The following is a 124,299-nucleotide window of genomic DNA, read 5'->3' as shown; positions in this document are numbered from 1 at the left end:
TTCAGAGGAAGCCTATAAAAAGGTAGCCAACGAAGGTAAAAGGGTTAGCATTTTTAAGATAAAAGAGAAAACCACAAAAAAGCCATAAGACCTGTGGCAAGCGTTCCCCGAACCTTCATATCTGACTTGAGCGTCGGAGGGTTTGCGCCGGGAGAACAACCGGCGTACTCTGACTTGTCTGTGTGTGCAGGGACATCCGGAGAAGAAGCATTACTAGGAGACCTCCTGGTCGTGGTAGAGTTGATCGAGCAGGGATCCTGGTCGTAGAACGAGGAGAACCGGAATCTCGCATCAACAAAAGCCATATGAATCATATTGTTGGACGAAATTGGTGGATTTTTCTTTACGAAGTAGGGTCAAATGTGGAACCGAAATTTTGTAATTCTTACAAATACATTATTACCTTAAATAGCATTATTTTTCATTTTATTATATTGAATATGGTTTTTCTCCAATCATTACAACGAACTATATATGAAAATCTGTATATGATCTTAATATTTTGATGCCCAAAAGGAAAAAAAATTCAAAAATAAAAAATTATATGCAAAGTAATCAATGAACCACAATCCCATATTGTTAAGGTGCGCAAATCAAAAGATGCTTTTGTCCATACATGGTCAACTCTGTAATAGTTTATAATTCATTCTCTTACATTTATTTATTTATATATAATCCCTTCTCCGTTTAATTTCTTCTCAACATAACCTTCCTAACATGGCCACTCGCATGGCACTGGACTCCCCAGCCAGCCCCCTAAACCCAAATCAAACTCACTGGGCCGCCCTTATCCGACCGCCGGGCAACCGGAGGCTCCTCCTAAGGCGGCGTAAACCACCCGTGATTCGGCTCGGGGGCAAAAAGCCGCGGCGGGGGATCTTCCTAGTGAGGATTCTAAGGAGAATTAGGCTAAGGTGCCTAAAGCTGCATTATGCATGCATGCTGAGGAAGCTTAAGAAATATTATACCCAGCTGGTGAAGGATATTAGGGATGCAAGTGCAACTTTAGAGAGCTTCCAACAAAGGCTCTTCATGGAAACAACTTTTGGTGTCCCCGTTGTAAGTGTTTCTTCTTTATCTAGCTTCCTTTCTGTGGATCGGCCTGCGCCTAGATCCTCTATGTTCATGTAAAAGCTTTTAATAATTAATTGTTTCTTTTTCTCTTATAATAATTAAATGTAACATTTTATGTTACATTTTATTTCTCAAGATTTATGTAAAAAAGTGAAACAAATTGTACAATGTAATTTCAGCTAGTGGTGTGAACCTTTTGTTTTGTTTTACATTTTTTTTTTTTTTTTTTGGTTTTGATTGTTAAATATTTGAAAATATAGATTCTTTACAAGGCTGTTCTAATATTTTATGCTCTTTTTTTTTTGTTTTTATAAGCATGGATAAATACAAAAGAATTAGGTGAAATGTGCAGTTGGGATGAGATTAATTGTTTTTGTGAAATAGAAGTTAGCAGGTCATATTCATGCATGATTCATATATTAAACTAGTTTTATTTAAAAATCAGTGAGTGCCAAACAAAATTAAAATATTTGTGAAATTCCAAAAGTGATTTTGTTTGGGTTCATCATGTGACACATAGTAAGTGTCTTAATGATAATGTTAACAAAGGTTGCCCATCATGTTATGATTTTGTTATCTAGGAATTGAAAATCGTGCTAATAACTCCAATTTTGGATGCCTGTGCCCTGTGGGTGTGGGCTTCACAGTCACATCAATGATGTAACTTGTAAGACACCAATAGCTGGCTGATATTAATATACGTACCCTATTAATAATTAGGATTAAATTAATTTTTTAAATGAATATAATTAAGTTTCAGTAAACAATTATGAATTACTCGGGCTAAGCATGGCTCTTACTTATCTATTAACGAAGATTGTAGAACATTAACGTATTATACACTTATATTGGGCCCAAAATAGGCTCGAAATTATATTTTGCTGTTAAAAAAAAGGAAAAAGATAACGTTACTAAAATCAAATTAGATTTGTTTAATAATATTTGGATAACTTCGAATTATATTTTTTTTAATTTATCTTTATTCAGAAGGGTATTATGTATATTCCACTCGACGAAAATAAGATACTAAAAAAGTTTATCAACATTTTAATGGATTTTTTTTTTCCCGGTTTGCTACCTATTAAAAAGATGATATTTTCCTCATCCCGTATTGGTACATTTTTCAAAATATTCGAAGACCCCTTGTCCTTCCGAATATTCTGTTAATTAGTCAAATTTTTGCATTATTTAACGGTTTTATGAATCATTTGTAGATATTCGGGCCGAATGACTCGGCCCAGTCCGAATCCTCATTGTTATGATGCCTTTCAAAAATAAAATAAAAATGGCGATGAAATCACAATCCAACCATTTCAAAAAATTAGTAAGTTATAAAACTATTTAAAGGGATGTCTTATAATTAATTTTTTAATTTTATTATAGATAGGGTCATTCTATGATGCATAATTAAAATCACGCCATTAATACCGTAATTAAACATTAATTATATAAATGTAACATAACACATGTAAATGTAACATAAAACTTGTAAATCAGCATTAAATATAAATTATGTACATGGAACATGAGAGTTGTAAGTAAAAGATAAAATAAGTAAATTAATATAGCAATGGAAATTTGGTATATTATTAAGCAAATAAAACAAGACTTACAAATGTAATATAAAACCTGAAAATCAAGTGCAAAATAAAATATAAATGATGTAAATGGAAGATAAAAACAAGTAAATTAACATATGAGTGTCGAATTGGTGTACCAGTGGTAAACAAAATAAAAACATACAAATATAACATAAAGTTGTTAATCAACAATTAAGTGTAAAATAAAATATAAATTATGAAAATAAAAAAATAAGACTTGTAAATGGAAGGTAAAACGAGTAGATTAATATAGGAGTGGTAAATTAGTGCATGTCATATAAAACTTATAAATCAACAATAAGTGCAAAATAAAATATAATACTTGTGAATAGAAGATAAAATAAATTAATTAATACAATAGTTATTGCAAAAACTAAAAATTTACAAATGTAAATTAAAAACTCATTATAACAATGATTACCTTATATATTTACTGATTTTATTTCTAAATTGAAAAATGATAGCTTTGGATTTATGTAATTCATGTGATGATTTATGTGAAATTTTGTTAAGGATAAAATTTATCTCAAAATTGAATTTTGAAAAACTATTTTTTTTTTTCATGTTTTTCAAAGTTGTATATAGATAAGGTGATTTTGTATCATTCTAAGACTTCTCGACAACAATACCAAATAATTTTTAAATACAAGTGAAAGGTAAAGTTCGAAATTACATGAAATATATATAAAATTGAAAGTTATTTTCAAATTTATAGATGTATCATATATGTCTAGTATTATAAGAATATCTTTTTATTTTGTTTTGACTTGATCCATATTAAGAAAAACAATTTTTCTTAATTAACATATGTAGTAAAAAAATACTATGATAGAAAAAAATTTATAATTTCCTAGGATGAATGTAGAATTTATGGTTATACCCATTCAATAAAACTTATTCTAATTGTTCTTGATACAATTTTTTTTTATTTTTAATTAATGAGTAGATTTTTTCTTTGCTTTGTTAAATTAAAATGAATAAACAATTTTTTAATTAAAATTTAATGTTGATTTACAAACTTTACGTTATTTTTATAAGTGTTTCTTTTGTTTGTATTTTTAAAACATCTATTTACCACTCATATATTAATTTACTTGTTTTACTTTCTATTTATTAGTCTTGTGTATAATTTACAAAATTTATAGTTATCATGGTATTGATACCATAATTTTAATCATGGTATTATAGAAATTTTCTCATAAATAAGTTATAAAGCTTGAGTGTGTTGGGGATTTGCCAAGAAAATTTTTATTCTCACCTCATATAGGAAGACTCAAACTCTCAATTTCAAATTATAAAATGAAAGGATGACAATTATTAGACAAAAGAAAGAGTTGAAAATATATAATCTCTTTTGGTTATAATGCTCTCATTAATAAGATTGGAGAACGAAGATTGCAAAATAGATAATAATTTTAATTGGACAAACAAAATAAATTTGTTTCTATGACATGTGAGAAGATTCGAATCATTAACTTCAACGAAAAGACAAGAAGATAACGACCACACTTTTTTTTTTTTAAAAAAAAAAATACATATATTACAAATACAATTTTACACGACTCTTTAATAATCTGAAATTTGTTGATATTTAAAAAAGAGTGATCATTCTTCACGAGATTGTTGAAAAACGATCTCTTAAATTCAATGGAAGAACTTGAAACACAACTTTTTGCTGCCAGTTGATGAGAACGTCAACTGATAAAGAAGTGTGAGCTGATAATTTGGAAATGTTTTCCCTCCGATTGATAGCTTCCATCCACAACATATTTAAATCTGGACGGTGGTTGTACGATTGGACTTTGGAAGATGATCATCAAAAATTTCAAAGTCAATCCCCAGTGGGTCCTTACAATCACTGTGGATACCTACCACTACCAGGCTACCACAGCCTCCGCCCTCCAGGCCCGTTGTTCGTCCTACAGCACATTGGTGGACCTGCCCACATAATGCATTAAAGATGTGTTTATAAATTATCACGTGATATTGCATTACAGTGTAGTGTATTATTTAATACAAAATGTATTTTATTAACACTTTATTATTATATATAAAATATTTTATATTATTATTCATATTAAAGTAATTTTTTTATAATTATTAATATATTAAAAGTTTTCATTTTTATTTTTCTTAAATTTATTAATTTAATTTTTTAAATAAAAGTATAATTACCTACCACGGCTGCACAAACCACCGACCATATTTTGACATCTATTGACATAATTTTTTGTACCATTAGGTGTGTTTGGTTGGAGGATTTTTTTTTAATAAATGCGGGTATTTTATTTCAGAAATCAACTTTAAGATAACATTCTAAAAAAATTGGGTAATCCTCCAACCATACTAAGGATTCATAACACTGAAGCGCATATTTCGCTAATACATCAACCACATGGTTACAAAATCTATGAATATGCCGGAGTTGGAAGTTTTCACGCTCTGAAATTAGCATCTGAATCTCTGAAATAATCCAAAATAACTATGTATGTGTATGGCATTTGCATGAAATAAATTGAATAACCCGCAATGAATCCGACTCCACCATCAATGGAGACAAACTAGTCTTACTAGCAAGTCGGATACCAAAGCCAAGAGCTTCAGCCTCGGCTATATCAACATCATCGGAGAAGACACCTTGATCAACCCCCACAACCATAACCTGACCATTGCTATTACGAATTACAGTACCATAACCCACCTTTCCATTTTCTTTATCTACCGCTGCATCCGCATTTTATTTATACCAACCTGTTGGAGGCACCTCCCACTTCTCAGTAGATAAAACATCATTAGACTGCTCAAACCTTCCACCAACAGATTGCACAGAATCAAAAGATTGGAATAGACCTTCAACTCGAGCAACTACATGTGATGACTTTATTAAAAGTGGGGATTGAACTCTTTTTTAAAAAATTTATCCCACTCTCGTGTTTGGAGCTTTCAAGAGTATTAAGATTTAGTTATCCTAATCTCAATTTTGTAAAGGAAATTATCCCAAGAGTGGCCATGGGATTAGTTAGTATTGAATTATATTGATAACTCAATTAAATATAATAATTTATAAATATTAAAATTATAGCAATATGTGATAAATGTAATAAAAATATTGATTTTAATAATGTAAATAATAAATTATATTAAAAATCATTATTAATTTCACATTAAATTAAAATTCTATTTTAATTTATTTAATTATTAAATATTTTTATAATTTCAAATTTACAATGTAAATTAATTATTAAATTAATATTCAAAAATATAATTTTTTATAAAATAATAGATTATTGAATAAAAATAATATAAATATCATAAATATATTTAAAAAAATAAAAGTTATTTAAATTATGATTTATATTTCATTAATATCATTAAGGTTGATTTGTATCATTAATAATACAAAATTTTAGTTTATAATAATAATAATAATAATAATTGTAATATTATAATATAAGACATGATTATTTATAGTTCAATCCAATATTGCACTAAATACAACATAATACTATATGTAATCCAATCCGATTCGATCCAATCTAATCCAATCTGACATACCAAACGAGCCCTTAAAATTATTATCGCCGAATATGTGCAACCATATATAATACCGGTAGAAACAGAATTTTCATCAATCGTAAACATACGATCAAAGTTTTGATATTCAAAATTTTTAACTGTGGATCAACAACGGATAAAAGCCTTATTTCCGTCAATTTATGCACTATTGTGTCGCTTCGGATTTGGATAGAACCAAATTGGGCATCAAGTACCAAAATTATGTCGCTGACAATGAGCTGTTGTGATCGACGGTGGTTATTAAGGTTGTCGTTCAACTCTACTACTTTATTAGCCAATTATAAATAAATTAAATAAGCTTAACTGATTAGATAAAATCTTGTATTTAAAAGTTAAAACCATTGCCAAGCCGTTGGGGTCATGAGTTTCGATAAATCGTCGTTAGTGGCACTGAGCCTTCAATTAATGATGTCTCGCGCGCTCCATTTTATTTTGTCAAACACGTTGCAATCAATACATGGCCCGCCAATTATCCAACACAACGCAGCGTGCCAAACGACGCTTAAATGTCTATTGGAATGGCCGGAGGATATTTTGTGAGCAACTTTATTAAATGTAGATGGTTTATTTTCTGATTATTATTTTACATTTTCCCAATTCTCTCTGGGGATTTTTGATGGTCGGTGTGCAATTTTATGTTCGATTTTCTGGTCAACAAATTAATTAATGTTGTCTTCTTTTTTCAAAATAGACCTAAAGGTTGTACAAATCAAGATTGTGAATCAATCGTGTGTTGTTGTTTTTCCTACTAACAGAAGAAATTTAAAATTTCTGAAATTATTATACGATGAAAAGTTACCCAAAACTATTTTTTTTTTTTTTGCTTATCTAATATATTTATTTATATCCTCATTTAGTTTGTACTTCAAAGATGTTGAAATGCTTTTGGCGGTGTGTGTATACGTATATATATTTGATTCATGTCATGTTTATCTTTTAGTTACGTAATAAGAATGCAATTAGTGGTGAAAAAACATTTGAGATGTACATAAGCTTCCTAAATAATAAATATGATCAGGATCGTGCATGTTATTAAGCATGGTGGGTCTTGTGTCGTATAACCATTGACTAGGATATTAAATGCTAGCCAATGATTAAGTGACATGTAGCTCGGTGCATAAAATAATATGTGCAATGATGCACACTTACTCAGAAGTCTCTTAAATGCAATTTTTTTTTATGGAAGGTCCATTATTGTGGAATCCAATATTCAACCTTTCAAATCTTATACTCACCACAATTTTAATACCACAACTGAAATAGTTTATATCCACTCCAAGAGATCTTGTGGATGTAACTAATTAGCTCTAGTAAAATTTATCTGTGTTTTAATGAAAATTAATTGGTTACTGATTATAGAGTCTAACCACATTTTTTATTTTATTTTTGGCCTGATAATTCGCACGTCCTCCTATCATTCTTGAAGTTGAGGGGTTAATTCTCCTCGTAAGATCATATGAGACTTGGCGGATTAGATGAGGGCAAGTCCCAACAGATTTTTTTGATGGAGCTTTACAATTCTCAACTAATGGATGCCACAAAGCATTTAACATTATTGACGACGGAATTACGAAATCGCCCTAGAAAATAGATATATGTGCTGCAGGACTTGACTGAGGACGGCTCGTTTTGCTTCTTCTGATCATTAATTTATCCACCTAACTAAATTAAAAAGATAAATTAAAATAAAAGAAAGTAACGATGCCGTTCTGATCCACGCAACGACCGTAGTATGCCTGATTAGACATGTAACTTGTAAGTTTGACAATTGACACCTACGATTAAGTGATGCCTGCATTTTAATTGGACCAAGAGGACGAAATTTTGTCAAATACTCAAATTATTTGAATATGATCGATCGATTCTTTACTCTTTTTTTTTTTTTTTCTTTGGTCAGAGTTCAATGGGACTAAAAGCTGCGGGTCAATTGCTAGCTATGACACTCAATGTGTTCTTATTGAGTTGTACATATAGTAAGAGTCATATATGTGCGTGTATATATTGAACATACGTGGTAAGAGTCATATTTAACATAAGGGAGATGTAAAGATTTGAATTGAACTAAAATATAGCTTCATTTAATTTAATATTCCACAAGAATTCTGTGGTCGCAGAAATCTGTTGGCAGTTTTGCAACTTGCTCCTAAAAATTTTGGTCCCCCGTTGAAGAGAAGCATTATCTTAATTCTACTTGAATTTTCTTCATATTGAGGTTAATTACATGATACATGCCCCAGAATATTTCCTTGATAGATTTATTAATTACTTTGTGTATGTCATACATTAATTTTCTTTTTTTTAATTAGTCAATACCTAGTTTGTTGGTTCCCTAATCTTGTGAAGACATGAACCAAAGAACAGCAGGATGAGAAAATACTTTATTTTTTGTTATTTAATTTATTTACTATTTTTATGATTATTAATTTTCAAGTTGGCTTTATTTAACGTAATATACAGACTAGGGGAGATTGGCAGTTTTCTTCTTATTGAAATCAAAATATACCACTTATGACTTACCCTCTTTATTGTTTTTATAGTAACCAATAACTTGTTTAATAGTATAATTTTACAATATTATGTTTATTTTAAAAAATAATTTTTTATATTTATTATAAATTAAATAAAAAAAGTATTAAAATAAGAAATATATGTATCGATGTGAATAAAAAATTAATAATAAGATTTTTTTTGTATTTTTTGTTATTTTTTAAATATTTTTTTATTTCCAAGACAAATTATCAATCAAATGACTCATTTACCCATCTTATTCTTTTAAATTTTTTTTATGCCAAAAGGAGTTTTGAATATTATGAAAATAATATGAAGTAAACAGTAAAAATTGATTTAAATAGGAAGAAATTAACAATCTTCTACAGATGAAAATACCACGTAACTCACATGATTATTTCCATTATTTTATATTATCTTTCTAACTTTTAAAGCCAACCTACTTTTATTCAATAAAAAGGTGTCGGACAATTCCATAATTTTGTGCAATTGAAGTTGTATTTGAGAAAATTTAATCCTCAATTCCATGCACCAACAATATCTTCAAAAGGCCTGCATTTCATTGATTAACCGATTCTCATTGCCAAACATTTATGTCTATTAACATCGTATAAATTTCATTGTCAAAACTTCACCATTGCCAAACTTGATGGATAAGTTTTCGGCAGTACGTACTCGGCTGCTAAATAGATTCTTAAAAAAAAAAAGAAAAGAAGCAAAATAACCCCATGATCAAATGATCCATTTCAAGGCTGATGATTACGTATGAGTCATCTTATAAGAAAATACCATGTTGAAACATCTATTTAATAATCCATTTCGCTGCCAAACTGGCGGCACTTTGGTGAGAGGCACGAAGGTCACTTGTAATTAATTGCCTTTCATTTATTTATATGTCTGCAGAAAGGAAAAGGAAAAGGAAATGAATCATTCCAGCACGCCACAGTTTTGCTATTGCTTTTTCGTATATTCCCAAATGCATCCATGCAAAGTGGATGAAGCTCTGGAAAAGAAGTTTGATTCTTTTGGGTAAAGGGTTCTTTATTATTAGATTTCTTGAAGTCGATCGATAAGGCAGATAAATATGTGATTATATATATGGATATTTGACATCAAAATGAACCCCGTTTTTACATTTATACACTTTTAAGTTTTGCTTTGCTAGTTTAGAGCAAGTATAATATTTGAGATCTACTCATATTTACAGCAGTAAATAAATCATTTTTTTAAAAAAAATTTCACACATGTAAGTAAATGTTCATTTTCACTCTCGAGTATTATGCATGTGATGGAAAATATTTTCTTACAAATATTTAGAAGCAGATGCAATTCATTAATTCTTAGCTTAGATAATTCAGATTATACTATAGATATGTAATTAATAGATGACTAATAGTGTATTTCCACATATATTTGTACATAAACAATTCGTACGGTATTGATATATAACAGGTAGATTATGCTACGTTTAGGACCAATATTCAAACTATAGTATAACAAATCTATCCAAGTAAGTCCATACAAATTTAGGCTTGTAATATATATATATTGTAGCAAAAGATTTTTTTTTTTAAATAAGAAAAATTTAGGATACTAGTTGTTTGGCAAAAAATCGTGGATGCTCTCAACAAATACTATCTTATCGGTTGCATTATTATTAACAAAAAAATAGAGGCACAGTAAAAAATCAATAGGTAAAAGAATATACTTGGCGAGTATATATTTATTTCTTTTTTTTAAAAAAAGATAAAAGAAGAAAAGACCCGAGACACATTAAGGGTTCAAGATAATGAAATTAAATAGCATCATCCTAAAAAAAGCAAAGTGATTCCGTATAAAGAAAAAGAAGAAAACAAACTGGTTAGTACGCTAACAAATATTTTTAAGGTGTTAGATAGGCTGACAAATGTTTAGGTGACTCATATTATCATATAACACATATGATGTCTTTTACATATTTCTTGCCAAAAGTTATTAGAAATGGTAACCACTTTTTCTCTATTTTCATATATTTTTCTAATAGAATAGGGTTATTGCATTCTAATATTTACTTTGAATACTCTGATTTTAATAAAATATTTTATTATAATATACCCATCATGCGAATTATTATTAAGGATAATTTATTATGAATAAATATTACATAATTGCTTTGAACACTCATACAATACACTCATTATTTAATGTATAATTCTCATTCATCAAATGCTAAAACTTTTATTTCTAATATCTTAATTAATATTTAGACATGTAATGCGGAAGTATTGATTTTAAAAAATTTTGACTGCAAAGTTTATGTCATAGTTTTTTTAAAAAAAATTGAAAGAAAACAAAAACATTTTAAACAGTCATTTTTTTGGGGTTGGTTTTCGACCCTTTTTATTCTTATTCTTCATGGTCTTCTTCTCTTCCTCCTTTTTTTGGATAATATTTATAGAATAATTGTTATTACGGTGCTCTTATTGCAAGTTATTTTGGGTGCAAAATATAAGATTGAACATTGTTTAAAACTTAACTTGATTATATTATTGTAAGTACGTGTTAAATCTCTTTCAATCGGCTGTGTGAAATAGCTTTATTAGTGTTTTAAGTAAATGAAGTTAATTAACTTAAATAATTTATGTAAGGTTTTTTTTTTTTAAATTTAAAAGAGTGTAAAAAAGTAACAAAGTATTTAAAATAATTAATAGATTGTAAATAACCCCATCCTTTTCAGTATGATGTTTTATTTGGTGGGTGGTTTGGTAATTGAGATGGTAAAATCAAATCTCCTGTGTTGAAAAAAAGGAACGCTGAGATTCAAACTTTACTTACATGATTCAGGAGGAAATGAGATTGTTGTTAGGCTAATGAATAAAACAATAAAATGCTTAATTATATATCCTTTACTTTTTCAAACTATGATTAAAAATTCCATTAGGATTGCATTCCAAAAAGTCCAATACTCATTTCTTGATTAATATTACAAGATTTTTTATGTTCGCCAAAATTCAAAAGCCTAAAATTTCAACCGACAACAAAAAGAAGCCATCAGGTATACATCTTGCAGAAGCAAAAAATCTAGCTAGTTCAAAGCTAGCATGTGGATTTCCGAAACAACAAAATATTATAACATCAACTTAAGTCAATATGGAAGTGATTAGTTCCTAAATGCCCATCTTTTTACTTGGTTTGATAGGGTCGATCAGGGGTGACCATGATGCCACCATGACTCGCTGCGTTTATGATGAAAGGGGACAAACCAAAAAATCTCTCTGAAAGTTGGTGATATTTATTTATTTATTATAGATTAGCAGAGGTCCACAAAGAAAGTTGAATAATTTTGCCTTAGGTTAAAAACAAATGGAGTGGCTTTTGTGGTCCAATTCCACTTTCGACTTTCAAGTTGCCACTTCTTGCTTGATCAATTGAATCCATTTTCATCTATAAGCATATTAATTTGCAAGATTATCAAAGTTCTCCCTTCAACTCAATTACTTTATTTTAGTTTAATTTTTTAAAAGAATAAAGAAATTGAAATATATTTGACTTCAACTAAATCAATCTGTAAAAATCTTAATTACTTAAAAGATTTTACTAAATTTTAGAAAATAAATTTAATGAATTATTTCAAACTTTTAACGCGACAGACTACAAATATATTTAAATTTTTTAAAAAAGGATCCAACTATGATGATTTAATTTAAAGAAAGAACGTATATGGTCATAGTGTTACGAAATTTTATTAAATAGGATTTGAATTCACATGGTGCAGCCGCAACATATGAGACTTTGTCTAAAAATATTCATGTTTTATTCATTTATTTCTTCTCTGTAGTGTAATCCACAATCATGCCATGCAACATGCTAAAGGAGAGAGGGGCATTATTGCCATTTCTGTACAAGACAAGGACATTTGATGTCCTTGCAGGGGAAAAAAAATAAAAATACACACTTGTAGATGATAGATCCCCCAATAAGGCCGAAGCCCCAACTTTCCCTTTGCCTTCCTATTATTTTTTGTTCTATTGCAACCGCGTGCTTTACTCGGAAACCAGGAAAACTCGTATTTGACTCAGAAAAGTAAATAAATCAAAATAATAATAAAAAATGTTTCATGAAAACATAGAAAGCAAATCAGAAAAGTAAAAAGGGAAGACAAATAAAAATTTGAAAAACGTGTGGACGGTGTGATGACCAATTTACTCAATTTTCCTTATAAATAGTTATAAACACATATGACATTACCACACACAACTTATTTTGCCAAAATCCAGCTTCGCTTAGCACATCTCTTGAAAGCTCCTGCAGCTTATTCAACTTCTGTTTTCAGAGGGATAATAAAAAAGAAAAAAGAAAATCGATGGCACTGACTAGAGAATTCATGGGTGCTTTTTCAATATTTGAGAGATCGTCATCATCATCATCATCAAAAGTGCTTTTAAACCAAAGTACTTTTTGGCAAAACAAGCTGCTGCAACAAAAGCAGTTTTTGGTACCCGTGCAACAGAGAAGAGTGCATTCGAGGAAAGCAGGAGCAGCAGGTGTGAGGAGGGGGATTAATAATCCTGTGGCTGCTCTAAGTGAAGATTTGGTAAAAGGAGCTGCTTCCTCTGCCGTGCCCGGGGCTGCTGAAAAGCCAGTGAAGTTTAAGGTGAGGGCTGTGCTGACGGTGAAGAAGAACATCAAAGAAGATTTCAAAGAGACCCTTGTTAATCAGTTTGATGCTTTAACTGAAAAGATTGGCAGAAATGTCGTTCTGGAACTTGTCGGCACTGAAGTTGATCCCAGTAAGTGCTTTTGCAGCTTATGCCCACAAATTAATTTTTGTTCTTTAGCCTTTAGCCAAAAGCAGCCATTTCCCTTTGGATCTTCGCTGCATATGATTCTCATGGGTTAATTTTTGTCAAATTTGTTATTTATAATTTCTTTTATTCTTATAAAAGGAACAAAGGGACCAAAGAAAAGCAGAGAAGCAGTTCTGAAGGATTGGTCAAAGAAATCAAATGTTAAGGCTGAACGGGTCCATTACACGGCTGAATTTTTAGTGGACTCAAATTTTGGGACGCCTGGTGCAATCACAGTTGCCAATAAGCACCAAAAGGAATTCTTTTTGGAAACTATTACCATTGAAGGTTTTGCTTGTGGCCCTGTTCATTTCCAATGCAATTCTTGGGTTCAATCCACAAAAGATCATTCTGGAAAAAGGATATTCTTCGCTAATCAGGTAATTTTTTATTTTATTTTTTAACTTTCGTATAGTTTTTTTTTTAAAATTTTTTTTTTGGCCTTTTGTCAACTGTTCTGAACAATGCTTGCCAGTTAGATTTTTTCAATTTGTTCATTCATGGCAAAATTGATGTAAAGTCAAAGCCATATAATTTAGTCTTTGAATTTTGTCAATGACCAAGAAGCTGAACAATTCAGAGTCAGGTTAAGGCAGCTGCACGTATGAAGCTTATGTTATTGAAATTCCTATCAAGTGGATCAAAAAATAAAAATTAACTTCATCATCTATATCTATAATTAATAAATATTCCAGACCCAATTAGAAAATAGAGAAAGAAAAAGAAAATAGCAATCATTATATATATTTAGAAATACTATTATTAATATTCTCGTATAATTAATTAGATGTAGCAACATATCTGCACGGGGGACCATACATTTAATCAATTTCTTATTCAATTATTCATTTCGTTTGTTTTGGAAGGTATGGTGACATGACACAACCACCATATAATAAATAAACTTGGGCGACCACTAACCAATAACCACATGCACATCCCACTCATGATTTGACATGCATGGTACTGCATTTGTATCAAGTTATTTTATATTTTTCAATTTAATTTTATATGATCTTTGAATTTGAGCAGCCATATTTACCGAGTGAGACGCCAGCTGGGCTTAGAGCACTAAGGGAGAAAGAGCTCAAAGACATTAGAGGCACAGGCAAAGGAGTTAGAAAATTATCGGACAGAATTTATGACTATGATGTGTACAATGATCTGGGAAACCCAGATAGAGGAAGTGAATTTGTTAGACCATCTCTTGGTGGTGAACAAAGACCATACCCCAGACGGTGTCGTACCGGTCGCCTTCCAACTGATACAGGTGAAACGAAATTAATAAAAAGAAAATCTTTCATACACAAAGATTTTGGTATATCTGACAAGCGTATGTATATTTTTGTATATCTTCTGACCCGCGTCCATTCGATGTATGTTCGGCAGATCTGCTTGCGGAGAGCCGTATAGAGAAGCCACTGCCAATTTACGTGCCAAGAGATGAACAGTTTGAGGAGTCCAAGCAAGACGCATTTTCAGCTGGAAGGCTTAAAGGCGCTCTTCACAACTTAATCCCTTTATTAAAGGCCAGCATTTCTGCTCGTAATCATGATTTTAGCGGCTTTTCGGATATTGACAGCCTCTACAGCGAAGGACTCCTCCTCAACTTAGGGTTAAAAGATGGGCTTCTGAAGAAGCTCCCATTGCCGAATGTTGTTAGCAAAATCCAAGAATCTAGCCAAGGTCTCCTCAAATATAACTCTCCCAAGATTCTTTCCAGTAAGTACTCAGTCTCCGCCTTTTTTTTTTCTTTTTCTATCAAATATTTCTTCATTAAAAATAAATTTTCGTTCATTCGTGTACTCTTAAGAACATACGTTAAGAAAGAAAGATTTTTAATTTTCAAAAATTTTATAGAAATTGAAGTTAATTACACACTAATTAAAAAAGCATAAAATCAATTTTTTTTTTTTATGCATCTTCTAAACTTAGAATAGGCATATGGAAAACCTTACAATATATATATAATTTTTTTTTTGGTGTTATATTTTAACAAATTTATGTGAAGGGCAATTTTCTTTGTCGTAACAAATATCATGCTTTTTAGTGGGATCTTGATGATGCTCCATATTACTAGTGGGGGACAAATGAGAATGTCAAATCTATGAATATATAAAATAAAATAAATAACTTCATGTGCTAGTAGTTGCTTTTGTAAAACAAAAGAAAATCATTAATAATTTCTTAATCCTATAATTTGCCTCAGAGAAATGAGCAAAATGACCCACCTTTAGATTGCAGTGTCACCTATCACTTTCCTTACATGTAAAGTGCTTTCTGAGCTTGCACATATTTAACATGTGGGCATAATTGCACGATGGTTTGAATTTGTTTACTTCCTTTCTTTTTCGTAATGGAATGAAAATTATTATTTTAATGAAAAGCCAAGATCACTTTCACAAAACCAACGCATGTGATCCACATTTGCAGGGGATAAATTTGCCTGGTTGCGAGATGACGAATTTGCCCGTCAAGCTTTAGCTGGAGTTAACCCGGTCGGCATTGAAAGGCTTCAGGCTTTCCCACCTGTAAGCAATCTTGATCCCAAGATCTACGGTCCACAAGAATCCGCATTGAAAGAAGAACACATCATAGGCCAACTCGATGGCATGTCCGTACAACAGGTAATTAATAAAAAAAATTCTATTTGAATTTTAATCCTCTCTTAATTTCATCTCCGATTGGCATGTCACATTAAATTCTGATAAGGGCCAATTTTATTATTTTCTTTTTCAGGCCTTGGACGAGAATAAATTGTACGTGTTGGATCACCATGACATTTACCTTCCATTTCTAGACAGAATAAATGCACTTGATGGTAGAAAAGCATATGCAACTCGTACAATATTTTTCTTGAATTCTCTTGGCACTCTTAAGCCCATTGCCATCGAGCTCAGCCTCCCACCGTCCGGACCGAGCTCCCGATCAAAGCGCGTGCTCACACCTGCTGCCGACGCCACTTCCAATTGGCTTTGGCAGATTGCCAAGGCCCATGTCTGCTCCAACGATGCCGGGGTGCACCAACTTGTTAACCATTGGTAAGCAAATTAAATCGGTTTGATTGCTCGCAGCTTTTATCAAAATTATGGCATTTTGTTTTCCATTTTTATGTTGGCTAAATTATGGAAATGATATGTTTGATTGTATAGGTTACGTACGCATGCATGCATCGAGCCTTTTATTCTAGCAGCACATAGACAATTGAGTGCAATGCACCCAATTTACAAGCTTTTGGATCCACATATGAGATACACATTGGAGATTAATGCTCTAGCTAGGCAAAATTTAATCAATGCCGATGGTGTGATTGAGTCTTGCTTCACTCCTGGCCGCTACTGCATGGAAATGAGCGCCGCCGCGTACAAAAATTGGCGGTTTGACAAGGAAGGCCTCCCCGCAGATCTCATCCGCAGGTAAACACTACTGAATAATTACCTAGTTTATCCTATGTGAGTCGGAACATATTTATATTGAGTTTGAAAAACTTTGTAGCGGCATGCATCTATACTACTTCATTGACATGTTCATATGTTTGCTCATATTTGTGTATTAAAATGTGATCAGTTAATCTGAAAGAAGTTTCTCTTTTCATTATGCAGAGGCATGGCAGTACCTGACCCAACACAGCCACATGGTTTGAAGTTGCTAATTGAGGACTACCCATACGCAGCAGACGGACTTCTAATTTGGTCAGCAATTGAGGATTGGGTGCGCACTTATGTGAGCCATTACTACCCAAATTCAAGCCAAATTTGTGACGACAAAGAGCTACAATCATGGTACGCTGAGTCCATCAACACAGGCCATGCCGATCTTCGCCACGAAAGCTGGTGGCCCACATTAATCAACGGTGATGATCTGGTGTCCATCCTAACTACGATCATCTGGCTCGCATCTGCACAGCACGCTGCACTCAATTTTGGACAGTACCCGTATGGTGGTTACGTGCCCAATCGCCCTCCCCTAATGAGAAGATTAGTACCCGACGAAAATGACCCCGAGTATACCAGTTTCTTAGCTGAACCACACAAGTATTTCCTGCTGGCATTGCCAAGCGTACTACAAGCGACCAAATACATGGCCGTGGTAGACACATTGTCTACACATTCGCCGGACGAGGAGTACCTCGGGGAACGACAACAGCCGTGGATTTGGTCCGGCGATGGTGAGATAACCGAGGCATTTTTTGAATTTTCTGCGGAGATAAGACGGATAGAAAAAGAAATCGAGAAAAGAAACAGTGATCCAAGCCGGAGGAACCGGTGCGGCGCCGGCGTTTTACCATATGAGCTACTGGTACCGAGTTCGGAACCTGGAGTAACATGCAAAGGTGTTCCAAATAGTGTATCAATATGAGCCCAAAGGGAGCTCACATGGTCATGTTTGACCAACTTTGGTATATAACTTAAATATTAGATATCTGTAGTCTGTAGAGATGCCGGCTATTAATGGTCATTATACCAATCAAATATTTTGTACCAAGCTAGATTCTAAGTAATTATGTGCCATTGAGAGCACATTAAACTTAGAATTGTATATGCAATTGAGTATACAAGAATAATGTTTGTAGTTACCGTATCATATAATTCGTGGTGTAATAAGTAGACTTTTTACTTCTTAATGGTCTTTGCTTTATATGACCAAATTATAACATTATTATACTTTCATCTTGATCACTAACTGTTAGATGATGTCACTTTGTACGTGCCAGTGAATCGGCTCATTATGTGTGATTCATGTGTTCGACAGAACTGTTCCTTTTTGGACCGAAATCGATTCTCTGTACTAAAATATTTAATAATTGTTAAGGAAGCTCATGTGAGCCAGATAGTCAGCAAAGCAGAGGATTGTAACAGCTGCAGCTCACGGTTACAAGTTGATGACTTGGCATGCCAGCTAGCACCTGGTGGTTACATCATTTCTTGTACACGTGAATATTAGTTTTTAGTTAGTTATAATAAGCTGTTAAGCATGATTAGCTGGTTGAATTAGTTTAGCTAATATCAGCTATGTAGATACGTTAGTATATAAAGAAACTTTGTACATTTACTCTGTATTCGATTAATTGGAATAAAAGCAATTTCTCAGAATCATTACATTTTCTTTCAATACTTTCTTAGTTACCAAACAAGCTGTTTTCTCACTATAATTGATCATGGAAAAGCTTGACATATTAGATGGCCCTTTATCTTGAAAGTATTATGACTAGAATGATTGTTTATTTCTTTTATAATATTGTGCTATAGATATATTTATAATAATAAACGCTTAAAATTTACTTATTATTTATTATCTAATAAATATCAATCACGTTACTTCAAAAAATTCAGTTAAACTCGTGTCAATATTAAAGTCTAAGTTCTCACCAGTTTCTATTTAAGCTTATTATTTAATAGTGAGCTAGTGCCGTCAACGGTGTTGAGGACACTAATGAGGGCACTAGCTTAATTTTTATAGATCCAAAATTTAATCTATAGTAATTTGATCCTTGCAAGCCACTAAATGCTGCTTTCTCATGTTATTAAGTGGGATAGAGCTTCTTAGGAGACTTATCACTTCTAATATTTTTCTTTTAATTTTAACAATATTTTTTTTGTCCTACTATTATTTGAGAAGTTAGACGTCCAAATAATTAAAATATATGATGATTTTCTTCCACCCCAACATGGAAATATTGTGGTTATGATATTTTTGTTAAGTTATGGTTAAATGAAGTATCTTTTTTTTTTAAATAAAAAGTTTCAAAAGCTCAAATTTGAAGGATTTGTGGCCATAGAAGGTTAATTTCAGCATATTCACCACTATGTCAACCAAAAGAGCCGACCGAGATTGCGGAGGATTATGCGAAGAGACTAAAAAGTTGCGAGTGCGGAACTCTTATGATTTATTGTGTTCATACTACCTACATATTTATCAATGAATCCTCAATTGAAATATTGTTATAAGTGCAGTTTTTTTTCCCCTCCTTTTAAAGTCATTAAAACCTTGACTATCAATTGGCGATGCATGCTTGATATTATATTGTTGTGTTAGTTAAGATGAAATTTATTATTAGTTTGTTGAGAAGGAAAATAAAAATAAAAGTAAAAAAAATCAATGTAAACACAATATTTCGCAACAAACACCGAGTAAAGGATGAAACACAAACCAGTAACCACTGACATATTGAGCCACCGGCTGCATTGACCCGGGTCAAATATTAAAAAATTCAATCATTCTTAAAGCTACGTTCCTCGCAAACTTGCTGAGAAAGCGAGAGGCAATAATAAATTTTCTTTAAAAAAGTTGAGTCAAAAGTCAAGTCATTCCCACTCGGACACGTCCTTTCCTGCATCGTGTAACGCATACTTTCCAAGACATTCATGATAAACAAAAAGAAACAAATCGTGTGAAACTTTCATGGTAGATATAGCAACTTCACGACATTGCTAACTTAATTTTCTTTCACTTTCTTAAATACCAGCAATTTAAAACAAGTTTGTTGGTTGTTGAATCTTTGAAAACAAATCGTGTGAAACTCTATGGGAAAATACAATATATCCATTTAAATAATTGCGCCAATGGACATAGATAGATACATGTATTTTTCACTTAATTTCTCGGTGATTTCTGAAGTCTCCTGGTCAAGAAGAAATCAGCAAATTGCAAAGCCAAATCAGCACTCTGTAATTATAAGACGGTTTCAAGGAAACTTTCGTAAAGTCCTTGGACCCGTCCCTCTTAGAAAAACGTTCATTTACATGTACTTCTTGGTATGTAAATTAAGCCACCAAAAATTTGGAAGGGTAGAAAAACAAACGTGTATCGCATCATCACCCACCAAACACAATACCAAGGCAGCATGAATAACGCCAATGAAAATAAGGCTGGTCAATAAAAATATCGAAATCTCAAAGACTTGTGTTGGTCACTCTCTTACTATAAATACCCACCAGCAGCACTTGTAACTACACACCATAATCAACTTGAAAGTAACACTCCAATACACTAAAGCTAGATTTACAACAATGGAGCTCATTCATCCCTCTTGGGTTTCCTACTTGACCGCTTGGCTAGCAACCCTTGCCCTCGTCCTCCTCTCCGTTCGTCTCAGGCGCCGGAAACTCAACTTGCCACCGGGTCCAAAACCCTGGCCGATCATTGGAAACCTCCACCTCATCGGCTCACTTCCCCATCGGTCCGTCCATGCGTTGTCAGAAAAATATGGGCCCATTATGCAGCTCAAATTCGGGTCATTCCCCGTTGTCGTGGGCTCTTCCGTTGAGATGGCTAAGGTTGTCCTCAAAACCCATGATGTACTGTTTGCTGGCCGCCCCAAAACAGCCGCAGGCAAGTACACGACCTTCAATTACTCAGATATTACATGGTCACCTTATGGACCATACTGGCGTCAGGCACGTAAAATGTGTTTAATGGAATTGTTTAGTGCCAAACGCCTCGAATCATTCGAGTACATAAGAGTACAAGAATTGAAATTACTTCTCAGTCGCTTGTATGAATTATCCGGCAAGCCAATTATGTTGAAAGATCACCTTTCTGATTTGAGTCTTGCTGTTATAAGCCGTATGGTTTTGGGGAAGAACTACACAGATAAGCAGCAAGAAAACGAGATCGTGACACCGCAGGAGTTCAAGGCCATGCTTGATGAATTGTTCCTGCTTAATGGGGTTTTAGATATCGGCGATTCGATTCCTTGGCTAGGGTTCTTGGATTTGCAAGGTAATATAAAGAGAATGAAGGCTTTGGCTAAGAAGTTTGACAAGTTTCTGGAGCATGTGCTGGATGAACATAACGCTAGAAGAAAAGGGGTCGAAAATTATGTGGCTAAAGATATGGTGGATGTGCTTTTGCAGCTTGCTGATGATCCTTCTCTTGAAGTCAAGATTGAAAGACATGGTGTCAAAGCTTTTACACAGGTATATATTTTCAACTCTGTATTTATTATTATTATTATTATTCATATTTCTGTTGCAAGAGATTTTGCCTATACGTGCACATAGCTAGCTAAAGTCAAATAAACTAATTTTTCTCTTTAATTATTATTATTCTTCAAAGGAATAATTATCAAAATAAAACATCTTTTGGGTGATGAAGTAAATTTGGGGTTCACATCAAATTCAACACTCTCCCTTATTTCTGGGCAACTTCTGATAAAATTCCAAACACTTACGACATGGATAATTTGTATGGATTGGGAGAAAAGAGTCACTGGCTTTTACAACTTTGGGTAGACATCGAAATCTCAATTTACTGGTAGCAAATTGTCATGTAGCAACGAATTGCTTGCTTTTTTTGTTCGTTGCCAAGTATCTTTCAATACTGTGGACCTGTCGAATTTATTGAAATTGCTTGCTTTTTTAGTACGTTGTTGGATCAAAATCTTCAAGGCATGTCTCAGTTGAAATATATATAGTTATAATATAAAGCTGAGAACATTATACATGTAAACATCAAGACTACAGTAGGGAGAAAAGCGATACAAGAAAGAAAATTTTGACTAAAAGATAAATTATTTGGTATAATTAATTTATCATGTATGTATCAGTATTCTATTGATTGTTCTCATTTTTGTACATCTATCATTTTTCTATGAAGGAACATTACAAAATTAATAATTGTGGACTCCATTAAATTCTCATGTATATAAACATCACGTGAATCGTTTAAAATTAAACCTGTCAGCCGACCAGTGTGCGCCGTGGGCTCATTTTTGCTTTTGCATGTAATTTTATTTTTCTTGAAGATTTTACCGGTTCATCAGTTCACCGGCCATCAAAGAAATTGATCGCTACTACATAGTTTCGAAGTTTCCACATAACTAAAATATAGTTCAATAACCAATTGATTTCAGAGTCATTTAGCTAGTGAGAGCCTAAAGTTTAGTCTGAAAATTCTTGAAAGTATATGTTCAGGCACACGATTTCTAATCTTTTATCTCTTGTATAATCCAGGACTTAATTGCTGGTGGGACTGAGAGCTCAGCAGTAACAGTGGAATGGGCCATCTCTGAACTAATAAAAAAACCCGAAATCTTTGAGAAAGCAACAGAGGAACTAGATAGAGTAATTGGAAAAGAAAGGTGGGTTGAAGAAAAAGACATCGTTAATCTCCCATTTATTGATGCCATAGTTAAAGAAACAATGCGTTTGCACCCTGTGGCTCCTTTCCTAGTGCCCCGAGCGGCTAGAGAAGATTGCAAGGTAGCCGGCTACGACATCCCAAAAGGCACTCGAGTCCTTGTTAGTGTATGGGCGATTGGGAGAGACCCAAGTTTGTGGGAAAAGCCAAATGAATTTTATCCTGAGAGATTTATTGGAAAATCAATTGATGTTAAAGGCCATGATTTTGAGCTGCTGCCATTTGGGGCTGGGAGAAGAATGTGTCCAGGGTACAGTCTCGGGCTTAAGGTGATTCAAGCAAGCTTAGCTAATCTTTTGCATGGATTTGCATGGAAATTGCCCGGAAATATGAGCAATGAGGAGCTGAATATGGAGGAAATTTTTGGGCTTTCTACCCCGAGAAAGTTTCCACTTGAGGTTCTGGCTCACCCAAGGCTTTCGCCCCATCTTTACAATCTGTGACTGTGGCTTCCAAAATAATTAATTATGGCGTAGCGTACGTTTGAGTAAGTGGTTTGTTAGTGCGAAAAGGCCATGGATTTGCAGATGTAATGAGATTTTAAACCCAAACTAACGTGCGCTGCTGTTTGGGCCCAAATAACGTCTCATCTTTTGATATTTAATCTTATTGTTAGGGTGTTGATGTATCAATAAAAAATCCTCGTACAACCGCACTTCGTTACAATACAAAATATTTGTAGTTTGTTAATTTTTTTTTTGTCGGTTTACTTTTCTCTTTTCAATCTGATGCGATTATTAGCTTAAATTAAGCATTAATTCCAATTGTTTCTGTGAGTGTGAGAGTTTTTTTCTTGTGGATGGAACCGTAGTACACCTTGTGAATTGATTAGTGTGATGCACATACACATCACAAATCATACAATTACTTCTATAATTAATAATGCTATACTTACTAAGTTTAAATATTTAGTCAGGATATTCAACTAATATGTCACGAATCATTTAATAACATGGATATGATATGAATTGATTTTATTATTAATTACTAACCTATTATTTTTACAACCCACTTAACAGATGCCACATAAGATGCCACGTCATTAAATATCACAACTGAGTATCCAAAGTGAGTAAGCATAACATTACTCTTTTAAAATTCAAGGCTTTTTTTTTGTGTGTAAAACACATGTCACTTTTATCAATAGGCAAGTAAACATATTATAAAAAAAATATTTTTAACTGAGTTTAAGAGTAACTAAAGCCAAATTTTGTAATAATAATAATAATAATAAGAAACTACGGTCAATTTACTTTGGATGCGCACAATTAAAAAGGAAAAAACGACCACGATCATTAGAACAATAATAAATTACATAACAAATTATTATTATTATTATTCTAACAACATTCATGCTCTTCACACAAAAAAAAAATGTCTAGATTTTCAAATATGAAATTTAATTGATAATTTCTTTGAATACATTAGATAGAAGTAATTCTCTTATGCAGATGTTTGGATTTCTTAAAATGCGGATTCAAGATTTTACAATGTTATAAACTAGTAGAATTCAAAATCCGCATTTGAAAAGAATAAGAGTGCCCATGTCTAACAATGATTAGAGTAGGTAGTGCAATATAAAAATACTAAAATATAAATTTCTTTATGCTTGTCACGACTGGAAGCCCCAAGCCAATAGTTTGCTGTATTAATTAGTTATATAAGTGTGAGAGCATTAGAGCAAATTCAAGATAATTTATTCTAACCTTGACAATCTGATAAAAGTCAATTTATAAAATGAACTTTAGTTCATATTTCAATTTCATGTTGGCATCAGATCACAGTTAGCTGTATAAAGTTTGAAAAATGTCACCAAAATACCTGGAAAATCTAGTTCATTTTATAAAAGGAGGCATGCTCGTTACCGCAATTATTGACTCCAATATGTTAGAATCATTTCATTCTATTACGTGTTTTACAGTTATATACCCTATAATAAAATAGTAAATAGAATTTAAGAACCGAGAGATAAATTGGTTATTTTTTTCTCTAATAAAATTTCCATTAATGCAGAAGAGAAGTTACAGGTGCTGATAAATTTGGTTTCCACGCTCATCCAAAAGCCAAAACATATCGTGTATTACCTCATAAGTAATAAATTTCCTTTGAAGTACCCCATTTGCATTGCAATAACTGAAATATATCAGTGAATCTCGGAAAGTTATCTCCTAATCGCCTGAGGAATATTGAAAGTGCACATAGATATCACGAGTCGTTGATGATATATTAGAACTATCTCAAGTTTTAACTTTATATTAACCCACCACTTTTTCATTAACTTTATGGTTAAAGAATCTAAGATAAAATATTATTATTAGACTTGCAATGTAATTAGAAATAAATAAATAAGTATTGTTGCAAAGGTGTTATTGTAATTTTTATTTAAATTTCAGTGTTAATTTAATAAGTTAACTTTTTTTTTCTATTTCATTAATGCCACCAAAAATATTGTTGCAAGAGTATTATCGTAAAAAACAAAAAAAAAAGATAAAAATATCACATATTTAATAATAGAAGTGTCTTGAAATATTTTTTTAAAATATAATAACTAAAAAAATACTTGACTTAAAATATAAAAAGTAAACAAACATTTACCTTTTTTGAGCATATAAATTTTCCGGCCAATGCCACGACATGGTTTAAAAATTGAGGTCAACCGGTCCATCTGCAATTATAGGAAAAAAAAATACTGAAAGAGAAATTTTGTTTAAAGTATAACAAATGAGGATGACTTTAGTTATTAAATAAAATAAAATCCTAAATTTGGCAACCTCCATCCGCTAGATTAATTATTTAAGCCCAGCGTGCTGTTACAGTATTTCTCACCAATTTGACTCAAAGAGAAAGCGGCTAGAGAGCATTTTCATGATCTTTTTGTTAACAAAAAAATTGAGTTATAAAATTTTGGTAAAAGGTTTTAAAAAAAAATATATCTTTTATTTTATTATAAATTATTTATTGTTACCCAGATGTTTTTGTATTTTCATACCCATTTTTTTTTTGTTCATAATTATGGTTTAATTTGTATTCTTAACGAAACTTATCATAGCTAGCTGCAAGTTATTTGTAGTGCATTATGTCAAGAAGAAACCAAGCAAGATCCCATTCTCTTTTTGGTAAAATTAACTATTTCCCACTCTTATTTTAAAAATTAACCAAACATCCCCTCACCTTAATAGTTGAGAAGTGGGTGGTTTTTATAATATTTTTTTTCTTTTATTGAGTGATTGAATAATAATATATTGATAGTTTGATGGTGATAAGCAACCTCACTTCTCACCTTTGTGAGGTACTAGGGGAAAGACATTTAGAAGAAGAGTTAGGCCTACTCAAAGACTTTATTATCTGAACTGCGTCATCGTAGATTTGATCACGTGTAATTAAAATTGAGGACAATTTTTTGATTTGATACAGTTTGAATTGTAAACATTAGTAAACTTACGATGCAATAAAAAATAAATAAGTAAAAATATTAAATAATAATACTCACACATATGATCAGCAGCCCCTAAAAAATACCCTTAATTTTACATTTATTGATATTCATTGGATTTAAATTAAATTAATAGAGAAAATTTATTGAATTAAATATTTAAATTTTTTAATATTTTCTCCCTTTATGTTGTCCCTACCCTAAATCTTTCTCCCTCTTATATTTTCTCTCCTCTTGCACGTGTTCTCTCTCTTCCCCTCTCTTCTTTTCTCTTGTTTTGTTTGCTTTTTTTCCCCCTCAACTTAAACGAAACATAAGATTTGTAAATAAATGGTAAAACATGTAAAATCAACATAATAGTGGTAAATTGTTGTATTTTTAGTAAAAAAAATAAAACCTTATAGATATAATATAAAACTTATTAATCAACAATAAGTATAAAACAAAACATAAATTAAATAAATGAAATATAAGACTTGTAAATGGAAGATAAGACAAGTAGATTAATATAAGAGTGGTAAATCGGTGCATTATTGGTGAACGACACAAAAATTTATAGGTATAATATAAAACTTGTAAATTAATATTAAGTGTAAAATAAAATATAAATTACATAAATGAAAACTAAGACTTGTAATAGAAGTAAATTAATATAATAGTTATTGAAAAAAATAAAACTTACAAATGTAAATTATAATTATAATTACCTTATATTTTTATTGATTTTATTTCTAAATTGAATAATGATAATTTTAGATTTATGTAATTCATGTGATGATTTATGTGAAATTTTGTTAAGGATAAAATTTTTCTCAAAATTAGATTTTAAAAACTATTCGTTTCATGTTTTTTGAAGTTGTAAAAATAATATAGCTACAAATTCTTGTTCAATTTTTTTTTTTGTATAAATTGATGTGGCATGATTTAATTAGTTGAATTAGATATCTCTTGGTCCACGTGATTTGTTTTTATTATTTTGTATTTTTATTCAACCAATGTGTTAATGCTAAATTAGTTTGTACAAAAGTTTGTGGCTGTATCATTACTCATTTTATTTTTGTTATTTAATTTATTTACTATGTTTATGACTATCACATAATAATTTTCAAGATGGCTTTATTTAATGTAATGCTAAAATCACAATATTTTTGTATAGATAAGGGAAGATTGTTGCTTTTTAGTTTCCTTCCTATTGAAATAAAAATATACTTCTTATATCTTTATTATTTTCATAATAACAAATAACCTTCTTAATAGCATAAGTTTACAACATTACATTTATTTTCAAATATATTTTATTCATATTTATTATAAATTAAATAAATCATATAAATAGAAATTAAAATAATAAATTTAAGTACTAAAAATAAGAAATATATGTATCTATGTGAATAAAAAAATTAATAATAAGATATTTTTCTTAATATATATTTATTTCCAAGACAAATTATCAAATAAATGACTCATTTACTCCTATTTTTTTAAAAAAATTTTTTGGTGTCAAAAAGGGTTTTAAATATTATAAAGATAATAAAGAATAAATGGTATATATTGATTTTAATGGGGAAGAAATTGACAATCTTCTATAATAATAGTATCATTTGGATGTAAATACCACATGACTCTGTGACTCACAATTGTTTGTTTAAGGGAAAAAAAGAATACAAGCATAATTCGCTAATTTTTCGAGGGTTTAGCACCTCCCATGACTCAATTAAGAGTGAATAAGCTTGTACGATACATTTTATTCATGCCAAATGTTGTTTATATACAAATGCATTACAACTGTCATGAGCACAACTAGGAACAAAAATTAGCAAAGCAGCTAACAGTGTGCCCACTTTACTAACCATCTTTGACTTGACTTATTCTAATTCAAATAAACTGATTTATTCTTGACTAAATCAAATAGGATTAAACTAGATTGTAATATCTACCACCCCCTTAAAGAATGTCCTTGTCCTCAAGGATGAAGTTTGGATAACGTTCTTGAATCAACTCGTGGATTTCCCATGTAGCCTCTGCTGGCGACAACCATTTCCAATGAACTAGAACTTCTTTTCTTCCCTTTCGAATTCGTTGGTCCAGTAACGCTTGTGGAGTTGGGACTAACTCTTCTTTTTGGTTCAACTCAGGAAGATCTTCAAGTGCCTCACACTCTTGACCAATCCTTGCTTTGAGCATAGAAACATGAAATACTGGATGTAACTTGGATGAAGGTGGAAGCTTAAGCCGACATGCTACCTTTCCAATCCTTTCCAAAATCTGATATGGGCCATAAAATCGAGCTGAAAGCTTGAGATTTTTCCTTCCAATAAGAGATATCTATCTGTAAGGCTGCAACTTTAAGTACACATAATCCCCCACATTAAATTCTTTGTCCCTGTGTTTAGAATTATAGACTTTTTTCATTCTATCCTGAGCACGTTGTATACATTCTTGTACTGTCTTAGGAACTCTCTCTCTCTCTCTATAACAGTTCTTTTTCCACCGCCTCCACCCGAGCTGTACCAGGAATGTAACTTAACAATCTAGGAGGGCTCCTGCCATAAACAACTTCAAAAGGAGTTCGTTTTATAGTTGAATGCCAACTTGTGTTGTAGCAATATTCAGCCCGCGGAAGCCAGCGCATCCAATCTTTTGGCTTTGAACTTTTGAAGCACCTTAAGTACATTTCTAGAGTTCTGTTCACAACTTCACTTTGCCCATCTGTCTGAGGATGATAGCTGGAACTAAAATTGAAAGAAGTCCCATTTAACCGAAATAACTCCCTCCAAAATGCACTGGTGAATATTGGATCCCTGTCACATACAATTGACTTTGGAAGACCATGAAGCTTAAAGAAAATTTTCAAAGAACAATTTGGCTACTCCCACAGCTGTATAAGGATGAGGTAGAGGAATAAAGTGAGCATATTTAGATAACATGTCAACAACTACAAAGATTGTTGTTTTATTGTTGGCCGGCAACCCTTCGACGAAGTCCATGGGTATGTCTTCCCAGACCTGTTGTGGAACTGGCAAGGGATATAACAACCCACCAGGAGCCAATTGCTCTATTTTGTGGGTTGGCAAATGTCGCAACTGCATATAAACGCCTTAATCTGCTTCCGCATGTTCTTCCAATAAAAATTTGCCTTGATGCTTTTTAAAGTCTTCACATAGCCTTCGTAAGTGCTTCTATGAAATTCTTTGATGACGGATGTCACAAATTTTGAATCCTCCAATAGATAAATACGATCTTTAAAGAATATAGTGCCATTATTCAGCTTCCACGGTCCCAATGCTTCCCCTTGCTGGATTTTTTTTTTCAAGTCCTGTAATGTTGGTTTAACAACAACCTCTTCTTTAATCACCTCAAGCCAGCGTGGTAGTAGCTGGGAAATAGCGAATACAGCACCTTGTGGTAGTATGTGACAGGGATCCAATATTCACCAGTGCATTTTGTATTCAATGATCTGGGAAACCCTGATAGAGGAAGTGAATTTGTTAGACCAACTCTTGGTGGTGAACAAAGACCATACCCAAGACGGTGTCGTACCGGTCGCCTTCCAACTGATACAGGTAAAAGGAAATTCATAGAAAGAAAATCTTTCTTAAACCGAAAGAATGTAAGATCAGAATCATGATGAGTGTGTGTGTATTTGTATATCTGACCCGCGTCCATTGGATGTATATTCGGCAGATATGCATGCAGAGAGCCGTATAGAGAAGCCACTGCCAATGTACGTGCCAAGAGATGAACAATTTGAGGAGTCCAAGCATGATGCATTTTCAGCTGGAAGGCTTAAAGCCGCGCTTCGCAACTTAATCCCTTTATTAAAAGCCAGCATTTCTGCTCATAATCGTGATTTTAGTGGCTTTTCGGATATTAGACAAGATGGGTTTCTGAAAAAGCACCCATTGCCGAATGTAGCAAAATTCAAGAATCTAGCCAAGGTCTCCTCAAATATAACACTCTCAACATTCTTTCCAGTAAGTACTCAGTCTCCCCCTTTTTTTTAATCAAATATTTATTCATTAAAAATAAAATTTCATTCATTCGTGTACGCTAAGAACATACGTTAAGAAAGAAAAATTTTTAAATTTCAATTTTTTTTTAGAAATTGAAGTTAATTACACTCTAATAAAATAACATAAAATCAATGGAGTTTTTTTTTTTTTATGCATCTTCTAAACTTTACCTTAGAATAGGCATATGGAAGACCTTACATTTTTTTTTTTTTGGTGTTATAATTTTACTAATCTATGCGAAGGCAATTTTCTTTGTCATAATAAATATCGTGATTTTTAGTGGGATCATGATGATGCTCCATATTACTAGTGGGGGACAAATGAGAATGTCAAATCTATGAATATATATAAAAAAAATAACTTCATGTGCTAGTAGTTGCTTTTGTAAAACAAGAGGAAATCATTATTAATTTCTTAAGCTTATAATTTGCCTAAGAGAAAGGAGCAAAATGACCCACCTCTAGATTCCAGTGTCACCTATCACTTTCCTTGCATGCAAAGTGCTTTCTGAGCTTGCACATATTTAACACGTGGGTATAATTGCACGATGGTTTTAATTTGTTTACTTCCTTTCTTTTCCAGTAATGGAATGAAAATTATTATTTAAATAAAGAGTCCGGCTATTTGAACTAACGGACGACAAAGGGACGATAGAAACGGCAGCGCCCACTGTCATTTCCGTGGGTCCCTTTGTCTGTTGCTTCATTATCCTTTATCAGTTTTTTTTTCTCATTTAAAAAATAAAATAATCAAAAGAAAATATTAAAATAATGAAAAGGAAACTAAAAGTAACGAAAATGAGAAGACAAAATAAGAAAGTTGACAAAAAGCTAAAATTGCCATTATCACTCAAACCCGACGAAGAAGCCAAACCAGACAAACTCAACTCGATCTGCATTTGTATTAACAGAAGAAAACTGAAGTAAAACCAGGGGCCACAATCAGTTTAAAAAATTAAATTAAACATGGTACGTGAGTGAATATAGCATTTAACAATAGCATCACTTTTTTACAATCAATTTTTCTTCTTGTCCTCTCTCTCTCCATCTCTCACCTCTCATTTAACGTGAGCCATCTACATTTAACAATGAAAAATCAGTTCCCTGTCCTCTCTATCTCTCTGCATCTCGCTTATCACACAGGCAATTTCTGCATTTCCAACTGCTCGATTTCAGCAACCAAAAAAAAAGAAAAAGTGGCCATAAAGAAGAAGTTAGATCTGGATCTGCAAACAGAGGCAACTTGATAAAATTGGTACTGATTAATTGGTAAGTTGGTGACTCTCATTACATTCAAATAAAGTTACAAATCAAAAGAAAAAAATAAGAAGGGGTTGGGTGAGAACAAGAAGCGGTCGTCGTCCGGTAACGAAGCAAATGGCTGCAAATGATGGGGATGAAGTTGTAAATCAAAAGAAAAAAAAAAAAGAAGCGGCTGGGCGATAACAAGAAGCGGGGATTAACGAAGTGCTACCGTTTCCAAACGAGGAAAATGAGTGGAGGGAGAGTAAACTAAGGAAAATGAGTGGCTGGTGAGGGAGGAGATAACGTATAAGGAAAAGATAAAAAACTGAAATTTGACCTGCTTTCTATTTCTAAATTCTTTATTTTATTATTTATTGTGGGCCCACGCAAAACTAAAAGAAGACTAAGGAAACACGTGAAACGGTAAACCCACGCTGCGTTTCTGTCGTCCTTTAGTCTTCTTTTAGTTTGTTTATCATTTTCCTTAAATAAAAAGCCAAGATCACTTTCACAAAACCAACGCATGTGATCCACATTTGCAGGGGATAAATTTGCTTGGTTGCAAGATGACGAATTTGCCTGTCAAGCTTTAGCTGGAGTTAACCCGGTCACGATTGACGGGCTTCAGGCTTTCCCACCTGTAAGCAATCTTGATCCTGCGATCTACGGTCCACAAGAATCCGCATTGAAAGAAGAACACATCATTGGCCAACTCGATGGCATGTCCGTGCAACAGGTAACTAATAAAAAGTCTTCTATTTGAATTTATATCCTCTCTTAATTTGATCTCCGATACTCGATTGGCATGTCACACTAAATTCTACTAAGGGCCAATTTTATTATTTTCTTTTTCAGGCCTTGAAGGAGAACAAATTGTACGTATTGGATTGCCATCACATTTACCTTCCATTTCTAGACAAAATAAATGCACTTGATGGTAGAAAAGCTTACGCAACTCGCACAATATTTTTCTTGAATTCTCTTGGCCCCTCTTAAGCCCATCGCCATTGAGCTCAGCCTCCCACCGTCTGGACCCGATCAAAGCGCGTGCTCAAGCCACCCGTCGACGCCACTTCCAATTGGCTTTGGCAGCTTGCCAGGGCCCATGTCTGCTCCAACGATCCCAGGGTGCACCGACTCGATAAACAGTGGTAAGCATATTAAATCAATTTGATTGCTCGCAGCTTTCATCAAAATTATGGCATTTTATTTTCCATTTTTATGCTGGCTAAATTATTGAAATGATGTGTTGATTGTATAGGTACGTACGCATGCATGCATGGAGCCATTTATTCTTACAGCACATAGACAATTGAGTGCAATGCACCCAATATACAAGCTTTTGGATCCGCATATGAGATACACGTTGGAGATTAATGCTCTAGCTAGGAAAAATTTAATCAATGCCGATGGTGTGATTGAGTCTTGCTTCACTCCTGGCCGCTAACTACGGCATGGAAATCAGCGCCTCCATGTTTAAAAGTTGGCGGTTTGACAAGGAAGGCCTCCCCGCTGATCTCATCCGCAGGTAAAAACTAGTAAAGATTACCTAGTTTATGCCATGCAAGTTGGAACATATTTATAATGAATTTGAAAAACTTTATAGGTAAAAGAAAATGGGCATGCGTCTATACTATTTCTCTGACATGTTCATTGCTTATATTGGTGTATTAATATGTCGATCAGTTCATCTGAACGAGGTTTCTCTTTTCATTTTGCAGAGGCATTGCAGTACCTGACCCAACACAGCCAGATGGTTTGAAGTTGCTGATTGAGGACTACCCATACGCAGCAGACGGGCTTCTAATTTGGTCAGCAATTGAGGATTGGGTGCGCACTTATGTGAACCATTACTACCCAAATTCAAGCCAAAATTTGTGACGACAAAGAGCTAAAATCATGGCACAATGAGTCCATCAACGTAGGCCATGCCGATCTTCGTCAAGAAAGCTGGTGGCCCACATTAACCAACGGTGATGATCTAGTCTTTATCCTAAATACAATCATCTGGCTCGCATCTGCACAGCACGCTGCACTCAATTTCGGACAGTGCCCATATGGTGGTTATGTGCCCAATCGCCCTCCCTTTGATGAGAAATGGGTCATGTTTGGGTCGACTTAAATTTGACACAACATGAAGCCGACACAACACGAAGCCAGCACAACACAAATACGATCCAATGACCCATTTTTTCAGCTCTAATAGATCATATTACATTTATATTTGAATTAAAAATTCATTTTTAAGAGAATTACTAAAACAGCCCTATTGTAAAGAAATTTTGCCCCTCAAATTGCGTCTCTAGTCTCTTCCTGCTCCTACATAAGCATCAACAACATACCTAGTTATGTGTCATGGGCTGCCTAAATTTGTCACAAACGAAGGTTAAATTCGCGCATGGGTTTGTTCAGTAAAAGTCCGCTCAATAGGAGGAGGCGCTCAATAGCAGGGTACGCTCAACAATGGGCCGCATCATACAACTAGCAAGCCGTGGTGCGCTTAGCCAGTGAACAACCCACATTTGCAAGCCAGACCTGATTTCTAGAAATCTCTACAACTCTCTACTACTTGTATTGTCTAGATATTTCCACACTTATATATACCTAGACCTCTCTAAAACTTAGGAGATATTTAGGCAACTTGCACCACTTATATAGATGGATCTAGACTTAGGCAAGCACCTCTATAAATAGGGGTGCCACTCTCTATTTTGCTCAACACCACACCACACACACACAACACATCACACTCCAAGCAACTCAAGCAATTTTGTAAAAAGCTCTCTTGTATTTTCTCCTTCGAGTAATAAAATACTCTTTGGCTATATTACTCGCTCTCTTCTCCTTAGTTTTCTCACAAAGTATTCTTACTTAATTAGCTTGAGAAGTTTAATAAGACTTACTTAACAACTTTTGTGCTAAAAATTGTTAAGTACAGCACGGATTGCTGTGCAATAAACTGATCCCATGATATATGTCTACTTAAATCAGATGAATATCCCCAAATTAAAGGAGAGATTAGTTCGTTGATCTTTTACAACAAAAGCAAGAGGTCAAGGATTTAATAAGTATAAGAAGATATGTTTAATTTGAGGTGTGGTCGAAGGAAGTGCAATGTAACTAAAGCTTTTAATATAACTAAAAATGAGATTGCGAATCTTCTTGGAAGTTCAACTTTAAGATTTGCTTTTAGTAAAGAAGACACTTAAAGGATCAAAACAACAGCTTCATTTTTAGAGGTAAGTTTTCTTAAAATGTGACCCAAAACAAGATACAGCTTTTTAAAATAATGTCACATGAAAAAGTATATTCATAATAAGGAGAATTTGAAATATTAGTCGATCGCACGAGATCTTATCGATTCTGATTCCACAAACAAACAACTTGCTCTTCAATAATGCTTCTGATTATTGTACCAAAAACGTTGAATCACTTTCCCATCTCATCAAGTGCTAGAAATAACTATTGAGTTTATAGCCCAAATTAAACGACTGATGCTAGTTGTGGCACTTTTTACTTCTTAATTGTGTTTGCTTTATTTGACCAAATTATCACCCTATTATACATTCATCGTAATCACTCAATGTTCGATGAAGGTGATGTCACTTTGTGTCTGGTAGTGAATCGCCATTTCATTTGTTGGCATCATAATGTGTGATTCATGTGCTCGAAAAAATTGTTCATTTTTGGACCGAAATTGATTCTCTTTACCAAAATATTTAATAATTGATCACGGAAAAGCTTCGCATATTAGATGGCCCTTTATCTTGAGAGTATTTATGACTAGTATGATCAATTCAAATTTATGATGCACCTATTCTTATCATTATTAACCCTCGACTTTCTAACAAGCTTTTATGAAATTCCAAGTGGACGAATGATAGATATGTATTTCTCATTTGAAATTAGGATCCATGCTGATCTGAATTGTATTTATTTCTTTTATAATATTATGCCACATATATATTTATAATAACATACGTTTACAATTTAGTTACATATTATTTTTTATTTAATAACTATCAATTACATTACTTCAAAAAGTTCAGCTAAGTTCGTATCAACACTAAAGTTTAAGTTCTCCCCAGTTCCAATCAAGTTTATTATTTAATAGTGAGCTAGTGCTGTCAATAGTGTTGAGGACACTAATGAGAGCACTAGCTTGATTTCTATAAACTCAATAATTAATCAATGATAATTTGATCCTTGTAACCCACTAAAAACTGTTTTCTCATGTTATTAAGATGGAATGGAGCTTCTTAGGAGTAATTTTTGTTCTTTTAATTTTAACAATTTTTTTTTTGTTCGACTATTATTTGGGAAGTTTGATGTCAACATAATTTAAATATATGGTGATTTTCTTCCACCCAAATAAAAATATTGTGGTTGTGATATTTTTGTTAAGTTTTGGTTAAAGGAAGTATCTTTTTCTTAAAAATAAGAAGTTTCAACAGCTCAAATTTGAACAGCATATTCATCACTAAATCAACCAAAAGAGCCAACCGAGATTGTGGAGGATTATGTAAAAAGACTAAAAAAGTTACGAGTGTTGAATCTAACGATTTATTGTGTGCATATAACCTAAATATTTATTAATTAATGTATCCTCAATTAAATTGTAATAATAAGTGCAGGTCCCCCCTCCCCCCCCCCCCCGGCCCCCAACAATAAAGTCATTAAAACCTGAATGATTTATACCATTGACTATCAATTAGTAATCCATGATATTATATTGCTGTGTTAGTTAAGGTGAAATATTTCGTAACTAACACCAAGTAAAGGATGAAACACAAACCAGTAACCACTGAATTATTGAGCCGCTAGCTTCATTAACCCAAGTCAAATATCAAAAAATTCATTCATTCTTAAAGCTACTCTCCTCGCACACGATGAATTATTGAGAAAGCGAGAGGCTCTAATTTTCTTTAGAAAAGTCGAGTCAACACTAATTTTCTTAAGAAAAGTCGAGTCAACACTAATTTTCTTTAGAAAAGTCGAGTCAACAGTCAAGTAATTCCCACTCTGACACTTCCTTCCCTCTATGGTATACTTTTCAAGGCCAGGATGCAATTTTTAGATATTTGGGCGAGATTTTTAAGTCCGGTACATGATCGGGTTTTAATTCGGTTGTCGGGATTTTATATTTTTATATATTTATATTTTTTAAATTTATATTTTTATAATTTTATAAATTTTAAATTTATTTTAATGAAATTTGACATGAAAATATAAATTTTAAGTGTTTAAAACTTTAAATATGTATAATAAATTTTAAGTGTTTAAAATTATATATGTTTTATAATTTTTTAAAAATAAAATTCAGGCTCCGGACCAAATCCCGAATTTATCAAGTAATGACTAAAACTAGTCTGATTTCATACCCAAGTCAGATAGTACCCAGCCCATATTGTCCGGTTGTGGTCCAGATCCGGACCAGGCAGATATTTTTAGCACCCCTGATTTCCAAACATTTCATGACAAACAAAAAGAAACAAAGTGGTCCATCTACACAAGCTTTCATGGTAAAGATAATAAATTCACGACTTTGCTAACTAATTTTCTTTCACTTTCTTAACTTCACTTCAAGACAAGTCTGTTGGTTCTTGAGTCTTTGAAACCAAATCGTGTGAAACTCTACGGGAAAATATAATGTATCCATTTAAATAATTACGTCAATGGACATGGATAGATACGTGTATTTTTCGTTTAATTTCTCGGTGATTTCTCAAGTCACCGATCAGCAGCACAGCATGAATAACGCCAATCAAAATAATGCTGGTCAACAAAAATATCGAAATCTCAAAGACTTGCGTTGGTCACTCTCTTACTATAAATGTCCCCACCAACAACACTTGTAAGTTGTAACTTCACCCATAATCAACTTGAAGGCAACACTCCGATACACTAAAGCTAGTTTTACAACTATGGAGCTCATTCATCCCTCTTGGGCTTCCTACTTGGTCGCTTGGCTAGCAACCCTTGCCCTAGTCCTCCTCTCCCTCCGTCTCAGGCGCCGGAAACTCAACTTGCCGCCAGGCCCGAAACCCTGGCCAATCATTGGAAACCTCCACCTCATCGGCTCACTTCCCCATCGCTCCCTCCATGCGTTGTCCGAAAAATATGGGCCCATTATGCAGCTTAAATTCGGGTCATTCCCCGTTGTCGTGGGCTCTTCCGCTGAGATGGCTAAGGTTATCCTCAAAACCCAAGATGCACTGTTTTCTGGCCGCCCCAAAACAGCAGCCGGCAAGTACACAACCTTCAATTACTCAGATATTACTTGGTCACCTTATGGACCATACTGGCGTCAGGCTCGTAAAATTTGTTCAATGGAATTGTTTAGTGTTAAACGCCTCGAATCATTTGAGTACATAAGAGTACAAGAATTGAACTTATTTCTCAATCGCTTGTATGAATCATTCGGCAAGCCAACTATATTGAAAGATCATCTTTCGGATTTGAGTCTTGCTATTATAAGCCGTATGGTTTTGGGGAAGAAATACACAGACAAGCAGCTCGAAAATGAGGTTGTGACACCGCAAGAGTTCACGGCAATGGTTGATGAATTGTTCATGCTTAATGGGGTTTTAGATGTCGGCGATTCGATTCCTTGGCTAGGGTTTTTGGATTTGCAAGGTAATATAAAGAAAATGAAGGCTTTGGCTAAGAGGTTTGACAAGTTTTTGGAGCATGTGCTGGATGAACATGACGCTAGAAGAAAAGGGGTCGAAAATTATGTGGCTAAAGATATGGTGGATGTGCTTTTGCAGCTTGCTGATGATCCCACTCTTGAAGTCAAGATTGAAAGACATGGCGTGAAAGGTTTTACACAGGTATATATTTTCAACTCTGTATTTTATTATTATTATTATTTAAGGTTGGCAAAATTCGGGTCCAGGTCCAGTTATCCCAATGCCCATACCCAGCTTGGATGCAAATTTTTGACACTCGAGCCTGGCACCGGATTAGGTTTTAATCCGGGCGCTTGGATTTTGTATTTTTAATATTATATATGTATACCTTTTTATTTATTTTTATAATTTTATAAGTTTTAAATTTATTTCGATGAAATTTGATATGAAAATATAAACTTTAAGTGTTTAAAATTTTAAATATGTGTAATAAATGAGTTAAATAAATTTAAATATTTAAATAATATATATTTTATAATATTTTTTTAATAAAATTCGAGTTCCGGATTAGGTCCTGGGTTTATCAAGTGATGCTCAGGACCAGCTTGACTTCATATTCGAGCCGGGTAATACCCGGTCCACATCGTCTGGGTGCAGTTTGGGTCTAGACCATGCGGATATTTTTACCACCCCTATTGTTGTCGTTGTTATGATTATTATTATTATTCATATTTCTGTTGCAAGTGATTTCGCCTATACGTGCACATAGCTAGCTAAAGTCAAGTGAACTCATTTTTCTCTTTAATTATTATTATTCTTCAAAGGAAGAGGTATCAAAATAAAATATGTTTTGGCTGATGAAGTAAATTTGTGGTTCACATCAAATTCAACACTTACCCCCAATTTCTCGGCAACTTCTATATAAATCCAAACACTTATGACATGGATAATTTGTATATATGGAGAGAAAAGAGTCACTGGCTTTCGTAATTTTGGGTAAACATCGACATCTCAATTTATTGGTAGCAAATTGTCGTGTAGCAACAAATTACTGGCTGCCAAAAAGAACTTAGGATTAATTTGGAATTGCGGTGGCTGATTAAATAAATTATTTTTACTGTGTGGAATAAATAAGTCGCTGATTAAAAAGTAACTTAAAGTGTTTGGTGAACTGTATTGTTACAGTTGTTATAAATTTGAAAAGTATAATACATGTATCTAGTAAATTTTATTACAAAAGTGTCGTTTTATTATATAATGATCAAAATATATATAAATTTAAATTGCCTTTTTATTTTTAGAGTATGTTTAATAAATTGTTTAGACATGCCTTTTTTTCTCAAAAAACTTAATTAGATTAAATCTAATGAGCTTCATAATCTATTTTATGAATATGATAAAAATTTATATTTATGCATAATTCAAATAAAATAAAAATAATATTTATTATATTCACATTAAATTAATAGTGGAGAGAACATACAATAGTTGTGGTGGTAATTTAATTGGATTACATGGCGAATCTTACTTTTTCTTTGCCTATTGGCCTTACTTTGTACCCTAGTTCTGTTATTGGGGCTAGTTCCCTTCTTCTGTGTGACACTTACGGGGTTGCTACCCCCCGGTGTTTTGTTTTCTAGCTCTTAATTGAGCCCCAGTTTATCAACAAAAAAATAGTGGAGAGAACTTACAATAATTGTGATGGTAATTTAATTGTGACGACAATATGATATCTAATGGTTATATATTAGTATTTATGGCAAAGTAAGATATAATTGATATCTAATGGTTATACACCTGTCAACAGACCAGTGTGCTCCGTCGGCTCATTTTGCTTTTGCATGTAATTTTATTTTTCTTGTCGGTTTTACCGGTTCATCAGTTCACCGGCCGTCAAAGAAATTTGATCGCTAATACATACGACTTTATTTTATAATGCATGCATAGTTTCGTAGTTTCCACATAAGTAAAATATAGTTCAATAATCGATTGATTTCAAAGTCATTTAGCAAGTGAGTGCCGAAAGTTTAGTGTGAAAATTCTTGAAAGTATATGTTCAAGCACACGATTTCTAATCTTTTATCTCTTGTGTAATCCAGGATTTAATAGCTGGTGGGACTGAGAGCTCAGCAGTAACGGTGGAATGGGCCATCTCTGAACTAATGAAAAAGCCTGAAATTTTTAACAAAGCAACAGAGGAACTAGACAGAGTAATTGGAAAAGAAAGGTGGGTTGAAGAGAAAGACATCGTTAATCTCCCATTTATTGATGCCGTAGTTAAAGAAACAATGCGTCTGCACCCAGTGGGTGCTTTCCTGGTGCCCCGAGCGGCTAGAAAAGATTCCAAAGTAGCCGGCTACGACATCCAAAAAGGCACTCGAGTCCTTGTTAGTGTATGGGCGATAGGGAGAGACCCAGGTTTGTGGGAAAACCCCAATGAATTTTATCCTGAGAGATTTATTGGAAAATCAATTGATGTGAAAGGCCATGATTTTGAGCTGCTGCCATTTGGGGCTGGAAGAAGAATGTGTCCGGGGTACAGTCTCGGGCTTAAGGTGATTCAAACAAGCTTAGCTAATCTTTTGCATGGATTTGCATGGAAATTGCCAGGAAATATGCGCAATGAGGAGCTGAATATGGAGGAAACTTTTGGGCTTTCTACTCCGAGAAAGATCCCACTTGAGGTTCTGGCTCACCCAAGGCTTTCACCCCATCTTTACAATCTGTGATTGCGGCTTCCAAAATAATTAATCATGGCGTAGCGTACTTTGAGTTGGTGGCTTGTGATGATCTTGCTCGAGTTTGTTAGTACGAAAAAGCTATGGATTTGCAGATGTAATGAGATATTAAACCCAAACTAATGTACGCAGCTGTTTGGGCCCAAATAACGTGCGTCTTTTGATATATAATCTTATTGTTAGGGTGTTGATGTATCGATAAAAAATCTTCGCACAATCGCACTTCGTTACAATATAAAATATTTATAGTTTGTTAGTTTTATTTGTTGGTTCTCTTTTTTCTTTTCAGTCTGATACGATTATTTGCTTAAATAAGTATTCCAATTTTTCTGTGAGTGTGAGATTTTTTTTTTCCAATGGATGGAAAAAATTAATCTGAAAAAAAATATATGGAGAAGATACCAACGAAAACTTCAAGATTAAAACAATTTAATCTAAAAAAAAAACAACAAGAAGATTTTTGTAAATATTTTTTATGATGAATGCCAAATGTAACATGCCGATGAAGCATGAGTATGACCAGGATGCCTTGACCACCATTTGTGAACATTTAGAAGGAGTTATATATGACATCTCTGCACTTGAAGGCTGAAACCTGAGGGACTTCACTATTAATATAAGATTTTCTTTTTCTTTTTTGGCTAGAAAGCCTCTTTTGATAAAGCAAAACTTTGAAATATTCCAAATTGTACCATAAATTGCTTGGCTGGTTTTGTTCCTAATCAACGATTGTGGTAATTAATGAAGAAAACAAGAAAAGAACCAACTCATTATGATTTTCTGTGTTGGGCTTTTATATTTTTGTGTATTTGGTTCAGCCTTATTGTGACCTAACTACTAGTCTCACAGGATATTGAAAAAACATAAGGTAAAGAAAATAAACCATGCATAGACGTTATTTTATCCATAAGAATATAAATATTTTAAGCAAACTAAAAATATATATATTTAAAATAAATTGTTGAAGGTTATCCATAGGTGGACAATGTTGCTCTCCGGCGCGCACGTGGTCAACTCTTATAGGAAAAGTTAGGGATCAGCAATCTATTAAATAAATGGTTAAAGGTACTATGAACACTAACACATACTTTTAAAAAATCCGAAATAATCAAATTAAGTATATGTTAACAATTTTAAAAGTCAAATACCGAAGGACATAAGTAACAAAAAAGATATTAATAAAAGGGTGGGGATAAGTAATTTGAAATTTGACCAAGTGGGGGCACGCCGCATGTGCCAATCCATGTGAGAGTTTGTCGTTTAACTACTCAACACGCAATTGATTAACAAGTTAATGGTTTCAGAGGGCTGTGATCGAGATAAGTAATTAACTTGAGTTGTTCTGTTTAGACATATCAGTTTCAATCATAATCATCAAATAAACGATAATCAAATATGGAGTGGAAGTAGATCCTGCACTCGAGTCATAGTTAACGTTTAGTATAGAGATAATAGGAAGAGATTCTGTTTATTAAAAAAAAAAAAAAAAACTCAAATAAATTTTATCTTAAAAAGTTTTTTGGTTGGGACGGCCGGGGAGAAGAACGTGTTTAGGGAATAATTTCTCGAGGATATTTGAGTATATACATTGTCAAAGTGCTGATAAAAAAATTCAAATAAATTTATGATTATAAGTATAAGTAGACTTGTAATGTAATTTTTTTTTTTCCTTCTCAAAAGGAAAGTATATTAGTAGTAGTGAAGATGAAGATGCAAGGGGGTAGACTAATAATCAATCGGATTTGAGCTGCCCTCATCAGAAAGAATCTTTGTGGGAACTTTAATATTATTTTTAACCGTAAAAAATGGATCAAGATGAGAGGATTTGCTGCAAAATTGAGGTCAACTACTCAACCTGCAATTGATTAGTTGATCAAAGTGAAATATAGATTAAACTACAACAGATAACTGGTTTATTTGTCTACAAATCATAAGGCATGCCGGCAACATTTTCGTTGTAATTTAATTAAATTTATTATTATTATTATTATTATTTTGAAATTGAGATTCCTTTCAGCTGAAAAGAAGAAAAAGTAGGTGAGTGTGTGTGTCACTGATACATACAAGTTGTTCATTGATAAATTCTTTCCGAATACGTCTCTTGCATTCACCAATTGAATGCTCTCAATTGGAACTCAATTGAAATTGCTTCTCTGGGATGCAAAAAATGAGGGGGAGAACTGCCAAATTTTGGCTTCCTTTTTTTCCTTTTTACTTCTTTGCATGGGCGACACCCACCCATTTTTCCCGGTTCAATGATGGTGGCTGGCAGTGGTGGATTTAGAAAAATAATTTATCAGGGGCTAAATTAGATAATAATAAAATATGAAAAACTAAAATTTTGAATATATAAAATATTTGCTAGTACATTTATAATTTTTCTCTATGCATTTTTATATTTTATAAATGTTATACAATAGACTCATTATCAATATTAGTAAATTTATTGTTTCATATATAAACAATCAAACTATTATTTATCCCATATGATTTCAAAGATGATTTTTCATGAGTTTCATTACTGAAAATATTCGCTCTAGTATTATTATAAAGACTGAAAGAATTAATCCTATTTTTGAGAATTAAAAATATTTTGAGTGGTAAATTATCATTATTTTTAATTAAAATATAAATTTTTATAATTCTTAAAAGTTAAATTTTAAATTTTATGAGAATTTATAATTTATAGTGATTATTTTAATAAAATTTTTATGGAGTTAATTAAAAAATTAAAATATATTTTTTTTAATTTTTTTTTTTTTTTTTTGCCAGTGGGGGCTCAAGCCCCCACTAGTCACATGCTAGATCCGCACTGGTGGCTGGCACCACATTGGCGGCTTCTTCGACGACAACCAGCCACCATCTTTGACATTTTTTTTTCCTAATCACATGTTCAACAAAAACAAGATAAATTAGGCGAGTGTGTGAGTGTCACTGATAGATACAAGTTGTTCATTGATTTCTCGTAGATATATTTGGGCCATTCCGTACTTTAAATACCAGACCACTCCATCCCGCAATGCTTGCAACTCCACACCAGTAAACTAGCTAATGTTTACTACAATGGAGCTCATTCATCACTCTTGGGCTTATTACTTGGCCGCATGGTTAGCAACCCTAGCCCTCATACTCCTCTCCCTCCGTCTTCGCCGCCGGGAACTCAACTTACCGCCTGGCCCAAAGCCATGGCCGATCATCGGAAACCTCAACCTCATAGGCCCACTTCCATATCGGTCCATCCATGCTCTGTCCGAAAAATATGGGCCTATCATGCAACTCAAATTCGGATCATTCCCCGTTGTTGTGGGATCTTCCGTTGAGATGGCGGAGGCTTTCCTTAAAACCCACGACGCTCTGTTTTCTTACCGGCCCAAACTGGCCGCAGGTAAGTACACAACCTTCAATTACTCAAATATTACATGGTCACAATACGGACCATACTGGCGTCAATTACGTAAAATATGCTTGATGGAATTGTTTACTGCTAAACGCCTCAACTCATATGAATACATAAGAGTAGAAGAAACGATGTTGTTTCTCAGAAACTTGTATGAATCATCTGGCAAGCCTATTATATTGAAGGATAATCTTTTAGATTTGAATCTTGAAGTTATGAGCCGTATGGTTTTAGGGAAAAAATACACAAATGAGATTGTGGCACGACATGAGTTTAAGGAAATGGCCGATGAGTTGTTTATTTTAGGCGGGGTTTTGGATATTGGCGATATGATTCCTTGGTTAGGGTTCTTGGATTTACAAGGTTATATAAAGAGAATGAAGGTTTTGGCTAAGAAATTTGACAGGTTATTTGAGTACGAGTTGGATGATCATAACGCTAGAAGAAAGGGGGTCGATAATTATGAGGCTAAAGACATGATGGATGTGCTTTTGCAGCTTGCTGATGATCCTACTCTTGAAGTTAAACTTGAAAGACATAGCCTCAAAGCTGTAACCCAGGTATTTATTTTTCAAATAATTTATTTATTTATTTATCATTTCATATTTCGTTTACAAGAACTCTTGTCGATACGGACATGGAGACTAGAGTCAAATGAATTTGTTTTTCTCTCTCTCTTTTTTTTTAATCATACTTAATTTCTTTAAAAGTGACATTATTGGTTGCCATAACGTCTTTTGGGTAATGGTGAAGTAAATCATGTGCTTTTGTGGTTCATATATGTTACGACTTAATTTGCATATAATTTACATATCGGTCTCTGGTTCATCAATTCACGGGCCATAATATGAACTGTCTTGGTTGTACTCAGCAAAGAAGTTTACTAGTAACATACATATGACTTATATATATGCCTAGTTTTAAAGTTTCCACATAACTGGTTGTTCAATAATCAAACGATCGATTTCAAAGTCAAGTTTGCAAGTGAGAGCCAGTTAGCGTACAAGATTTGTACAGGATTCCTAATCTTTATCTTTCTTGTATTATAGGACCTACTAGCTGGTGGGACTGAGAGCTCAGCAGTGACAGTGGAATGGGCTATCTCTGAACTAATGAAAAAACCAAAACTTCTCAAAAAAGCAACCGAAGAACTAGATAGAGTAGTCGGAAAAGAAAGATGGGTTGAAGAGAAAGATATCGTTAATCTCCCATTCATCGACGCCATAGTTAAAGAAACAATGCGTCTACACCCGGTGTCTCCAACACTGGTGCCAAGAATGGCTAGTGAAGATTGCAAAGTTGCCGGCTACGACATCCCTAAAGGCACCCGAGTCCTAGTTAATGTATGGACGATAGGGAGAGACCCTGCTTTGTGGGAAAATCCTAATGAATTTTACCCTCAGAGGTTCCTTGGAAAATCAATTGATGTGAAAGGGCGTGATTTTGAGTTGCTGCCTTTTGGTACAGGAAGAAGAATTTGCCCAGGGATGAGTCTAGGGCTTAAGGTTGTTCAATCAAGTTTGGCTAATCTTTTACATGGATTTTCATGGAAATTGCCTGGAAATATGAGCAATCAGGAGCTTAATATGGAGGAAACTTTTGGCCTTTCCACTCCGAAAAAATTTCCGCTTGAAGTCGTGGCTCAGCCAAGGCTTTCATTCCATCTTTATAGTCTGTGATTCTGGCATCCAAAAGAACTAATTATGGCTTGGTTCGCTTTTAATATATTTTGAATAAGCGCTTCTTGATGGTCTTGCTTTGGTTTGCTAGTGCGAACATGGTCCTGAATTTGAAGATATAACGAGAGCCAGTGTACCCTAGCCAACGTAATCTTTTTGGGCTTAGATATTGTGCCTTTTAAATAATGAACTTTGTTAGTGGTGATATTTTACCATCGCTTTCCGTAAACACTTACTTACATGGGGCTGTTTTCAATGAATTCTTTTTATAGATTGCTTCTACTACCTCTTTCCTAAAATAATATGCCAATTTTGCAGATCAAATTGATAAATGTCTAAAATGTGCAAGCAAGGTATTTAAATGAAGAAAAGCTAAAGAAGCATGATGATAATAACTAAAGAAAAGCAATTTTGAAAGCTCCTCTTTCCCTTCCATTTTCTATGAATTCGTTGACAGAGTACAAGGGATTGGTTTCTATTTACAGAAAGCAATTAACCAGTTTTGAGTGGTGGAAGCAAGTCCAATTTGCATAATACCTTACAACTATGTTCCATCAAATAGCAATATGCTCTTTGAATCTCAATGTGTTGTGTGTAGTACGCCTTGTGAATTAATTGACACACACACATCATAAATCATGCAATTATTTTTACAATTAATAATGCTATGTTTACTAAGTTTAAATACTTACTTAGAGTACTCACTGATGTGTTTCGGATCATTTAATAACATGTATTTGATACGTGCCATTACTCATGGAGCCATGCAAGCCATTATTCACGCCATCATTCATGGAGCCATGCATGCACGTGTTACATTTAGTTGTGGGTTTTGTTCAATAATCCCGTGATGTGCTGATTTTCAGCGAAGTGGGAAGTTGGTTTCCTATTTTTTTTGGCATTGTTTGTTAATTTTCAGTATTGTAAAGACTATTATATATAGTCGGAAGTGTTTCAATAAAAAAGGGGGGAAATTAAGAAAACCAAACCATCTCTTCTTTCTCTTCACTTCTTCTTTATAAATTCAAACATATCAGTGGTATCAGAGCCAAGGTCCAACCATGGACACTCGCGGCAAAACAAATGCAGAGTTCCGCAATGACGTCACCACGACTTTAGCTCGACATGAAGCAAGTTTTGACCAAGTTAATGCTGCCTTGCAAGCTGTGTTAACTGAACTTCAAGCTCTTCGTCACTCTCGGAACCCAAGTTCCAGCCAACCCGATACCAACCCATTTGCTCCTGAAGAAACCTCTCGTTCAAATGCTGTCAATGAACTTTCCATCCACCATGAGCGGCCCCATCACCACCTCAAGTTGGACTTTCCAAGGTTCAACGGCGAGGACCCAACCGGCTGGATTTACAAGGCAGAGCAATATTTTGATTTCAAAGATATTTCCCCAGACCAACAAGTTCAGCTAACATCTTTTCACTTAGAAGGAATTGCTTTACAGTGGCATAGGTGGTTGACAAAGTTTCGTGGGCCACTCACATGGGAAGAATTCACCAAGGCAGTACACCTCCGTTTTGGTCCAACAGATTACGAGGACCCATCAGAAGCTTTGACTCGCCTTAAACAAACCTCGTCGGTGGCCGCATATCAAGAAGCTTTCGAAAGACTCTCACACCGGGTTGATGGCTTACCGGAAAATTTCTTGATTGGTTGCTTTGTTGCAGGACTTCGCGATGACATCCGGTTGGACGTGAAAATTAAACAACCTCGGACATTGTTGGACACGATAGGTGTGGCGCGATTAATTGAGGAGCGAAACCAATTACAACAGAAACCGACCCAAGCAGCTTGCTCCCAATCCATTGTGATCACGCAAAGACCAGGACTCAACCCAACGGCTGGTGTTCTAGGACCCCCTCCAAACCAGCGCCCAAACCAAAATCCTGTGACACCGCCAGCAACATTCCGTCGTATCACCAATCAAGAGGCACGTGAAAGGCGTGAAAGGGGATTATGTTACTGTTGTGATGAGAAGTTCACACCAGGCCACCGCTGCGAACGACCACAATTATTCATGATCGAAGACCTGCCCTATTTAGGAAGTGAGGATGTTAACGGCGTTCAATTCGAACAGGACACTCAAGAAACCATACCTGAGATTTCGTTTCATGCAATGGCAGGAACTGAACATCCCCAGACCCTTCGAGTCTCGGGCAAGCTGAAAAATAAGGAAGTAACTGTATTGATAGATGGCGGCAGCACTCAGTACTTCATTGATCAATCCATAGTCTCCAAATTTGGGTTACCAGTGGTCAGAGACAAGAAGCTTCAAGTTATGGTTGCAAACCGAGAAAAGATAGAGTGTGTTGGGCAGTGTCAAGCGCTCACGCTCATCATTCACGCTCTCCAAGAAGAAGTTCACCGGGATTCATTTTACAAAGATTTGCTTGAAAAGAGCCCTCCTCAATCACGTCACCAATTGTACCAACGAGATGGAGTTTGGTTTAAGCGCAACAGAATTTATCTTAGCCCCACCTCAACATTAATTCCAAAAATAATGGCGGATTGTCATTCATCTCCAATTGGTGGTCACTTTGGTTTCCATAAAACTCTCTCTCGAATCAAACATAACTTCCTTTGGTCTAATATGCGCCGATGGAAGACGCCACCTGGGAGAATGAATGGCGTTTCTCCAAGTCATTTCCTGATTTTGTCCTTGAGGACAAGGATCCTTGAGCGGGGAGGAATGATACGTGCCATTACTCATGGAGCCATGCAAGCCATTATTCACGCCATCATTCATGGAGCCATGCATGCACGTGTTACATTTAGTTGTGGGTTTTGTTCAATAATCCCGTGATGTGCTGATTTTCAGCGAAGTGGGAAGTTGGTTTCCTATTTTTTTTGGCATTGTTTGTTAATTTTCAGTATTGTAAAGACTATTATATATAGTCGGAAGTGTTTCAATAAAAAAGGGGGGAAATTAAGAAAACCAAACCATCTCTTCTTTCTCTTCACTTCTTCTTTATAAATTCAAACATATCAGTATTTGATATGAATTGATTTTATTATTAATTATTAACTTATTATTTTTACAACGCACTCAACAAATTATTTTTACAACTCACTTAACAGATGACACATAAAATACCACATTATTAATTATCACAATTGAGTATCCAAAGTGAGTAAGCATGACATTACTCTTTTAAACTTCACTACCTAAAAATTTTCATGTAAAATACTTGTTTTTTTTTCCTCAAAAAAATATTATCTGTTGGAAAAATATGCTCTTTAAAAGCATATGTGTTTATTTAATTGTAATAAACATTTTTTATGATTAATAAAATAAATGAGGTATTTTATTCAAACATCTTAATTGCATTAATATGTGGATTAAAGTCCATTTAATCATATTATATGTATTTATGTGATCATTATGTGGATTCACAGAAGACATAAATACAAGTTATCTTATGATTAAATAAATTTAGTTCGCAGTTGATAAATAAAGTTGGGCACTTTATTTAGGTATAGACTGTAATAAATTCATTTAATGATTTGTCTTAATCATGTATGAATTTATTGATGTAGTACGACTACATTGAACAGGATCACATGTGAGATTTAATTAACTTTGTAATAACTGTCAGACTTATTAAATCTCATAGGCATTGATTTTACTGTAATCTTAATCTTGAGTTAATTATGATTTCATGATTGTAATTGTTATTCCATTTGAGTTACCAATGGGCACGACACATCTTTGTGGTCAAGATTACCCTGTATCTTGGTGGGAGCAATTATGAGTATTGGAGTTATGGATTAACAATATAGAATTTGTACAACACATTTCTTGATGGGTTTTCGGCACTTGATCATAGAATTCTCTGGCCAGAGTGTGTCAACATATTTAGTATGTTAAAAATGATCATTAGAGAAAATCAGTAAGGATCAAGGAATAAGATGTTATTAAATTGATTGGACAGTTGAGATATTAATTTAATTAACGATGTGGTACAAAGGATTGTGCAGTAAAGAAATCAATGTGGCTTGGGACGAATTATTATTCGAGCATACAATTATGGAAGTCAGTTCCAATCTTTTAGTGGAGTAGATTTGGAATTAAATAATTAGGCTAGTTTAATTACAGGCCTAATTGTTATAACCACTATTGTATGTTCCCAAATGATCCCCGGGTTAGCTCATTTAATTGACTGCACCACTACTGGACTAATAAGCAAGATAACTAGCTATTTAGGTCAAAAGCCTAAATATATCATTTAGTGGGAGGCTCCATTTAATAAGCTTATGTGTAAAGGGCCTTGTGTTATTTTACATGGTGGGTCCCCTATTAAATGAAAAGTAACGTGAGTTTTATTTAGGGCATTTTTTGGAGCCTAGGGTTTTCACTAAAGGGTGATATAAAAGGCTTATTTTCTTTAAAGAAAAAGTGAGAAGCCACTTTATACAGATCAGAGAATAAGATTTTTCTCTCTATTGTTGAGAGAAAAATTTTCTCGTGCTAGTTGCTTTGGTAGTGATAAAGGCGCCCACACGTCAAGTGCACATCGAACCTGAGTCATAACCTGGAAGATCATTGGTAACAGTTCGTGATCTAACAAGCGTGGTGGTGACGGATCGTGATCTAACAGGAGTGGTGGTGGCGGATCGTGATCTAGGAGCCTAAATCACTTCAGCGAAAAAAGCCAACTCGGATTTTCAAGGTACGATTTCTAGAATACAAATTCTTATATATTATATGAGAGCGGTCTTAAAAAATTTTATAAAAATTTAAAAAACCTGATTTTTCCCCAATATTATCATCTTCTTGAATTGAAAGCATTTGTTATTGCTTGGCCGCCACCGAGCGAGAGACATTGAGACAACCAAAAAACCCAATAACACAAAACAATTATTTAGAGTAGCACTCAACATTGCACTCCTCCAACTTTGTGCTTTCATGGTACAAAATCTTCTCTTTATTAAATTTAAATATTTGCTTGTTTCCTTAGTTGAGTTGGGGGTTGAGCCTCATTGTGAGCTTTCAATATCTTCTGCTAATCTGCTTCAAATTCAAATCAGGACCATCCGTTACCTTTCTTTTTCACTTTTTCTTTAGACGCTGACAATGTGCTGCTGCAATTTGGACCAATTTCGTCGTCTTTCAGTGCATTCAACAATTTTGAATACGAGGAAGCTGGAATTCGCTTCACTGCAAAAACCATTCATTTTGCGTCGCTTGATTTCTCTCCTTTCTGGCATCATAGTTGTAGTTGTGATGCTACTATTCGTGATTTGTTGGCTTTCTGATTTCGTGCATTTGTAATCCACCACACTAAATTGAGTTCTTGAGCTTGACAGTGTATCTAAAATGGACTCACAGCCGTCCGTTTCCACCATTTCTTGCATTGTATCAAAGCATTTTAGCAGGTCCTCTTTATTTACATAGTCACTACTTAAAATTGAAGTCTTGAAAGAAGGGAACTGCAATGGGAACAGTTCATGTGATGACAGAAGAACTGCTGATGCCGCAATTACTGATGGCTTGAACTCTAGTAACTTGATTTCACTATGAGCTCTGAAGATGATATCTGTAGCTCGATCTTTGAGAGCTTGTGTCAATGGAGGATCTTTCGGCTCAAATAGAGAAATGAGAAAGGCGTTATTGATCTCATTCTCCAATTTAATGCATCAAGAATGAGAAGCTCCATTTGGTGAATCGTTTGTGCATCAAAGATGAGCTCTTGGTCACCCTGGAACTTAGAGATGGGGAAGTGGGTGTTCTTCATCTTTGCAGTTCGAGAAATGCAAGATACCGCAAGAAGCCTTGGAACCCATGGCTTTCTTTGCGGAATTTCTTGCCGAGAGATGAACCGGTCCAAGTAAGTAACAGCTAGGTAGGAAATGAAGGGCTCAAAATTGCAGGAAAATTGTATCTGTAAAACCAGTGAAACAGCTTCTTGACGAAGAGAAACATAAAAATCAGTGATTTTTAAGTATTGCATGAAGTTATGTGAAGGCATATGATCATATTCAATGGCAAAAAGATCCAAAAGAGTATCAGATTGGTGTTCTTCAAAGCTTGTGAAGGGGTTCTCAAGATCAAACTCCATTTTGTCTTTTTTTTTTCCCTAAAAATAAATTGGTTGTGTTTTGTAGATGCAGTAGAGAATGGTCAAGAAAGAGAGAAGGCAAAAGACATAACAAGAAAGAGAGACAGAGAGAGAGAGAGAGAGAGAGAGAGAGAAGAGCAAGAGAGTGAGTAATAATTATGGAAAAGAGAAGCTTCACTTTCTGTGCTGAAAAAGAAGCTCTGTAGTCTTCAATTTCACTACTTCTCAGTGCAAGAGCAGCAGCACCACCTCCATTAACTTAATAATATGTGTATGTTAGTCCCTGCCTCTCCCTCCCACCTCTCTTTCTCCTTTCATGTAAAATACTTGTTACTTTTATCAATAGACAAATAAACATATCCTATAATGCCAATCAATTAATAGCTTTTATTTGGAATTACACTTAAAAGCTTCATTATAGTAGTTTTGATGAAAGGTTAAGCTTAAATGCCTAATCAGAATACTTGATCCCCAAATTTAATATTGGATGTCAATTTTTTTTTAAAAAAAATAAGATTTTTGACTAAGTTTAAGAGTAACTACGGCTAAATTTTGTATTTGAAAAAAAAAAAAAAAGAGAAATTACAGTAAGTTTACTTCTGGACGTACACAATTAAAAAGGAAAAAGCGACTACGGTCATTGGAACAATAATAAATTACATAATAAATTATTATTATTATTATTCCAACAACATTCATAATCTTCATAATAAAAAAAAAAGTCTAGATTTTTAAATATGAAGTTTAATTGATAATTCCTTTGAATAAATTAGATAGGAGTGATTCTCTAGTGCAGAAGTTCATATTTTTGAAAATGCGAATTCAGTATTTTACAATGTTATGAACTAGTAAAATTCAAAATCTGCATTTAAAAAAAAATAAAGGTGTTCATATCTAAAAATGATTACATTAGATAGAATAATATAAAAATTCTAAAATATAAATTTCTTGATGCTTGTCGTGACTTGAAGCCCCAAGCCATTAATTTGATGTATTAATTAGTTAATTATATACGTGTGAACATTAGAGCAAATTCAGGATAATTTAGGGTGCGTTTGGAATTGAGGTTGGGCAAGATACAACACTAAAGTGTTTGGTAAATACTATCTGTTGTAGTTTGGAAGCTATGTTAATATGATTTTTCACTTGTATAATAAAAAATATATTATATCTTTGATAATTTTAACAAATTTATTATTTAAAATTTACATTTACTATATATTATTAACTTTTATTTTATAGTTACAGTTTTTTTTTCTACAGCGGCTGTAACTTTTTAAGTTACAGCACCTCAATCCCAAACGCACCCTTAGTCTGTGATAAAGTCAATTTATAAAATGAACTTCAGTTCATATTTCATTTTCATGATGGCATCAGATCGCAATTAGCTGTATAAAGTTCGAAAAATGTCACCAAAATACCTACAAAGTCCGGTTCATTTTATAAAAGGAGGCATGCGTTACCGCAATTATTGGCTTCAATATGTTAGAATCATTTCATTGTATGACGCATTTTACAGTATATAATAAAATCGTAAATTGATTTTAAGAACTGAGAGATAAATTGGTTTTTTTTTTCACCAATAAAATTTCCATTAAAACAGAAGAGAATTTAGAGGTGCTGATAAATTTGTTTTTCGACACTCATCCAAAAGCCGAAACATATCCTGTGTTACCTAATAAATTTCCTCTGGTGGACCACATTTGCATTGCAATAATCAAAATATATCAATGAATCGCTTACAACAGGGAAGTTATCTCCTACTCGCCTCAAGAATATCGAAATTACACAAAGACACCACGAGTTGTTCATGATATCTTAGAAACTATCTTAAGTTTTAGCTTTATATGAACTCATCACTTTTTTATTAACTTTATGTTTAAAGAATTTAGGACGAAATACTATTATTAGACTTCCAATGTAATTAAAAATAAATAACTACGTATTGTTGCAAAAGTTTTGTTGTAATTTTTATTTTTACTTTCGTGTTAATTTAATAAGTTAACTTTTTTTATTTCATTAATGATATTAAGAATAATATTGAAAGTATATTATTGTAAAAGTAAAAAAAAATAAGGATAAGAAAATCACATATTTAATAATAAAAGTGAATTAAATATTTTTTAAAATGTAATAATTAAATAGACACTTAATTTAAAATATAAAGACTGTACAAGCATTTATCTTTAAATTTCACCAGTGAATGCCACGACATGATTTAAAAATTGAGGTCAACCGGTCCATCTGCAATTAAAGGAAAAAAAAAATTACCGAAAGAGAAATTTTGTTTGAAGTATAACAAATGAGGATGAATTTAGCTATAAAATAAAATAAAATCCTAAATTTAGCAGCCACCATCGGCTAAATTAATTATTTAAGCCGAGCGTGCTGTTACAGTATTTCCCACCAAATCACCAATTTGACTTGAAGAGAAAGCGAAGGCTAGAGAGCATTTTCATGATCTTACTGTTGACAAAAAATTGAGTTACAAATTTGGATAAAAAGTATGAAAAAAATCAAAATATCTTCTTATTTTATTATAAATTATTTATGATTACCTAGATTTTTTTTTTGTATTTTCATACCCAATTTTTTTGTTCATAATTATGGTTTTATTTGTGTTCTTAACCAAGATAATCATAGCCATATGCAAGTTTTTGTAGTACATTATGTCAAGAAGAAAACAAGCAAAATCCCTTTCTCTTTTTGGGAAAATTAATGATTTGCCGCTCTTATTTTAAAAATTAACCAAACCTCCCCTTACCTTAATAGTAGTTGAGAAGTGGGTTGTTTTTATAATATTTTATTCTTTTATTGAGTGATTGAATAATAATATATCAATAGTTCGATGGTGACAAACAACCCCACTTCTCACCTTCGTTGGTGGTAGGGGTAAGATATTTAGAAGAAAAGTTAGGTCTACTCAAAGGTTTAATTATTTGGACTGCATTATGATAGACTTGATCGCATGTAATAAAAATTAGGGTCAGTTTTCTGATTTGATACAGTTTGAATTGTAAATATTAGGCGACTTGCAATGTAATTAAAAAATAAATGAATAAATAAAAATATCTCAATAATTGTACATACATACATACATAAAGCTTTCTATATATACACACACTCGTAAAGATAACACGTGCAAAAGGAGAGAGAAAGATTTAAGGTGGAGTTTATATGGAGATCGAGAAATGATATTAAAAAATATTGAATATTTAATTTTAATAAATCTTCTCTATTAATTTAAATTAAATCTAATAGATATTGATGAGTATAAAATTAAGGATATTTGTGGGGGCTGTTGATACACCTATATATATACACACTCTATAATTATAGTTATATACTTATATTAAATCCAAGGATATGCGAGGATATGGTATAAAATTGAGGTCAACTCCTTAATCTGCAATTATTTAGCTAATAAACAAGGATTTGGAGGATTAAACTATAACAAATAATGGTTTTAGGAACATTTTAAAATTGAAAAATTCCAGCCTAATTTCATAGATTAGCCAAAAGTCAACAAAACTTAAGACAAACCAGCCAAATTTCCGTACCCTCGGATTTCAACTGTATTTGTGTTTATTTTAAGACATTATTGCTCCACATTTCAACAAAATTAACGGTATAAAATTGTTAATGATTGCAATAATGTTAGGAAAAAAATAATGATTTAATTAAACTTTTTTTTTTTAACAAGGTCGTTACCTTCAGCTAAAGACGGCAGGTAAAACAGGTTTTTCCCTTCTCACGTTATCTCCATCGTTGACAAGTTCCAATGTACAACTTCAGACGCCACCATATTATCAATTTGAAAATTTCAATTAAAAAAGAAAAAAAAATCGTGTATGAGTAACCAACTACCCATTTTATCCTATCAAAAAAAAAAAAAAACTACCCATTTTATGACTGGGCTATACTATATGTTTTTGATAGATTTGTCCTATGTAATTTTACCATGTTTCGACGTATAATAAATTTTGTATAAGAAAAATATAAAGCACAAGATTCGGAATTTAAAAAGTGAAGAGAAGAATATAGAGATTAAAGAAAAAGCAATTAGTCAACCATTTCATCAGAAACGTATTATTCTCTTGGGACGTGCCAAAATACGTTGACATTCTTTTGCAATACATGTTATTTCAGGATTATATAGTAAGTTAACATAATTTGTCACATATATATTTATTTTATAAATAACCAATAATATATTAGCGGTTACAAGAAATAAAATTTATTTATTTATCAATTTATATGAATAGGATGATTGTATTTTGAAGTTAGATGGTTTTTGTTTGTAATTATAAAAAAAAATAAGGGGTAGAGGGATGGGCAAATTCAAATCAAATTTTTAACTCTTTACCTTTATTTCAGACTCATAGTTGAATATAGTAATCTAACTAAAAAAAACTGTTTGAAAACCACTCGATTAAACCTCGAAGCCTTCAAAACCAATCAGTTAAGTCTAAGAGCCTTTGAAAGCATGGTTTATTATTAACTTAACAACCCATTTTTACTGTTATTTCAACCAATATTCTGAATTAAAACTCACCCTCAATAACTGGTACTGCTACTGCAAGAAATTAATTTGGGAGAAAAATGTTTTGACTACTTTGTATTACACTCAGAATTGTACTCTTATGATGTGAAACAACTAGTAATTAACCACAATCGCATATATATGGCAATAATTTACTGTAGAGAATTATATATATGTATGTATGCATGTATGCATGTGTGTATAAAATACAAAATAATGACAAAATAACAAGTAATTTTGATTGTTTAAAAAATTAAAAGAAACAACCAAAATTGTGCAGTTTAGATGATAATTTCGTCACTCTTTGTACAATATCATTGTGTTGCGACACTGGTGACTGTCTACCGTTGGCCTTGGATCGTGCGATTTGGAAGAACCTAGCTAAATATCGTGATGCATCTAATCTGGTGATGGCTGTTAGACCGGTTGCTGTTAGTGGAAGATAAGCATCGGAATAGAGATTGGCTTAATTAGAAAAATCACATATGATGCTACAAAGTACAAGCCACATCACACACGGCCTCCTGATACACGCCGCTTAACGCCGGTGAACATAGGCAATAAATACAAGCCTTTTTATGCCACTACTTTTGACTTCAGAGTTTGAGCAATAAAGAATTAATAAGAGACATTATTCCGTGGTTTATATCTTCTCGTCTTTTGTAGTTCATTTAAATTTAATTTTGCTCAATACTTCCTACAATATTACACAACACATTGTTTAATAATGGGTCATTGAAACAATAATTTCACTAGCAGGTCAGCATTTCTGCCTATAAAAACAAAGCAGCTTTCCAGGAAATACAAAACCATCTTTGAAACATCACAAGCCGGAGTAAAGATGGCAGAGAAAGATATGCCGACCAATATTGAAGCAGACGGAATTGAAACTGTGGAGACGGACAAAAACCTGAAAGAGAAAAAGGTTTCATGGGCCAAGCTACGACGTGTAGACTCTCTCAATTTGGAAGCTGGAAGAATTTCTGGGGCTCATGGTGGTCATCATGGCTCAAAGGTATGTATCAAGTAATAATTATTCTTTTTTACTCTCTGTTTCCTGATGATCTGAGCTCTTATAAACTTTTAAAGATCTTGTGTAATTTAGATTACTATTGGTTTCTTCGCACGTTTGAACAGGGTGATTGGAGGACGACATTCATTTTGGCATTTCAGAGCATAGGCGTTGTGTACGGAGACATTGGAACTTCACCACTGTATGTGTATGCGAGCACTTTCACTGAAGGAATACACAACACCGATGACATTCTTGGGGTTTTATCGCTCATCATATACACTATAGTGCTTGTGCCCTTGCTTAAGTACGTCTTCATTGTGTTGTTGGCTAATGACAACGGTGATGGTAAGTAATTACGTTACTCTAGTAATCAAGTACTCGAAAATGGAAAGAAGCTGGCTAGCTGCAATGATACTTGACATTATTATTGCTGTTTGCGTAGGTGGAACATTTGCACTCTATTCGTTGATATGCAGGTATGCGAAGGTGGCTTTAATTCCAAATGATCAGCCTGAAGACAGGGAGCTATCGAATTACAAACTTGACACACCATCCACCAATTTAAGACGAGCTTACAGGATCAAAGAGAAGCTTGAGACCAGTAAAACTGCCAAAATCGTACTATTCCTTGTCACTATTCTAGGAACTTCCATGGTCATCGGAGACGGGGTTCTCACTCCCTGTATTTCAGTCCTTTCGGCTGTCAGTGGCATCAACTCCCTCGGACAAAGTACTCCAATTAATAAATAAATTTTCAACTCCTTCACCAGCTATATATATATATCCAAAGCATCCAAAGAAATTTTTAATTGATCTTTTTTTCTTTTTCTTTTTTAATTTTACAGATGCTATTGTGGGGATTTCAGTAGCAATCTTAATAGTTCTTTTCTCTGTTCAAAGACTTGGGACGGATAAAGTGGGTTCTACTTTTGCTCCGGTGATCTTCTTGTGGTTTTCATTTATCAGCGGGATTGGACTTTACAACTTGTTCAAACATGACATTGCAGTATTACGTGCGTTCAACCCCAAATACATTGTAGATTATTTCAGAAGGAATGGTAAGCAAGGATGGATATCCCTCGGTGGAATTGTTCTCTGCATCACAGGTGAGCCCCTGCACCGCCTGCTGGCTTCTCTAATTAGCTTTATTTTTTTCCAATTCAATCATCATGCTCTTAGCCTTCAGCTAGCGTCTAAATAAAATAATGATTGTACCATAGGGACTGAGGCGATGTTTGCTGATCTAGGTCACTTCAGTGTGCGAGCCATACAAGTGAGTAGTAAGATATACTAATTACGATTATGATATGTACTTAGTTACCTAAAAGTTTTTTTCTTTTTTTAGGTCAAATAATTTAAAAAAAAAAGGTATCAAACATTCTAATAATAGTGATATGTCTTTATAATTGTAGATTAGTTTCTCTGGCATTGTGTTTCCTGCATTACTAGCAGCTTACAGCGGGCAAGCAGCTTACCTCAGAAAATTTCCAAACCACGTTGATGACACATTTTATAAAGCTACTCCTGGTAAGTCCACTAGTTTGTAGGAGAAAGGAAAGTGAAAAAATCCGAGATCACGTTGACGAAAATGTTCAAAGTAATAACATAAACACTACTACTATATATGCAGATGCATTGTACTGGCCACAGTTCGTTGTAGCTGTGGCTGCTGCCATTATTGCCAGCCAAGCCATGATATCTGGAGCATTCTCAATTGTCGCTCAATCTTTGAGTCTCAGTTGTTTCCCCAGGGTCAAAGTTGTTCATACTTCAGCTAAGTACGAGGGACAAGTCTACATACCTGAGATCAACTACGTTCTTATGATTGCTTGTGTCATTGTCACCATCGGCTTCAAAACCACTGAAAAAATTGGTCATGCATATGGTAAGCTCGATCTGTTAATTTAGGTTAGCTTATTCTTCTCGTTTTACTGGCTAATCAGTTTCTTCTCACTCTCACCCCCACAAAATCTCCCAATGCAGGAATTGCTGTGGTTGCGGTGATGGTGATCACAACATGTATGGTAGCCCTTATAATGCTTGTTATATGGAAGACAAGCATATGGTTGATTGCTCTGTTCTTTGTAGTCTTCTTCGTCATAGAAGGGATCTACTTTTCGGCCGTTATATACAAATTTACACAGGGTGGTTACCTGCCGTTGGCGTTTTCATTGGTCCTGATGATTATTATGGCCACTTGGCACTATGTTCATCGACAAAGATACGTCTATGAGCTCAACAACAAGGTTTCTAGTGCACACGTAAGAGATTTGGTTTCAAACCCGAATGTAAATCGGATCCCTGGAATTGGGCTTTTATATTCTGAGCTTGTCCAGGGAATCCCTCCGATTTTTCCCCATTTCATTTCCAACATTCCATCCGTTCATTCAGTTACAGTTTTTGTTTCAATCAAGTTGATTCCCATCAGCAAAGTAGCATTGGAAGAGCGGTTCCTGTTCCGACAAGTTGAACCTAGAGATCACAGGATGTTCCGCTGCGTCGCCAGATACGGGTACAAGGACAAAATTGAAGAACCCGGAGAGTTCGAGCGTCAGCTCGTGGAGTACTTGAAGGAATTTATCCGCCATGAGCATTTCATTATCGAAGCCGAAGGAACCGCTGAAGATCAACAACAGATCCCACATTCAAATCTGTTAGCCAAAGTATCATCAACAACGGTTCACGTTGAGGAATCACTTCAACTTCCTCGGCGCAGCTCATCAAATTCTATCCGGTCGAATAGCGGTGTCCCCAGTTCGACAGATTCTTCAAACAGGATGGTGGCTCAGCCGCTCCAGGGAGCAGAGGAGGAGATGCAGTTTGTGCAGAAAGCAATGGAGAGGGGTGTGGTTTATTTGTTGGGAGAAACGGAAGTGGTGGCTGAACAAAATTCCTCATTGTTGAAGAAGATAGTTGTGAATTACGTGTACAGGTTTCTTCGCAAAAATTTCAGGGAAGGGGATAAAACATTGGCGATTCCCAAGAGTAGGCTTCTCAAAGTTGGAATGACATATGAGATATGATCCTCCGAAATCCCAAATTTTAACTCTCCAAGAAATTTAAACCGCATATGCTGTCCCTTCGTGATGACCTCGCCTTCAACATTGTTGTAAATTATAAGGATCTGATAGACAATAATACTAATGATATGTGTGGGTTTCTTTTAGACAATAATACTAATGATATGATGATATTTTGTGATATTTATCTTCTACTTTTATTATTCAAGCCCTAGGTCACAAAAAAGCATATGCATTGACGATTTTTTATTTAATTTAATAAAATAAAATGAAAAAAAAATTAGCGGGAGGTATATTTTCATCAATTTAAAGAGGGAGTTTGGATTACATCATATATAATATTAAAAATGAAAAAAAAAATGTTTCTAATACAACAAATAAAACAGTGTGTTTGATGTAGTTGACTTAATAACAATGTAGGGCGTCGTTACTTGCTAAACAAAATCATAGATCAAAACATTAATAAATTTGCAATAATTAAAGTTGAAGATCTAGTAGTATTTTCTCATTCTTTCAATTAATTTTCCTATGGGAGTGAATTGTTGCAACTTGCAAGTGTCTTGTGCAAGAAAACTCAAAAAGTTGACTTTAACCAAGGAGTGATTTGCAATTGGTAAGAGTAATTTATAAAACATGCAGGTACGCAACTTGGAATGATTAATCACATGGAGGCAATGGGAAATCAATAAAATCTTCGCTGACCGAATTCTGAAAGAAAATTTTCAGACAACAAGGCCCTAAAAGTTATGGGCTTATCATTCAGCCCAACGTACAAACACCGTATCAACTGCAGCACCACATCATCGTTCATGCACATCCACTTCACCGAGTCCTGCCTCCGTCTTCCAAACGAAAACAGAGAAGTGAATAACGCAGAGCTTAACAATCAAAACGACGATGCTAAGAAACATCATCCTAAGATGCCCGTTAAATCTGACGGCGGCTATCTACCGCCGCCGTCACCTTCAGTCATCATCTCCTCCGTCGAGTTTATTCTTCTTCTCTTCTGACTCGACGGTGACTCAGTTGACTCGACTACCGAGTTTGCTGGAGGGATGTGACTACAAGCACTGGCTCGTCGTTATGGAGGCTCCCAAAGGATACCCACCACGAGATGAGATCGTTAATGGCTACGTTAAGACTCTAGCTTCGGCTTTGGGCTGGTAAAAATCTCAACTTTTTAGTTTTAAGGAAAAAAAAAATCAGAAGATGAAGAAGTCGAGCAGTTCTCGACTGAGTCGAGAGGAGCTCGACAAGCTGTATCTTGTGCTTGTTTATTTGACTTTAGCTCAATCAAAGTTCAACTTTAGCCTCTTTTTTTTCTTTCCTCTTTTTCTTCTATGCAGCGAAGAGGATGCAAAGAAATCGATATATTCAGTTTCAACTAAATACTACTATGCATTTGGTTGCAAATTTCCTGAAGATTTTGCTTATAAGATCAGATGTAACATTGTAACCTTCTTTCATCAAGTTTATCTTAGTTTGATTGTTGTTTTCTCCTTAAAGTGGAGATTGATAAAACCGTTTATCGGTTTGCAGCCTTACCAAATGTGAAATGGGTACTGCCGGATTCTTATTTGTGTCATGGTGAAAGTGGCTATGGAGGTACTATAGCTTGCTCTGTTTTCATTTTTTATTTTCATTACATCATAAAATCACAAATTAACAATTACATTAATTGAGTCATTGTATTATAAGTATGATCTTTATCTAGTAAATTTCACATATTGAGATCAAGTGATCATGAATCTAATGCATTGGAGTAGAGTTCTTTTTCTTTTTCCTTTTTTTTAATGGTGATGGCAATTTGTGTGACCGAAAATTGGAAAGCACAAATCAAATGTGATGAATGTTTTTCATAGCCGTAAGGAAACAAGAGCACAAGGATACGTACTTTTCTTCTTCATTCTTCAAATAAGAAGGCTTTGGCATTGAATGAAAATAAATAAATAAATAAGGCTCTACTGAGTTACTACATTTGCAGCTATAAAGGAATAAGCTACTTGAATTTTCATGATGGTAGTTCCGTTTATAGGAAATTTACTGGATTCTCAATGATGTGTCCGAGGCTGCAATGCGATGATTTGGTGTGGATATATTAACTCGTCTGTATCTTGCCAATATAACTCAAAATATGCCCTCATTTCTTTGACTCTAATATTGGAAGTAAAGCTTACATTCAATTACTACATTGTTTACCACATGGGTTTAGTTTCTGTAATTGAAAGGTTTTTCTGAATGACGTATCAGTTATTTCTTGTTCATCTCTTTATTTTTTATCTGCTTATATTTTATTGTAGGAGAGCCATTTGCTGATGGGGAGGTTGTTCCATACAACGACAAGTATCATGCAGACTGGATATGGAACCAACACAATAATAAATTAAAGAGCGTACCCTGTCCTAGGAAAGCCAGGAGAAAACGAAAGAAAAATTAAATGCAACTGAAAGCATGGACCTGAACTTCGACTTTGCCATCCAAGGTCACACTTAGAAGCTCACCTGCCGTTGAAACACAGATGAGAAGCAATGCCATCCAACACAGATATTGATTCTTCAACCTTGTAGAGAATTCTTCTCCTGGGTTGCTCGATTAGGTTTTTGAATTCTCAACCTGCTTATCCATGTAAAAATCCATGATCAGTTGTTGCCGTTCAAATTTTAATGTCAATTTTTTTTTGGTATTTAAAACATTCTGCTTATGTTGGATTCATTCTATAGAGTGCTCCTTGGAAAATATGTACGTGTTAAAGAGTGAATTAAACATCTGCAATGCCAAGCCTTAACTTGTTGAATATATGGTGCCAGCAACAATCGTTCAGCATAAAAAATTTCTTTAGGTATCTCAATATGTGAAAATTGCAGGGAAAGGGACAGAAATTCTAATGCCACATAAGAAAGAATGTGCCATTCAGCAATAAAATGTGACTCCCACAGGTACAGCTTTACCCCAATCACTCTTATCTGTAACAGTTTGCTGCCCAATCCAACAATTTGGATAATTTAACCTCAACTATCATGCAGCTTTTCACACCCAACAAACATTGATCATAATAATATATGATCACTTCAAAGATAAATGATATATATGATAACTTTTAAAATGGTCTGTTTACATTTATCAATATAATGTATTTCCATTTGGTATATCAATGTCCTGTTTACAAGTTTTTTATTAGTAGTTATTAATAAAAAGTCCCTTTAAGGGATTTGGAAACCCAACTATTTCAACTACACTAATTGCTTCACACAGTTGAACCAAGTAGTAGCTTCTAGAAATTATTAACAATCGGGTTAATCTACCATTATGAGATGTAATTGCACTCATTCCATAGCTGAGCTTTGCGCTTGAAAATAAAATCAATTGTCTTCTGCGCAGCTTCACTACATTAAAATTACCGTGAAACTTTTCAGTCTGCCAATGGACCTGACTTAAAAATGGGAAGTGTTGACTTCAAAAATAAGCTGAGCTTTTGGATGGGGTTTGGTGAAGGGATAAAAAAATGTTAAAAGTCTTGCAGCATTTTTGAGTCCTGCAGAGTTTGTTGCACTGCCTTTGAATCTTTAGGGGACCTCATGAAATTAATGGAGTCGTGTATTGAAATTTTGAACAGGCCACATGCGTTTACTTGATCACAATATCGACTCTTGAACTTTTTCATGAGATGTTTTTTGAAGAATTGGATTTGTGGAAAAAAAATCTTGTTGTTATCTTTGACGAAGAATTGGATTTGCGGAAAATATCAACACTATTTCGGCAGAGTCGCACTTCCCCAAATTGGGCAAGCATCAGGTTTTTTCAATTATCTTTAAGGAATTTTTAGGATGATAATGGAAACGTTGTGCTCTTCAATATTAATTTGAGAAAGAAAAATAAGCATGCCGCATAGAAACTGTGTGAAATATAAAATCCAGCCGAAATCTTGTTGGATCAGTAATTAGAAAATTGGAAACTGCGGACAAGCGTACACATCCATGCTAAAAAAAAAAGAAAGAAAGAAAGAAAAAAGCCAGGTAGACTTACATTCTCACTAGCAAGTTTTATTACCTAAAGTTATAAAAAAAATTACAAACGTACACATCCATGCTAGGTTGAGTTATTAGAGCTATCTTTGAATCACTTTGCTTGCATGCCCTAAAGGATTTATGTTCGGATGCTATATATGGTAAAGTATCTATAAAAACAGACTAGAAAGTCTCTCCAAATCAAGATATAAAATGATTCTGAAAAAGAAGCAATAAACCCAGCAATAAGATGAATATTATGTGAAATCAATGAATAATTTGAAAACTGGCTGATTCAAAGTCCACAATTGGACAATTTTTTTTTTAAAAAAAATTCACAATTGGACGGGCAGATCATTAGTGTTAATACCCATTATCTTCTTTTACGGATACAAAAGTCATAACGACCAAAAAGATAAAAAATAAACAAAAGTATCACATTTCTGTTTTATGTCATTCTAGCTAGCCCACTGCTTAGTTACGGGGAGAGTACAAACTAGTTCCAAGAGCTTTATACAAAGCAGTATCAGAATATACATCTCTGGACCTCACTACCCTAACGCAACGACGTTTTCGACGCCGGTTTCGGCCCTTTTCTTCCTTTTTATCCTCCTTCTCTTTTCCCCCGTCCCCTCGTTTCTCATTTTTCTTTTGCCCACAACTTTTTTGGCCATGACCATGATCACCAGGTGGAACTACAGTGTACACAAAGGGTCCAATTGGGATGTCATTCAAGTCCAAGAGAGGCTCCAAAGCCTTGACCACAGTGGTCATTGTGGGTCGCGACTTTGGGTTATGGCTAAGGCATTGGTGAGCTGCTGCAGCCAGCCTTTTAGCCCCTTCGGTTGAGTATCGACCTTCAAGTCTCGAGTCTATTATTTGGTCAAGTTTGGTGAAATCCTTCAGCATTGGCCTTGCCCATTCGACCAAATCCTTCTCTCTTTTACAACGGTTCTTTTCAACCGATCGCCGGCCGGTTAACAGCTCTAGTAGCACAACCCCGAAGCTAAACACATCGCACATAGTCGTCAAGTGACCTGCAAAATTTTATGATTAATCGGTAAAATCTCTCAGACTAGTACTAAAAGGTAAAAACTCCAGAGTTCGAACTCTGCTCCGTTCATAAAATAGTACCTGTATTGATATACTCAGGAGCTGCATATCCTTCAGTGCCCATGACACAAGTTGTGATGTGAGAATCTTCTCCTTGCGGACCGTCTGTAGCTAAGCCGAAATCCGAGAGCTTAGCATTGTAATCCTGGACGTCAAATAAAAGGTCACCTGTATGCTCATGGAATGTTAATCTCTTGGAAAATATGAGAAACAAAAAAGACATTTACCGAGTCCAATAAGATGTTTGAAGCTTTAAAATCTCGATATATGACAGGTTTTTCTTCTCCATGGAGGAAAGCGAGACACCGTGCAGCTCCTATTGCAATTTTTATCCTCGTTAACCAAGGTAATGTTGAAGAATAATCTGCATTATTTTTTTTTAAATAAGATTAATTAGTGATAACCTAAAAATTATCGTATATGAGGTGGCATTTTTGAGAGAATTAATTAATGCTATGCATACTCTTAAAAAGCTGATCATGTAAGTTGCCTAGTGCCATGTATTCATAAACAAGAAGCCTGTGCTCATCTTCACAGCAGTATCCAATCAAGTTGACAAGATGGGGATGCTTCAATTGTCCAAGAAAGATTACTTCAGCCTGGAAAATTAAAGATAAATATCAAGACCAATCACTGCAATTAAGAAATTAAAATTTTAATTAAATAGTAGTGGACTAGTAATTAACATATGAAATTAAAAACCAGTCACCAGCCATTCTCTATGGCCTTGAGAGCCATTCACATCCAACACTTTAACAGCAACAGGTTGAGCCTTCAAGCCAGGCCTGAGATTGTCATCGACGCAGCCTTTGTACACTTTCCCAAACCCACCTTCTCCCAAATAATCACTCCTTGAAAAATTATGCGTTATCATTTGCAGCTCCTTGAGTGTAAAGACATGAAGATTTGATCCAACCAGGGAGCTTGATAACTCATTCAGCGAAATCGGCGAGCCGGGGTTACTCACATCAGTGAGTAACAGTCTCTGCATAGAGACCTGGTTGGAAACATGAACTTTAGACTTAGAAGATGGCTTGTTTGTGGCCTTGACGCAACTAGGAAGAATGATTTTCCAAGTGAAGCTTTTGATGAGAGCCATGCTATGATTTTTTAAAGTAATGTGGCAAGCTTATGTGGTACCAGTGTTCTATCACATTTTGGTTCAATATATATAGTCAGTTTTTTTAAGTCAATTAAATTTGCTCAAACCGTAATGAGAAAGCAAGGATATATTGTGTTACCGCTCGTTTAGAGGCCTTAAAAAAATTCTCTTGACTTTGATGAATAACAACCACCAACTTACTTTATACATTAATCCAGATGAATTATTAATATGATCTTTTGTGAGTCATAACGTGTAAAGTCTTTACTTTATAAAGAGTCATCATAAGTTCTTTACTAGCTTTTTGAGGGCACAAATGACCCGGCCCCATACATCTTGACTTTGAAACATTGGAAGGATTCCATCTTGGATTTTAAGGATTTCTTTAGAATTTTGTCATGCGACAAATCTGATTTTTTTCTTAGCTATTTGTTACAGCCGTTTTCACCTGCAAAAACTCCATTGGTGTTCACTTTTATTTTGTCATGTCTGGGTTCGTTTGTAATCATGAAGGATAATGTAATGATGAGAATAAAGACAGGACAAAAGGATTTATTTATAATACAATTATGAAAAAAAAAAAAATCAATGTATGGTTTGCTTTGTTGATCTTACGATTAATTACGTGGCAATCTTTCTTCTTAAGCTACCATTAGAATAAAGTCATTGACTTGGGTCTATTTGACGTATAATTAAAGGGCCAATTGGAACTTCACAGAGATTTCCTGTGCTGGACTTTCGGAGACCACACGATAAAAGAGAATACACACCTAATACTGAGACACTTTTTTAATTGCAACGTATCCACTTGTTCTTTCTTCGCTTCTTCTCATACTAATTTTACATACAGTTTTATAATAATAGTATTGAGTATACACACCTTATCTTGCTCTAACAATTTTTTTTTTCTATATGATATTAATTTTATAGAATGATACGTCGTATTAATCACCAATTTCTTGGAAAGATCTAAAGAATGGTTTGTGCAATTTTTATTACAAATCAACTGTATGTATCAGCTTCGCAATTAGATTCAACAGCTTAACAAGGAGGGAACAACTACAGGAAGTTGCTTTGCAATTACAAAGCTAGTAAAATAGTTCATCGTCAATGGCGGGCTGCTCGATTTATTCCAATGTTAATTCTCCTTCTATTAATTCAATTTCTTCCCCGAGTCACCTCTAATTGATATGACTAGATAATTAAATCATGAGTAAATTAGTTTTCAGTTTTTTGTTTTAAAATGTGAAAATTTTATTACAGTTTTTGAAAAATGATTTTTTTTTAATACTTCATCACATAATATAATATAAATTAGCCTTGTCTTGAATAATTTGAACAATCCAAACATACGTGTACTAGTACGTGTGATATGAAAAAGTGTCGCCAACTTGTTCAAAGAATGATTTGTGATCTATTTTGATTTATTTTAATGAGAATTTATTAGTTGATCGAATATAAACTAAATAGATAAAAAGTTCACTTTTTTTTTTTTAATTTCCAAAAAGGTGGCACCCAACATGAAGGGGAGTCTTCAGTCTTGGGAAGAAATGATGATGGGCGCACGGTCGGATCCCAAAATGTAGTAAAATTCAAATATTCTTGCTTGACGGTTTCTAAGCAAAGAAAGTTAAACAACCAATTTTTATAGTAAACCAAATTTTTCTCTCAATAATTCTAATCAAAGTCTTTGGATAAAGGAGATTGTAATCATACGTAATCATGTGACATATATGATTCCTCTGTAATTATTTAATGAAAATTCAACGGTTATAAAAATATAAAATAATAAAATCATGTTATTTGCACAACCGTTGAATTTTTATCCAACGACTGTAGAAAAATCATACATCTTCCGTGATCATGTAAGATAATTAAAACCTTCTGGAAATATCTCTCAAATTCTTTCAAAATTGTTCTAATCAAAACCCTTTTGTGATGTGACTATTGGTGACATCCTCATTTCGTGATTTGTGGGGCTTGCTTTGTTGTTTACAACCACCTTCGACCTTTAGCAGGACGAGAAAAAAAAGACAACTACATGACTTAAAAAAATCTTTACTTACAAATAAAATGGAAATAAAATAGAAAGTGAGGATGTTGTGTTTGTTAAACTTTTATTGCATTCGAGTTTGTGTTATTTTATGTTCTCATAACAATGCATTTTAAAATCACGGGAACATCCACACTAAAGATTAATTATAACTTAAAAAGTTTAGTAGTTTTCAATTTGTATATTTATCAATTGACTCAGTTTATAGGAAAGATTTTGATCCATTAGAGAAAAAAAAAAAAAAAAAAAGAGCACCTCTTTCGACTGATCAAAAATTTGAGTCTCTTCTTATGTTATGGAAGTATGCTTTTATCTTTAAGAATTTATTTTAACTAGATTAAACTTTTTAGGCTGAACTTCAACTATGACACATAAAAGTAAGTCTCGACAGGTTTATGATTCACTTATCAATAGATTTGTAATGTATTTTATAATATAATAGTAAAAAAAAGGCCTATATAATGACATATGTTTCAATATATCCATCGATGAATTCCCTTGCGCGTGAAACGACCGATGCCAAGGGATAAAATGCTCAAATTTATATATCAACTTCATTTAGTCTAATTTTCGGAATGTTGAATGATTTATGACAACGCAGATGGAAAAACAGCCGCACCCAAAACGCATTTAGCCCCCCGAATTACTAAATCAAAAGAAGTTTAATGATGAGTTTTGACAATGTGAAAATCACATATTAGAGAAAAGAAAAAAGGCTCATTATTGCCCATCACTGATTCAAGATTTCCATTGTCCATTTTCACGTGAAAAATCATTTGTTAAAAAAAAATTGTTGTCTGCCAGAACAGACCATATTTGAAATGTGTACAAACAATTATGAACATAAGATAACGACGACAATAACCCATCTATGTAAATTTTCAATGTTCTAGATATTACTTGTTTTCACATTTAACATTTAATCTTGTCGGGCATTTTGACAAAGCGTCAGGCCACATCTCGGGTCTATCTCGTTTTAAAATTTTTATATATACAATATATTCTTCCATTTCAGTTCCCTTTTCTCTTGATCTTTACGCTTGCTTTGTCACATAAAGCAATTTTATGTCCCAAAAATGTGATGATGGTAAAGAAAGTAATAATATGGCCGAACAAAATTAAGACCATTTTACAAACAAAAACTGAGCAATTACAAAACATATTGCGTGAAAAAATTTTGAGCCGAGCTTCTGGGGTAAAAGTGATACAGAAAATTATGGCACAACTCTCCGACTTCTTTGCGATCAAAAACCCTTATCCCGAAAATCTACAAACTGCAGGATCAAAGTAAAGGAACAATCAGCCAACACACAAGAATCAGAGAGAAAAGGAGATACAAGGTTTATCAATATTCAGGTACACTTGCAAGTTTACGCACCTCACTGTCCGTTAAAACGGACACAGTTTCCTATTTACAGAAAGAAACCCCGCGGCACACATTGAGGTAAGCGCAACATGTAGAATTCATGTCAAATTCAAGTTTTGATGAGTGGACAATCTGACAGCAAGATGACAAACAGCACTGCCAACAGTATTGAATTTGCAAAATCAATAACCAAAATTGGATGCTATCTGAAAACAAGGCTTCCATTCTGTTGGACTCTCAGTTTTTCAATCAGTGACTGATAGAATGATTTCAATGCCTTGATATCATTACCCTGCAGAAAGATACAATCAAAGCACAAAAAAAAATTTAGAGTTCTTTCCTGTAAAAGTTCATGTATTTATTAATGTCTCAGCAATCATACGGGCTCGGTTTACTAAAGAAGGATCCAGTCTAAACTCTAAATTGTCAACCAACCAACATATCACTTCAAAAGCTAACTTCAGTTTAGAACTTTTGAACAGAAAACCATTCATTCACTTAAAAGTATAGATGTATATTAGCCGTTGGTGCCAGTAGGATCAACTGGTAAAACCTCTTGCAGTGATATCTTAAGTCTGGGTTTTGAACTCCATTCATGTGGGTCACGAGTGGATTTGGTTTTCATTCATGCAATGAAAAAATGAAAAAACACACAAACACCCCCCCCCCCCCCCCCCAACCCACCCTTCCAACAACAAACACTTACACACCAATGATAGAAGATTAATAGAAGTTCATATCTAAATACACAAAACTGACACATGAATAGAAATGTAAGATCCACAGGGATAATCTTTCTTTAGATATATATATTAAAAATTTATAGGATGATCCCATTACCTGCAACTTTTGGCAATATTGTTCTGCCAAATCTGGAGGACAATGTGCTGATGGAAAGCCTTTCGTTACAAAGTGAACAAGAAAATCATTGCCAAACTTCTCATACATGACCTTCTGAGCCAACACAATTTCTCCGAACAGAACAAGCTGCATAGAGAGATTAAGAGTAACAACTTCCACATTAATAGGATACATTATTTAATAAAAAATTTCAACCAGCCTACACACACCGAAGATTATACAGATCAATATCATCTATTAAACTTTCCCAATCATATAACACTCCCATCTTACCAGCCATACGTGCCCTTGTCACCACTAAGAAATATGTTACATCCAGAACAAACAAATTACAATTAATATTACATCATTCTAAGTTTATCAAGTTCTAACCTTGGGACTACTAGTATGCAAATCTTAGACAATGAAGAATGCATAAGAAAAATAGAAACAGATTTCTACCGTATTGGCATCACCAAACTCAAAGGATTTGTCAAGAACGCTGTAAAAACAACAATTCATCGCAAAGGCCTCGATCATAAAACTTTGGAAACCAGGTACCTAAACGACAATAAGACTTATCCCATTAGAGAGAGAGGAATTCTTCCAACATAACATATGAAATTTCAGTATATAGCATACCTTTTCTTCTACAAAAGGCCTGGCACACCAATCTTTGATTAACCTGATGAATATTTGCACGCATGCCTACACAAAGGTGAAAAATTTTAGAGTCTCTTCACATCATTTTAATATTTCAGATAGTCCAAGCCAGTGAGATCAAAATGGAGAAACCCAAATGCAATTTTGAAAAAAATCCCAAGAAGTAACACACCTTTCTCATAAGATAATCTTTATGATTACAAGATGTGTACAGTAACAATTGCATTATTGGATCCAAGTAGCCCCTACTTTTTGGGGAAAGAAACACAGAAGATAGATCATGTGTGGCTATCACATGAAGAAATGTATACAAAGTCCTCTGAAGCTCTTGTACTTCACGAATTTCCTACAAGAGAAAAAGAAAAAGGTCTCAGTACAAAAACTTTCCAAATGTACCCACAAGTTTGGCTTGACAAGCCAATAATTTTGCATGTACAGAATTCAATTGGATTTTAGCTATTGGAATCAAAATCCTATCTGCAGGTTCAGCATAGTTTTCTCAGCTAGTAACTAAAACCAGGCATATAAAAGCAACTTCTGATACTGTTTAAGCTAGGACTGACCATTTAAGCTTAAATCATTAACATTCATGGACAAGATTACATCGTAAAATTCAAGAAAATGATGATGTGACTAATGAATAACAACGTGACCACTGTAAAAAGGCAACCAAAATAATTAGTAGTTGTTTGTGAGAAAAAAAAATTGCAATAACTGTCCTCACCTCAGTGTTGGTACCAGGTCCTGAAGGAAAGGCATCCCTTGGGATGATATTAAATATCCTACCAGCAATAGCAGGAAACACTTCATCTAGTATGTCATGCACCAAGGTGTTGAATTTACATATAAGTTGATTGAGTAACACAAGAAAGCCAGCCATTTCCTTTGGCTGCAACAGGTCACAATCCATAATCAGAAAATAACCACAGAAAACATAGAGAGTAAACAATTAATGTCACTGAACCAGCACAATTACTATAAAACTAAAAACAGAATAATTCTAAAGTAATTACCCCCAATTCTAAGGAAAATAGAAGGTCTTCCAAAGATACAAACAACATAGGTCAAATTAATCAAATTAAAAAAGAAAAAGAAGAATATCCCAATCAAAGAATTCAACAGATGAAAGCGGGAAGGAAAAGGGAACACATGAAACAACCACCCCTTATGTTTTCCCCTTTTTTTTCAATCTTTGAGTAGAAACTTTCAATCCACCCTAATTAGAACATTATTTTCTTCAGTTTCCTCATATTCTTAGCAACAAGTACTAATTACAGGGAAACTCAAAAATTAAATCCACGGGAGTAAAATTAAAAACTCAATACAAAAACCATAGCATGCCAAAGATTTGTGCTGTCATATAAACACCCCTTAAAAGGACTATGCTAAAAACTAATCACCATACCTCACTTTCTGCAAGCAATTGCTCCAATGCCTTGGGAAGATAAGGAAATACTGATGCTCCTAATGTGTCAACCATACGATGTATGAAGGACGTTACCTGTGAGAATACCAGAATTCAAGGTTTAGGCAAGATGCCGAGTCAATAAAACAAGAAAACCGTGCACTCACATGATCAAATTCTAAACTCTTACCTTGCACCGCAAAGGCTCCACCTTTGGAAACACGACAAGAATTTGAAGGAGGACATCCAATGTCTGCACCAGAAAGAAACAAATTAAATATAAATATTAATCGACTAGAGTTTTCTCTGGTATAGGCTATACTGAATACGCTGAACCAAAATACTGAATACACTGAACCAAATAGAGAGATATCACAATCAACTAGATTGCTACATCACAGAATGTACAGAGTACCCTATTTAACACTGGCCCAAAAACAGGTAGAGGCATCTAAAGAAAAAAATTGCAGAATAGCAGGAACATAACAAACCAATATGTCATGCACCAACATAATCCCCACTAATAAATTCTATAAAGCTACACGAGTAACTAGCTAAAAGAATTGAAGCCGGGGTCTACTAGGCAAAGTCAAATTGTTTATAATTCTGAATACTACTTGTTAAAACTACAAACTGTAAAACTAAATGCAATCATTTTTTGGCTCCCCACGTTCTGTATCTAGAATTGACAAAAGGGCTCCAAAAATAAAAAAGCACTAGGCATGAGACAGAGAAAAAAGTCTACAATTCCAACCTGCTTAAACATTAGACCAATTGCTGGGCGACTGGAGGTTACAAGACGCTCATTGAAGCCCTGGATCACAAACACACATTGTGAGAACAAATTGCAGAAGCGAATATACCAATTAATAATTAAATCAAAAGTAAGAAACCATAAAAACAAAAAATAGTATGATGTGTTTCCAATATAAGAACAATGTTATTAGTTTTGTTAGAAATGCATGACTGCTATTAGCGATATAGACTGTCATCTAAGTTTAAGAGATGAACCTTTCGAGATATAACCACCAATAAAATGCAACAGGTATCATGATAAAAAGTCAAAGATGGAGAAAAACACCTTGCTAAGAGCATTGATAGCCATAATTATCTGCTGAATATTTGCAAATTTGGCAGTTGACTCTTCTGGATTTAACATTTTTGCATCCAGAAGCATTGTCTGAACCTGGAAATAAATAATTCTGCTTCAGAAATAATGTCTTAGCAGATTTCTTGCAGACTTGGGATATAACACATATATTATGCGTAAACTTTATTGAAAAGTTAATACTTATAGGTTTAAGCACATGAATTTTATACAATAGGAACAAGGGATCTAGAAGCAAAAATAAAATTGGAGGAAACTAACCTGTTGGCAAAGAGGAGTGAGCAATGAAGAAAGATAATCAGACTGTTTTTCTGGCGGTACATCTTCCATCCCAATTAATAAACCAATTGCCTGCAAAAGTCAGCACAACAGTAAGAACAAAAGAGAGCACCCAATACCCTTTGAAGAAAATTTTTTTAATGCTTCTACTTGTCTTTTTAATATTTATGAATGTATAATGTGCATGCATGCCTATGTAGAAGAAAGATAGGATCAAATACCTCAAAGATGTGACTACCATCTTCTGATCCAGAAAGTTCTTTGGAAGCATAGTTCATACTTGTAAATCGAGCAATAGTATCTTGCAGGCTCTGAAATGTTCAGACAAAAAATTATGAGACACTAATGGAAAGAGTGTATGCATAAACAGTATAAAATTGATTGAAAGTAGAAGGGCAGTAGATGATACCTGCAAAATGTTCTCTATGAAAGGCACAAGCTTCGCTTTTAGCAGCTTCACAACCCTCATAAACAAATAACTTGCCCTGCGGCTCACATGAACGTTTGGATGGTGTATACCCCTCTCATCAAGAAAGGCAGCAAGAACCGCAGGAATATACTGCGTATGCTCCTGAATGAACTTCATATATCTTGTCACTGTCTCCAGGTAAACAAGTGCAACTAGCCTATTAGAATGGCAAGGAAGCTTTGTTTGCAAAAGCATTGGCACCAACTCACTCAAGTGTCCAGCTCCAGTTCTCATTGCCTCCTCACTCATTGACTCCCCTAGTGCATACAAAAGTGTAAGTGCAGCTTCCACCTCTTCAACGTTTCGGTCGGCGGAAAATGTAACAGCATTAGCTAATGAATTTCTGATAAATACCTGAGTAACCTCAGGTGCTACACGACCTACACTACGCAGCAAAACAAGCAAATCCTTTCTATACTCCACCATTCTGTCTTCCTCTTCTATCCCAATTTTATCCAATACATCAAGATTATTTCTGTACATAGGGTCATATCTAATCTGTGTAAGAATAACTTCCAATATCTGACCTGCATGCAAACGTTGTTCCTCTTTCAATGGGGAAAGGCTCTTCATTGTAGCAACATAACCTGAAAGGAACTGGACAATACTGAACGTCGTGTCCACTTCACAATTCTGCATCACATAGAACACTGATGGCAGAACTTCATTCAAAAGCTTCTTCGAAGCCTCATTAGCATTTTCTGCATTTAGCCGTTTAACACAGTCTAGAACCTCCATTGCGTACCCAGTAAGCAATGCAGCTACTTTTGAAACCAACTCTGATTCACCATCTTCAGAAACCAATCCAAAAACCCGACTTATCTGGAGAGTTTGCAAAAGGTTCAGCTTTGACTGTGGATCCATCCTTTTAGAAACCACAGCAAGAACACATCCCACAGCTGCACCTCGAAATTGTTCTGGCAACCCATCCGCCAAAATCAACTCAAACAATAAAGGAATAAATGCATCATTTGCAATCAAATTAATATCAATCCAAGAAATATACCTCCTCATACAATCCAACACACCAGTACAGACTTCAAAATCCGAACTCCTATACATTGACACAATGTCATACCAGGCTCTAACAATCTGCTCCACACATTGTTGCCTCATTGCATCCTTAATTCTCGCGGCCACAGTTAATTCGTCAGCAGTTCGAGGGTAATCTAAACTTATCAACTCATCATCCAACGAATTCAAAACCCGACAGAACATATCGATCACCATTGACCCTTTATTTAACTGGGGTAAAAAATCTACAAACACTGAAGACCAAATTAATGGGTACTCAAAATATATCAAAGTAACCAGCACTTGAGCAAGCTTGTTCCTTATAAATGCAGGACTCTCCAACACCCTCATAGAACTCTTACCATCTACCAACTCACAACAGACCATCGAAAACACAGATTCCCTGATTAAGTTTCTCTCTTCTGAGCTCATCGATGTATATTTAACCCTAACTACCTCAGATAAAGTCTGTAAACACCAAAACTGAACCTGGACAATATTGCACAACGAAAGCTTTTCAATACAAATTCTACATATTGATGGGGTCTCTTTAATCTGTTGACAAAAGTTCACTGCTTGTGATTTCAACATTGAATCAATAGCACCTGATTCATCGAAGCTAAAAAGTATTGCTTTTTCGAGATCATCCATTTCTTAAAACTCAATATCCAGTAAGATTTTCTGCACGTTCTCTTAAAATCACCAATAAAAGCGAAATACCCACATAATTTTTCTTCACTTTGTACAGAAATCTCCCAGAAAGTTTCGACTTTTTACAATAATTTCGATTTTTAACTTAATTTTTATCAAATTTTCTCGGGTTTTCAGGGGGTTTGAGTAGAACGAAGAAAAGAGTTTTTGTGGGCTTACCTTATACTGTGATCAGATGAAACTGAGGGATCTTTTAGAATGTATTAATCTATTTGTGCGTGCTTATAAGCCAGGGTTTTGAGTTATACAGGAGAGAGAAACCCTAGGACGTGTTTGGATTGGAGATTATATTTATAGGTTAGTTTTTCTTTTTTTCCTTTTTTTGGTTTTTTTCGCATTCACATGAAAATTATATGTGAAAATGGAAGAAGTGAGTTCAAGAGGGGATTTTTAAACCAGGAGTAAATTGCTCAAAATACCCTTTCAATGTTGAAAAAAGACTTTGAGGCACCGATTGGCTGTGATTGGACGCTCTTGATTCCATAAATTAAAAGGTAGATTCATCCACGTGGCAAGATCTTATCTGCTGAGTAGAAGAAAACATCAAAGATTGTGATGTGTGATTGAGTGGGCCTACGTTTATCACTGAATCATAGAGTGAAAATATGTTTTTTTTTTTTTTTTTTTTCTTCTGATGGCTGGAGTGAAAATATGTTCAGTAGACAGTAAACAAATCATCGTGTCCCTCAATAACCAGGACGCCGTTACCAATCGTCGTTGAATTACAACATTTTATTAAGGTATTATGGGATTAATATCTCATTAGAAGTCCACTAGGATTGAGCCTAAGCCCAAGCCCAAATGAGGAATGGGTAAACAAGTCTAATGAGTGCCAAGTCCAAATAAAATCGAATGAAAGAGACGATGGACCACAAGCCGAAGCCCAATTCAACAAAAAACAAACTACTCTGCCGGTAGGATGCCCGAACCGAATTTTGATGTAGCATTTGTTGTCATCATGTGCTGGCTGCCGACGAAAAGTCAAGAGAAAATGACTCTCGGACGGTCGGACCCGTTAGGGCTTTTGCCCAAATGGTGAGCTAAATTCCCAATATTAAAAACGTGCAACCACCTCTCCTTTCGTTCATAAATTTCAACTACATGGATAGAGATAAAGATTCGTATATTAAACTTGAAGGACAATAGCATATTAATGCCCTTACGTTAACCCTGTCTAAACATATATAATTTATCGGAGTTTTGAACGTCGATTATATGAAACACATCTAACTGTCTATTTTTAAAACGACGGGATTTAGTTATTCGTATGTTTACCTTCAAAGAGCTGGATGTCTTTTACTCTGAATTTAATTTTTTGTATCGCACCTAAAAATATTTGATCACTGTGTTTCTTATTTGAGTGCACAAATTAGTTGTATTAGTTATTTTATTAGAGCCGTATTTGTTTTCTATTATATGATTGATGGAGTTTTAATTTATAAGTAAACTCCATAGGTAATATATGGCTTCACACAACATTAGTCAGCTCAATCCATAAAATAAATTTTTATATTTTAAAATATTTTTGGATCCTAGCCATATGGAAGATTCTTTGGAGTTGGAACCAATAAAATCAACAAAACTATTGGAATTGAGTGGCTGCGCGATTTTCAGAAGCGTATAAGCAAAGCAACAGAAACCCACGTTCCAACTCATGCATAAAGTTCGCTTGCACGTTTTGGAAACACACGGATCGGATATCAATGTGATGTGCCAGCAAATCAATTTCATCCTCCTCTGAAAACGTGGCACGCAACACATTATTTTAAAGACCCAATTCTATAAATAAAAAAAAGGCAAATAAATTAAAAGAGCTTCTCTTTAGAGACAGAGAATAATGTTGTTTTAAGAGAAATTGAATCTACGTATAATAAACACGCACTTAGCTTTTTTCGTTTTTTTTTTTTGGGGGGGGGGGGAAGCAAGTCATGTGAAAATTATAATTAAGGTTGGCAATGAGACGAGATGAGATGAGATTTACAAATTTCACTCTCATCTCGTATAAGTAAGTGAGATAAAAAAAAATCTTAATCTCATCTTTAAATTTTTTTATAGAATAAAAATATATCTCAATTCCGTCCCAAATGGGATCTCCATTTCGAAAAAAATTGTCATCCCTAACTATAATAAATAAGATTATTTGTTATTTTAAGTTTTATTAATATATTCAAGTGTGAATCTAGCTACTGGTTAGTTTAATGGTCGGCACTTTTTCGCGTCACTCATAAAATAAATGGTTCGAGTTGATTGCCCCACAAATAGTCTCTAAAGCTTTTGATTTATGCTTGTAAGTGCATTGAGAGTTAATTATGATACATATTTTGTAATAACTAACAAATCGAATGTCAATGAAAATTACTCAATAAAATAACGATAATATATATAAAGCTACTACAGCTCCTATCATCACCAGCACTCATGAAATACTTCTCAGTTGATATGATTAAGAAATCATTAAAATTTTGGATTAAATTTACTATGTATAATACAGTGTTAGCTCGTTTTTAGTGATTAATAATAACAACAACAACAATAATAATAATAATAATAATAATAATAATAATAATAAAACTAAAAAATAAGTAAGATATTTCAAAAGGAATCGGTAGCAAAATAATGTGGACTTTGACGGCAAAAAACGACGCCACCTAAAATAGCGGAGGCCGAGCAAGCAGACCGGGTCGGCGAAGAAAAGTAAGCACGTGCACCGACCGTGACAGAAGCTGGCCCTGACTCCTGAGTGCGAGTGTGACCGCATACAAAACAAACACCGGCACCTAACCAGCCGTCATTCATGAACACGTGTACGACGCACGCGCTGACCACGTGGCGGTGGTCTTCGCTTGGAACACGCCACGTGCTACGAACATCGTTCACGAAACTGTGAATTTAACATTAAAAGACAAATAAAAGAATCGGAGGAATTTGGGTGCGTAATGCGTACTTATCGTGGTGACATGCGCGTTCTAGAGGTTCAAAGAGAAGCTGACGTGGAAATATCACTGTCTCTACACTTAAATGTCTAAAATACCCCCCCGTTATTATCATTATTCATACTAGTTCTTCATTTAAAATTTGCGCCCCGTATTATTCCGATTCCCACACCGAATTACCCAATGCAAACCATTAACGTCACATATTTTTAATTATAACTTAAAATTTTTTAATTATTCTGATTTATTGATTTTTATTTGCACCCACCAACTATTATCAAGTCACCTAAAATTTATTAGGATTAATTTTTAATAAATATAACTTAATTTTTTTTATTATTGTCAAATACTTTTAATTAAAAAATAAAATTTTAACACATGAAAATATTATCCATACATTCTCTTAATAATATAGGTATTAGCAAATTATTAATTTATTTACCTAAAGAGGATTGTTATTAGATATATTGGGTAGTGTGTGAGTATTTTATTCAGTCACGAACATCAATGATTATGTGCATGACGAGATCATCACAACCATAACGAAAATTAGAAAAAGGAGGATGATGATTTTTGATGAAAGATTAAGTGGAATCCTCATCCTTAAAAATGATTAGATTCATCCAAGAAATCAAAAATATCAATTGGTGGACCCTACCCAACTTGCATGCACTTAAAGCCGGTGATTACATCATTTTGGTCACTGAAGCGGCTGCTTTTGCTTAAATCAGAATCTTTGCACTGCAGAAATTGTAGATTATCGTATCAGTTATATAATTAATAAATAATATTATAATTTATGTATATTTATTTTACGTAACATTACATATACCAATTAATTATATTATTTTTAATTTATTCTAAAATTTCTCCCATGTATTAATATACAATCATTAATTAAAGGAATAGATTATCATTCTTTTCATTGTGAAATCAATATATATTATTTATTCTCTATTATTTTTATGATATTTAAATCAATTTTAACATAAAAATAAAAGAAAAGGGACATAAATAAATTATTTGTTTGATAATTTTTTATATAATTATTATAAGAAAAATATTTGAAAAATTAAAAAATTATTAATTTTTTATTCATACTTAAAAGTATAGTTATTATTTTAAATACTTAAATTTTTAATTTTAATTTTTTATATTTAATATTTAATTTATAATAAATATGAATAAAAATATATTAAAAAATAAAGATAATACTATAAACTTATACAACTAAAAGTTTAATAGCTATTATAAAATAGAGAAAGTAATTGAAATATATATATTAATTTTAATTAAAAAATGACAATATCCCTTAATTAAATAAGCCCCAATAATGCCATGATCATTCTCAACAAAATGATTAAGAAATCAAGATTCAAAGAGGATAAGTTCAAAAACAAATTATCATCGTTTGTCAATTTTTCAATGTCTTAGAAGGCACACAATATACTGTAAAAAAACCAATCCTCCCGAGGGGATTACTACTCACGGCCAATTAACAATTTTTCTTTGCATTGGCTACTATAATTTTTTTTAACAATAATTAATGACATATGTACTATTAGTCTACATATCTCAGGTGCAAGAAAATAAAACAATTTAAGAATTAATCCTTTAATTAATAATTAAAATTATATTTTCTTTAATTTTTGTACGTATATCATTACTAAACAAATGTAAAATATTGCCAATGGGCCCATAGCCAATTGGCACGCCAATACCCTCAACAATCTTGACTTCCTTGCATAATGGAGGTTAATAGGCTCCACACATTGGGGTCGAATCGATTTTCTTTCAATATTAATAATGAGGGTAAGTTCTCTCTCTAACTCTAAGTGAGGATTACCATTCAGACTGCCAATGGGCCCATAGCCAATTGGCACGTCAACACCCTCAACAATCTTGACTTCCCTGTATAATAAGAGTTAATGGGCTCCACACATTGGGATAGAATCGATTTTCTTTCAATATTAATAATGAGGGTAAGTTCTCTCTTTAACTTTAAGTGAGGATTGCCATTCAGACTTATTATAATAAGATTATTAAGGAGAATCCGACTGATTTTGGATTGTAAATATCAATAGCGCTTTGATTGTAATATATAAAAAAACAAATGTAAAATATTAAAGTTGTTAATTACATCATTTGAAAGACGTAAACATACTTATCAAAAAGTGAAAGACTTAAAAATATAATTGTCTAACCAATTAGAAAAGATGAATAAATAAGGTCAATACACTGTAGAATACAACTAATCTGTCCACGCTATCCAAGGATAGCACTGTAATTTAACTGTTTCTTTCGGGGGCAACTGGGCCACTGGCCAAATAAGATTCAGCGAGAAAGAGAGAGAAAATTTCTTAGACAATCAAGCAGAAAGGAGGAAACTCGCTTCTGCAAAATCCAACCATTGTTTGACTTTCCCTCTTTGACAAATTCAGAGTTAGTTTATGTAAATTCTATGTAATTCTATTCTTTTTATCGACAATTGTCCATAAAATCTGTAAATACAGCATCTTTCAAATTAAACATTAACCCCTTTCCCGAATCTTTCATTTCTACTGTAAAATCACCTCAAATTTCAAAATTTTTGGGATCTTAAGCCCACTAAGGTGGAAGCAATTAGTGGGTGCGTATCAAAATCAAATCTTGATTAACGTTTTTCACGATCTGGGTTCTCGTTGGAATCTGAAACTGATATTGGAAAAAAAAAATTCTTAATTTTTTTGATTTGTTGTGATGACCGGCATGGCGGTACCAACAATAGCGCTGTATGCGAGTCCACCGAGTAGTGTGTGTTCGGCGACGCACCAGATCAACGCCCACACAACGTATGATTTTGATCTGAACTCGAGATCTTCAGCATCAACCTCATCAACGGCTGCGGCGCCTTCATCACAGAAACAGACAATCGGAGGGCTGTCGTGCCTATTCTCTTCGAGTTCGGAGATGGGCTCTTACAGAAGTGAAGAATTGAAAGAGCTGAGCAGTTCTTTTGGTTATGCTTATTCACCGAGTAAGCTTTGTGGGTCATCTTCTTCTCTGAAGAGGGACCAAAGTCCGGTCTCTGTGTTTCAGGGTCCGGTTTCGTGTAGTGGTAATGGTTCATATTCTTATTCTAGAAGTAGTCCTCCAATTAGAACTGCAAGAGAAAAGGCTGACGTGAATGTAAATTTTCATACTTTTTTTAAAGGTTCTAGTGGTTTGTTCAATGGATTTGTGAGGAATGCATTAGGGTCTTGTGTAGACTATGATTCTTCGAGTTTTCGAGTTCATAACGGTGATGCTGGTTTGAATGTGGGTTCATCTGCGGCATTGATTGATGAATTAACGTTTAATATGGAGGATAACATTGTAGAGGGTAATTTAGAGACTTATGCTAAGGAATTCCTTGCTAATGCACAATTGAAGCATAAAATCTTTCGTGAAGATTTTGTTATCAAGGCCTTTTATGAGGCTGAAAGGGCACATAGAGGGCAGGTAAAAAGAAAAGAAAATGTATATATAGAGAAATTGGTTTAAATTTTGATTGGATTTCATTGTTTGGAACTTTTGGTGATGTTGGCTGGGAATTTTTTTGTGTTTGTTGGTTGTAGATGCGGGCAAGTGGCGATCCATATTTGCTGCATTGCGTAGAAACTGCCATGTTGTTAGCCGCCATTGGTGCTAACTCCACAGTTGTTGCTGCGGGTCTCTTGCATGACACGTTGGATGATGCTTTTTTGAGCTATGACTATATTTTTAGGACATTTGGAGCTGGAGTTGCTGATTTGGTTGAAGGGGTAAGATAAAGGAATTTTTATTAGCATAAAATGATATGGAATCTTAGGACAAAGGCTTTTTCATCCAATGCTTAGGGCTATATTTTGTTGTTCGTGCATAAACTTTTTTCATGGATCATTCAATTGCTAATATACAAAGTTGATTTGCCCCTTGTAATGTTTTATTGTTTACCTTTAAAAGAGTAAGTTACGTGCAATGCTTTTAGGATTTGTGTATTTGATTTTTAAAGTAGCTGCGTTGAAATATATGTTAGCACAATATTGTAGATGCATTAATTAGTTAGGGAATATAAATTGTTGATGCTGATGTTGAGATAAAGTATTGAATGTTGATGCTGTTGCATGCATATGCTGGTTTCTAGTATTGCAGCACACTGTGAATCCAGAGTTGCATTAATTTCAGAAAGAGCTTGGATAATTAAAAGAATTTAATTTAGTACTTTGTGCCATTTACTAGGTCTCAAAGCTTAGTCAATTGAGTAAGCTTGCACGTGAGAACAATACGGCAAGCAAAACAGTTGAAGCAGATCGGCTACACACCATGTTCCTCGCCATGGCAGATGCTAGGGCTGTTCTTATCAAATTAGCTGATCGACTACACAACATGATGACCCTCGATGCTCTGCCTTTGTGCAAACAACAGAGGTTTGCTAAGGAGACATTGGAGATATTTGTCCCTTTGGCTAATCGTTTGGGAATCTCTACCTGGAAGGTGCAGCTAGAAAACCTATGCTTCAAGCATCTTAACCCAGATCAGCACACAGAACTGTCCTCTAAGCTTGTAGAATGTTTTGATGAGGCGATGATCACTTCTGCAATAGAGAAATTAGAGCAAGCTCTTAAGGATAAAAACATCTCCTTCCTTGATCTATGTGGGCGGCATAAAAGCTTGTACAGCATTCACTGCAAAATGTTGAAGTATGTTCTCCCGTCTCTCCCTAATCTTATTCGTGAAAGTTTTGTCACTGAATATTCCTCTCTCTCACATGCCTGTTTTCAGAAGTTTCAACTCTTAACAATTCATGGAATTGGGCACATTTTGTGGAAAATCCTCTGCTTGCATTATCTGAGTGTAATTATTCAACTTGTACCAGTATGTCTAAGCCATGGATCCCAATTTGATGAATAATTGGTTCAAGTAGTTTAAAGTAGCATGATTCTTAGCATACTAATGCTTTTGTCTGTCTTGAAATTCAGATTTTGTGATGTTTTCATATTTGGGAATGTAGTTTAAATGCACTTATAAGAGAAGTAACAGAACGGCATGCTCTGATCTGTCAGAATTTTGATAATATTCAAACTTGTGCAGAAAGAAGCTGACCATGGATGAAATCCATGATATCCATGGTCTTCGTTTAATTGTTGAAAATGAGGAAGACTGCTACCAAGCACTGAGAGTTGTTCATCAGTTGTGGGCTGAAGTACCTGGAAAGATGAAGGATTACATAACCCGGCCCAAGTTCAACGGGTACATTTTCTCTCAAGTGGTGTTATCTTACGAACGCAATATTCTACTGTTCTAACTCTAGGTTTGTTTTATAGGTATCAGTCGCTTCACACAGTGGTGACAGGTGAAGGTCTGGTTCCACTTGAAGTTCAAATCCGAACAAAAGAGATGCATTTGCAGGCTGAGTTTGGGTTTGCTGCTCATTGGAGATACAAAGAAGGTGATTGCCAGCATTCTTCTTTTGTGCTTCAGATGGTTGAGTGGGCTAGATGGGTTCTTACCTGGCAGTGTGAGGCAATGAGCAAAGATCGTTCTTGTGTTGGCAATGGTGACTCCATCAAGCCACCATGCACGTTTCCCTCACATGCTGATGATTGCCCATTTTCTTATAAGCCTCAGTGCAGCCATGATGGACCTGTCTTTGTCATCATGATTGAGAATGATAAGGTAAGCTTCAAATATCATTTCCAATGCTATGTATCCATGAAATGGAAATACATGTGTAGTTTCAGTGATTGTTGATCCCTTGCCCCACCATCGTTCTTGCCAATAATTGAGCCAGTTGGGTGTATGATATTTGGGATTATCTAGATCCGTTATTCTAGTGCATGCCTGATTATGTTTGGCTTTTGAATGTTGCAGATGTCAGTGCAGGAGTTTCCTACAAACTCCACAGTAATGGATTTGCTGGAAAGAGCCGGACGGGGAAGCTCAAGATGGTCGCCGTATGGGTTCCCTCTGAAGGAAGAATTGAGGCCAAGGCTGAACCACAAGGCAGTAGGTGATCCCAGATGTAAGTTGAAGATGGGTGATGTGGTAGAGCTCACTCCAGCTATACCTGACAAATCTTTAACGGAATACAGAGAGGAGATCCAGCGGATGTATGAGCGAGGCCTGGCAGTATCAAACACAGGACCTGCTGTCACCAGCATGGTTGGCTCCAGGAGTTGACCCTCATTTCATTGTTGCTTTTACAGTGTACCACTTAGCAAATAAGTGAAAATTGGTTTCTTTGTATATACGTGTTAATCTGTACAGAACTGCTATATGGTTCTTTTATGAAGAAACTATGTCTAACTGGTTTCAACATGACAATATGCTAAGAATTTGATTCCGGAATTTCTGCCGAGAATGAAACTACCGTTACCATATGACTCCGGTGTTCCTTTACTCCATTTTATTGTGACCTGATGAAATTCGTGCCTGGGTATCACTAACTCAATTCGTTACCATAGGCATAAGCTTGTGAAAAAATATTGTAAGTTATCGAGGGCATGGATACTCCCTCCTCGAAAAAGGAAAAAGAATAAAAGGGTTGGGGTTTGGTGGTGGATTCAAGTACGGCTCCATCTTGTCTGCAAACAGTCAATTCTTTATTCCGACAACAGAGTTTAATTTTGAGTTTCTCCAAATATGAATTAAGGAGGAGAAAGGATTCAGATACACACCAAAATCCTTCCTATAATGGAAGCAAGTAGAGATGACCAAGACACATTTTAAACAAGGCTGAATAGAAGTTAACACGGCTAAGAGAAATTTTCAGATAACTACAATGATACAGTACACATCAGCATAACAGTACACTTCGTTGGTAGTACACGTCTACTCCTACTGGCCTCACAAAACGGGGTATCAATGAGATTGTCTCAAAAAGTCACCGCATGGAGGCCTCACTTTGTACGTTTAGCAATGGGAAATGATACCCTCTGAGGGGTTTGTTGTGGCAAATCTGTCACCTGTTCTTGAGATACACTGAGCTCGGTACTCTCTTCATCTTCCTCCATCTCTTCGGCTTCCCGAGCAGATTGCTTCTTTGGAAGCGACAGTTGGTAGTTAGGGCTAATCAATGTGTCCTGCTCAGGTGGAAGTGGGATACCAGGCGCTGATATTGACTTTGGCAAGGGAATCTTGTTCCTGTTCTTAGCCAACTCTAGTAGCACCTGATTGACGGTCAGAGTAAAGGAGTTACATATCTTGTATAAACAAGGAAGGAAAAGCAGAAGTGCATTTAAGCTCATGATATGCAACAAGCAATAAAATCTCTGCTATTCTAAGCATAGTTTGGAAGAACAAGACAAGAGGGAAGGCGGGGGGGGGGGGAACCATCAATCAATTCAATCCCATTAAAATCAGGGACAATTGCAAACCAAAACAAATGCTGAGACAAAAGAAAACAGAAAAAAGATATCATAATCAGCATTAATTCTCTTCATATTCGTATTTTGTACTCTTAAGAACAAGTTCCCACAGACAGACTAAGGTTAACACACTAACGTACCTCTCTTGCAGGGGGTTGTGAGAAGCTGGAATTGACTTTTGACTGGACGGCAAGCTTGATATCGTCACAATCAATGGTAGTTTTGCCAGCATGCTCTGAATAGACCTGTGCATCCGTCAGTACATCAACAACGTATCGGTACCACACTTCCAGGAACTGGTGTATGACTCGAGGCTCATATTCCTCCACCCCCATTGATTTCAGCAGCGATTTTACAATCTTTGCATCTCTTGGCAAGTCCTCGTCTCCCTCCGCCATTTCCTCACCTGGATCCTACTAGACCGACACCAGAACCCTAACATTAAAGACGCATTCTATGATAACAATAATCATACCCTAATCCTCGCACAGCATTATCATCACTTGCATTTTGGGACAAAAAAATAAAAAAAAAAATAAAAATCCATGCTTTATAAAGCAATTGTATTGAAAAGATGTGCTGGACAGTAGACACTAGTTAGTATCAATTTGCTTCCCACAAACAAATCACCAAGCAGAAGTGTGAAAATTTACGAGGATGCTGTAAATTTTCATCTAAACTAGTAGCAAATTGCAAAAGAACATATACGACGTCGGATCCTTCTGCAGATGCCATAATAAAACAAACATCAATCGAGAGACTCACCCTTCTGGTGTAAAGTGTAAACAATCGTGGCAAATCCACACCGTCGTCGGCTCCTCTCTCTTCTCTCTCTCGTCTCTTGCCCGCCAAGCTTAATATCCTTGTCTATCTTTCTCTACTATTTCACGAGGGGAAGAGAGGGCTGGAATGTTTGGGCCGTAAGGACCAATGGGCCTTTGGCCCAATAACGTAATTCATGAAAACCAGTTGAAAAATATAATGAAATAGAGGAGAAAATAATAATTGAATTACTGCCGATCCTTTCATTATTTGATACTCAAACGTAACGTATACAATAGAGAGAGATCCAAAATGGGAAAAAGGTTACAATACATACACGAACACTAGCTACCAGCAAATTTTATATGTTGTGTTTTCAATTTTGTGAGATGTCTCATCTCCAAAAGAAATGCTGGACAGAATCTTGCCAGGAAAGCACAAGCATGAGCATGACCAAAATCCCAGCGAGTCCCCATGACGAACCCCCAATTCTGAGCACCCAGGAAGGATCGGGAGATGGAAAAACTGATCCTCTCTCCATTGAAGAAGAAGAAGTAGTAGTTTTGATGGCAATTATAAGGACAGCTAGAACCATGGGAAGAACAAAGCTAGAGTTCCAATATTTTGTCTCATTATGAAATATTGTATGGTGGTGATAACGATGATCGTTTTTTATTGTCACATAGAGTGGCGACAAAACTATAGCTGATACCAAAGCCAACCCCATGGCGACTGCTCTTTGTGATGATGAGTTTTGGCCTGCGTAGTTGTATGCATTAGCAGCCATTGAAAGAAAGAAGTGAATTAATTAAATTAACTCTCTCAATCCTGCAGGACTACTATATATAAGAAAACCAACTTGGTGGTGTGGAGAAAATTGATGGGGGGGAAATGGGGAGTTTTATAGGAGGAAGAAGAGAGAACAAGTGAAGGAATCTAGTTGTAAAGCTCGTGATTTGATGACAAAAGTGGTGGAGTCATCATAGACATAGCCGTCCAAAAAGTGAAAAAGGAGATGAGTTATTTGGAGAAGAAGGCAAGAGAAAGGTGAGAAAGCATAGGTAAATGAAGAAAAGGATTGGAATTCTTTGGAAGTAAGGTATCTTTAATTTGGTGTGTTCATACATGTCTACAAGGCACTGCTAGCTGGAATCACTTTTGTGAGATACAAACATACATACATCCGTACATATACTGCCTCATTGCGTGGCCTGTGTCTTCTTGTGCTTGAAAGTATATGTTTGTAAATGCATGTTGGTTTGTTCGCAAAACAAAAAGTATATAAGTGTATTATTATTATTATTATCCGTATGATATACACAAGAAAGTAAGTGAAAAATACGCATTATAGCTTATATCCGTTAAGTTTTGGTATGCATATTTATATATACATATACTTACGCCTAATACATGAGAGCTCATTTATATAATTCGTGTACTGTATTATCATAAAGAGAGTCTTCCATGCTCCTTGGAGCACCATATAAGTCACTAACAACAGGAGTTTCATTTTTCCATTCTTTCTTCACCAATGGTTTCTCTCTCATTCCATCTTAAATTGTCACCAAAATCATGTGCTGGCAGCAAGAATAATAATTTCATTTTTTGTTTTGGCAGAGGGAGAAATGAAACATTTGGGTTCCCTTATAAATTGTTTCTACTACTTGAGTGAGTCTCTCATATTATGTTTAATATCTCATTTAATACTTAATCTTTTGTTAATTATTTGTCTAACATTTTTTCCTTTTTTTTTTAACAAACTTGATCTCACTCTCTCTAAAATTATATAAACTTTTCGAGAATATACAACTAACTATACCGATCTTAAAAGCTCATGACCTAATTTCTTTTTGAGTAAATTTTATTAACGTGATTGATAGTTAATAAATTAAAAAGTAAAAATAATTAAATTTTAATTATATATTAACACTAAAATACAGGTGTTACAAAATTTATAAAAAATTAAGAGAGCTCAGATCAAAAGAAAAATCCTAATTTTAAAACAAAAAAAAAAAAACATGTCGCGGTTGTAATAATGATTAATTGACTATTAATTGATCAGCTTATTTTGCTGACCCCTCCTGACATTTTATGGATATTAAATTGTCAATTTGTTATTATTTTGTTTTTGGCAGTTTCTAAAGACGTACAGGAACCTATTTAATGACAGCTTTTTCTGTAGGTAACAGTCTTAATCTCTTAATTATCTTTCAAGCTCAATTATTTGTAATTTGACAATAGGGATGGCAATGGGCACCGCCCGCAGCGGGTTTGCCATTACTAAACCCAAACCTGCATAAAATTTAAAATACCAAACCCACCCGCAACCCGCAGCGGGTTTTAATTTTTTTAAAAAAACCCACCCGCAGCGGGTTTTAACAATTACCAAACCTGCAATGGTATCCGGCGGATTTTTTGCGGGTTTCCGTATTTAAAATCACAAATATTTAATATATAAATTTATAATAATAACCTCAAGTTCCATATAACATATTCAATTTTATATTTAAACAATGTAAATGAAAAATTAAAATTTCCACATCAATTCAACACAAATTCTCAAATTTAAGTATAAATTATACAAATCTATTTAAAAAACACAAACTAATATCTAAAAATAATAATTACATTTCATATTATCATTTAAAACAAGATCAAAGAGAATATATTTATTTTATTCACCACCATAAGCACCCATCTAACACAATGCCTAAAATAATAATTAAGATTAATATTTTCAAATACTAATTCGAAGGGAAATGCCTTTAGTTTTCTTTAGGTTATGACTTTAGAATAAGAGATGAGCCATATACACACATACACAACTTTGAGCCTTTTGCTATTTGGTAATTTGATTAATTACATTATTTTCTTTATATATTTTTATATTTAAATTAAATTAAAAATATTTGAAAAAAATTATTGCGGGTTTGGTGGATATCCATGCGGGTATCCACCGGGTATAAGGTTAATACCAAACCCACCCGCATCCATATGCGAGTTTTAATTTATAATACTAAACCCGCCCGCAACGGATAAAATTACCCGCAACGGGCGGGTTTTGGCGGGTGGGTTTGGGCGGGTTTGCGGGTTTGCGGGTACAATTGCCATCCCTATTTGACAACTAAGTCATTGTCGATAGAATATTAGAATCTAATCTTACATATTTAAAAAAAAAAAATTAAACATGAGATAAATCTCGTCACTATAATTATATGAATTTTGATTTTTAGTACACTTTGAATGTATTATAAATAGATTGTAATATAAATTTAAAAATGAAAAACCAAGACATTTTTTTTTTCCTTGGTTATCAAATCGAGTGTTACTGCTATTCAAGAAACTACGATTACTGTCCATATCAAATCCCAAATACAATCAATCTACAGTTAATTCAATTAATCTCTATCTGTCTCCTTGTCTGTTTTAACAACATTATTCTATAATTATATTGCATTTGCATCAGATCCATTGGGTTTCTATTCATCAAAATTCAGGTCAAAATTACACAAAGCATCCCTTCAGTAAATTGAATCTGATGATCAATTAACGGAAAAAAAATAAAATAAAATTCTCCATGGACTCAAAAAAAATTTGGCACTTCTTCTCCTTCTACTTTTCCACAATACAGATAGTTTTCCGATACCTTTTTCTCATCATTCAGAATTTAAGTCGATTTCCCAAGCACCCTTTTATCCGAAACGCCATCTCCGATTTGTTTCATGCTCCGGTTATCGTCACATTCATGGATACAATGCTGCTGCTGTATTTCCATCTCTGCAATCTCTCTCCATGCACCGTTGATATAGATGATCAAACCACAATTCATTTTTTCACCCCAAATCACAGAAAATTCAAAAAGCCAAATCTGGTCATAATCCATGGCTACGGCGGAACGTCACGCTGGCAATTTGTACATCAGGTCCGTCCATTATCGAACAGATTTAATCTGTACGTACCCGATTTAATATTTTTTGGAAAGTCATATTCTGCTGGGGCTGACAGGACTGAAGTTTTCCAAGCAAAGTGTTTGGTTGAAGGGTTAAAAAGATTGGGAGTGGGCAGGTTCTCGGTTTACGGTATTAGCTACGGTGGGATCGTGGCGTATCATATGGCCGAGATGAATCCTCTGGAAATAGACAAGGTTGTGATTGTGAGCAGTGCTATCGGCTACACCGAGGAACAAAAGGAAAGGCAGCTGACGAGAATTGGTAGAAGGATCTCAGGATTTCTGGTTCCTGAAAGCCCACAAGATCTACGGTTCCTAGTGAGTTTATCAATGTACCGTAATGATTTCCTTAAATGGGTCCCCGACTTTTTCTTTCGTCAGTTCATCAATGTGAGTTCATTTTAATCCGATTTAACCACAATCCATAATTCACAAAGTGTTATTTGAAAGTATTTTGAGTCCAATCAAAACCCTTAACCCATGATTAAAAATTTTCAATTAGGCGATGTATAAAACTCACAGGAAGGAGCGGTTGGAGATGATAGAGCACCTGCTTACTAAAGATGCAGATCCAAACGTTCCCATTTTAACTCAGGTAAAAGCTTTCTCTTATGAACTTCGAGCAGAATAACTTATTAAATGTAATTTTGTATCACGAAACAACTCAAGACTGTTTATTGTGTTTGAGCTAAGTGCTTCTCTATACAAAGGACTTTTTGAGTAAAAGCCTCTGTAGTTGCTAGCTCGTGAAGAACACCCAATTGCTTTCTAATCGATCTACTTAAAAGACCTTTTCACTGTGTAACTAAACATTACAATCAAAACACGCGAAGTCTTTTTTAATTTATTTGATGATACAAAAGCGCTGGCTGGCTATTCATTCCATCAAAATCATTGTTTATGACCTTATGCATAAATCTACCTCACTAGTTACTAATTAACATTTCGCTTGGGGTGAAGGAAACACTGATAATTTGGGGAGATCAAGACAAAGTCTTTCCATTAGAATTTGCCCATCAGCTGCACAGGTGTATATATAACAATTAATTTGTTGTCTTCCATCATTTCAATTGTCACCTTAAGATTTATTACCAGTTTTGAATTATATATATATATATATATCTTGACAATTTTTGATGAATAATATTTCAGGCACTTGGGATCAAAATCAAAGTTGGTGATCCTCAAGAACACAGGCCATGCTGTAAATATGGAATCACCTTGTGAACTCAATATTCTGATAAAGACATTTGTTTTCCGTCATTCCTATCATATGCTTGAAGTCTAATATTTTGTCAACATATATAGGCTTCAAATGGATTGTTGTTCATTCAAACATTTATATAATCTAGCAGTAGTAGTAGTAGTAGTGATATGATTTCAACAAATGAATTTTTAGATGGTCCGTCGATTGGCTATGATTTAGGGTTAATTTGTAAATAGTAATTAAGTTTTTAATATTGTTCTTAAGATCGATTAGTCCTTGTTTGTACACAAACAAACTCAAAATGAGTCAACTAATTGCAAAATCAACAAGGGTTATACTTATACAAGAGAGGGGAAAAAAAAAGGGAAAGGAAATAGTAAGACGCACATGCACGACAAGTCGTATAAAGTAAAAATTACAAACGACAATTACTTCAAAATAATACCACGTGGACGGTATGTCGTGGAAAAGAAATACAGATAAACACATCGATCGGCAATCCAAAGAGGCAAAACCAAAATAAACGACAAACATACTAAATATGTCCGTCGGTTATTAAGATTAAGAAAAATTAGTGCTAGTCGCCGACACGTCGTCCCGTAACCCTTGCTGTCGCTGAATGAATATTGAATATCCTCTGTGAACTCTCTCTCTCCATTCAAAGCCTAAATTCTCGCTTTCTTCTTTTTTCGCGATAAAATGTTAAAAACCTTCTTCTCTCACGTTGCAAGCACGAGCACCAGCGCGACTCTCGTTAGGTGCTACTCGCGCGTCCTAAACCAGATGTGAAGAGTGAATTTACCAAAAATGTCCTTGCTCGAGCAACACCTAGCTTCGCTCTACCAGCTGGCGGTCTCCTTCGACGGCGCCGTTTTGGGCGTAGCCCTCGCATACACCGCCGTGCGTTCATTCCTAGACTTCCGCTACACATCCAACGCTCTAGGAAAAGTCCGGAACGCTCCGCAGCTCAAAGTCTCCGATCTTCGAGCTCTGTTGGACGAAAAGCAATCGCAGCCGTCCGATCAAGAGCAGAATAGCCGTCTCGTTATCGTGCGGGGCCAAGTGGAAGCGAAATCAGCTGTCGATGGAATAAACTGGAAGACCTTGATGTACAGTAACGATATATTGGTTTCTGAGAGCGGAGACAAAGCTGTTATTCTTGAACAAAGAAAAGCTGTATGTATTTTTTAATATTCAGAAATTTTAGTTGTTACGCACCTTCGAGATAAAATTACTTATTTTTTTTCTTTTGCTTTATCGTTATTGATTTATTTATTTTATTTTGTTTTGTTTATCTCTTGTAAGTTTGGTTCCTGTGTCAACTAGGGGTCTAAATAATGGAACCTATAAATAAGGTTGTTGAGTAGGAGAAGATGTCAAGAATGCTTATGTAATTTCTGAAGTTTAATAACAGAGGTTATCCCCCATGAATTTTCTTATTTCTTCTTTCCTAGTTCTTTACCATTAGTCAGTCTGTTGAGTTTTTGTGAAATTAGAGCTCTTAGAAATTGTATGATTGTGGAAAATTTGATTTTTTTTTTTTTATATAGAAATTAGAGCTGTTAGAAATTGTATGAATTGCAGAAAATTTGATTTTTTTCTCCCTAAAATAGAGGGGTTTTTGTGTATAATTGTGGATGAAGATTGAATATTGAGAATAGAATATGAATTTTGAAATGCACGCTGGGGGTTTGTTTGGTATTGATGTGCTGCTAGTGAATGGAATCACTGGCTGTCCAGTGAAAAATGGGTGCATATTTTGTAAACATTAGTTGTCAAAATTAAGCAGAAGCCCCATGATTATAAGCTTATCTTTGATTTTTAGGGAACCATGGTGGTAGGGAAGCAATTGAATTAGGAATTTTTTGCTTTTCTTTTGGGTGTTATTTTTGTATTTGCATCTATTAATACATATATCATGTATATTAAACATGCTTTTATTTGTTTCTGATGAAGTCCATATATTGATAACTTTCTTCTGAAGGAATAATGTGCATGTACTTCATTGCTTAAAGTTTTTCTTGTTACAAGATATCGTGGGAACTTATTTGGATGCTTTTTGGGTATAATCTCTCTGAGAAATTTTATGTATAGGACTAGGGGAGCCGATAGGCAGCTGGCTAGCATTTTCTGGATCACTTCAATGTTTTTCCTTTTGGGTCAAATCTTGATTAAGTGGATATCCTCGTGCTATAAATGCACTTTACTTGTACTTTATGTAGGAAAGAATCCAATTATTAATATTCCAAGATTAAGCAACCCCGTTAAGGAGTGAAGTTGAAGTTTTTACTATATTTTGCATGGTTATTTGTTAATTTATAGATAGCAATTTGCTGATTTCCTGGTTTATATGCTTGAAGTTTCTATATAACGAATGGAGGGACCTTTTTGGATGGACTCCTGATATACGTGCCATCTTTGGAAGATCTTTGAAAACAAGCGAACCATCCTCCTTAAGAACGGTAAAATGAATAACTCATCTCATGTAATTTTAAATGGATATTTTTCTGTTTAAATTATTTTTAGCTTGAGAAATGCAATAGAAGCAATCAAGCAAAATAATACTTGTTTTCAGTGTTGACATAAATAAATATGTTCAGTTTAATAGGCATCCATTTTAATATATATTTTTTTTGGTTGATTTCACAGGTTCCTTTTATTCTTGTTGAAGGTGATCGGTGGCCACAGTCTGATTATATTATTGTGAACATGGATGGCTCTAGACAGCCTTTACCTCTTACAACAGCTTATCAACGGCTGGAACTTGCTAATGTTTCTCCCTTTACATTTCTTCAGGCAATGTTTGGTCTAAAATGCCCTGTAAGTTTAGAAGTTGAATAGCCTTGATGTCTTTCAGGTGCTCTTTTTTGTTACAAATGTATGAAACCATGTTTTCTTTGTTTTTAAAAGATTGGTGTGCTCGCTGAGGAGAAAATTCTTCCATTAGGGAAGGATATCAGTGCTGTTGGTATTTGCAGTTTCAAAAATGGAATTCCCGAGATCAAGTCGTGCAAGGATCTACCCTACTTTCTGTAAGAAGATTTCTCAAACCGCCTCAGTTTTGTTGTGTAGTTTGAAATGCAAAATTTTGTAGCATTTGAATAATTTTGAACCTAAAGACAGATGAAGACTTTGTTGGGTTTCTGAAAGGCCATTGGCCGGTCAGGTGTCCTGGGGCGTAGACCATCTTTAGGGGATTAATTTGTGTTTTGGTCTTTTGCAGAAGCGAGAAGACTAAGGATCTGATGGTGGTAGATCTTGTGAACAGAAGTAAAATACTCTTTTGGAGTGGTATTGTGCTTGGTTCACTATCAATTGGTATCCTTGGATATGCTATTGTCAGGTACATTAGTTTTAACATAAAAGAGTGTCTTTTCTTTTTCCTATTAAAATAAATAAATAAACATAAAAGAGTTACCTTCTCTATTCCATCACATATTGCAAATACACTTGTTAATTCAAATTGGACAGATCAGATCTGAATTTACTCTTATGAGCTTGTATTGATTCTTGCTGATTTAGTTTTGGGGGGAAAAAATGTCTGTAGGAACTGGAATAGATGGAAAGATAGGCAACAGAGAATGTCTCGGCAACTAACCGAAGCACCTAGTGATGATGCTGACTCTCAGATAGGTTCTGATGAAGATGTAGCTGGGGATATTCCAGATGGGCAGCTATGTGTAGTCTGCTTGACAAGGCGCAGAATCTCAGCTTTTAATCCATGCGGCCATCTAGTTTGTTGTCGCCGATGTGCTATATCTGTTGAACGTGAAGCATCACCAAAGTGCCCTGTTTGTCGCATGACAGTTCGGAGTTCAATGCGGATATATTTTTCTTGAGCATTGAAATTTAGGGGTTGGTGCTTTTTGTTTGTGGTTGGGAATTTGCATTCCTCAAAGATACACTCATGGATTAGTCATTGGGTGATTTTTGTGAATCCTAGTAAATATTTTTGTACATTTTGAGAACGAGAAAGCAATAGCGAATGTAAAAGATCGTACGTTTATAGCTTTATCCTTTTCATAACTGTAGATACAAGGGGAAAAAAAAAATTAACATAAAGTAGTATTTGGCATTCTAACTGTCTTCTACTTTCACATCCAACTTCCACAATGAACAAAAAGAAACAGGCTGCCCTTTCCACCATAACTCAATGCACCCATCTCTCTCGTCAACTCTCGTCTCCCAGCTATTGTCGTACTTCCTCAACAGAGCTCTGCCTCCATCGATGGCATCCTCGCCAAAAACTTCTCCAACAAACCCAACTCCTCTCATTCTATCACACCATTTGTCTTTCCCTTCGTTCATCTCTGCCCTATTCGTCAAAGCCTTTGCTGCCTCTCCTTCCATTACCCTCCTTTCTTCGCTCTCCCGGCCTTTAAACGCTGCGCTTGTTGAGTCCAAAAATCTCCATAAGTACTCCACTCGACGTGCAAAACCTGTTGCAAAGTCTCCACAGTTGCCACAGCTGCAATCCATATTGTTTTCACTGAGTATCACTCCTTTCGGCTCCAAACTTTTCAACACCCTCAAGAATTCTGTTCTTTCATCTGGGGTGCTGTGATTCAAGTGATGCAGTCTAAATTGTGTGCAAACTATTAAGGTTTCCTCCGGATATGTGCTGACCATTTGCGCACTTAGATCCTGTAAAGGGTGGCTTTCTAGTCTATTGATTTGTAAATTTATGTTCATAGACTTGGCAAAACCAAGAAGTTGCAAGGAATAATTGTCACCCGGGGGACCAACTGAAAAGGGGGTCTCTTCGTTTTGATCATTTTCAGCCGTTGGAGCAATGATTGTCAGGCGAACAAGAGGAGGAGGACCGCCCGATCTTCGAGTCAAGGCCTCAAGAAGCGTAGGCCATTGCACTCCGTGAGAGACCCCAATATCAAGAATGTGAAGATTCTGCACCTGATTGTGTCGATCTTGAGCAAGGATTTGGAGGATGGACGAGTTTGCAATGTTGTTGGGAAAGGCAAACCAAGGGCTCTTGTCATAGAAATTGAGCAAAGATTTCTGGAAGAATCTTGGTTCCGTAGAAGAAAAGGTTAAAGGGCCTGTTGAGGTGGTTGTGGTAGAGGAAGACGATAAGGAGGATAGATGGTGTGTCAAGGCTCGGAGCCCATGAGCCGCTAGCCGGTGGTTGGCATCTCCGGTTGGTGAGGCAAGCTCATGGAGGACATACAGCAGGTGTTGCACGCGTGTCAGGTTGCCGGCTGTGATAGCTGCGGCACAAGGATTAAGCAACTGCTCTGCCCATCTTCCTTCCTTGCTATTACCGTTATTGCCGTTATTTCCTGTAGACTTGTTTGTGTTTTTCTTGTTACCAACCGACCTTTTAACGATGACCCCTTCTTCATTGCCTTCTTCAGTTTCACTAATCCGACGTCCCTGATTCTTCCTCTGGTGATGACTTTGAGATGATCTCGTACGAGGGTCATCGGCGTTTCTCCGTTTTTTTGATGAATCAGCCGGTGCTGGAGGACCAGGAACAACAGAATCAGTAGGGCGTACACTAATGGTACTGACATTAACGGTGGCTTCTGTGTTGTTCACAGGAGCAGCAGCACTACTAGCGCCAGTGTTGCCAATGAGCTGTTCTGGGGCCATATCTTGACCTTGATTCCACCATTGATAGTCATCGATCCCATTAGCGTTGTACGGGTCATCCAAGAACGATGGAAGGAACGATACCGACTCTTCCAACCAATCTAATATGTGATCTGCGGTGGGGTTTGGTTCTGGTTCTTCAATAATGGTCATTGTTCTTGAGGAGAAGGAGCTAGCTAGGACAGGAGAGAGCCGAAAAATTATTGGTATCAAGGTGTTTGATAGTTTTGACCAAAAGAGTGTGATGATGATGATGAAGCATATAGATCACGGAGTTTTGTTTGTTGATCAGAGGGTGTTGAAATAATAATGGCAAGAGGGCATTGGTGCAACGTTAATTTTGAGCAAATGGGCCAAGGCAGGGAATATTGTAAGAATTTGTGTGCTGTTTATTTGGAGGATCTGATGTATTTATTGAGAATGAAGTTCTGTCTTTTGCTCCTTATGGTTATTAACTTATTATCTTGTTCAAGTTTGTATGTCATGGTGGTTGAGTTCAACTTTCTTTGAAAATGAGAGGATTGTGATGTTTTTTGAATGGGTTGAATTTTGAATTGTCAAGAGACGGCAAACTCTTCATTTCTCTATACTAATAAACTATTTGAAGTCCCTGTTCGTTTCTGCCTTGTGCCTTTGGGACCTCAATGTCACCAAATTTTAGTACTATATCATGACTTTTGGATTAGTAATACTATATTATTAGTACTATGATTTGGAATAAACTCTTGGTTAATGAATGAGTTCATTCATTTAGTTTTCTATTTTAAAAATAAACAGAAAGAACTTGCAGGTTTCTGATACACAAATTTTTCAATACGAATCCTAAAACCATGTGGTAGAGGTATTAATTGATCATGTTTTATTATTTAATACAATAATAATAAAAACCATAACCACATTATAAATAGGGTGAAAATCCAATAATCCTCATAAATAAAAAATAATTTAAAAAAAATGGTATGTGCACTGTGAATGATGGATCTACTTATCTAAAACAAAAACAAAAAAAAAATTGTAATTTTTTTTAAATTTTTTAATTGATTTATAATGTTCAGGAATTCTTAGCGCCGATTTGGTATAGCTTATTTAATGGTCATAAGTGTTTATTTAATCCCATAAACTCTTATCATATTTTTTTTTGTTATTGTTTGATTGTTTTTCTAACAGAGCTGTTGAATCTTAAATAAGCTATTTTGCCTCTATTAGTAAAAACTTAAATTTTCGGCTTTTGGGAGTGAGGTTGAAATTTATTTTCAAATGTTAAAATATTTAAAATATTCTCTACTTATTTGACAATTTTATTTTATTTTTTTCATAACATAACTTTAAAAAACTTATCAATAAAAAACCAAGCCACATACTTGACAACTCTTGTTGTCCTATTTTATTGTTGTTCATATATATATATTTTTAAAAAAGGTCAGCGTTGAGAAAGATTTATGTTTTGCAATAAAATATTATAGTTTATACCAACTTTACAATGTTTCAATTTATAGAAATAAGTAAAGAGTATTGCTACCTTATTAAAAATTGGTTCGCAAAACTTTTTGATTCAATTATGAGAAAAGATCCAATTGTGTTTTATTTATTTAATTTTTTTTTTCAATTTACACACTCTAATAATCAACCGCACACAAACACAAATTAAATAATGTGATGTAATAATGAAGAGTAATAAAAGGAACTTTTCTTTTAAGTTTTTTATGCTAGTGTGAAAAGCGAAAAATACAAGAAGGGATGATCTAGTCTTTTCATATAATTTGTCGAGGTAACTTTCCAAAAGTTAAGAGAAACAATTATGCCATGATTTCTGGGAATAAATTCTAACTGCCCCACAACTCTTTAGATAAAAAGAATTTCATCAACTTTGATTGTTACAGAAGAAATGAAGTGACGCAAAAGTGAAGCAATAAATGTATTATTCAACAAGCTTAATAAGCTGTGTCTTAGCTTAGCCTAAGATCAAATCAAACTTACAGTGTATGTGCTATATATATACGCCACCACTAACTAGAGCATATGTCCAACGACAAAATCGAAAGATCCATGATCACTAACTAGAGCATATATCCAACGACAAAATCGAAAATTCCAATCATGGATCTTCACCATGTATATTGAATTACTTGGGAGGAGAATTTGCGTGCATAATCTAATGATGTTCAAAATTCAAGCAATATATGTGGCTAAGCACTTGCAGTACTAGACAGTTTGTTGTGTTATATTCTCACGATAAAATATCGAGCAAATGACTCATTTGTTCTTTTTTTTTTTTTCCTTTAAATTTTTTATGTTAAGGAAGATATTAATTATTATGTAAATAATAGGAGGTAAACCGCATATATTGGTTTCAATAAGGTAAAAATTGACAATCTAACTTCTAAATACAATATATTATAATCTAATTTTTTTCAACCATTGGGAATTTCAAAGATCCAATCTTTTCACATGCGATCCTCGATGAGATGATTCAATTAGGCCCGTTTTTTATACTGAATGAGTGGACGAAAGTTATCACATTAGGGAACCCACTCAACTAGGTGTTTGGCCTAAATTGCATTCCACTGTAGTTTATATAGTACAGTATGACATACAAAATATAATGCACCAAAATTAAGTGTTTTGACACAAAATAAATGATCGCTACTCACAACAGTTAATATAAATTAAAAACCAGAGCACCTTATAATATAGTCAAGTCTTATTTAAATGCCAGATACCTGAAGCATAGGGATACGAAGGTCTTTCTTTAATCAAGTCATATTTTAAGTCTTTAACTTTTTTTTTTTTCAAAAATCTAAAGGCTAAACCATTATATTCTTACCAACGATGTCCTTGTTTTAAGATGTCGTAAATTTTAATGGGTTATATATCCTCTTTTTATGTGTTGGAGCAATTCTTCTTCTTCTTCTTCTTCTTCTTTTCGTTTTTTAATCATGTTCAAAATTGAAAAAAGTGAGAATTTCCACACGAGAGACTAATTTTTTATTCAAGAAATAAGTTATATTGGAGAATGTCTTAGTTATGAGAACGTCTTTAATGCTCTAAATCATTGTTTTTTTTTTTTCCATTCACTATTTGACATGTGTGTATCTTTCAACTCGTTATAATTATATACATTGATCGACCAATGGGTAACCACATCGGGCTACAGTACAACCGAACTAAAATTTCCTCTAAATTTAATTGCTTATTTAGCATATGTATTAATTTTAATGTTAATTGTATTCATTTAAGCCCCTAGTAATTTATTTCATAAAGGCACACATTAAACTTTATCCTATTAAAAGTTAAAAAAAAATTCTTTAAATAATTAAAAGAGTTGACGGCTTGGCATTTAATCAATTTTTTTTTTTTTTTGCTCTTTTATGTCCCTATTTTAATTTTAAAAATATTGGCTCATTAACTTATCTTCCAATTCCACGTCCTACGTCTAGAATCCCTAAAGCGAACAAGAATTCAAAGATGTTTCACTTTTCCAAATCTTTAATGCTAAAGACTACAAAATACAAAACCTCTTCCAATATTAAGTTCCAACGTGCTTAAATCTTAATCTTTTATTCATAATTATCATTAAAGATGATATTTTTATTAAGTTATATCAAGCAATAATTTATTTAGTAATTTTTTTGTTTATACAATACAAATTAAAAAGTATCATTATTCATCATTATCAATTTGTTTTGTCTAATAGGTTGGTTATATGCATAGAGAAAGACAATTTTAATAGTATTGACAATGAAGTTATCTTACAACTTTTCATGACAAGTGTAATGATATATTAAATTAACTTCAAGTTTGTATTTTTGTTTCTATTAAAGTTGTAAAAAACTGAAATTAAGAGTATTATTATAACTAATGTAATTATTTTTACTAAGTTTAATAACAATGTATTATTAGATAATGACATTGTTATTAAGAATAATCCCCTCCAAATAAATTATCTGGACCTGCTACTGATGATATATATATTCATATGCCAAATAGTGAATGGATAAAAAGAATTGTTCTAGGAGCACCAAAATTTTTTTCATAATGAGTCTTGTTACCCAAAACTAAAAAATGACTTGCTAACACTTCATCTGTGCACGATTCCCAAAAAAAAAAAGAAAGAAAGCAAGCAATGTTTGACAATTCTTATTTTCCTATATTATTATTATTATTTATAATTGAAAAAAGTAAGCGTAGAGAAGATATATGTTTTGCACTAAAATATTAGAGTAATATTATGCTTGATAAGTGCCTATTTTATTTATATTTTACTATTAATTTTTCATATTTTTCTTGTTTGGTCTTAAATATTCTAATTATTTTAATTAATTTTTAATTTAGTTATTTTATTAAATTAATTTTTATCTCAATTTTGATATTTTGTTATTTTAAATATATTCTGAGATTAAATATATAAAAAAATCAGAATTTTTAAGAAGAAATCTGCTTAAACTAATCAAGATGAGAAAGAATTGAAGTTTGCTGGATTTATGCTTGATGGGCCGATTATTGAATTAATTGCTTTAAATTGGAATTAGAATCCAAATTTTATTCGGCCAAGCATTATAAAAAGCCAACCTTTTGGCTTTTGAATGTGGCAGCCAAAAAGGGGGAATCCAAAAGGAATTAAATTGGAGGAGCAGCAGCTTGGATTAATTTCTATGACTGGTTTTATAAACTCTTTTATTCTCAATTCAATTATGTTATGATAAATTTTTTATTTGGTTGAAGGTGAATTCAAAACCCTAAACATGTCATATGATTAAGATTCAATTTCTATCATTTAATTTGTTTGATTGAAATTATTTATGTTCTTCTATAATTAATGTTTATGATTTTATTATTGTCTTGTTTGAATGACCAATTAGATAAGACTTGAATACATTCCATTAGTAGATTAAAATTCTTGATTCGTAATTGTCTTGATATTTTAATCATTAGTAGCAAATTGAAATGATTTCAATTGGAAAACATAACTTAGGTTAAATAATCCGACTTTGTATGTTTATTGCCTAAATCAATTTAATATATTTCTCTACTTAATGCTCCCATTATCTTAAATACAAAGAGTTTATTTTAAATTATTTAATGGTTAGAGATTAGATGAAGAACTTATTTTAAGTCTTTATTTATACGAGTTGATAATAAATAAAACTAATATTTATTCCTAATTTAGTGTGGGGCCCATCAAAATGAATCACATTCCATCTCTTATTTCACCAAATAAATGTGAGTTTCATTTCGATTCTGGACTGTCATTCCCGAATCCACAATAATGAAATTTAATAACACGAATTTATCTTTCACCTTTTTCAAGCAAGTGTGAAAGGCCAAAAATACTTATGATGTTAGTTAACTATTCAAATTGTATTTTACACTATATATCAAAGGAGCATTACTTGAGACTTAACATACCAAAAAGCAAAAGAAGTAATCATGCCATGATCTTGGGAATAAATTCCAATCGTCTCACAACTCTTTAGATATAGAGAACTCGTGAACTTTTATTGTTGCAGAAGAAATGAAATTATGCAAAATTGAAGTTATAAATGTTTTACTCAACAAGGTTAATAAGTTCTGTCTTTAGCTAGCCCAAGATCAAATCAATCTTAAAGTGAAGCGATATATACATGCCTAACTAGATAATTGTAAATTGAATAGCAAGATTGAAAATTCCAATCCTTTATGATTTTATTCTCGAATTTTCATTTGATATACAGCCCTTCATTGTATATATTTATATATTTGGGAGGAGAATTTTCGTGCATGATAACGATCTTCAAAATTCAAGTATTAATATGTGACTAAACAATTACAGTATTACACTGTTTGTTGTGCTCTAGATCTAGCCAATCTTGTGGCTTGAAAAATACAAAGAATAAGAAAAAATTCCAAATCCAACGTGCACTTAATGCACGCTGGGCCCCGGAAGGGTAGTGCTTTCCAACAACTCAACATAATGATAATTACAATTCTTTCTATGTACATATATTGGCTTAGGTCTTTCGAGCATCCTGCCTATAAATATATACATATCTCATATCTGTAGTTAATTCATTCCCTAGAGGACTAGTTACATAATCAAATAAAAATAATGGGCCAGGACGAAAATACAAAAGCGCAAGTGCAGAGCAATGAGGGTAATAACAAAACTCCGAAAGCAAAAGGTAAGTTAATTAAGGTATCTTTTTTTTTTCTTTTTTTTGTTGTTGATTGAATTGTTAATTGCTGTACGTTCGATAATTGGTGGACAGATGAGAAGATAATAAAGGATATTGCTAACTACAAGCAAGTTACGAGGTATATATTGAAGAATGATTGGAAAGGTTTAGAAGATTACATAATGAGCAAGACTCCAAATGCCTTAACCTGCATTATTGTCGATCAGAGTTCCATTTTTGAATTTATTGTTGGTATACCAGATGTGCCCACGCCGCTTGTAGACAAGCTTCTATCAAAAGTCCCGCGAAATTGCTTACAAAACTTTGCGAGAGATGAAGGCTCTGGATATATGAAGTATGCTGTTTCTACTGGGAAGTTAAACTTGATCACAACCCTTATGCGTTACAACGAAGAATTGCCAAACATAAAGGTCGAGAAGAAAGATGATCCAAACATAAAGGACGAGGAGAAAGATGATCTTCTTCCTGTTCATATGGCAGCGAAAGCAGGCAATAGGGACGCTGTTCGTCATCTACTTCCAAAGACTAGAGGACCCTTGGGTGGCCGTCAAGTCTTTGTCCTGCTTAAATTTCTGATTGATTCTAATCTCTTTGGTAAGTACTATAGTGGAGAATCCTCTACAGTAATTTTATAATAAGGGAATCTATATTTTATTAAAGTAAAATATAAATTAAAAGAATAAGGACGTCCACGATAAAAAAAATTATTTTTTAATATTTTGCAATAATATAGAATTAGTTTATAATATTATAAACTTGTCCTGAATTTTAATAAATTACGAAATTCTCTTATTTAAAAATTATATATATGTGTGTGTGTGTGTGTGTGTGAGGAAATTTTCATATTAGAAAATTTTCGTGTATATATAAATTTGTGCCAACATCTGACTTTTATAACTCTAGAAGCACCGAGTCCGCATAGAATTTTGTGCAGACATATATTTATGTATATTTTAAGCAATTTAATTCATTATATTTTTTTTTCCTTTTTTTTTATTTTATTTTACAGATATGGCTCTTGCTTTATTGAAGTACCATCCAATGATAGCCGGCGCAGATATTGGTGAGAGTGGAAAAATTTTGGAGTCATTGAGTAAAAGGCCTAAGGCGTTCGAAAGCGGGAGCCGACTTGGATATTGCAAACGCTTACTGTATCAATGTAGGCCTTGTTCACAACCTTTTCTAATTAAAGTTGCACTACTTGTTTATTTGGTTCAATTATTTACACCTAACCTAAGTAGACATATTAAAAATTAAAAAAGAATAATGATAAACCACAGACTCTTCCTACAAACTACTTAATATAAAAATATAATAATAAAAAATTAACTTATAGATCATGCGATATATTTCTTCATATATTTGTGGGAGTAAATTCTAAATCATAATATATCTTTAAATTATAATAATTTATATAAAATACATTACTATGCTACGTCAGTTAATTAAAATAATTTAAATAAAGAATTTGTAACTTGATTAGAAACTCTATTACTACTTAGACTGAAATATTCCAAGTCCTATAGTTTAAACATGTGAACTGATAATAAATTAAAAAAATGTAATGATGTTTTTTAGGTAATTTCACTAGTAAAATCGTTTAGGCTCGAAGCTTACAATAATATAGTTTAATTTAAAATAAATCTAGCCTATCTAAGTTTCAACTAACCTTCATTTCCCTTTACTTTTTTGTATTTGCAGGGATTCCTATACAAGAAGAGTATAATCCTCATCCTCACCCTCCTTCTGAGAATGTGGGTGGAGACCTAGAGAAGCAGCTCAGTGTAACATCAAAGATTCAGTTGAAAAAATTCTTTCTTCAAAAAATCCCTTCTGCATTTGGTTTGTATATCTCATATTTCTATCTAAATCTTTATGAGCATTTCATGACAGACCAAATTTTATTTTTATTCACTCCATCTTACCATCCACTTAATCAGTAACACATCATTTGTAGAAAAAGATTAGAATAAAATCACTTGGGAGAAAAAAAACAGAATAACCTTTGAGATGTCTGGTTTTCATTAAATCTTTGTATGTGTATGCTGAATAAAAAAATTATTATCCTGAGGTATATCATATATGCTGATCAATAAATTTTTCATGCAGCTAATAACTTATAGTTTATTTTTACAGGTTCTTTGCGTCAAAAATTAAAGTTTGTGCTCTGGAACAACCTCATGGAGCTAGGTAATTAAGTATTGAAGACATTCTCTTAAATAAATTGAAAATTTTTTCTGAAAATTAATATTGTTGAATTACTAATAATTTAATTAGAGTTGAATGCATGAATACCAGCCCCGAGCATAAAATCGATACGTGATGCAAAGATAATACATGAGCAAACGCTTGAAATATTAAGGATCGTGTGTGCGGGAGCGGTAGATATCTTGAATACACATGAAGAAGCACAAAATGTATTTAAGAAGCCAATGTTTACGGCTGCAAGATTGGGGATTTACGAGATTGTCATGGAAATTATGAACTCTTATTTCCCTTGGTCTTTAGAGTTCAAGAATAAAGATGGATATGACATATTCAAGGTTGCAGTTGAACATCGCCGAGAAAAAGTTTTTAACATCATATTTAATTTTCCCAACATTTACCCTTTTTTTATGGCTAACATCGATGAAAAACGCATCAACATCTTGCACATAGCTGCAATGTCGGTACCTTCAACTGAAGTCCCTGGTGCAGCATTGCAGATGCAGAGGGAGTTGCAGTGGTTCAAGGTATATAATTAGTTAAAACACCATTCTAGTATATACCATTTTATATAATTAATCATGCAATTATATGTTAACTTAAAATTATATATGCTAACTCAGGCTGTGGAGAATTGTGTTCACCCAACCTTACAAGATCAATTAAATGATAAAGATAAAACACCAAGAGAGGTGTTCACTAAAGAACACGAGAAGTTAGTCGAAGAAGGTGAAAAATGGATGAAGGACACAGCTGGATCGTGCTCAGTTGTAGCTACACTCATAATGACAATAGTCTTTGCTGCAGCGATCACCGTACCAGGCGGCAGCGACAGTAGAGGAATGCCCAATTTCTTGGAAGAACCATCTTTCACAATTTTTGGAATTTCAAACGCGCTTGCACTCTTTTCATCCGTTATTTCGGTGTTGATATTCTTGGGCATCCTCACTTCACGTTTCTCAGAAGAAGATTTTCTCGTGTCCCTCCCCAGGAAATTAATCATTGGCCTCATCACCTTGTTCTTTTCAATAGCATGTTTGATGGTTGCATTTGCTGCCACAGTCCACATAACTCAGTTTCATCCATGGAAATGGGTCATTATCCCAACGGCTCTGCTTGGTTTTTTACCTGTCTTCTTATTTGCAACCCTACAGTTTCCACTCTTGATTGAAGTGTTTGCGTCCACTTACGGGCCTGGTATTTTTCATCCAATGAAGTTTCTATGAATGTAACTTTCAGATCGAGACAATTGGTGGTGTTGTTATAATTGTTTTAATGTTAATAAAAGCCTCGCTACCTAGTACGAGGTCTCGTCTAATAAGAAATTCAAATAAAGCTCTAATAACACTTTTTTTTTTAATTTACCTACCGAATAATAAATTTCTATCCGTTAGCATTTTATTTTTATCTTTTTAATTTTGCCTTTCCTGGCCTTTTCGTGCGTCATAAAAAATAAACTCTAGTTTCTCTACGTAAACTCTGATAATTCAATCTTGACTGACCGTTCATAATTCGAACCCTCCCTCGCTTGTCATGTATGCTTCGAACAATAAACAACTGATTCGGTTTTTTATCGTGATGGTGAAGATTTTCCTTATTTCTTTGTTTTAAGATGCATTCAAATGAAACGGGCATCGTTGTCCAAAAAACTAAAATGTGAACTGGGGTGGAGTCATTGCATATTGTAAATCGACCAAAAATTTAGGGCGTAATACTTTGTCTGTAGTAACAAATTTGTCATTAAATTTGTAAATTGTGTCCTCACTTAAGAAGTACTGTCTGCAACATTTATCACCGATAATGAGAAATTCGTTTTTAAGAATAAAATAAAAAAACTTGTCAATATGCTGCTAGTAACCATGTAACACTATGACACCGTACGTGAACCAATCTCGGGCAATTCACCAAAATCAATCCCATCAATCAACCCCATAATCATGCAAGGACATCTGATATCTCCAACTATTATTTATCATTATGTCATAACTTCCACATATCAAACTATTATGTATAATAATTTTCAAGTCTCTATAGAAATAAAATCCTTTCAATTTCTTCACGTTCTATGAAATTTCATAGATGTAATTGATCCCATCTCATCAAATTGATATTTGAGAAACAAAAACTTGTCTTTTGTGCACACCGTAAGAGTATGTGGGGGCGAAGGCAACAGAGTGGCTATATTGCATGCAAAGTGGTCTTAACCGTACACAAGGGATAAGATTTTCATCATCCACGCATTCTAGCTGCCTTGCTTATCTCTTGCTGCATTGGTTTGCCTCTTTTCTAGTTTCTACCATACCATCAATGCTAGCTACCAATGACGTATGTCTTCCTGATTCTAAGATTCAATACTAGCATCAGTATTTGGGGAACAGTAAATAAATAACTAAGCTAATGAAATGCTCAGTACTCGATTTATTCTTCAAGTTTATTTCTTGAGCAATATATAAACCTATTTATGCTTAGAGGTTTATAATTGTGTTCGATTTTTTTGTTGGGTTGGGCTTGGTTGTTTGATGGGTTTGGGTAGGTTTATGTATAGAGCTTGTGCATAAGTGGGGTTTGCTGCAATTTCCAGATACGAACATGCAGGATTTTAACCAGTGAAAAGAAAAAACAAAAAAAATTTGAAGGTGTGAAGCATCTTGGCCTTTGGGGAGCACAATCAGACAAATAAAAAACAGGAATCTCCTTTTTCGTGTCATTAATTCACTACATATAATACGACTTTAATAAATTATATTGACTGGCAAAAGTTAATATTTTCTTTTAATACCCTTAAACATCAAACAGCGACAAGCATGACAAAGAAGAATGACATGATTTACATGGCATTTGTTCTTTGAAAATTGCACAGCCCAAGGATAAAAATAATGGCATCCCCCCCACCCCACCACCAAAAAAAAAAAAAAAAAAACCCAGCCATGTCGATCCTAACATGTAGCCTGCCTAAAGAGCAATACTACTTTATTAAAAATTGGTTCAAAAAAATTTGATTCAAGCTTTACAATATTTCATTTTACAAAAATATATACAGATAAATAAAGAGTAGTGCTACTTTATTTAAAATTGGTTCGGAAAATTTTGATTTAATTATAAGAAAAGATCGCATTATCCTTTTTTTTTCCAATTCATCCACCGTACCCCACACAAAACACAAATTAAATAATTTTCTCCTTCGTGATTGGTATGAGGCAATGAGGGAAAATTGATCCCTTGATCTCAACTAGACTATACTAGTTTTCAAACCCGAACTATCTCTTAGTGTATTTACAATAATGAAGGGTAATAAAACGAATTTATCTTTCACGTTTTTCATGCAAGTGTGAAAAGCCAAAAATACATATGATGTTAGTTAACTATTCAATTTGTATTTTACACACTTTATCATAGTAGGCATTATTTGAGAATTAACATATACCAAAAAGGGAAATAAATAATTATGCCATGATTTTGGGAATAACTTTAATTATGCCATGATTTTGGGAATAACTTCCAATCGTCCTACAACTCTTTAGATAAAGAGAAATCATCAACTTTAATTCTTGCGGAAGAAATGAAATGATGCAAAAATGCTGTTATAAATGTTTTACTCAACAAGCTTAATAAGTTCTGTCTTAGCTAGCCTAAGATCAAATCAATCTAATAGTGAAGTGATATGTACATGCCTAACTAGATAATTATAAATTAAATTACAAGATTGAAAATTCCAATCCTTTATGATTTTATTCTCGAATTTTCATTCAATATATAGACCTTCATTGTATAAATTTATTTCTTCGGGAGGAGAATTTTCGTGTATAATAACGATCTTTAAAATTAAAGTAATTAATATGTGACTAAACACTCGAAGTATTACACTGTTTGTTGTGTTCTAGATGTAGTCAATCTCGCAATATTACACTGTTTGTTGTGTTCTAGATGTAGTCAATCTTGTGGCTTGAAAAATACAAAGAGTAAGAAGAGAAAGCAAATTAAGAAACCCAACATATAGATCGACAAGATCACAAGAACAAACTGGAACACATGATAATTAATTAAGGTGATTTCATAAGATAAAGTGATAAGAAATTTAAATTTTCCTTTTGATCACTTAAAGAACAATATAGGGCCGCGGCTGCCTTGCAGAAAACTCTAAGTAACAGCCAAATAATGTCATTCGCCTATCACTCAATATAAAATTCCAAATACAACATGTACTTCATGCACACAGGGGGAAGGGTATTGCTTTCCAACAACTCAACATAATGATAATTACAATTCTTTCTAGACTGTATGTATGCGTGTGTGGATATATATATTGGCTTATCCCTTTTGAGCATCCTGCTTATAAATATATATCTCTCATATCTGTAGTTGATTCTTCCCTGGAGGACCAGTTATATAATCAAATAAAAATAATGTGTAGCGACGAAGTCACAACAGCGCAAGAGGAGAGCGATGATGGTAATAACAAAACTCCGAATACAAAAGGTAAGTTAATTAAGATTTCTTCTTCCTCTTTTTTGGTTTAATGAATTGTTAATTGTCGTACGTTCAATAATTGATGGACAGATGAGAAGATAATAAAGGATATTGCTAACTACAAGCAAGTTACGAGGTATCTATTGGAGGATGATTGGAAAGGTTTAGAAGATTACATAATGAGCAAGACTCCAAATGCCTTGGCCTGCATTATTGTCGATCAGAGTTCCATTTTTGAATTTATTGTTGGTATACCAGATGTGCCCGTGACGCTTGTAGACAAGCTTCTATCAAAAGTCCCACAAAACTGTTGGAGAATTAACAAATAAAACACACAAAAAACACACAAAAAACACACTATTTTATTTCTTCAACAACACTCCTCACCAATTACAACTCTTATTTTTCACTCTCTACAGCTTAGAGATTTTGCTACTTCACTTGATGTTTAAACCAAAGGGGAAAGGGGGTATTTATACATGAAACAAACTAATTACAACCATTCATTTATTCAACTAATAAATAAATCCTCACAATCCATTAAAACCTACCACTCACCTACTTCACCAACCACACCTAACACACCTAACACAAATAATTCAAATCTCACCAACCATACCTACTCATAGAACCTTCCATGAGTTGGGCTTGATTTATTCATCTTGGATCAAGTTTATGATCCAACAAAAACTTGATACAAAAGTGGATGAGTGAGGACGTCATTGAATTTATGATGTGTGCAGCTTCGACTGGGAAGTTAGAATTGATCAGCACCTTGATCCGTTACGAAGCAGATTTGCCAAACGTAAGGGACGAGGAAAATTTACTTCCTATTCATAGAGCAGCGAAACAGGGCCAAAGGAACGTTGTTTGTTATCTACTCGAAAAGACTAGAGCACCCTTGGACGGCAGTGATGGTGTTTTCCTGCTTGAAGATCTGATTAATTCTAATCTTTTTGGTAAGTACTACAATGCAGAACCATATATAGTCATTTTAAAACAAGGGAATCCTTATTTTATTAGAGTAAAAGATAAGGTAAAAGTAAAAAATCCTCCCCAGGATACCTCGTGGTCAAAACTAAAAAAAGTGGTCAAAACTAAAAAAAGAGATAAGGTAAAAATAAAAAATATAAGTTCTAATCCAGTATTAGTGTGTTGATTGTTTTTTTTTTTTTTGCCTGTAGCATAATATGACTTTAATATGGTAAGCAATTTCTAATTGAAAGTGTATGTATGTACGTATGCAATCATTCACTAAAATATATAAATTTCAACACACTATTTTTTATATGTTAGTACATTGAAATCTATATGTATGTATGTATGTATGTATTTTAGTGTCTTTCTCATTTTGTTAAAAAGAGAATAATCTCATTATATATGTATATATATTTTTCTAATTTGAAATTAAAGTTCGGGCTTTTTTTACCATTTTACAATATTGTAGAATTGGTTTACAATAGTATAAACTTGTCCTGCATTTTAATAACCTACGAGGTTCTTCTATTGAAAATTTTTCATATATATATATAAGTGGGGGAATGACTTTTCCAGTATTGTAAAATCATTTACTGCATTGTAAAATTCTTTTACAACATTGTAAAAGTTTTTCCTATACTTTAATAAAGTACAGAATTTTTGGAAATTTTTCATCTATATATAATTTTTTGCAGACATCCACTTTTACATCTCTGTAAACACCTAGTCCGCACATAATTTTGAGCAGACATATATGCATGTATATATTAAGTAATTTAATTCATTATATTCTTTTACAGATGTAGCTTATGGTCTGTTGAGGAAGCGTCCAAAGCTGGCATGGGCAGAAATTGCTGGCAATGGAAAAATTTTAAGAGTTATTGAGTAAAAGGCCTAAGGCGTTTGCAAGCGGGATCCGACTTGGATATTGGAAAGGCTTACTGTATCAATGATGGCCTTGTTCTCAACCTTTTCTAATTAAAGTTGCACTACTTGTTTACTTGGTTCAATTATACCTACGTAGACATATTAAAAATTAAAAAAGAATAATAATAAACCACAAACTCTTTGTACAAACAACTTAGCATAATAGAATTAAAAAAAATTAGTATAATAAGATTTGTTGAATTAAAAATAAAAAAATTAAGTGTGGATTATGTGATATATCTCTTCATATATTGGTGGGAGTAGATTTTAAATTATAATATATCTTTAAATTGTAATAATTTAAAATAAAATATATTATTATGCTACATTAATCTATGAAAATAATTTAAATAAAGAGTTAGTAACTTTAGTATTACTTGATTAGAAATTCTATCATTAGTTATACTGAAATATTCTAAGTCCCATAGTTTAACACACGTGGACTGATATTAAAATTAAAAAAAATGTAATGAGGTCTTTTGGATAATTTCACCGGTAAAATCATTTAGACTCAAAGCTTACAATAATATAAGTTGATTTAAAATAAATCTAGCCTATCTTAGTTTTCCGACTAACCTTCCTTTCTCTTTACTTTTGTGTATTTGTAGGGATTCCTGTGCAAGAAGAGTATAATCCTCATGCTCACGCGCATTCTGAGAATGTGGATGGAGACCTGGAGAAGCAGCTCACTGAAACATATCCCATTCTGCATTTGGTTTGTATATCTCACACTTCTATCTAAATCTTTACGAGCAGTTCATGACATACCAAATGCTATTTTTATTCACACCATCTTACTATCACTTAATGAATAACACATCAATTGTAGAAACACATTAGAATAAAATCACTCGGGAGAAAAAAAACAGAATAACATTTGAGATGTCTAGTTTTCATTAAATCTTTGTACGTGCATGCTGAACAAAAAATTTATTATCCTGAGGTATATCATATATGCTGATCAATTAATTTTTCAGGCAGCCAATAAACTTATAGTTTATTTTTGCAGGTTCTTTGCAAAAAAAAATTAAAGATTGTGCTCTGGAACAACCTCATGGAGTTAGGTAATTAAGTATTGAAGACGTTATCTTAAATAAATTGAGAAATTTTTTCTGAATATTAATATTGTTTAATTACTAAGAATTTAATTAGAGTTGAATACATGAATACCAGCCCCGAGCATAAAATTGATACGTGATGTAAAGATAATACACGAACAAAAAATTTGGGCATTTTCTATAAAATTTTTAAATAATACTTCGTCCTAACATTTGCAAATTGTGTCCTAAATAAAGAAGTGCTGTTTGCAGCATTTATTATCGATAATGAAAAATTTGTTCTTAAGAATAAAATTAAAAAACTTGTGAATATTGCAGGCAACAGTGTAAGACTATTACACCGGATGTGAACCAATGTCAAGCAAGTTACCAAAATCAATCCCATCAATCAACCACATAAGCATGCAAGGACATCTCCGACTAATTTTTTTATTATATCATAAATGATATCATAACTTCCACAGATCAAGCTATAGTGTACAATTTCCTTTTCAAGTCTCATTTTCCTAGATAGAGCAAAAGCGTTAAAAAGAATTTTCAAGTCTCTATAGAAATGAAATCCTTTAAGTTTCTCTTCACATTCTATTAAATTTCATAGATGTAATTGATCCCATCTCATCAAATTGATATTGAGAAACAAAAACTTAATCTTTGTCCATACAATATGTGGGGACGAAGGCAAGAGAGTGACTTAGTGGTCTTAACCATACACAAAGGATAAGATTTCATCATCCACGCATTCTAGCGAGCTTGCTTATCTCTTGCTGCATTGGTTTGTCTCTTTTCGAGTTTCTACAACACCATTAACGCTGGCTACTAATGATGTACGTCTTCCTCATTCTAAGATTCAATATTTGCATCAATACTTGTAATGCTCAGTTCTTGATTTATTCTTCAAATTTATTTCTTGAGCAATATATAAGCCTATTTATGCTTGAGGTTTATAATTGTATTCGATTTCTTTGTTGGGTTGCGCTTGGTTAAGGTGCTAATTATTGTTGTGTGCTAATATATATATACATATACATATACATATATATATATATATATACACATATACATATACATACATATGTGTGTGTGTGTGTGTGTGTATGTATTTTCCCATTCTGGGTAACACATGGATAATGAGAGAAATTTTATTTATTCAGAAGAAAAGATAGGGGAAGTGAGAACAGAGAAAATACTAACTCGTGAATTCCAACAATCAAATACATTAGCAACTAAATGAAATTAAGAACTCAAAACTACAAATGAAGAATGTGGTAACTAATAAGCCTAGCCGGTGCCACCAAGGATACCCTTGAGCCTCTTCACCGTAGCATCGTCAAGGAAAGTGGTCTGCTCCACCAATTGGGAAGACAAGTTGTTGGCAAATAAGGCGAAATCGGTGATTTGGAGTCCAGGATTCGGGCTGTTGAAGCTAACAAAACCGAGGGCTCCGTCCGCGCCGGAATTTACTTGAAAATGCAACAACCCTTGTGGAAAGATCATGATATCTCCCTTCTTAAGCGTCTTTACGTAAACAGTGTTAGCTGAAGAGGAAATGAACCCGGCAGTTATGCAGCCATGCACAACAAGAAGGATTTCGGAAGCAGCTGGATGAGTGTGCATTGGGATTACGCCACCCTTTGCAAGATCTAGGCGTGCCAAGGAGAGTCCGAGGCCATTCACGGCCGGAAATTGAGCTACAAATGCAGGTGTCACTGCCGCGTTGATAATACTCGTGGTGTTTCCGGCCACGCCGAGGCCCGAAAATACGAAGTCGTCAGCGGTAACCATAGCAGGGGGCACGCAAGGATAGCCGGCGGGACTATCCGACAGCTTTAGGTCAGCGACGCAGAAGTCGTTAACCATAGCATTGGAGGAAGAGGATACGAAAGCAAGGAAGAAGAAGAAGAGAATGTGAAGCATTTTGACTAATATTTAGTGTAGTTATTTTGATGATAATGGCTATGGTTGTTTGATGGGTTTGGTTAGGCTTATATAGAGCTTGTGCATGAGTGGATTTTGCTGCAATTTCCAGAAATGTACATGCAGGATTTTAATGAGTGAAAAGAAAAAGACAAAAAAATTTGAAGCTGTGAAGCATCTGGGCCATTGGGAGCACAATCAGACAAATAAAAAAAGGAATCTCCTTTTTCATGTCATTAATTTACTATATATAACACGACTTTAATAAATTATATTGACTTGCAAAAGTTAATATTTTCTTTTAGTACCCTTAAACATCAAACAGTGACAAGCATGACGAAGAACGATGGCCTGATTTACATGGCAGTTGTTCTTTGAAAATTGCACAGCCCAAGGATAAAAATAATGGCATCTTCCCCCCCCCCCCCCCCCCCCCACCCAAAAAAAAAAAAACACACACAGAGCCAGGTCGACCCAAACATGTAGGCAGCCTAAAATTTGTAACCAAAGTTGAAATTCTTGGCTATTATTTTGAGAGCCGCTGGCATCGGCTATAATGTGAACCTTGTATGTACAAATTGAGGCGCCGTCATGCATGCGATGACCTTATTCTGAACTGCACATTTAAAATGGGCTGCTTCAACGTGTTTAATCAGTTATCCTAAATTTATCTGCCCGATAAGGGAGTAATTCTCATAAGCTGAAAATAATTTTTTGTACTAAAGTATATACAACAATCTTTAGCTTATAATTAAGCTAGATTTTAAGTATAAATCAGGCTCGTTTGTTGTCATATCATGTAAATTTATTAATCGAATTTCAGCCTAATAATTTACGGCGGTGCATGGCAACAGAAATTCAGGAGCTACACTAAGATAAATCAGTAGAATCGAGGAGATAATTGGAAAGTACCGATTGTTTGTCCAATTGCGGCGAGATAGGTGGCACATGGGAAGAGAGAAGTGAAGTTTATAAGAAGACAATCTGACAGCTAAAAGGGTTCGGAGATATTTAAAAGTCTTGCGTCCGTCAACTTGGGGACCATGGAGACATTGTGTGGCCTATACGAATTCCCTTCCTGCTAAGGTTTCTACTCGCCGTATAATTGGGATGCAATGCCAGCCAATTTGTCTATACATCAGTTAGGATCCGTTCGGAATTATTTTTAGAATTATTTTTGGGAGGTATAAAGTAATTAATTTTATAACGTAGAAAATTAATTTTAGTATTTGATAAAATTTAAAAAAAATATTTTTTGATAAAATCACCATATTTTAAAAAATAAGAAAGGAGTAGTTTTTAAAAATTTAATTTTGAGAATTAGTTTTATATTAATGTAATTATATATATATATATATATTATAAAAATTTAAAATTATCCTTATTTATTAGAAAATAAAATCATCAACTTTAAAGATATTATTACTATTACTAATGATATTGAAATAATAAAATAAAATTAATAATATAAAATATTTATTTTGGTTATCAAATATTACATATACACATTGAAAAAGAGGATCCAGCTACTTTGCGTCAGGGGTTTGGTACCCCAGTCTTTTGTCCTATAGCGATTAAGCCTTTAGATTGGTTGCAAATATAGTTGACGGTTGAGATTTAACAGTTTGAAAATGGGTAACCGGGTAGAAGAATAGTACCAGTAAAACAAAAAAGAAATGGTAATGAACGTCTTTCTCCCCACCGCTGAAGTGTGCAGTAATATTCAAACTGTTTTCAGGAGCTTCAATTAGTGGGTCAGTTAATTTTCTTAGGTTGGGGTTTGGGAAAAAAAGTATTGATTTAGAGGGTGAGTGGGTAGAAAGCAGATTACGGGTACTATGGCGCAAACTGGGGATTTAAGTGATGAATAAGTGACGCTGTTAGGTTAGAAGTTGTCGTCATTTGCTGTCATCTAGGTTACATACAACCATTTGAGTGGTGTCGGAGTAAAGTGAGCAGAGGTAAACTGCAGCGATTTCTGTGGAGAGTTATATTTGGAGGTCATATCTGCTCGCAATTTCGTTGCAATTAGTTGTCCGCGGGAGCCTTAATACGACATTGAGGTATGTATTGACTGTGAAAATATATATGTGGCTCTTAATTTGAGTGCACGTGCGTAAATAGTAAACGGTAGTTGATTGGGTACGCATGAACAAGTAAAAATAGGCATAGAATGTTAGGTTTGGTTGTAAAATAGCAATTGGGAGGAAGAAGTAGAAATTGGGAATATGTTATGTTATGAAAATTGATATGTTAGTTATTATGCAACTGATAGAAGGAAACCTTGATGAGGTGATTTAGATTTTGATAGATAAATATATGTGAAACAGTAGACATCAGATTAATAATTAGTGTATAGGCATGAAAAGGCAGGATTTTTTGAACAAGCAATTCTGGAAAAACTGAACATTGGTGGTTGTTGTACAAGCATTGCAAAAAATGTTAATAATTTATAATGGCGTAAGTAATGTAGAATTTGCTTGGCTTGTACACAAGTGTGTTCATTTAAGTTGATGTTAATTCGTGAGTGGAATAGGGATGGTATATTCGGTTATGGAATGTGAGGTTGGTTTATTTCGAAAAGACTTTCTGAAATGTAGTAGACACAGCTGTTGTAAATAATTTGCCACATATTTAAATGACGTTGAGATTTGAATAATTGCATTTCAGCAGACAGGTAAAGGAAATAATGTTTATTCCATAATGGAAAACAGTATAAATGATAGATTATGGTTGAAATAGGTTGCAAGAATGGATGGAGTGACCAATCGCAAGCGAAAGGAATGGGATTCCAGCAGGTGCAATGAATGTGTAGAAGATGGCAATGGTGGGGGAAATGAAGCTGCTCGTTGCAACTATGGATTCGTAACTTTTTTGTAAGTTATGGGGTTTAATTTAATTTGGGTAAAAAAATTAAAGTAAATGACAGCCGAAGATGGTATTTATGTGAACTGTGATGAATAATGAGTTGTGCTTTGGTTTATTAATTTGATTAGTGGGGAAGCGGTACGGCGAATTAAGGCAATCGATGGAAGGGCATGCATTACAAAAGAGGTGAGTAAGCTGAAAGTGTATTCAATTGTGTAAAAAATGAATTTGTGGTTGTTTTTAAAAATGACTAAAGCATATGAGGGGAATGACTCAGGTTCGAAAGGAAATTGGACAAGAATTTAAGAATTTGCCACCTGAACGGAAAAGCAAATATAGAAGTCAGCAGCATCGAGCAGACAAAAATGTGGAAGGTGAAGTCAAATTTCTCACCAGGTGTGCTCCTGACAGGCTAGCAGCCCTCGTAGCAGAATTGACAGAGGAACAAAAAGAAGCGGCATCTGAGATGGGATTGGGCAGATTGATTCAGCTGAATTGTGGAAGACTGAAAAGGAAACTATGCAGTTGGTTAGTTGAAAGGATAGACACAGCAAGTGGCACAATAGATTTAAATGGTAGTAAGGTAGAGCTTAGTGGTCCTAGTTTTAGTTACATAATGGGAGTTAGTGATGGTGGAAAACCTCTTCAGTTGGAGGGTGATAAGTCTCGAGTGGCGGAATACTTACAAAAGTTTAATGCAACATCCAGTGGAATTAACATTAAAAGATTGTCAGATATTTTACGTAATTGTAGGGAAGCCGACGATGATTTCAAAGTGACATTTATGTTATTTACATTATGCACTGTATTGTGTTCTCCAATAGGGGTGCACATCAGTTCGTCATTTTTATTTTCGTTGATCCATATTAACTGTATAAGGAAGATGAATTGGGCAACGTTTTGTTTCGATAGATTGATGCAAGGAATAATTAGGTACAAGGAGGACAAGCTTGCATACGTTGGTGGTTGTGTCCTATACCTAGAGGTAAATAAATAATTAATGTCATTCCATCTACCCTTAATATTTATCTGATTTGGTTGTATTGATTCGTTGTGAATATACCATTTCTACTGAGAAGTAATATCTTCTATCTATGGTTGTATCATGTGTCAGTTATTGTTCTTTAATTCAATTGTGTACGGAGGCCTTCATCGAGATAGAACAATCTGCCCAGTGGCACTATGGAATGTTGTCGAGATAAAGAGGTTGCTGAAGTGGATAGAGAAGAAAGGGGGTTATAAAAGCACAAGGGTAAGTTGTTCACGTGAATACGAACTTGTCGGTAGAGAGAAATTTTCAATGTTAGGAGCATTATATGAACTTAACTGTGTAAATTGTGAATGTGATATTACGAAGAAAATAATTCTGCAACATTGAAGTATGTGTATACTTTTATAGTTGGCCATTATTGAAAACCCGGCCGAGGGGAGGCCACCTGGTGGAGGCAGTTATACTTGTTCAGATGACGAGTGTATCAGTGGCGTTAATAGATATGAATGGAGTGCAACACCTTTGATTGTAGAGGGCAATGTTTTCGAGGCAGTTGATACCTGCAGCCTGTCAAAAGGAGTTGTTGGAAACATTAATATTGAAGGTTCAAGTATACTTTGTTTTGTTAATAATGCATCAGCAGCTGAAAGTCGACAATCATGTAGGGAGCAAAACAAGCATCTATCACGGCAGTACAGGGCTGGTCCATTTGTGGTTCCGATGTCACTACACTCCGAAGAGATAATGTTACTGGAATACATAATGGCTGAAGACCTAGACGAATGGTAAGTAACAATGTACATTGACAGCAAATATTGGATACGAGTCAAGAACTTCGTCGTAAGGAACGGAAACGTAGCATTGATTTCGGATATGTTTAACTTTATAAATGGTGCTAACTTATGTTGTTGGATTCAGGGAGACACTTGTGAAGACCAAAAGAAATTGTTTGAGTAGGAAAACCATTATGTCATTAGCACCTCGACGGGTTATCAATGCTGAGGTATGTTTTAAGAATATTGTTGGAAGTGTCCTTCATATTTAATGCATATGTTTTGTGATGGAAATTAATTATTGGCGAAACTTGTGAGGTAGTTGTACTGTAACGACTGTATCATGATGGGAAATTATTTCGTCTTCTAGGTTATTTCTACGCTGTCCGAAATGCTGAGTGAGTTCCAGTTGCTCAATGGCACAACGGGCCACATTAGTTGGTTTCTGCCGGTGCTTGACATGGTACATGAGTGGGCAACTAAAAATTACCAACATGTTTTATGTTTGACGGAATGGGGAGTTTATCGATATCTGACTGATTATAGTGTGTTATAATTATTTATGATTGGAAGTTGAACGTATCGCTCGTTCATTTTGTACGGTGCAAACCTTATCATTACTTGATACATGAAACTTATCAAAACTTCACCCCAACTTGCAGGCACATGTCGCGGGTGACGATCGTTTGTTGGAGATGTGGTTACGCAATATAGCATCCAATAATCAATGTTGCACTTACAAGGGCTCATGTGATAGGGTAGAGTAAATATAGATGCTTTATTTTTACAATATGAGATTTGTTTATAGTAGACTGCAATGTGATTGTTAAAGTTCGTACCGGTGGTAAGACAGATTGTTGTCCCCATATGCGATGGGATCGGGCATTGGTACTTGCTAGTAGTTATTATTACAGAGCTGCGCGCTGAGATATGGGATCCACTGGCAAGCTGTATGACGACAAACCTATTTCTGATGGAAGTGCATCGCATAGTGAGTGTATCCTTTACTGAAACAGTTTATGCAGGCTTTGACAACTTTGTATTTTTTGAATTTCATGTTTTCATTAATAGCATTTTATACATGGCGATAATTAATGACAATGAATTGATTTTACAGCTGAAATGTTTGGATGTGGTTCTGAAAAATGAGCGGGCAAATTTATGTCCTGGTGGTATTATATTTTCGAGTTGTGAAGTTTCACATCCATCATTAAAGGCGAAAGAGCTGCATGCCATCGATTGTGGACTATATGTTTGTCTGTTAATGAAGCAACTTCATCACAGGCAACGACCTTTGACAGAGGTACTGACATAAGTAATTCATGACTTACCTTAATAGATATGAGGCGTAAAAATCAAGAGAAATTGTATTAATATGTTTTTGTCTTAGATGCGGTGCGATTCAGATGCAGAACGATCAAGCCTTATACTGCAGTTGGTAAACTTTCGGGAGAACTTAGTTAAGGATAAAATTGTGGAGAGTGCTACCAGCTACCGTAGGCATAGACAAGCATTTGTTACCGTAGGAGAAGGAGAAATAAAAAAACAGCAAAGGCGGAATAGATTGAAATCAAAGAAAATGGGGCATGGCCAACGAAGGTAGATGTTATGGGATCGAGCTGTAAATTGTTGGTTATTATGTGGCTAACTAACCAAGTTTGTTGTTGCTGATATATTGCTTTCCAAGTGAAGACCAATAATCATCCATTTATATTAAGGGGGGGTGGTAGGGTTGTAATATACGAATTACCTTCATAGCATTCGGTAATTACAGTTACAACTATGTACATATAAAGTTCTGTTAATTAATGATTGAAATGTTTTTATAGCACTGACCATTTTACACATACACTTGCAAGAGTATTATTATGAATTACAGTTTAACCAACAATTCATCAGCACATGTACGGTGTAAGTGGCTGTGGATTATTTTATCAAAAATCTGGTGCTTGTTGTTAAACTAACAAAGACAACGAAAATATATTGGCAATGTGTGTACATTGTGTTGCATATATGATAGTAATTTCCAGAAGCTACCGTTATATCCCCTGCAATCCACACACTGTGGCCCTGCATTGTACAACCGTGAAGGCCGTGCAACAGAAATTAATTTTGCCTGCATATGGCTATCAGTAACATCATGCAAACTATTAGTTAATTACACACATTTGCAGTGCGATGGTTAATGCAGTTTATCCGTTACCGTTAGTGTCAAAGTTGCGTCATTTTACTGATTGTAAACCCTGTGCCTTAGGAAGAAGTTTGGTTGTTAAATTAATAACATTGACTCAATGTAAACGGAGGTAAGGGTTACTCCATACTTTTAGATTCCAGGATTACATGGTTGATTCATATTCGATTCCCACCCCAAATATTGGCATACGTACTGGCAAAAGTTGATGCACTTGCGTTATGTACAACATAATCTGGTAACAAGTGCTGCAGCATTGTGTCCTCCATTGAATCGTTATCTGTACTCATTGTATACGGCTGGTACCACGAATTTGAACTGGTAGCACGGCTGTTGTGACTTTGCTGCGAGCAATGTTGGTCGTATTCGTGGGTCCTGTTATGTTCTTTTCCCTTGTCTGTAATTCCTGAACGTCTCGTTGCAGGCAATGCAGTGTTCTCACCCATTAACTGACTGCTTTGGTTTGGATTGTCATTATGGTCCCCGTCCGGCTGTATAATAATTTTGCACTTTCGGACGGTATGTCCTTCATTCCCACATCGGCTGCATTTTCTCTGTTGTGAAGGACCCATTTTTGGCTTCTTCCCACATCCTTTTGTCAGTACAACCACGGGGTCATTAACGTCAAATCTTCTACCCAAATTCCCCTTTGGTTTTTCTTTAGCTATTTCACATGACATGGGCTCCAATTGCATGGATAATTTATGTATTCCTGCAATAGCTAACTCATATGCCTCACAACTTTTTGCTGCAACCTTCTGAAGGGTCCGACAAGCAGCATGAAGAGAGCCCATACGTGCGTCAACACTCATGTAATGTTGCCTCAATGTACATTGCACCTCTGAACTGAGGCCAAGTTTGGCTTTTTTGGTCCATCGAGCTAAAATCATGGAATGTGGAATTGAGTCTACATTTTCTACCTTCATGACAGCAAACATATGCGAACAAGGTATTCCTAGTGTCTCTATCATCAGACAGTCACAAGACACATTATCCCATTTCCCTTGTATGTTAACCCGCCATTCCTCATCTGAAACTTTCCACTTCTTCACTGTGAATGATTTAGAATTTTCTTCGCACGACACTTGCACAACTATATGCATCCCTTCCTGCAGTATTTGATCTCTTACCAGTCGAAATATTGGTCTGGTATAAACATCGGCAGCCGCTGACTCAAACGGCTTCATATGCGTCATAAGCACAGGCCGGCCATCTGCACTGTCAAAATCATCCTTCCCTTCAACCTCTCGTTGCCTATCTATTAGCCTATCCATTTGCTTCACAAATGCT

General features: G+C 34.2%; 16 protein-coding genes and 2 pseudogenes across 21 annotated transcripts; 12 read left to right on the top strand and 6 right to left on the bottom strand.

Moving 5' to 3' along the window:
- Positions 1-12,981: 12,981 nt before the first annotated feature.
- Positions 12,982-18,261, top strand: LOC102622489 (linoleate 13S-lipoxygenase 3-1, chloroplastic-like). The gene is made up of 8 exons (XM_006465842.4): positions 12,982-13,528; positions 13,685-13,965; positions 14,618-14,855; positions 14,975-15,307; positions 16,019-16,212; positions 16,325-16,626; positions 16,738-17,001; positions 17,188-18,261. The coding sequence occupies exons 1-8, from the start codon at positions 13,102-13,104 to the stop codon at positions 17,942-17,944; spliced, it is 2,796 nt and encodes a 931-aa protein (XP_006465905.2). The 5' UTR covers positions 12,982-13,101; the 3' UTR covers positions 17,945-18,261.
- A 1,940-nt stretch (positions 18,262-20,201) lies between these two features.
- On the top strand, positions 20,202-23,416 carry LOC102622791 (trimethyltridecatetraene synthase-like). The gene is made up of 2 exons (XM_006465843.4): positions 20,202-21,504; positions 22,540-23,416. The coding sequence occupies exons 1-2, from the start codon at positions 20,596-20,598 to the stop codon at positions 23,167-23,169; spliced, it is 1,539 nt and encodes a 512-aa protein (XP_006465906.2). The 5' UTR covers positions 20,202-20,595; the 3' UTR covers positions 23,170-23,416.
- A 5,668-nt stretch (positions 23,417-29,084) lies between these two features.
- On the top strand, positions 29,085-33,538 carry LOC102615543 (lipoxygenase 1, chloroplastic-like; annotated as a pseudogene).
- A 3,725-nt stretch (positions 33,539-37,263) lies between these two features.
- On the top strand, positions 37,264-41,048 carry LOC102623100 (trimethyltridecatetraene synthase-like). The gene is made up of 2 exons (XM_006465844.4): positions 37,264-38,249; positions 40,148-41,048. The coding sequence occupies exons 1-2, from the start codon at positions 37,341-37,343 to the stop codon at positions 40,775-40,777; spliced, it is 1,539 nt and encodes a 512-aa protein (XP_006465907.2). The 5' UTR covers positions 37,264-37,340; the 3' UTR covers positions 40,778-41,048.
- Positions 41,049-43,744: 2,696 nt separating this feature from the next.
- LOC102623372 (trimethyltridecatetraene synthase-like) lies at positions 43,745-46,144 on the top strand. The gene is made up of 2 exons (XM_006465845.4): positions 43,745-44,743; positions 45,233-46,144. The coding sequence occupies exons 1-2, from the start codon at positions 43,838-43,840 to the stop codon at positions 45,860-45,862; spliced, it is 1,536 nt and encodes a 511-aa protein (XP_006465908.2). The 5' UTR covers positions 43,745-43,837; the 3' UTR covers positions 45,863-46,144.
- Positions 46,145-50,933: 4,789 nt separating this feature from the next.
- Positions 50,934-52,223, bottom strand: LOC102615845 (putative cyclin-D6-1; annotated as a pseudogene).
- A 4,973-nt stretch (positions 52,224-57,196) lies between these two features.
- LOC102616138 (potassium transporter 5) lies at positions 57,197-60,675 on the top strand. The gene is made up of 8 exons (XM_006466084.3): positions 57,197-57,489; positions 57,612-57,834; positions 57,932-58,219; positions 58,335-58,595; positions 58,710-58,762; positions 58,902-59,016; positions 59,120-59,374; positions 59,473-60,675. The coding sequence occupies exons 1-8, from the start codon at positions 57,316-57,318 to the stop codon at positions 60,510-60,512; spliced, it is 2,409 nt and encodes an 802-aa protein (XP_006466147.2). The 5' UTR covers positions 57,197-57,315; the 3' UTR covers positions 60,513-60,675.
- A 641-nt stretch (positions 60,676-61,316) lies between these two features.
- Positions 61,317-63,303, top strand: LOC102623674 (multiple organellar RNA editing factor 7, mitochondrial). The gene is made up of 4 exons (XM_006465846.4): positions 61,317-61,672; positions 61,856-61,953; positions 62,049-62,114; positions 62,810-63,303. The coding sequence occupies exons 1-4, from the start codon at positions 61,407-61,409 to the stop codon at positions 62,944-62,946; spliced, it is 567 nt and encodes a 188-aa protein (XP_006465909.2). The 5' UTR covers positions 61,317-61,406; the 3' UTR covers positions 62,947-63,303.
- Positions 63,304-64,767: 1,464 nt separating this feature from the next.
- On the bottom strand, positions 64,768-66,785 carry LOC102623967 (putative receptor-like protein kinase At1g72540). Its single transcript, XM_006465847.4, has 5 exons — positions 66,336-66,785; positions 66,090-66,225; positions 65,854-65,990; positions 65,648-65,771; positions 64,768-65,550 (listed from the first exon to the last, which is right to left on the bottom strand). Exons 1-5 carry the CDS (start codon positions 66,723-66,725, stop codon positions 64,988-64,990), a joined length of 1,350 nt encoding a protein of 449 aa, XP_006465910.2. The 5' UTR covers positions 66,726-66,785; the 3' UTR covers positions 64,768-64,987.
- Positions 66,786-69,748: 2,963 nt separating this feature from the next.
- LOC102624441 (exportin-T) lies at positions 69,749-77,024 on the bottom strand. The gene is made up of 14 exons (XM_006465849.4): positions 74,852-77,024; positions 74,664-74,753; positions 74,425-74,514; positions 74,137-74,241; positions 73,810-73,869; positions 73,246-73,308; positions 73,056-73,151; positions 72,375-72,539; positions 71,823-71,996; positions 71,630-71,695; positions 71,450-71,548; positions 70,988-71,134; positions 70,160-70,439; positions 69,749-70,055 (listed from the first exon to the last, which is right to left on the bottom strand). Exons 1-13 carry the CDS (start codon positions 76,574-76,576, stop codon positions 70,350-70,352), a joined length of 2,970 nt encoding a protein of 989 aa, XP_006465912.2. The 5' UTR covers positions 76,577-77,024; the 3' UTR covers positions 69,749-70,055; positions 70,160-70,349.
- Positions 77,025-81,802: 4,778 nt separating this feature from the next.
- Positions 81,803-85,949, top strand: LOC102624714 (probable GTP diphosphokinase RSH2, chloroplastic). The gene is made up of 6 exons (XM_006465850.3): positions 81,803-83,049; positions 83,166-83,351; positions 83,809-84,269; positions 84,661-84,819; positions 84,894-85,245; positions 85,441-85,949. The coding sequence occupies exons 1-6, from the start codon at positions 82,309-82,311 to the stop codon at positions 85,747-85,749; spliced, it is 2,208 nt and encodes a 735-aa protein (XP_006465913.2). The 5' UTR covers positions 81,803-82,308; the 3' UTR covers positions 85,750-85,949.
- Positions 85,950-86,292: 343 nt separating this feature from the next.
- Positions 86,293-87,867, bottom strand: LOC102625004 (transcription initiation factor TFIID subunit 9). 2 transcript variants are annotated; one of them, XM_006465851.4, is made up of 3 exons: positions 87,702-87,867; positions 87,077-87,349; positions 86,293-86,738 (listed from the first exon to the last, which is right to left on the bottom strand). In XM_006465851.4, exons 2-3 carry the CDS (start codon positions 87,332-87,334, stop codon positions 86,469-86,471), a joined length of 528 nt encoding a protein of 175 aa, XP_006465914.2. In that variant the 5' UTR covers positions 87,335-87,349; positions 87,702-87,867; the 3' UTR covers positions 86,293-86,468. The 2 variants fall into 2 exon arrangements, with proteins under 2 accessions (XP_006465914.2, XP_006465915.2); XM_006465852.4 differs by having other exon boundaries at positions 87,077-87,352; positions 87,702-87,863.
- Positions 87,868-91,123: 3,256 nt separating this feature from the next.
- Positions 91,124-93,052, top strand: LOC102625660 (uncharacterized). 3 transcript variants are annotated; one of them, XM_006465856.4, is made up of 5 exons: positions 91,438-91,620; positions 91,704-92,037; positions 92,150-92,242; positions 92,608-92,675; positions 92,800-93,052. In XM_006465856.4, exons 1-5 carry the CDS (start codon positions 91,580-91,582, stop codon positions 92,933-92,935), a joined length of 672 nt encoding a protein of 223 aa, XP_006465919.2. In that variant the 5' UTR covers positions 91,438-91,579; the 3' UTR covers positions 92,936-93,052. The 3 variants fall into 3 exon arrangements, with proteins under 3 accessions (XP_006465918.2, XP_006465917.2, XP_006465919.2); XM_006465854.4 differs by having other exon boundaries at positions 91,130-92,037; XM_006465855.4 differs by lacking the exon at positions 92,608-92,675 and having other exon boundaries at positions 91,124-92,037; positions 92,800-93,018.
- A 360-nt stretch (positions 93,053-93,412) lies between these two features.
- Positions 93,413-96,866, top strand: LOC102626340 (E3 ubiquitin-protein ligase SPL2). The gene is made up of 6 exons (XM_006465857.2): positions 93,413-94,030; positions 95,215-95,316; positions 95,504-95,674; positions 95,765-95,886; positions 96,078-96,197; positions 96,402-96,866. Exons 1-6 carry the CDS (start codon positions 93,662-93,664, stop codon positions 96,691-96,693), a joined length of 1,176 nt encoding a protein of 391 aa, XP_006465920.2. The 5' UTR covers positions 93,413-93,661; the 3' UTR covers positions 96,694-96,866.
- LOC102626640 (protein NODULATION SIGNALING PATHWAY 1) lies at positions 96,834-98,881 on the bottom strand. Its single transcript, XM_006465858.4, has one exon. The coding sequence runs from the start codon at positions 98,615-98,617 to the stop codon at positions 96,932-96,934; it is 1,686 nt and encodes a 561-aa protein (XP_006465921.2). The 5' UTR covers positions 98,618-98,881; the 3' UTR covers positions 96,834-96,931.
- Positions 98,882-104,499: 5,618 nt separating this feature from the next.
- LOC102626928 (uncharacterized) lies at positions 104,500-108,167 on the top strand. Of its 3 annotated transcripts, none has more exons than XM_052444040.1 (8): positions 104,500-104,622; positions 104,710-104,781; positions 104,878-105,231; positions 105,647-105,796; positions 106,339-106,479; positions 106,774-106,827; positions 106,936-107,369; positions 107,466-108,167. In XM_052444040.1, exons 1-8 carry the CDS (start codon positions 104,550-104,552, stop codon positions 108,066-108,068), a joined length of 1,881 nt encoding a protein of 626 aa, XP_052300000.1. In that variant the 5' UTR covers positions 104,500-104,549; the 3' UTR covers positions 108,069-108,167. The 3 variants fall into 3 exon arrangements, with proteins under 3 accessions (XP_052300000.1, XP_006465922.2, XP_052300001.1); XM_052444041.1 differs by having other exon boundaries at positions 104,522-104,622; positions 104,710-104,755; XM_006465859.4 differs by having other exon boundaries at positions 104,710-105,231.
- A 7,226-nt stretch (positions 108,168-115,393) lies between these two features.
- LOC102627199 (germin-like protein subfamily 3 member 1) lies at positions 115,394-116,314 on the bottom strand. The gene has a single exon (XM_006465860.2). It carries the CDS (start codon positions 116,184-116,186, stop codon positions 115,551-115,553), a length of 636 nt encoding a protein of 211 aa, XP_006465923.2. The 5' UTR covers positions 116,187-116,314; the 3' UTR covers positions 115,394-115,550.
- Positions 116,315-117,793: 1,479 nt separating this feature from the next.
- LOC127898748 (uncharacterized) lies at positions 117,794-122,630 on the top strand. The gene is made up of 12 exons (XM_052431239.1): positions 117,794-118,249; positions 118,929-119,062; positions 119,183-119,240; positions 119,332-120,039; positions 120,169-120,306; positions 120,454-120,830; positions 120,964-121,048; positions 121,189-121,281; positions 121,481-121,576; positions 121,672-121,809; positions 121,936-122,121; positions 122,209-122,630. Exons 2-12 carry the CDS (start codon positions 118,938-118,940, stop codon positions 122,419-122,421), a joined length of 2,217 nt encoding a protein of 738 aa, XP_052287199.1. The 5' UTR covers positions 117,794-118,249; positions 118,929-118,937; the 3' UTR covers positions 122,422-122,630.
- Positions 122,631-124,299: the final 1,669 nt, after the last annotated feature.

Source organism: Citrus sinensis, chromosome 7 (genome assembly GCF_022201045.2).
Source record: "Citrus sinensis cultivar Valencia sweet orange chromosome 7, DVS_A1.0, whole genome shotgun sequence".
Classification (NCBI taxonomy): domain Eukaryota; kingdom Viridiplantae; phylum Streptophyta; class Magnoliopsida; order Sapindales; family Rutaceae; genus Citrus; species Citrus sinensis.
This window is presented reverse-complemented; position numbering and strand designations above follow the sequence as displayed.

Coding starts and splice junctions, on each gene's coding strand:
- LOC102622489 (XM_006465842.4), top strand. CDS start 13,102: ATGGCACTGACTAGAGAATTCATGGGTGCTTTTTCAATATTTGAGAGA. Junction 13,966..14,617: donor GGATATTCTTCGCTAATCAG/GTAATTTTTTAT, acceptor GAATTTGAGCAG/CCATATTTACCGAGTGAGAC. Junction 16,627..16,737: donor CACCAACTTGTTAACCATTG/GTAAGCAAATTA, acceptor TTGATTGTATAG/GTTACGTACGCATGCATGCA.
- LOC102622791 (XM_006465843.4), top strand. CDS start 20,596: ATGGAGCTCATTCATCCCTCTTGGGTTTCCTACTTGACCGCTTGGCTA. Junction 21,505..22,539: donor GTGTCAAAGCTTTTACACAG/GTATATATTTTC, acceptor TGTATAATCCAG/GACTTAATTGCTGGTGGGAC.
- LOC102623100 (XM_006465844.4), top strand. CDS start 37,341: ATGGAGCTCATTCATCCCTCTTGGGCTTCCTACTTGGTCGCTTGGCTA. Junction 38,250..40,147: donor GCGTGAAAGGTTTTACACAG/GTATATATTTTC, acceptor TGTGTAATCCAG/GATTTAATAGCTGGTGGGAC.
- LOC102623372 (XM_006465845.4), top strand. CDS start 43,838: ATGTTTACTACAATGGAGCTCATTCATCACTCTTGGGCTTATTACTTG. Junction 44,744..45,232: donor GCCTCAAAGCTGTAACCCAG/GTATTTATTTTT, acceptor CTTGTATTATAG/GACCTACTAGCTGGTGGGAC.
- LOC102616138 (XM_006466084.3), top strand. CDS start 57,316: ATGGCAGAGAAAGATATGCCGACCAATATTGAAGCAGACGGAATTGAA. Junction 58,596..58,709: donor AATTGTTCTCTGCATCACAG/GTGAGCCCCTGC, acceptor ATTGTACCATAG/GGACTGAGGCGATGTTTGCT. Junction 59,375..59,472: donor AAAAATTGGTCATGCATATG/GTAAGCTCGATC, acceptor CTCCCAATGCAG/GAATTGCTGTGGTTGCGGTG.
- LOC102623674 (XM_006465846.4), top strand. CDS start 61,407: ATGCTAAGAAACATCATCCTAAGATGCCCGTTAAATCTGACGGCGGCT. Junction 61,673..61,855: donor CTAGCTTCGGCTTTGGGCTG/GTAAAAATCTCA, acceptor TCTTCTATGCAG/CGAAGAGGATGCAAAGAAAT. Junction 62,115..62,809: donor TGGTGAAAGTGGCTATGGAG/GTACTATAGCTT, acceptor ATTTTATTGTAG/GAGAGCCATTTGCTGATGGG.
- LOC102623967 (XM_006465847.4), bottom strand. CDS start 66,725: ATGGCTCTCATCAAAAGCTTCACTTGGAAAATCATTCTTCCTAGTTGC. Junction 65,991..66,089: donor ACATGATCAGCTTTTTAAGA/GTATGCATAGCA, acceptor AAAATAATGCAG/ATTATTCTTCAACATTACCT. Junction 65,551..65,647: donor TCCTGAGTATATCAATACAG/GTACTATTTTAT, acceptor AAAATTTTGCAG/GTCACTTGACGACTATGTGC.
- LOC102624441 (XM_006465849.4), bottom strand. CDS start 76,576: ATGGATGATCTCGAAAAAGCAATACTTTTTAGCTTCGATGAATCAGGT. Junction 74,242..74,424: donor TCACTCCTCTTTGCCAACAG/GTTAGTTTCCTC, acceptor ATTTATTTCCAG/GTTCAGACAATGCTTCTGGA. Junction 72,540..73,055: donor AATTGCTTGCAGAAAGTGAG/GTATGGTGATTA, acceptor GACCTGTTGCAG/CCAAAGGAAATGGCTGGCTT.
- LOC102624714 (XM_006465850.3), top strand. CDS start 82,309: ATGACCGGCATGGCGGTACCAACAATAGCGCTGTATGCGAGTCCACCG. Junction 83,050..83,165: donor AAAGGGCACATAGAGGGCAG/GTAAAAAGAAAA, acceptor TGTTGGTTGTAG/ATGCGGGCAAGTGGCGATCC. Junction 85,246..85,440: donor TCATGATTGAGAATGATAAG/GTAAGCTTCAAA, acceptor TGAATGTTGCAG/ATGTCAGTGCAGGAGTTTCC.
- LOC102625004 (XM_006465851.4), bottom strand. CDS start 87,334: ATGGCGGAGGGAGACGAGGACTTGCCAAGAGATGCAAAGATTGTAAAA. Junction 86,739..87,076: donor CACAACCCCCTGCAAGAGAG/GTACGTTAGTGT, acceptor ACCGTCAATCAG/GTGCTACTAGAGTTGGCTAA.
- LOC102625660 (XM_006465854.4), top strand. CDS start 91,276: ATGGACTCAAAAAAAATTTGGCACTTCTTCTCCTTCTACTTTTCCACA. Junction 92,038..92,149: donor TCTTTCGTCAGTTCATCAAT/GTGAGTTCATTT, acceptor ATTTTCAATTAG/GCGATGTATAAAACTCACAG. Junction 92,243..92,607: donor ACGTTCCCATTTTAACTCAG/GTAAAAGCTTTC, acceptor CTTGGGGTGAAG/GAAACACTGATAATTTGGGG.
- LOC102626340 (XM_006465857.2), top strand. CDS start 93,662: ATGTCCTTGCTCGAGCAACACCTAGCTTCGCTCTACCAGCTGGCGGTC. Junction 95,317..95,503: donor AACCATCCTCCTTAAGAACG/GTAAAATGAATA, acceptor TTGATTTCACAG/GTTCCTTTTATTCTTGTTGA. Junction 96,198..96,401: donor CTTGGATATGCTATTGTCAG/GTACATTAGTTT, acceptor AAATGTCTGTAG/GAACTGGAATAGATGGAAAG.
- LOC102626640 (XM_006465858.4), bottom strand. CDS start 98,617: ATGACCATTATTGAAGAACCAGAACCAAACCCCACCGCAGATCACATA.
- LOC102626928 (XM_006465859.4), top strand. CDS start 104,550: ATGGGCCAGGACGAAAATACAAAAGCGCAAGTGCAGAGCAATGAGGGT. Junction 104,623..104,709: donor CAAAACTCCGAAAGCAAAAG/GTAAGTTAATTA, acceptor ATTGGTGGACAG/ATGAGAAGATAATAAAGGAT. Junction 106,828..106,935: donor GAACAACCTCATGGAGCTAG/GTAATTAAGTAT, acceptor CATGAATACCAG/CCCCGAGCATAAAATCGATA.
- LOC102627199 (XM_006465860.2), bottom strand. CDS start 116,186: ATGCTTCACATTCTCTTCTTCTTCTTCCTTGCTTTCGTATCCTCTTCC.
- LOC127898748 (XM_052431239.1), top strand. CDS start 118,938: ATGGATGGAGTGACCAATCGCAAGCGAAAGGAATGGGATTCCAGCAGG. Junction 119,063..119,182: donor TATGGATTCGTAACTTTTTT/GTAAGTTATGGG, acceptor TAATTTGATTAG/TGGGGAAGCGGTACGGCGAA. Junction 120,831..120,963: donor GCTGAAGACCTAGACGAATG/GTAAGTAACAAT, acceptor TGTTGGATTCAG/GGAGACACTTGTGAAGACCA.